General features: G+C 47.2%; 3 protein-coding genes and 1 long non-coding RNA gene across 13 annotated transcripts in view; all 4 read left to right on the forward strand.

Annotated features, from left to right (window-relative positions):
• The first annotated feature begins 322 nt into the window (after window positions 1-322).
• On the forward strand, window positions 323-53,876 carry LOC149916805 (uncharacterized). The gene is made up of 7 exons (XR_016469107.1): window positions 323-599; window positions 1,186-1,347; window positions 2,528-2,641; window positions 17,488-17,648; window positions 48,562-48,683; window positions 50,838-52,347; window positions 53,364-53,876. It is a non-coding gene; the product is annotated as an uncharacterized LOC149916805 (long non-coding RNA).
• A 3,488-nt stretch (window positions 53,877-57,364) lies between these two features.
• Window positions 57,365-68,888, forward strand: GORAB (golgin, RAB6 interacting). Its single transcript, XM_031595672.2, has 5 exons — window positions 57,365-60,136; window positions 60,671-61,016; window positions 63,078-63,179; window positions 64,655-64,795; window positions 67,135-68,888. Exons 1-5 carry the CDS (start codon window positions 60,076-60,078, stop codon window positions 67,604-67,606), a joined length of 1,122 nt encoding a protein of 373 aa, XP_031451532.2. The 5' UTR covers window positions 57,365-60,075; the 3' UTR covers window positions 67,607-68,888.
• Window positions 68,889-89,386: 20,498 nt separating this feature from the next.
• PRRX1 (paired related homeobox 1) lies at window positions 89,387-122,971 on the forward strand. 2 transcript variants are annotated; one of them, XM_090146072.1, is made up of 5 exons: window positions 89,387-89,912; window positions 115,231-115,406; window positions 116,882-117,063; window positions 118,510-118,578; window positions 121,940-122,051. In XM_090146072.1, the coding sequence occupies exons 1-4, from the start codon at window positions 89,672-89,674 to the stop codon at window positions 118,559-118,561; spliced, it is 651 nt and encodes a 216-aa protein (XP_090002198.1). In that variant the 5' UTR covers window positions 89,387-89,671; the 3' UTR covers window positions 118,562-118,578; window positions 121,940-122,051. The 2 variants fall into 2 exon arrangements, with proteins under 2 accessions (XP_090002198.1, XP_031451534.1); XM_031595674.2 differs by lacking the exon at window positions 118,510-118,578 and having other exon boundaries at window positions 89,395-89,912; window positions 121,940-122,971.
• A 6,436-nt stretch (window positions 122,972-129,407) lies between these two features.
• Window positions 129,408-141,609, forward strand: part of LOC116230488 (uncharacterized) — a 15,224-nt gene continuing 3,022 nt past the window's right edge. Inside the window, exons 1-4 of one of the 9 annotated variants that reach the window (XR_016469112.1) lie at window positions 129,408-134,742; window positions 140,432-140,606; window positions 140,833-141,360; window positions 141,450-141,533. Coding sequence is in view for 1 of the 9 variants with exons in the window: in XM_090146073.1 (XP_090002199.1) it covers window positions 134,588-134,742; window positions 141,338-141,360; window positions 141,450-141,533 (262 nt within the window). In the remaining 8 variants the exon portion in view is untranslated. The remainder of the gene's footprint in view (window positions 134,743-140,431; window positions 140,607-140,832; window positions 141,361-141,449; window positions 141,534-141,609) is intronic. The other 8 variants (XR_016469113.1, XR_016469114.1, XR_016469110.1 and 5 more) reach the window with 8 other exon arrangements.

The following is a 141,609-nucleotide window of genomic DNA, read 5'->3' on the forward strand; positions in this document are numbered from 1 at the left end:
TGATTTGGCATACACCTCATGTTAACAAGTTGAATCTCACACTTAGGGGAGGAGAGCCCTGGAGAGTTTTTCACATTAGAGAAAACAGAATCCAGTTCTCCTTAGTCACAGCCATGTGCTCATACAACTAAGCCATTTTCTCCCTTATTTATGTAAACTGAGGGAGTTTTGGTTTCAAGCATGGTAAACAAGGATTTAACTACTTCCTCTCTCCTCCCATATAACTTTCCCTGAATGAACATGGTAAATAGAACCCTGCTGTAGGAAAGCCTTTTTGCTTGGTGTTGCTTCTGTAACCGGTTCTCTTCTGGAAAACAAACACATTTCTACTAAATGCAATCCAAAGGAACCTCTTAACAAAAACATTACCAGCTGTCTCACATACCTCTCTCCACTGGGTCCTGTGGCAGACAAGTAGACAATCACCTGCAGATGGGTTAATTATCCTATGAGATGCAGAAAATCTAGGACACCTGACAACATGTAGAGAGTGTGGACTACCTACTTGACTGCAGCTTCATGCCATTTGTCAGACAAAAGCAGACAGTGCTGTGCATAGCACCCAGCGTTGGGAACTAGAAACAGACTGTGACCTTAAGGTAGGCATGCATGAGTTGCAAAGGTGGTAGCTGGAGAGGAGAGAGATGTTTGGTGTAGAAGGCAGGAGAACTGACAGGCTAGAGTATTTTCATCCTCAGTGTCCCCATTGCAAGAATGACTTTCAGATAATGACATTTTAGGAGAATATAATCTTGTATTTGTAGTTAACATCCATTAAGGCTTAACTGAATTGTGAGAGGTCAGAAAGTTGTTTTTTCAAAATGAAAATTTTCGCATAAATAGAGGATACAGAAGTGGGTGTAATCTGGCTTTGCAGATCATGTCTTTCTTCTCTGTCCCATAATGAGCACACACAAATATTCAAATGTAATTGCTGTTACCTTCAATCAGTGGAATCACAGTAGCAGAAAACTGAGATCAGGACAGAGATGAGGACTAAGGAGGCACTGTAATAGAAATGAGGAAAAAGAAAGAATGTGCTGCCACTCCTTTTGAATGAGGAACAGCAAGAAACTTGCTGCCTGTTGCAGTCTAGCAGGATGTGTTGGGACTGTTCCTTTTAAATGCCTTTACTCACAATTAGACCTAAATATAGAAACCAGTTTACAGTACTTTCATTCCTAGGTCACAAAGGATTTGCTGTTGAGAGAAAAGCATATGGCAATCCCTACTGAAGAAGGGAAGCTGTGGCCCAGAGCATTGTATCACTGAGTAGCCAAGTTGGGAAGCACACCTGCATCAGTCCTGTTTGTGGACAAACTTGTCACTTCCCTGCAAGTACGACAGGTACGTTCTTCACAGGCTGGATCTTGGTTTTCTTTGGCATGCCATATACCTTAGTTAGCAGGGATCTGGGAATTACAGTGCAACCAGTCCTCAGCCAGGGCCCCGCTGCTAGAGCAGGGTCTGCAAGAGGAGTGTCTCAGTACGGTAGGACAGACATTCCAGCCAGGACAGCTGAGGTGAAAATCCAGCCACAAATCCGTATGAGACACCCTTGCAGCTCAAGACATCCATCAGCTAATCCTGCCTTTGGCAATTTCCCCACTTATTCCTTCCATCAAAGGAGCTTGGATTACAACGGCTGTTGACTTAATGAGTGAGACTTCGAAGGAAGCTGGTTTTTACAGTACAAAAATAAAGTACTTTGCACTCTCTGGATCACCTTGCCTCCTAGAAGAAACAGGCATTTAACAAAGTGTTACTGAGCCTCAGGAGGGAGACAAGAACTAACCCAGAGTGCTGTGCACACAGATGAGTTGGGGCTGAGAGAAGCTAAGTGTTTTGCTCCATGCCACAAAGCAGTCCTGACCAGAACTGGGCACAGAATCTGCATGTTCCACCTTGCAATTTTTTGGGCAGATTGTGATGCCAAGGCCTTGGCCATTAGTTGTCATTACTGGCCAAGAGGTGATTTTTGGCAGAGGAAAGGTGTTAACTCTCCTTTCCTGGCCACACTACAGTTTGGCTGACTATATTGTTGCTTTCTTAAATTCCTGTCCAACCCACCCAACCATGTTAGACTTTTTCTGATTCCCAGAACCACTTGTTGCTCTTGGTTATGACATGGCCCCTTTTCCATGCTGGAGCGTTGTTTTGCTTAAATGATCTCAGGTTGTAAGGTTATCTACCATGGCATAAGCTGTTGTGGAGAAGCACGTGTGCAAGATGGGCTTTTTTCCCCCCTTCCTTTCCTACCCACAGAAATGTGACTGTCACAGGAGAGGTGGTGGAATAGGGTGGTCTTATGTGGAGTTGCAGAGCTGTTGTGCTTAGAGAGGATTTTCCAGTTTCTCAGTTGCCCTGTAACTATTGGAACAAACTGACTGTGCCCCTCTAATCAAAGAAATGTGAAGCTAGCGAGAGGCCTCAAGTACATTTCCTGGCAACAAGACAAAAGTAAGTCTACTGAGAAGTTTATGCAAAGAGAATATTTCTAGTATATACAGTTCTGTCTTGTACTCAGATGCCCATACCAAAGCAATTACTGTATGGGAGATGCTGACTGGCTGGAAGAACCTGTTCATTCTGGATCTGTAATGGAGTCTGCAAGGAGCTCAGCTTCCTGGTGTGGAAGAAGGTAAGTGTGTGTAAGGAAGGGAGGCTGGGACTTGTTTATTTGGGAGGGTAACCTTTCTGGGCTGAAAGCCTGCTTTTTAATTTATTTGGTGGTCCAGGGAAATTCGTCACATCACATTCTCCAGCTCCTATTTCCAGAGGCAATTACATCACCCCAGAGTCTTAGCTAGCCAACAGGGAGGCAGCTGCATAAAGCACGGGCTGGCCGTTTCACAATGGCAGCAATGCAGATTGTCCCTAAGACAAACAAAGATCCACAGGAGAGGTAGAAGTCTGGGTCCAGCCAGAGAAATGCAGATCCATGGCCAACTTGGAACTTTGAGCCAGCTCACGGATCCTTTTTTCCATGTCTGCTCTTACCCCACCCTTGAGCTCCTCGCATCAGATCCAGGGACACACGTGGCCTCTGTGTTCCTGTGAGCACAAGGGCTGCTGTTTCTGGGATCCTGGGAGAAATGCCCAAGGCAGGTGTCAGGGCTTTCTGAGGGATAAATGGTCTGAGCAGCATTTTAATGGGCTGGAGTTGCAAGGCATCTCAGCTACTTGACAACATTACATTTTGCAAAGCAAGGAAAAGAGGTCAAGGCTTGCAGGAGATGAGGCAAGGACTGAGACTCAGGGTTGTGGCAAAGCAAAGCGCTGAGAGCTGAGGAAGGTAGAAGAGCAGAGTCCTAGAGTGTGAGGCTTTGACAGTAGAAAATCCATGGCTCTACCACTCATGTACTGAGTTTTTTGGTGTCATCTCCCACACAACCGTGAATAGAGAGAAAAGCTCAGTGTCTGCTGGGTTTGGATTGCCTGGGTTTAAACTCAGCATTCAAAGTATTGCAGGGGTATTTACTCACAGAGTCTCACAGTACCTCTGAGAGGTGTCTGAGTACACCAACCCTCCTTCACATCCTTATCTCCAAACTGGAGGGATGTGGATTTGATGGGTGGACCACTCGATGGATAAGAAACTGGTTGAAAGGCCGCAGACAGAGGGTGGTCATCAATGACTCTATGTCCAGGTGGAGGCTGGTAACGAGTGGCGTCCCCCAGGGGTCTGTCTTGGGACCGGTGCTCTTTAACATCTTTATCAATGACATCGATGACGGAATCGAGTGCACCCTCAGCAAGTTTGCTGACGACACCAAGCTGAGTGGTGTGGTTGACACGGTTGAAGGATGGGATGCCATTCAGAGGGACCTTGAGAGGCTGGAAAGGTGGGCCCGGGTGAACATGATGAGGTTCAACACAGCAAAGTGCAGAGTTTTGCTCTTGGGCTGGAGGAATCCCAGGCATCCATACAGACTGGAAGGAGCGGTCCTTGAGAGCAGCCCTGTGGAGAGGGACCTGGGGGTCTTGATAGACGAAAAACTGAACATGAGCCAGCAGTGTGCCTTTGCAGCTCGGAAGGCAAATGGGATCCTGGGCTCCATCAAAAGAGGGGTGGCCAGCAGGGACAGGGAGGTGATTGTTCCCCTCTACTCTGCTCTTGTGAGGCCCCATCTGGAGTACTGCGTCCAGGTCTGGAGCCCCAGTACAAGAAAGACAGGGAGCTGTTGGAGAGGGTCCAGAGGAGGGCCACAAAGATGATCAGGGGACTGGAGCACCTCCCCTATGAGGACAGGCTGAAGGAGCTGGGCTTGTTCAGCCTGGAAGAAAAGAAGGCTGTGGGGTGACCTCATTGCAGCCTTTCAGTACCTAAAGGGAGCCTATGGAGGGGAGGGAAATCAACTCTTTGAGAGGGTGAATGACAGCAGGACAAGGGGAAATGGTTTTAAGCTGAGGGAAGGGAGATTTAGGTTGGATGTCAGGGGGAAATTCTTTACGGAGAGAGTGGTGAGGTGCTGGAACAGGATGCCCAGGGAGGTTGTGGATGCCCCGTTCCCTGGAGGTGTTCAAGGCCAGATTGGATGGGGCCCTGGGCAGCCTGGTCTAGCATTAGGTGGAATGGTTGGTGGCCCTGCGTGTGGCAGGGGGGTTGGAGATTCATGATCCTTGAGGTCCCTTCCAACCCTGGCAATTCTGTGATTCTGTGATTCACTGGCAGCAGCATTAACACAGTGAGGGGCATTGCCTTTCACAGCCAGACAGTGAGGCCGTGTCAAAGCCAGCAGACAGCTGGGGACTGCCTGGTGCTCAATGCATTGTATTTTCCTCCAGAAGCCTCTGCTTCCTCTGGAGAATTCTGGGTTGACTTCTGAGCCCTATGTCTCATGTTTCCAGTCCATCTTTGCACCAAAATCTTAACAGTAATTTAAAACTGGCATAATTTATTTTGGTCAAATACATCTCTAAGCTCTTGTGGGCAAGGATTCTGTTTGCAAGAGCTGAACTGTTTCTCCTGCAACACAATGCAGCCACACTCTTATAGAGTTAATAAATCCATGCGTGCCCTTTAAAAGAAGAAATCAGAAGGATTTTTTAGACATTTTTAGGCAAAGGTTCTTTTTTTCTTTTTTTCTTGCTTCTTTTTTTTTTTTTTTTTTTTTTTTTTTTTTATGAAGCCTCCTTGGTAACCATTTAAAACAAATTCCTCCAGACTGTAAACTAGAGATAATGGAGTTCGCCTTTAATCTCGGTCCACTGCAGATCAAGTTACCTCTTAGAAATTACTTATCCTGGCCAAGCAAATGAATTGGAATTGATGTTCTTAATTGTTTTCTAAATTGCTGTTCCCCACTCCCTTCCTCCCCTTCTCGGCACACAGCTGTTTTGCATCAGAGTCTCGTCTAATGGGTACTGTCACTCACACGAGGGGGTGAAGTCATGTGGTCATAAAAGAGAGAGATTGGGGGAAGAGAGGGAAATACCACCCAGTGCATTATCTGGCTGTGGCACACACAAATTGAATAGAAATAATTCCTCCTGGGGGACTAGTCCCAACAATGGACACAGTTTTGTCTTGGGCTAGAAAAATGTGGAGGCTCACTTCGTTCTCTGATACTCATTTCTGAGAGAAGGAAGACGATTAAAGTGCTAGTTTGGGGCACAAGAAACCTGGATTGAAAATGCTGCAGCCTCCTTTGTCTGTTTTTGTGCAAACTGCTTTGTTTATGCTGCTTTAATGCCTTCATTTGTAATGCATAAGTAGTGCAACTCCCCTCCTTTCTTCTTGAGGCACCAATGGCACTTAATGGGAGTTGCACAAGATGGCCTTCAGAGGTCCCTTCCAACTCTAAGGATTCTATGATTAGCTGTATCTTGCAATAAGCTTAACCTGCTCTCCATCTCCAAAAAAAGTACATCAGCACTGCCTGTGTTTATATATATTAGTCTCTAACTCACGTGGAACTTGAGTTGCAGAGCCTTTGGGCTTTGGGAACATCAAGCCAGGCCTTAACACCATAATCCCTTCCCTCTTCTAAAGTAGAGATGGATCTCAAGTCTTAAGCAGGAACCACCCCCTGAGGATGTTTTGCTCATGTAAAAATCATTTCTGCATGTGAAATGTAGATAAACAATTGCACCAATGTCTGTGTCCTGCCACTATGTTCCCTCCCACCCTATAAATGATACATAATCCCAGTTTTACTGCCAGCAGTTTTCCAGATATCAGCTGTTCCCTTTCAGATCCAGTATTTTCAGACTGGCAACTGTTTTCTGCTCATCCATCCATTCATAGTAACTGAGAAGAGCAGAGGTCATTCTCATCCTAACCTCACCCAGAAGGTCTTTCTTGACAAAAAACAGTCTGTGTCATTTACTCTCATTACACTGCTGTGAGAGACCAGGGAAACAGAGAATTTGCTACCCACATAAAATCTTGAAATGCCTGCTGGAAAAGCAGCAGACTCTTGGATACCTGTTTGTAATATCTGAGAATGCCGTATGGAACTGAATCCAAGAAAGAATGGGAGGAAAGAAGGAATATTATGCAAAATGAGGTAAAAAATCATGCTAACTGCTGGAAGTGGTGAGGGAAGCCAACAATATCATAAGTGTGGAGACTTTTTTCTCCTTTTCAGTAAGGAGAAAATGGACTGTTTGGGCTTAGTGCAGCACAGCACGCAACTGTCACGTACCAGATCATTGTTGGCACTAGCAAAATCATGAGCATGTATTCTGCAGTCATCTGTTCTGGGGGAGCTACACAGTTGGTGTTCTTCAAAACTGGAAAAGGACTGACATTGGCTGGCCTGTCCTTGCAGACACAGCTATTCTGGTTTAGCAGCCTTATTTATTAAGAAGTGCAAATAGTGCAGATAGTTCGGATGGTTAATATAAACATCACAGTGCAAATATCATTGTCTTCCTGGATAAAGGACAAGGAAAAGAAGATCTACCTGACAAATACAGTTATGTGGCAGAGGGGTGGTTGTGATATAGTTATGACTTCCAAGCCAAGTCAATCAGGTGCTCCTAATTATCTAAATTTGAGATTCCTTCTGCTGCCTTTCCATTGATAGGTAGGTAGATAGATAGATAGCAAAGTTTCAGATAGTTTTCAGAGATCTCCCACAGGTCATTATGGCAAGATAGGCAGTTCCTGAATATGACAGTTCATCACAAGCACTGTTAGAAAGCTTGTTGCCCCTGTCAGCAATCTCAGGAGTAGTCCTTCATCTCAAACTGATCCTTAGCTTGGTCAAACTGATCCAGAACAGTGAATAGTTAGTATTTCAGTGACTAAGGGTGATGATGGCTCACAGGGGGATGGCTCCTAGGACATGGCTACAAAAAGATGCAGGAAGGCTGTAATGCCTTTCTTCTGCTTTCACATGAGGGCACTATTTTTTGATCTGGGAGGGAAGACAGACAGAAGGTGTTTAGAACACGGCTCAGAAAGGAACTCTGACTTTCTCACCATTGCTTCCTATTATCACTGAAGGATTTTTCTAGCTGTCAGGGCTATTAACTGAGCTTCTGCTCTTTTTGCTTCTTACATCGTTAGCAGTAAGGGTCTGCAACTGAAGTTTTGCTGAAGAGATGCCAGGAAGAAGGGAACCCAGTGTGCTTTTGCTGTAACTGTGTGTGCTAATAGCAGAAAGGAGAAAAAATAATTTGTGTCAAGGAAGCAAAAAGATGTGACCCTTACATGGTGCTACCCTTGCTGACTCCCTGAATAGCCCCATTCAAATCAATGTAACTGCTCTTGGAGCAGGTTCTGCTCAGTGTTAATGAAGATGTCAGAATCTGGCCCACAGGGAATGAATGTGTTGAGCAAGAAGGGGCTCTTTTATAACCTCTTTCCTAGAACATGTTTGGAGGCATGCGTTTGCAGCTGGTTCCTATCTCAAGGCTGGGCCAAACCAAGCTCCCCTCACCAGAAGATGCAAACGTGCCCAGACTTTTGGAAGCTCAGCTCCAGATCCAAACTTTAGGTCTGATCTGAAGTTGACAGACTCCCACTGACCTAAACAGACATTTGGACCAAGCATTTGTGACTTGGAGCAGCCCTGACACAAAGCAAAACCAATGCTGCTGGGATGCCTGGGCCATGCTTGTCAGAATACGGTCGCTTTTCTCTTTCCTCTTTTTTTTTTTCCTCTTGCTTTTTAAAGTTTTTTAGAGGAGGGATTGGTCTCAAGGAGGCATAAACTCCCTTCTTTTCCATCCCTGATTGAGTATCAAACTCCTCCGCTGAGATTTCTCCATGGAGACATTGGGTTTTCCTGGCAAGCAGGGTTGCAAACTACTCAGCGGAATGTCTACAGCTCTGCAGCTCCAGAGGAGCCAGGAGGCTGGGCATCCCAGCCAAGGGAAATACTGCTCTCGTCCCAAGAACACTTTCATGGAGACTGAGGTGCATATTGGATTAGAGACGGCTAAGCTGGGTTCTTGGGGTTTTTTGGTTGGTTTCTTTTTCCTTTCGAAAATCTAAAGCACGGAGAAGAGAAATCCACAGACGAGAAATCTGGGGATCCTTATGGCTGTTGCAAAATGTGGTTTGTAAATGAATCTTTTTACTTCTGGTACTTCTGGCTTGTTCGACACACGCGCACATACACACATACAGAGAATAACTTGGCAAGCTCATGTTTTCGTGGCACAGCACCAGGAAATGGGAGTTCCCCTCCCAACAGAGAAGATCAGGGCAATGAGGCAAAGGTGGGGAATCAGACCCTGCCTGAGTCTCAGTGGAACGCTGGCCCGGACAACTCTTACACAAATAATCTCCAGGAGCTCTGAACCCGTACTTCATTGTGGACACAGACAGTGCTGTAGAAAAAACAGACTGAAATTGCTTCTCTTTCATGGCATCTGTAGTGTAAAAACAGTTTTCGTCCAAGACATTTGTGGTCGGAAAATCCTGACACCTCATAAATTATCTTAGAGGCGCAACAAAGCTTCAAAAAGATGAAACTCAATGCTGAGGTCAGCAGGAATTTTTTTGCATCTTCTGCAGTGGAGGAACGTTTTCAGTCTCAGGAAACCACCACAAAAAGAGGCAGCAAGAAGAGAGAATATTTCTTGGCATGAGATCCTCAGTGCTCAGGGAAGCGAGGACTCTTATATATTTATTTTTGGCCACCTCTGTGTTCGCACATCATCAGAACACGATCCAAATGACCAGAGGCAGCCTGATGGTGAGGTGGCTGCTGCAGTTAGGTGACACTTCAGGTCCACCCAAACACTCAGGGTAATTGCTCCTGCATAGTGCTGGGGGCTGCGTGGGCTGCAGACTTCCCAGGATTGGTCTGACAGTACTTTATAGCGAAGTTGGGTTTGCGGTAGGAGTGAAGTACTGCAAAACCACAGCATCCCTTGCTCTCTTCTTGGATATTTCTTCTTTACTATATAGAAGGCAATTTCCTTCTTCTAGACAAGGGGAAAGTGGAGAAGAGGACCCTGAGGTGGATCCCACACAGAAGTTGTTATAAGACAAGAACCTCTGCAGGTGCCCAGTCACGGTCCTTTGCAGCAGATAAAGTCCTGTGTTGGCCAAACCAGAGAGACGCTGAAATAATACTTGAAAGGACAATAGACACCAGGATGACCTACAGTCCCCATGTTGTGGTGTGGGGCAGGAAGGACCCAGGCAGAGTCAGTTAGTTCAGAAAGGAAGGTTTTTTCAGAGGATGAAAAATCAAAGTGATGCTTCTGAGAAGGCAAAGAATTCATGTACGCTGCATCAGGCCCTGCTGCTAATCCTGGCAGTCTGAGCCATAGGTAAGCCTTGCCATCTCGAGCTGTGCCAGCCCTTGCCCTGCAGCACTGGTGGCAGGAGTGCTGCGTTCTGTGTGTGTGCTGGAGCTGTGCCTGCAGCCTGGCAAGGGCTGCCTAGGGAGGCAATGGCAATGCTGTGACAGCCAGCCCAGCTGTAGGCTCCCCGTGCAAGCAGGGTGCTGCCTCTCAAACCAGTTTTGCAGGGGCACTTGGGTCAAGCTATGGGTTTCAGGGTTATTACTTATTCTCTTGACTGAGTGATCACCAAAACAGTTCTGTTTTAATCTGTAGCATTGCCCATTGCTTTTATGCATCTTTCTTTGGAGCGTGAAGTTACAGGGTAAGATGTGAGCTGCTTTCTGTTCCTGTGGGTGGACAAAACTTTCAGACTTGAAACTTCTCTCCATATGTTCAGCCTTCTGAGTCCCTAGCAGGATCTGACCTCCCTGCCCACTTAGTAAATCAATGGATTCTAAGGCATGTAGAACTGATTTTATGGCAGCAAGATGCATTTCACTAGATTTATGTTATTAAACTGGAGGGGGGGAAGCCTCCTTTTATTTGGGGCAGTCCTTGAGTTTTACAGGCTTGTTTAAGTAAGTAATTATTTTGGTAATGCTGAGGCCTCCTTTATTGAATCGTAAATGCATCCTGAACGGCTCTCTGAATAACAAGAAGACCTTTCCCCCAAGTTTATGTGTTGCTCTGATTAGCAAAATCTGAACATTAGCAGTTTACTCTGCGATTAGCTTTGCTGCTGAGAGCTGCCTTGGTTCACTTCTCTGGGGCTACTCAAAAGATTAAGCCTGTGTGTAAACGTTTGCGGGATCAGTGCCACAAAGGGAAAAAAACAACCCCAAAGCCCTTTCTTTGGAAACATCCTCTCTGACCATGTTAGGGAAAAGGATCAGATAATTGGGATCTTTATGATGCTTATTATAAAAAATGTTCTGGAACTAGTTCAAGCACCAATCAGAAACCACATTGTTCCACTAAATCACTTTCAGATGCCATTTCAGATACAGAATACAATTACTCCTCGTTTAAAAATATAAATGTTCCCTTCATAAAACACACACACACACACACAAAACTATTTTAATTTATTTTATTTTTATCTGTCTTGGCTGGAGTTCAGGCCTTCCACAGATAATCTATCATCAGATTTTGTACCGTTTCTTTCTGCCCGGTGTTGCGCAGAGCCCACTGTACAGTGCAAAAGAGCTGCAGGACATGGACGTTGGGACTTCACATGCAAAAGAGCTCTTGCACAAGCCAAGAGGCTGGAGGCCCCGGCTCGGATGTGTGTATGCTTAAGAAATCAGCTCAAAGCAAAACCTGGAACGAAGATTCTGCCCACATGTTGCATTAAAAAGCCACCCAAAATGCCTGGAGGGGTTCTTGGCCTGTCTTTTTTTTTGTTGTTGTTGGACAGCTATGGGTTTGGGGAAGCAAGTTCTCTTCCCTGTGTGCAGCCCATGTGCTGTCCTTGTTGTTAGGAGGGAGAACGTGGAGGCCATCTGCCAGCTTGGTAACGGGGGACCCTCCTGCTCTGGGAGGCCCCACTCAGCTCGGCACAGGACAGGCCCACTGGTTGAGGCACTTGGGGGGATGGGAGATCCTTTTTGTACAGTTTTGGGTGCCACAATACAAAAAGGACATAAAACTGTTAGAGAGTGTCCAAAGGAGGGCTGTAAAGATGGGGAAGGGTCTGAAGGGAAAGACTGTGACGAGTGGCTGAGCAACCTGGGTTTGTTCAGCCCAGAGCAGAGGCTGAGGAAAGGCATCATGGCGGCTGCAGCTCCTCACAGGGAGTGAAGGGGCAGTGCGAAGCTCTGCTCTCTGGTCTGATTTTTGGGTGGTCCTGTGAGGAGCTGAGAGTTGGACTCCATGATCCTCAAGGGTCCCTTCCGACGGGATATGCTGTGATTCTATGATAGCTAACCCCTGGGCTTCAGGAGGCAGTAAGATGGTTGGAAGGGGTCCAGCGTGCACAGTGGATGGGCTGAGGGCTGATTCCCAAGCCTTGTGCTTTCACCATCTCACCGCTGGACTTCTCCATTTCACTGGAGAACCACGCTGCCTCCAGGTTGGGACTTTCTGGGACATTTCTAATGGAAAGCTTTCCTCATCGTCAGGAAATTGTCCTTCGTCATTGCTGAAATCCTTCTCAGAGCAGTTCTGTTTTGGTGAGCTGCCGCTCGGCCCCAGCCACGAGTCTGTGGGAGCGCAGCCTGCTCTCCTGCCAGCGGCTGCCTTGTTTGGGGCCCCTGTGCTCTGCTCAGTCCTGCTGCGGGACAGAAAACCCACAGACACCCAGAGTGTAGACCCAGAACCCGCACAACCCCCCCCCAGAGATTCCAGACCCCCGACAAGCTGGCATAAAGCCCTGGGAACCTGGATCAGAACAGGGCTAGCAAGAATTAGCTTTCTGCCCCAAGGCTAGGGATGCTTGAGGATGCTGCCATCTTTCAGGCGCTCTGCGGGTTGTCTTTTTTTTTCTTTTTCTGGGGCGAGCAGAGGGATTTCTCAGCACTGGGGCAACGTGAGAATCCTGAGGGCTGCATTTTGGAAAAAAATTATATGGAAACATTTTCATGTTTTCCAAAACAAAAGATGCTAAGGGGTTTGTTACTAAGGGAAAATTCCTGCACCAGTTTCGCAAAGGCTGGGATTTCTGAGTTTCCTTAGTGCAGCTCACGGCTTCTTTAGGAGGACTTTAGTCATGACACTGAGAAGAATGGCCTTTGAACTCAGTGGTAGTGTAAGAATTCATGAACTCCTTGCCCCAAGGAAAGTAGTGGACTCCCAATGGCTTATCCCAGCACCATGGTGAAATCAGGAGCTTTGACATGGTCTATTAGCTGGCGTTGCTTGGGCCTCGTGGTGGAGTAAGGGATCCGCTCTGAACCAAGCTCTTGGCTGGATGGGCAAAACCCGCTTTGCTGTTCTGTCTCAGATTGCTGGGAAGCAAAGTTTGAATGGAGAACAGTGCCACTTCTGAAGAATTGTTAAAATAATTATTCATTATTCTGAAGAATAAATGTTTAGGCTGATGTGCAAATTGAAGAAGCGTTTTATAACAGTCTGAACTAAATCCAAGAGGGAATTTTCAGAAGCACAGGATGTTCTTCTCACCATCAGTGACTGATTGTGCAGTGGAAGCAGAGTCAGGCTGATTCAAGGTGTCTGCGGAAATTTGACTCTCGGTGCTCAGGATTTTTAGTGTTTCTGGCCAGAAGGCTGGAGCCCTTGCTGAGATGTGATTACTTCTGCGATGTTTCGTTGTTACAATAGTCACAGAGCCTTGTTCAAAGGCCAGGACCCCCTGTGCTCTGCCACGTCTCTAAAGAAGGTCGCAGAGATTTCCAATCCAACTCGACTGAAGTCAAGAACGATTCTCAATCCCCTGCAATAAGTACTTTTTGACTATTTCATTTTAATGTCATTAATCAGTTTGGTTTTCAGCCAGATGACCATGACCTTCGATACAACATGCTGATTCCAATTTAGAAGAGAAGCTGCTAACAAATATTTCACTACCCTTACTTTACAGTGTGCTTCCTACCTTAGAGATGCAAGCTTGCTGTGCAAGCAGGAAATATCTTTCACTGATGAGGTGAGGAAATGTTACAGATCTTGATGTTGCTAACTAGAGGTTCATTATCAGGTTTGGGACTATTCCTGAGGCACTAGTCATTGGAGGTATGTGATTTTTCAAACCTCTCAGGTTTTCTGTTTTTCAACATTATATTTTTAGCCCTTATGGTTATAGAAAAATTTCTAGCTCAATAAGACAACTACACCTAAAGAAAACTACAGCCTGAAGAAACTTAGAAAACTGTTAGAATTGCATTATATTTATTGTCTATTACTTTTCCTTTCTTCACTTCATCTTTGTGCCTGCCTCCTGACTTTTCAAGCAGAGATTGGGCAGCGTAGAAAACTACAATGGGAAGAGATCAAGGATTGTTTGTGCAGATAGATTTAAGCTGTGCTATCAGCAAAGGTGCAACTCCAGCGTCAGACCTAAATTTAATCAGAGTCTGTTTTCCGTTCACTCTGGTGGTTGAGTTTGAGTTCTGCACAACAGAGAAAGCTTAATTTACCTATATGGAGGTGTGGAAAACCAAGTGTCAGTAGTTATTAGCAGCAGCGGGACAAGTGTCATGTTTATAGGTATGCACCTCTTCTGGGGCTCACTCCTCATTCCATGGTAACATTGAAAATGCCAGAGGAAGCAGAAGCAGCAGGAGCAGAGGTAATGGGCTCAGGATGGTGCCAGATTGCCACGGGTGAGTTTCCTTGCAAGCTGCCCATGGAGAGGGCCTGTCAGCATGCACGAACAGAGCCATATTTCATCTGTGCAAAAGAACCCAGGATTGTCCTGGGAGGCTGTGTAAGAAATGAGGCTCCATGGTTGGTGCTAAACCAATAACAAATACTGCTTTCCCCCCTACCAAGAGATCAGAGCACAGCAGGCTGCCTGCAGCAGAGGAAAGCTGGGACAAGCATAGAACAGCAAGGATGTTTGTTAGTTCTTCATTGTATCTCTTACCAAGTGTAACTAATCTCACCACCATCAGTAGGGATTGTGACCATGGAATGAACCCAACTCTGGGACCTACTGGACATTTTTCATGAGAACATTTTTAAACAAGGCATGGTATTTTTCAGGCAAACATTAGAAATTACCTGTCTTGAATGTATTTTAGAGAGAAGAAAAGCAAAGAAAACCCATTTTTTTACAGAGTGAAACATTTTTATAATACCAAAATGTTCTGTTTCTACAGTTGTTGAGTGTTCTGCAATTTTGTATTTTCCTATATGAAATGTATGTGGGTGGTTTTTTGTTTGTTTGTTTTTGAATGTTTCAGAAAATCAGTGTCCAAATAGAAGGCATGTGTGCTCATGTATCAATACCATTCAGCTGGCTGTTAGGAGCTTATTTTCAGTATTGACTTATCACCGATAGCAGATGTTTTTATCCACATTGCAAGAGCATGATGTGGAGAGGAAGAATATGGCTGGAAGGTGACAATGAAGAGAACCCAAGGAAAAGACTTTTGCAAGAAAACAGGAGGATTTTAATGATGAACCATCAAGGTTAAAAATGGGGAAAAAAGCAGAATGTAGCAGCTTGCAGGGTACATTGCTAGGTAGGAGTATGCCCTGCAAAAAGGGAAGAGCATGGATTATCCACCGGACATGACCCAAGCTCAATAAGTTGTGCAGCAGTGGTGACAGAAAGGAGGATGCTGATGCACTGATGCTTTGTTTGGATCCATCTGTAAGTTTTACACAGCCTGACAAAATCTTACTGTAAGAAGTGTCACTTTGCAAAGCCCTCACGTCACGGGCTTTGACTGTCAGGTGGCACTGAAGAGATGACCCCTAACTCTGAGCTCCATGGCTTCAGAGTGGAGATGTGTGCTTTAATTACTGGAGTGAGCAAAGCAGAGAGGCCTGGAGGCCTGGTTTCCACTGTGTGGTGACAGGATGTGTGGGGAAGGCCACCAAAGGCGGCAATGCTGTAGGCTTAGAAAACCTAAAGAGCACTGTGTGTGCTGCTGGGAGCCTGGAGATCATCCAGAAGATGGGCAGAGCCTGGCTGGCAGCGTGGCCAAAAGGAAGAGGATGAAGATGGAGGTGCTTTACTTCCAGCACCTCTCTGGCTAACAGGCAAACCTGTCCCAGAGGGCACATTTTGCTGAGCCAGCTGCGGCGATCTCCTCAGCTAAACAAGCACACAGTGTGAGGAGTTTGGAGGTTTTTAGGGGCCTTCAGGACCACGTCTTGGGTGTGCTCCAATCCTGAGTAAACACTCCAAGGACACCACCAAAGTCCCCTGCCTGTCAGGCTGCACAAGCCAAAGCGATAAAAATTGAAATAAAACCCCAAAACAAAGACAGAGGAAAGAGGGAAAAGATGCTGTGAGGCCCAAAGGGCGAAGGATGTGGGTACTGCTGGACTTAATTGTCTTCTTCCTTGCTCTGTGAGGAGGAATGCTGCTGGGACCGTTGCTGACTTTTGGATTGTTATTGACTTTTTATTTTTAATATATTTTTTTCCCCAAAGCAAACAGGCAAGTGACGTAAAGCAAATGGAATTGTGGTTCTCAAGATGGTAAACTCGGAGATGATCCCAGGCTGCAAAATCCTGATCTGGATGTTGAGCTCTCTGTTGCATAAGCATAAGCTAGTTTAGGTCTGCAGCCTGGATGGGGGGCAAGGTGCCAACTTCAGTGTCAGGTTCAGGCTTGAGTTCTGAAACAAACCTCCCTCACTGGAAATTTAGCATTGTTCATGGAGGCTCAGAGGGGGGAAGAACTGATTCCAGCTCTTCTTCTCTAACAAGGTTTGGACTTACTGTATCAATTCATCTGGGCCTCTAATGAGGAAAGCTGTCTTTTTTGTGATGACAGTTGAACATGTGCTCAGGCTCATTTCTCAATCAAAGGTTTGTATTATAGAGCAAGTTACAATTATTTCTGTGCCGTGGGAGGACCGTTGAGTTAAAGCAGGTAGATGTCCTCTCACAACCTGTGACCTTGTTTCTGTTATCAGCCTCAAGTCTATTGCCATTGATTTGTTCTAAAGGGCTGTTAGGTGCTGGAAACATCTGGGAATGAAACATAAAGCAGAGGCTTTGAGCTCCGGCAATCACTGCAAATCTGTGATTGCTCCTTGGATTGAAAGCTGCCATTCTCTCCGAATTCATGGGCTGATTGTACTGCCCATTGGATAGTGGGAGCAAAAATGGTTACAATTTGGTCAATATTTTAAACAAACCAGTGGAGTTAATTAAAAGCAAGCTCTGATTGCATACTCACATTGTGGGGCAGGTTAGCCACAAAACAGTTTGCTTTGAGCTCTTAAGCCAGGAAAAAGCCTGACAAGTCAGTCGTGCCTCCTTGTCTTCCTGGCCTTTGTGGGCAAGAAGTTGAAGGGCAATTCAGGGAGATGGAGCTGGCACTCACAAAGTTACCCCAGAGTCTGTGATTGACTCAGGATGGTAAAAGAGGAATAAAGGGAGTGCAGTTACTGCATAGGAAATAGAGTCTGTGAAGCTTGCAGGGATTTCAGACACCAAGATTTTTTGCAGTGTTTATTGGAACAGACAGGCTAAGAGCGCTAAGGGATAAAGGATCCCAAATCAAACAGACTAATTGGTCTCAAATGGAGTGACTAAGGAACTCTCTCCCTTCCAAAATGGGTCAAATTGCATTTTAGAAAGAGATCTCTGAAATTTGAGTGGGAGGCCTGGATAAAAAAATGAATGGATGAACTCATAATTGACATGGATTCCATTATGGCTAATACCAATGTCAGAGCTGCCACCGAATATGTCCTGCAAATCCAGTCTGGGGGAACTGCCTTTAGAGATGTGACCCAGGTGAAGCAAACTATTTGCCATGAGCCTGTGAGGAACTGAGACTTTAATTGCAAACATATGGCTGGGTAACTTTCCAGCAAGTGAAACCTGGGGGATAGATAGAGACCTGCTCTGAAACTGATGATCCAGAAGAGCTTTCACTACCTCTGATCCTTGCAGTCCTGAAAAGGGAATAGATTGCTGTGCTCTCATATCATTTTTCGCTGACCAGAAAACAGCAAAGAAAGGGAAGATGATGTCAAAATGTAATGTTGGCACAAAGAGCCCATTGATTTTAGGAAAAATGAGTGTGAAATGAAGTTCCCTATAACTTTATTTGAAGATGATTGATGCCTTGTTTGTGATTTTTTTTTAAAGGCGGTTGTCTGATGTTCAGCATCCTCCTATCCTGGTGGATTATGTCATGAACAGCTCTGCCTGGGGTCATTTGTGAAGAGATATCTTGGAGGACAGGATCATCACTGGTTGGGGACCAGCGTGGCTGCTTAAATTGTCCATCCTAGTGTTTGTCAAGAAGGGTAAGTGCATTGCAGAAAGGAGAGCTTGGGTATCAGCCCCCAGCTCTGATTGCTGAGGCAAAGAGCAAAGGCAAGGGTCAGAGTTTTAAGGCAGCTCCCAAGTGAAATGGGTAAAGAATCCTGTAGAAGCTTTTCATTGCTTTTTCACACCATTTTTCACTGCAGTCTGTTTCTAGCTTTCAGTGGTACTGGCTGATCTCATGACAGGCAGCCAAACACCAAGGAAGGGGCCCTGACAAATTCAGCCCCTTGTTTTATCTTGTCCATCATTATCTCCTTGAACTCTCCTGAAGATCTGTGGAGTTCTCCATGAATATCTTGAATACAAGGAGGTCAGTGTGCATTTGTGCTTTCCTCTGGGATCTGAAAACACATCTCTGTGCATAACGAGGAGTTCAAACTATTGTCCTGGGTGACTGGGAAAGAGGAAAGGGGAATGTGGGCTGACAGCACGAAGTGGTGAGCTCAGGGGAATTTTCTTTTCAGAAATATTTTTATTTGTTGGGGGGCCTTGACAGGACAAGAACTTAACATTTCTTGGCAGGAATGTATCTGAGTCAGTTGAGTTTTGTTAGGGTGCAGAGTAGCTTCTAGTCACTGATGTGTGCATGAGAAGCTACTGGCTGGTCTGTGGGAAACTTGGATCTTCCCAGAACTGGAGTTGTGGTGACTCCTGAATGTCAGAGGCTCAGGATCTGGAGTGAATTGACTAAGGTCTGTACTTAAGGTGGAGAAAAAAGATTCCCTTTCTTGAGCAGCCATACAGGTAAGGCGAAAAGCACACATCAAGTATCAGCTGGGTATTTTGTTTGTGGAGAACCAAAGATGAGCTGGAACAAATGTGAGAGCCTGTGAGTACCACTTTTATGTCCTACACTGATCCACATGACCTAAATATTAAAGTGTAAAGAGGCGATGATTGTAAGGAACTTATAGCGTAATTGGTGCTCTCTGATGATATTTAGCAGTTCACACAGGCCAAAGCACCAATTTTGGTCTGGATTATTTCTTAAAGAGCAGTGTCTGGGACATCTGCGGCAAGGCTCTTGTTATACTGAGTTGTCTTGAGAATGAAACCAAGAAAATTTGGGTCTGCAAAAAAACGGAGCCATTTAACAGTAAATATTCCCTAAACCAGTGACCACATGTCTGAAAAGGGAGATTTATGTGAAATGGGAAGTTTCATAACAGCACTCTTTCATAAAATAGCAACAGTGACGTATGCACACATGTACACACACACTCATTCCAGATAAGATCAAATATCTAACACTCCAGAGATGAAACACTTCCATAATTATTTTTCTCCTTCTGATTTTGAAATATAATTTCTCTGGGACTGACAGTTACAGGTGGAAATGCTACAGAGGTCTTTCAGTCACTGCTGGAAGTGATCTCTCTCCCTTGCATGTAATGGAGCATGTACACCTGACCACTGCTACCCATAACATTGCTTGTGTATTCCAGTACTCCAGCCCCTCCAGTCCTGTTCTCTTTGCTCCGTATATCCCTTTCCACAGCTCTGGAAAGCATCTCTGCTAGATGTTCCGTTGTTGATGATTTTAGCAGATATGGTGGCAGTATGGATAGGAGTGTAGCCACCAGAAGAATAGTTGGATCTGTTGGAAGGGGTGAGGTACAGAAAGGAGGGTGAAGATGAGGTAAAAACGTAGAAGGATGAAAGATGGAAGATGTGGGAATGAAAAGGTGGAGATGGAAGAGAAAAAAAGGATTGAAAAGGCAAGGATCCCAGAGGACAGTTTCTTCTTCTGAAGAACATTAAATACTGCATAAATTACAGTAAATTGAAATATTGTTAATCTATAAAGGCTGTATTGTTCTCTTTTTCTCTTGGCCAACTACTGCTGACGTAAGCAGGAACTCTTCTCTAGGCTGAAGAAGCCTAAAGCCTAGCAAGCAAGCCTGGCGCCCAGACTGGGGCTGGAAGTGGGATTTGGCCTCTGCTATACAGAAAGGCTTTGAGGATTCAGACTTAGAGGAACCTAGGGAATGTGAGGCCGCTGGGCAAGCATCAGATAGGAGCATTTAGTCAGCATTTCTTCTACAAAAACTAATAAAAATACATCTTTCAGTCTTTTCCAGGAAGATGTCAGAGCTCTTCTGTGGAGTTAGCATGCTTGACATGGACACCAGCTTAGTCATTAAGGAATAAAACAAAGGGGTTTAAGTCTTGCTAGAAATTCATATATCCTGCAAAGCTACTGGGGAGACACCACTGACTCCATGATGTGTGTAAATGTACGTGTGTATACGTGTATGCGTGTGTGTGTATCACTGGATATAAGCAGATGCAGCTATCTGTTTTCTCCTAATAATTCCGTAATTCTGCCTTCGGCTTTGCAGACTCCAGGATCTTGGCCAGCTGGAGCCGGAGAGGCTGCCAAGTCCGTCAGGTTGATGGAGCCAGCAGGCTGTTCCACCTGACTGTCTGGAAGCATTCCTTTGCTCTCTTGAGAGTTTCCCAATGTGTCTACATTTCCTTTGAAAGAAGGTTCACCCATGATTGCCAGCATCTATGTCAGGTCTTCTTTGCATGGGTGCTGAGACTGCAAAACCCAGAGACCCATGGCCCCTCTCAGCACTGTTTTAGCTATCTTCCAGCTGCACAAGCACTGAAAAGCTCCAAAAAATATCTAATGAGGCAGATGAAAAGACACAGGCTCAGGCTCTTAGCTGCTTTATAGGGATAGAAAGGATGATTGCAAGAATTCTTTGTATCTCACAACCTGATGAGGTCAGTAACAACCCTGATTTTTCTGCACTCCTAAAGCAGAGGAGCTTCTTTGTCGACAGCTGACAAGACCTGAAGAATCCAAGGTGCGTGCGGAGGTAACAAGGGGACAGCTGAAATTTATGTTTTTTAAGTTTTTATGCTTATCTCAAGAATGATGTGCTGGGAAAGTAAATCCTTTGCAAACGCTCATGAATCTCTGGTATTCAGGTGCCCTGCAGGAGAGATGCAGAGACACAGAAAAGATTTTCACCAGTTGATCTCACCATGTGGCTCTCATCTGGTGCTCTGCTTGCCTACTTCTTGCTTGGGATAGTGTTCAAAACAAATGGGGTTTTCAGAAGTGCTCCATATAGGGGAGACTAAGAAAATCCCTGTTTCTCCCCTCTGCTCAGTCTAAACAGCTTTATCCAACTGCACCTCCCCCTTCCGGGTCCTCCTCCCAAGTACAGGTAAAGCTTTATTCTTCACAAAACTTGGAAACAGAGACAAACTTTCACGTCACCTATTCTGACAGTCCTGTTATCCATCTGTAGTCATGGTGAGCCATTGGGCTGCCTAGTGGGTAGCGTGGTCCCTTCCCGTGTTTCTGTCTGGTTTTACCCTTGTAAGTCCTATCCTGTGTGTGTATGCAGCAGTGATGTGCAGCCCAAGAAGTGAAGACAGGGAGAGTGGAGTTAAAGATGGGAAAAAAGCATCAGCAGCAGGCTGGGAAGTTCAGTGAATGCCTGTAGCAATACCATTAGGGTGTGCTTCGGAAATGAGGTGGTAAGATACAGCAAAAAGCAGCCTTACTGGTTCTGGCTGACTTGCACAGTAGGTCTCTGTGTTTTTAATGTGCAACCTGTTCTCTCTGGTGAGGAACTGTCACTTTTTGTTCAGCTCGCTGTAGCTTTTCATACATAGAAAAGATATGCAACTCTATACACTTTCTCTCTTCTGTAATGCAGAGGTTCCCAAACCATGGCAGAGATCCCTGCCAATCTTCTTTATGCCTTTTGGAACGCTTACACTGTTATTGTTCAACTCTGAATAGAGAGTCTTTGAGAAGTTAGTTATCCAGATCAGCTACAGGCATTTCTAACCTCACCAAGCATAATGTCGTCATGGGTTTTGGCCAGGAAGGTGCCATTTCCAAGGATCTCATTCTTTTCTCTTTGATTTTTGAAAATCAACAAGTTCTGGTGAAGAGCTCTGTGTAAAATACGGAGCTGAGGATTAACAAAGAAGCAAAGAGGAGGTCTTTTTTTTCTTTCTTTTTTTTTTTTTTTGCTTACGTGGAAAGGAAGACAAAATCTAATGGCTGCTTGTGGAAACATGGAAGGTCTCCAGTATAATGAATAAGAAGAATAATTTCAACTATATTTTTAGATATTTGAACAGTATTTATATGCAAATGCTATCTCAGAAGGTAGTGGAAAAAATCAGTTTTCTTAACATTGGCTGTAAAACAGAATTTGCAGTTCTGGAAGACTTGAGATTTCCATAGGAACCAAACGAGATGAAGTAGAAAGACTTAACAGAGGTGATTAAGAAGTATTTTGTACTGAAAACAAACCTTATTGCTGAATGACATAAATTACATTCAAGGGAGAGCAAATGGCCTTTCTGGTAGGTTTAAAAAAACATGCCAGTATCTACCCCTTAGTAACTCTGTGTAAGAAAGGCCTTAGAGAGCTGAGAGCTGGAGTGCAGAGCACAGCCTTGGGAAACCACAGACACATCTTTGGGGTGGCACGCTGAGCTAGTGTAAATCAAGCTTGAGCCCCCTGAATTTTGGGATCATGCTAATGTTACTGTGCACACAAAAGATGCCTAATTTCATAAACTGGGAGAGGACCTTCACTATTTTCCCTTGTTTTGAATAAAGGTTGGAGGTCAGTGGTGTGGGCAGAACACTTCATCCACACTATCTGATGTTTGGGAATTTTAACGACAGAAAGAATTATGGATGATATCCTGCATTAAGGACTTGCCTCATTTTGTGCTTTGTTTGGGTTATTTTAGCAGTAATAATTTTGTTGTTTCTGTGCTCACCTTCCCAAAGAACAGAGACATCACAAACAAGCAAGCTATTTCCTCTGCAGGGCTATTTCCGTTTTCTTTTATTAGTGAGCTAAGGAAAGCTTTGATCTACACTCCAGCTTGATATCTAATGAGATATTTTCATCAAACTCTGCTCCTTACTGAACTCGTGTTAATCTCAGCAAGATTCATGTAGACAGATGTTCTTATGTTTGTGGGCAGTGGAATGGGATCTTGCAGTTAGATCTTGCTGGTACGAGCTCAGCGGACACCACTGCAGGGACAGAGATCTTTCTATAGAAAATTCATTGCAGGATGGGGGCATAAGAGCAAGTGCATTTGGCTTGAAGCATGATTAATTAATGCATGGTTAAAGGTTGCTTATATGTGTTGGTCCTTCTCCCACTGAAGTTGATGGCAAAACTCCTGTGAAGTTCAGCAAAGTGGGATGGAATCTATACAGAAAGTATTTTTCCCAGAACAACTTTGCAATAACCAGTGGATTTGCAAACTCCTCACTCTGACACATTGAAACAATTTGGGACTTTCATTCCATTTTGCTTTAATTGGACTTAGGCTACATCTGAGTCTTCCTAAGTGAGTTGCTCTGCCTAAAATATGTGCAGGCATGTTTGCATTCTCTGAGGGAACGTGGAGGTTAAACTAGAAGGCAAGGTTATGTTAGCAAGGATATTTTCTTTTTATTCTGCTTCCAAAGGCAACCCTGTTCTGGGCTCACCACTCTGGCTTGACCGCTCTGTGCCTCTCCATACCAAATCATGCTGGGATTTGATGATAAAGCACATCCTCTTTCCAGGAGCCAAGCCAACCCCTACATCCTAACTCACTGGTGTTCTGGTACCTTAGGCACTTTGTGGTCACAAGGCAGACTGCAAATGCAGGTATGAGCCGTGGTGATGCTGGAATGTCCAAACCCTTTGTAGGAAGTTGCTTACAGAGCCGCTGTTGCCCATTTGATTGCCAGTTCCTTTGTTTTTATGTTTCTCCAATGGTGCCAGCTGAGACAGCTCTGAGCTGGATTTCAGGGCTTGATTTGGTTCACGTCTTCCATAAAAGTTTTCCATCTTCGACCAAGGAATTTCAGATCAGGGTAAAAATATGAGTAAATCAGAGCTGGCATCTATCCCAGACATATCAATTCCCTTAAATTCCCTTTTTCCCGTGGCTTTGGGACAATCAAAATAGGGAATGTTTCCATTGCTATACCTTTATGAAAGTACAAGATGTGAATGCTATATCCTGAGTGCATCTAGTGTGTTTCCTTACCTTGGTTGTTACCAACTGCACAGCTTTCTCTGGCAATTATGTGAAACGGAGCACTGCAATAGAGTAAATCTTTTGACAGGGCTTGGCTCCAGGGAAGATCAAACCCTCCAACGTGACAGTTAATGAAACAAGGAAAAAGAAGAGGGAAACTATCAGTCCCAGCCAGCCAACACTAACAGAGTCCTAAGGCAGCTGGAGATGCCAAGGTATCTGCTTGCAAGATTGGGAGAGAGCTGTGGGGGTCGGACTGGGGGCCACACCAAGACTGGTTTCCTTCTGCCTTGGGTGACCAGGGAGCAGTGGAGACAAGTCATCCCCTCTAAGACTTGTTATGATTGCTTTGTGCTAAAGGGCATTGAATGCATACTGTCTTTTTTAAGACACAGAACAAGCTGGCGTTATTCTACATCTCTTAGGAAGTGGTACTTTGCCCTGGAACTGACCTGGGTGGAGCACCTGGGATGGATCTGGGGGTACAAACCAAATGCACAGTAATTGCAAGGACAGAAGAGTGTGAAGTGAGTGATGTGGAGCACCTGGTCCCCAGGAAACACAGTCAGTGTCCTTCAGTGGGCATCATCAAGGAGTTAATGTGGCAGTCTGCTGCAAGACAAGCCACAAAGCAGAGCAGGGAGAAGAGCCTCCAGTAAGGAGCTCATTTATCTCTAAAGCAGCATTTTCCAGAGTGTGATGCATGGCCCTTTGGTGATCTATAAAACATTCAGTGGTGGCTCATGGAACAATAGTAAACCCTCTCTCCTCCCCTCCAATGGCCACAGAAGCAAGCACACGAGTTAAATGGGAGAAAAGAAAAGCTACTATAGATTAACTTTCAAATTTTAGTCTTTTGTTTATTTGAATTAATATATGAAAAATATACAAGTTGGTCTTTGGATTTTTATTTTATTTTTTTTTCTGAAAAAGGTTAATCTTTGGACTTGAGAAGATTAAGAAATGTGGCTCTGAGGGTGCTATTTTGGAGCCAATTACAACAGCATTGAAATGTTGAAAGATTCCTTTTGTTTGTTGAAAGATTAGGCTGAAGCCCTTCAGTCTATAAAAGAATAATAAACTGTAGTGGGATAAAATACTTCATTGCAATGAAGATACAAAAGCCACCTCCGAGTGGTATGTGGCTGGGATGGAGGCATGATGCTGGCATTGAGAATTTCTGGAGTTATCTATGCCCAGAAAAGAAAGGCTGTGAGCTCTTGCTTTATTCGAGTTATATAACGTCACCCTCCACCTCCTGCCACGAACTAGAGCTGTGTAGGGTGTGTCAGAAGCACTGCCATCTAATGTGGCAGCATGTGCAAAACAATATGTGTGTGCAAACCGTCCCCAATTGCTCCTGGTTTCCTTCGATCTCGTGTAATTTACCCTGAAAGGAGTCTTGTTAGAATTGAAGGATTGGCACATTCACATCTCGTGAAATCTGGGAGCGAAAATGAGCTCTGAGTGACCTTTTCTTCTGTGCCAGTATTGTCATCTGGGACAACTCTGAAGGACCAGGCAGCGTGCATCTTGCAACTATGCACTGTTGGCTTTGGATTCTATTTTGCAGAGCAGAGTTTCTGGGTTACTTGTGAACTGCCTTGCGGTTTGCTAGTAGTGAGGGTTGCATAACCATGTCCTGCCTCTGGTTTTGTGCTGTCTGCAGGTACAGCTCACTGGGTGCATGACTGAGCTGAGGTCTTTTCTCGAGGAAAGCTTTGAAGGGTTGCAGGCAGTCCGAGGCACAGAGGTTGCACAAGGAAATGGAGCTGCAGGGAAACAAGCAGGCACGGCTTGGTCTGGGTGCTTGATGCAATGGGCTTTCAGCAGTGGGAATGGTTTAAAGCACCTTGGGTGTGTGTGAGATAGAAGCAGCAGGTGCCGATGGTGTCCCGTGGTTAGGGACTGAGTGTCTCTACAGCCACAGGGAACAAGAACCTCACAGCTGCCAGCCATGGTTGGTGCTGTTCTCTGGCACCATCCGGGCAAACGGGCAGCAGTGGGGCTGTGCCCCACATCCCCACCCAGCCTGCTGCTTCTGGAGGTTCTCCCCAGCTCTTTCCCCTGCACCGAGCCCTGATTGCATCTCCCAGCCCCTTCTCATGGGGTACCTTCACACTGGGCTCTGAGCAGAGCCTGATGGAAATCACATGGCGCCTTTCCCCATTGTCTTTGCCAAGTTTCAGTGTGATTAATCACACCATTCCTGCCTAAATGTCCCCTTGTTCACCACGGTTTTAATTCCTTTCGTTTCTTTCCTGGCCGGTGTGTTATGTTGAGCAGCACTGTTCTCATCTGTTATAAGCTCTGCTCTACCCCAGAAAGTGCCCCCTCTCCATAGCAATTGAGGGGATTCCCCTGTGTCTCTTATTTTTTCCCAGGGCCATGGTGAGGATTAATAAGCAAACTTCTGCAAAGCACTTTGTGACTCTCTGACTAAAGGGTTTATACAAGGGTGAAATGTTGCCCTTAATACACCTTGTGCAATGGATCAAAAGATCAGACTACATCTCTGAGCACCTTTCGGGCTGCAAACGGGTACAGCACATCACAAGCACAAAAGAGGAAGCTGTTCTCATTCCACAGCCTGACCCAAGCCCGAATTATCTCACATGTCCTTGGATGGAAAGCTGAGCCTGTGGCACATTCAGTTGTAGCAAACTTGTCTCACGTGGGATGCAGGGTGGAAAGAAATCTGCCCACCCTCAGTGCCTTGAGTTGGCCAGCAGAGCAGAGCTGGGCCTCTGGGAGTGGCTGAGGAAAGAAAAGAACTCTAAAAGACTGATTTCTACCCCATGCATCAATTCCAGCAGAACCAAAAAAAAGAGCCTAATCAGAAAGATCCCTGAAGCAGACAAACCTCATAGGTCTCATAGGCATAGTGCTCCAGCTCTCATGATGCTGTGCCTTTCGTTGGGTTTAGGTGAGTGTGACCCAGGCAGCTCTTGGCAGACTCTGAGTCCTGTCTCAAGGAGCTTAGGACAGGAGTAAGAGTGGTACAGCAAGTCCTAATCCACACCTTTTGAGTTGGTTTTGAAACTTGGCCTCCTCTCCACACTGAAACAGAGCTATAAAAGCAAGTTGGTCTGTGAAATCAATGAAACCAGCTTTGCTGCGTCTACCTCCTGGTGTCTAATAAAAGTGAGGTTATTTGTCTTCCCTTTGCTTGGGCCCCCGTGTTGGATCTGTCTCCCCTGCAAGGGTATTTTATTGTCATTAACTTACTGCTGCTGAGGTGCCTGCCTTTGTGACCAAATCAAAAGTGGGCAACTAGTTCAAAACCGGTAAGGAAGCATATAGTTGTTTCCTTGGGTTGTTTCCTTGGCATTGTTTCCTTGCGTTGTTCCTTGGTGTTGTCTCCTTAGGAAACTGGCTTGAAAACTGCCCCATCCAACCCTTCCCACTTTCCCTGTTTTGGCTTTGTTTTGGCTTCCTGGCACTGAAGCTCCTTCCTTACCATGCACAGCCAAAGCAAGGTGGAAGGCGAGGGCTTCCAAATTAATTGCAGAAAGGCAGCTTTCATGGAAGCAGGAGAGGGCAGTCACATTTGATAATGCTTTGGCTTCAGCTTTTCTAGGAAGCTGCGGCCCAGAAGATTTCTTTTCCCTGCCAAATGAGAGCCAGCACAGTGGCACCCTTCCCTCAGGCCTCTACCCTCTGCAATTCAGTGATGAGGAACGATGATGCTGTTGTGTGCCACACACTAACACTGCAGCTGCTGGAGCAGCCTTCCTGTGCTGAATCCCTGCCACCCCAACAGCAATGCTCCTGCAGCCCCCAGGCATATGGGGTCGAGTGTTGAGCTCAGATCAAAGCTTGGCTCCCAGAATCCACGGCCGTGCTCAAGGCAGCAGCAAAGAGTGACATGTGCATCTCCACAGTTCATGTCTGTCCTCTAAGCTCATAGCTGCTGAGCTCTAAGCTTGCACAGAAAGGCCCCTGCCTTTCCCACCACTCTCTTTCTTTCCCCGTTGCCTGCCACGTCCTTTTTATCACTGCAGTGGGTCTGGGCTGTGCAGATCAAACTGGGAGTCTGCTCGGAATTAAAACCACCCCGTGGAGGTTGCAGCTCCGGCACACACAGGCTTGCGTGGCAGTGGAGGTTGAAAGTATCTCATGGGGCTTCTACAGGCATGAGCAACCAGCCAGGTGTTCCTGCCAAAAGGTGGGAGATCCACCTGCCAGCACTGTTGTCCTCACAGCTCCTGCCCAGGGGCTGCAAGGAGCTGGGGATGGAGGTGCCTTGCCGGCACCAGAGAAGCATCTTCTGATGCCACATGTCTTGAATTTCCTTACTCTGCCCCCTTAGGGAGCTGAAGAGTGGCTTGGGAGCTGTTATTCTGCTTCCCCCAAAGGGCAGCTCTGCTTGCTGATCCTCCTGCTTCATTTTAAAAGAAGTCCTTCTCCGGGGTACTCTGGGCATATGAGAATAATGTAGAGCCCACAGCGATGGCTGAGCACTACATGACTACTGTGCGAGCCCAATACAAACAAATCGGAGTCATTTGTGACCGCTGCCCCATGGAGAGCTCCACAAAGCACCACTGCGAGCTGGCTGCCGCTGCTCACCCCGCACACGGCTCGGGAGGAGCCGGCTGACATTCATCGTGTGCCATCCATCACGCCGGAGGACAGGCAGCAATGTCATTGTGGGCATTCCTGGTGTGTCACCGCCACTGGGATTCATTCCGTGCGGCTTCTCGGGTATAGCTTGGAGCCCATTGCAAGGAGCAGTGAGGGTGGGAGCTGGCCCCAGCAATGCTTGTGACAAGTCAAGTAGGACTAGATGATCTTAGCCGTCTAATGATTCTATGATTCTAAGTGCTGCATCCAAGCAGGACCTCTGGCAGCTCTCCAGGCACAAGTGGGGATTAGCATCAGCTTAGAGCAGAAGCTTTGAGACCTTGCATCTCCATCAGACTCCCTTTGTGCCCTATGCCATGCTTGTCCAAGCTGTGTTGCTCTTCTTGCTTGCCTGTGGATGCCGCCAAGAAGTGAAACACAGGCTCCGAGCAGGAGCCTCCCGCAGCGCGAAAGGGTTAAGCCGTGTTGTTCATTGTCACATGGTGCTGGGAATGCAGAGGCAGCGAGAGGCTGGGGAGCACATCTTGACTGCACATGTGGCCTCTACCACAAACACTTCAAAGTGCTTCCCTCAGACTGACGGAACAGCCTGACGCCGACTGTAAATGCCCTTGACACGCAGAGTGGAAAATATCAAACGCTTCGGCAGTCCCCCCGAAACACAGCCTGTTTTCACTGGGGAAGGCCTTAATGAACCTGTGCGGGAGAGGAGGAGGAGGAGGGCCAGGCGGACGGCGGTGGGACGGGTGGTTCTCATTTAGCTCGTGTATGGGTACACGCCAGCCTGGGCAACTGGACTTAATCGGAGGTGAAGCTGAGTGCTCTGGGATATTTTGAGAGGGGCTGGGACGTTGACTGCAGGCGGTTCCGTGTCAGGACCCTGCTGTACTTACCCCTCCCTGCCCCGTCACCTGAGCACCACTGCACAATTAGGAACAAAGGGGCATCCAGGCTGGAGGATTTTCCCTTTCCTTCAGAAGTCTTCACCTCTTTCACCCTCAGCTGTGAAATGCCTGCCCCAGCCAGGTGCTCTGTGACCCCAGCATCATGTCCAGCCCCAAAAGAAGCTGGACTGGCAAGGGACGTTTCAACCTCAGGGAGGGAAGATCCATCCACCTTGGGCTGTGGAATGGGCAGGCCATGGTAGCATTGGACAGGGAAGATTTAGACAAAAAAAAAAAGGAAGATTTTTTGCAATAAGGATGGTGAGGTATTGGCACAGGTTGCCCAGGGAGGTGGTGGTGCCCTGTCTCTGCAGACAACCAAGGTCAGGCAGGACAGGGCTCTGAACACCTGATGGAGCTTTAGGTGTCCCTGTTCACTGCAGGGAGGTTGGATCAGATGGCCTTTATTGTTTCCTTCCAACTCAAACAATTCTATGATTCTATGATTCTATGATTCTATGATTCCATGACTGGGGACAGCCTCTGTGAAGAAGGTGTCCCCGCTTGGTGACCCAGACCATGTATCTCATGTGTCTGGCAGCTGGTTTTGAATAGATTTTACCCTTGCTGCATGAAAACCTAAGTTACGGGCAGAAGGCATGGATGTGTGCTGGTGGAAGAGGTGTCAGACACCAACATGTGGCTCTTGACCACTTCTTAACCCTGAATTAGCATCAAGACCACTGAAACCCTCCCCCATGACCCATGTTGAGTTGGAACCTGATGAATGGTGGCTGACAGGGCCTCGCCTGTGACAGAGGAGGGGACAGCAAAGCAGCAGGTCTGCATGCAGTCTGCCTGGCTCTGGCACAGCTCACATCGCTGCACGGCTGAACGGCATTTGGCTGGCTGCAGGCAGGGATCCATCACTTATGACACATTTGGCATGAGTGAAATTGCCTCATAAAATGCTTCTCAGATCAGCAACAACTTGAGGGACCTCGGGAGGGAAGAGAAAAAGTGGAAAGTTCAGATGTTCAGCTGCGAGGTCCTCTTGGAAGCAAAAGCAGACTGAGAGGGAGACCACCAAGGGGCAAAAGGTGTAATGAAGGGGTAGAGCAGAGGTGTTACAGCTCGCAAAGCTTCATCAGTGCTTTCGGAGGGAGCACAGAAGTTGGACCACCTCCATCTCCTTGGGAGAGCAATCAGTATTCCAGATAACAACGAGGTAGAGCAGTTAAGAGGGCTTTAATGGAGCATCTTTGGGGAACAATAATAAGAGGGTAAACAGAAGACGTAGGCGCCACCATAAACTGCTGACTGCTGGCAGCACGGATGTGAAAAAGCAAACCTGGAAGCCTGGGCAGTAAACAACAGGAGGTAGGAATAGCCACCAGTGGAGAAAAAATAATAATAAAAATGAATTGGTATTTCAGAAATTATGTGGGAAGGTTCAGCCGTGGCTGGATTTCCCAGCACCGCTCTGTTCGGAGGAGATGCTGCTGCCTTCTTTAGGGTTACAGCTTTGGTGCTGGGGGCAGGGCTGGGGCGCGGGGTCCTGGCGCGCTGACGGCTGAAGATGGATGGATGGCCAAGCTGCAGATGGATGGCTGCTGTCAGCTGGTGGCCGGCCTCGCCAGCCCAGGAAGGGAAGCAGACTCCATGCCCAGTCCTTTTAAAGGCTTTTGCCTTGGGTTATGATTTATTGTTAGAAAACAAAGGATGTTTAAGAAAAAAAGAAAAAAAAAGAAGAAAAAAAAGAAGGCAACACAAAATAAAACATCTCAATTGATGAAAGCTGTCTTCGGTCCCTAGTGGCTTTTCCCCCTCTTGTTGAGCCTGGGAGCTGAGGAGGGTTGCATCCCCCCACAAATCACAGCTTCTTCTGCCTTTTGGGCTTGCATCTCTCCAGCCTGGTGATGGGCAGGGACTGCGTAACCTATCCCCAGGCTGTCAGCATGCCAGCAAGCATGACACCATGCATGAGCTCTGACCACTACTATTTATATGCAGCGAGGGACCAGATTTTTAAAAGCACAGAGGTACCCAGCTCTAGACCCTAGCTCTGGAAAAAGAACAACTTCCCTAGGCTGGAAATAGTTAGAAGCAAAATTAGGAGTGGAAAGAATTGTTTAAACAAACAAAAAAATGTAGAACAGCTGATAATGGGGAAGCATTTAAGGCTGTTTTGTGAGATGCTCTCAGATAACTGCTATTCTGGGAGCCTCAGCACTGCTTTACATAAACAAGTCCCAGCTAAGTGAGAAGGTGGAACAGCATTACTGTAGGTTTAACATACGTATATGCTGAGATAAGTATGGGCATAAATATGTGGCACCAATGTGAATGCGTGTTCATGGTTTAATGCTAATGGTTTAATGATAATGGTTAATAAATGTGAGATATCTGCAGTGGGCAGAAATCAATGAGTGTGTGCAGACACCTGGGAAGAGGAACCAAAGGCAGGCGTGGAAAATCTGTTGCTGCTAGGGTTAATAAGAAATTGTTACACTGTACCGAGAGAAGCCAAATCCTATAATGAGATCCCAGACAAGACGAGAAAAATATTCAGCCTGCGTGTAGAAAAGTGATTTGTTCAACATTTTATTTTCTCTTTGGAAAGAAGTAGGATGACACACTCATGCTTTACGGAGATAATGAAATACTCCGTAGTCTGTCAGTGACGAAGCCATGTGTTCAATGGCAGTGATTAAAGTTAGACATTCTGCAGGATCAGATATCTTGCATCAAAGGGTAAACAAATTGGCCCGAGAGCTCTCTGAACCATTAGTGTTGATTTTTAAACAAATCTGGGAACTCTGGGGATGTTCCAGGGAACTGGAAAAATATCTAACACTGAGCTAATACAGCAGTAAACAAGGTGACCCAGGGAAACAAGCTGTGTTTGGCAGGACGTGGGTCCAGAAAGACTGATTGTAAGGAAAGCCCTTGTGGAACAGTCCATATGGACTCACAGCATGGAAGTCAATCAGCTGCAGTTTGCAGAAAATACATGCTTTCACAGTTTGTGATGGGACAGCCACCTTAAGGGACAAGGTGGCACAGTCCACTTAGGTTTTCGCACAGTGCTTGGCTTACATTTGCAGGGCATCACAATTGAGAAAAAAAAACGGGGGGGGGGGGAGGGGGGGGAGTTGTCCCAGTACAAAACTTGGGATGGGATTTACTGGGTCCATTGTAAAGTTGAAGATGTTGTGTGGTGGAGTTGTTCTTCAGGGGACCTTGCAGGAGGCTATAAAATGTGGGTTGGTCATTGCTAAGAAAACAGGCGACTGGGAGAGGAGTAAATCTCTAGATGTCCAGCTCCTTTGAGCTGTCTGCCAGACCTTGTGTTCTGGTCCCTGAGGAGCAGGGAGCCATTGCAGTGCGCCAGCACACCCATCTGGGTTCCCTTTGTGTGCAAACTGAGGCTCTGGGGTTGCTGGTACGTACCCAACGCAGAGCTGGGACACAGCCAAAGCATGCCTCCAGACCTAAGATTTGGGAAGCGTTCTGGGATAATCTCATCAAGACACAGCTTGGGTCTCTTGGCCAGGATGACTCCCTTCAGCAGGGCATGCTTTGACCCAGCTGCGTGCGGGGTCTTCTACAGTTTGAATGTTTGGCCACCATGCACTGCTGGAAGCCTCAGAGCAATGCAGCTCTGCAATCCTCCTGGGCTTGTGAGAAATGGGATTTCTCAGCCAGCAGAAAGGTACCTGTGATGTCAAGCATTGTGCATCCTTCCCAGAGCTGCCCCCACATACATATCAATTCATATGCAGCTGTTCCCAATCATGCCCGTTTACTCTTTCAAGTCGTGATAATGATCATCTCAGCTTTGGGTGTGTGACATTCTGTCTGTTCCCTCCAGCCAAGTTTCCACAACAGCGGTATTTACAATCAGATGCTTGCCTGGGCTGAAATGCCAGGATGAACACTCATGGAAGCTGAGACCCCAACTATCCTATGTATGCTGTTTTCTACCTAGTATGCTTTCTGGAGTCCAAAATATTTTCCTTGAGTATTAGAGACCCTCCCTTTTGGAAAACCTTAATCTGTTGATAAATGCTGAGCACGTATGAAAGTTCTGTCCTTAATGATGGCAGGAGTACCTTGAGGCATCTTGACAAGCTGGTGGGACACAGCCTACAGTTCCCTGGTTTAGAAAAGAGAATTCCTGATCCTGCAGAGCGTGGAGGAGCTAAAAGAAGGCAGTAGCTCAGGTTGTGCATAATGCATCTTAGCCTGGGAGCTTTCAGATACTTGACTTTGCAGAAGGTCTGCTCCAGACACGTGGAAAGTTGGGTAGGCAGATGGTGACCAATGCAGCTCTGCAGCATCTCCCCAGGGATGGCCCCTTCCCCTGAGCAATGGTTTGACCCTCGTTGGTTTCATTAGCGAGGGCGCGTGGGATGGCTGTGAACGTATGGGTGTATGGTGCATTGGTGGGGTCAGCAGGACACGGCACGAAATTCCCTTTCCCTTGCAAGCTGTGTGCTCTATCACTCAGGAATGCAAACGGCCACATGTTTGACTGAAAAATGATCGTCTTCAGGAAGGGAACAGGTCTATCAAGCTAAAGGAAGGGAAAAACTCAAAGCAGGAATGACATGCAGGAATGACACCTCAGGGCTTCAAATTTGTTCCTCATCAATGAGGAGGAAGAAAATTGACCTCGACTCTGTTGGGGTTGACGGATCTTAAATTTAATCTCCTCTAAAGGCAAGACATGACCCTGCTGCTGGGTGTTGTACGGCTGCAGCTGTTTTACCCATTGGCCTTTCCTACTTTCCTACTTTCCTCCGGCCACCTCACAACATCTCCAGCAGAGCAGAGGCGTATTCCTGCCTGCACACTGGCTGTCAAACACCAACTTCATTGAGATTTCCTTCGTGCAGTTGCAGCTAGGACAGTTCAGATCAACATTGGCACTGGGGAGGTGAGCATAGCCCCCATCCCCTTTTCCTCAAAGCAGGTGTTTTTCTTCCTCTTTCAATTTTCCTGGAGTCCTAAACCAGGGTGTTTTTTTGAGTTGCTTTCTCTGACACTGCTGTTTTTGCCTGTTTCTTCCTCTTTGTTTGGCATCATCAGGCAATTCCAATTTTGGGCCCTAGCAATACTGGCAACCCAAACTGGTCAGAGCCTGGGCGGTCTGTAGGATGCAGGGCCTGGCTGGGGCTCCCACCCCAATTGCTTCAGGAGCTGAGGCTACCTGGATCGCACATCTGAATAACTTTGGGGTTTTTTGTTCTACCAGTGGAGCCAAAGCACTGAAAGAAGAAAAGGTCCTGCCAAGTCAGCAGAACACATCCATCTTCCCAGTGAGACAAACAAAAAAGGATTTCAGGTTAATTGATCTACCCCAAACAAAGTGTTTTGGTTTGGCCTTCTCACTTCCCCGTCTCCTCCTCCGTTCTCCTGTTGCGACTGTTTGGATTTAGGATCTGCTGAATTCAACCCAAAGCCACAGATGGGTCCAGTCCAGTTGAATTAGTGCTTCCCAGCAGACAAAATCCATATCTGAGAACTCATGTGCATTTTTTAGGTTCAATAATTTTCCTGATCACAAATTCCCTCTGTTGACCTTGGTCCAAATGCTAAAGCTCTGCGGGACCCTTGTTTATTTGTGTAAGATGCTCTTCTCTTTCAGCACTGGTTGTTCCTCAAGGCCAGCACTATATTTAAGCTGCACTCTCTGTTTACGCAGTTGGCTGGTGCGGTGTTGTGAAACCATTGCCTGAAGCCTACTCGAAGATGGAGGGCACTCAGTGCAGATGGGCTTTTTGCTCCATCAATCTGCCAAACTCCAGCCAACCCCTGCTATTTCGGAGGCTCGTGATCTGACCGACTTTGGCTGCTGTCACAAGGATGGAGAAAGGCCCATCTCTTCACTCAGGGGACACTTCTTGCCAAGCCTCCAGGCAGCACTGCTTCTCAGTAAAATGGTTGTAATAATGTTTTAACATGGGCATAAGAAAAAAAAAAAAAAAGACCTCCCTAAACCTTGATCAAAGGGCTGGTGGAAATGGAGTCATGGAAATTTTTGACAAATACAAAACAAAACATGGCCAGAGGCAGAAACCCAGCGTGGAAAATTGGAGCCCGGTTAAAGTCTGGCAAAATTGTAAGTGGAGAAACATCTAGTCTATTCTCTTCTGTTCTGATCCTAAAAAGCTGCCTGATGTTTCTTCTCCTCTGGGAGAAGAGCTCTGAAGTGGATATTCACCTCAGCGCACAACTGGGAGGTGTTTGCATTGGCTATGGGAATGGTGGTGCGAGAGCCAAGGTGGACAGTACAACATGACATGTGAACGGGAACTGAGGAAATGGTGTCCAGGCTCTGATTCAGCCACTGATCCCATGGTGGCGAGGGAAATGTCAGACTTGACATCCTCAGTGCTTCAGGAAGGGAGCGCGGGGACAAAGTACTGAGCAAGGGTGGTGGCAGAGGAGCAGTGCTTAGTAAGGCAGGGGGAAATGTGTTCATGGGGAGAGACCAAGAGCCTTTTCCTGCCAGGATCTCCATTCCTGCACCCTGTCCGACATCCCAGCATCGAGCCAGCGGGAAGGGACATTAACTATGACAATGCTTGCCCAGGGCCAGCCTGGCCACATCCAGCTTTCTCCATCTGGGACGTCCCCAGCTGATGACTCAGAGAGCCTGAGGAATGTGTGTTGGAGCCACTTCCCCTCAGCCATCTACAGAGCAGCCTCTCCCACGAATGTCCTGCCGCAGCTTCCAGCGAGGCCATGCACATGACATCTGCCTGGGTTCTGGCCTTGCACCTGGACCTGGTAGCTCCTGGTCTGCTCTTCCATCCTTCTGCAAAGAGACTTCACTCTCTGTCCCAAAGCTGGGCACAGGGGTCAGTCACAGCAGCGTGTTGCTTACGGGAAAAGGCAATGGCATGTTCCAGACCTCAGTGCTTAAAGATGAGAAGCACTGGGACTCCCAGAAGTGTCCGGGCACCAGACTGCTAGGGAAGGTGGGGCAGCAGGGAAGGGGTTGCTTTTTTTGGTGGACACTCAGATGGGTCAGCAGGACATGCTATTGCTGTAAGGGGTCAAAATGAACCCACTTGGGGTTCAGATAAAATCTAATGGGTGCCTTTTCATGTACCACTTGTGTTCAGGTTTCATACAATGGTTGGATTGGAAGGACCTCTAGGACCATCTAATGCAAACCTCATGCCGTGTGTTGGTTGTCACCCACCAGATCAAGCACCAGATATTCATGTTCACATAATCTTGTGCTGGAGGCAGCACATTACCAGTTGAGCTGTGGAAGGTGGAAGGTGGAAATGAACTCCATCTCCTGATTGTTCAAGCCTTTGCCACAACAGAAATGAAATCAGGAGCTGCTACCTGCATCCTTACCCTGTTTTAAGGTACCAAGGCTCAGATCCACAAAGTTATGCTGGAATCCTATCATCCATGGGAGCCATCAAAGACTCCCTTGGTCCAGGAATAACCTGCTTCTTCATTTGCTGGTTTGAGACATCTATTTAGTGTCAAACCAGTCTCATTCTTGTTCCTTTCTTGACAAAAACCAGGATTTAGGCTGAGGTCCTTGCTGGATGCTGCCTGCCTGCAGACATACCACAAAATGCTATACCTGGTCTGGGTGGAAAGGGGACAGACCGCCAGCTCCAGCGCCAGGACGGCCGCGCTGTGCTGTGTGCGGTTAGAGCCAGCCCGATGCTTAGACAGCAGTGGTATTGAATGTGCGTACAGCAGACAGACTGGTGCTAAAGCACTTACTGGGAACATTAATAAACCGTGGACCACCCTTCCTCATCATGTGATGTGGTTCTGTCTATAGGCAAGATATGTAAAAACAATTTAAAATTAATTTAGCTTTTTAAACCTTCTAAAAACATATAAAAAACTTAACCTTTTCATAAGGATTGGGCTGTTTTTCCAAGTGGGAAAATGTTCACATCAGGATTGATTTAATTTTTTTTTTCTCCTTTTAAATCATAAACAGTCCCGGTACAAGAAACAGTAGCTGTTATTGATTAAAAGTTCATTTGCCTTGTCTTTGCCGATGATTGATATTTGGGAAGGAGGGACAGAAGAAGAGAAGGGTGTTGTACTTTGGAGAGAAAAAGAAAACGTGTCACATGTTACCTGCATCTTAGAATAATGTTAGTTTTGGAAGGAGCGTGGCTTGCGAAAAATAATAATTGTTTTAAGGTTCAGCAGATCCCGGTCCTTTCCGCGCGTGCTTTAATGCGCTAGACGGGCCTCCTTGAAATAGCAGCGTGGTGCAGGAGGGGAGCAAGGCAATTGCATTTCCAAATGGGATTTTTATGGTCCGTTGAAGGAAAGCAGCTACCCACTGGATAGCACCGCGCGGTTCCCAGCAGCGGTTTTTTAAATGCTTCCTTTTGCCAGCACGTGTGCTGCGCTGCCGAGCCGGAGCTGCTTGCAGGGTTGTGCTACATGCCCAAGGCCTCTAGAATTATTTGGGGTCCTCAAATCCCTGCAACAAACTTGGGGTGCAGGATACAGTCAGGGATGAGATGGGCAGTGGTTGTATTTTGTCTTCGGTGGGACATGGGTATAGGCACACATTGCCTATTCTGCCTTTACGTTGGCAGCCTTCAGGCTTTGCAAAATGTCTGACTTCCTGGAGGGCTGTTTTCAGCTGATTGACATGGAAACCACACTGCCATGCTGGAAGTGGGGGTTCCATAGGCTCCACAGCGTTCAAAGGAGCCAAGCTCAATGGGGCACGAAGGGCGTTTCTCAGCCAGACCATGTTAGTGGGCATGGTAGGGATGTGTTGCTGGTTGGACTGGATTATCTTAGTGGTCTTTTCCAACCATACTGACTTTATGATTCTGTGATTTTTTGGGTGAACAGGACGGATTCAGGGAAGGTGAAATTCTGTGAATTTTTCTCCATTCCCCAAATTGTTGAAATGAGAATATGGTGAATAGGGAAACATTTTGCTTAGATGTTTTCAAAGTTTTTGTGTTGGCCCAGTCTTTGGCTTCAAGACGTCCTTTATTTTCAATAAGAAATAAAAATCTTTTAGAAAAATACATAAAACATCTGTCAAAACAGAAACTTCTCAGTAGAACTGAAATCTGCTTTTTTCAAGCCTTCATAATTTGCTGAAAATATTTGTGGCAAAATTTCTTCCCAGCTCATTCCCGGTGCAAAACTCTCCTGAAAGTCTGGGGAGGGAGCACGTTGGGATCTGCAGAGCTTGTGGGTCCTCATCTCAGCTCTGCTACAGAGGTCCCTCAGCACCAGGGGAAACTGTGGCAAAAATATCCAACGAATTTCCCAAGGAGAGAAGTTAGGATTGCTTTGCCTGCATCTTTAGACTGCTTTAATAGAAGTGCATAGAACTGGTTTACATATTGGCATGATGGAAACTAACCTTATGCTGGCCCAGAGGGAGGCACCAGGTTCCCACCTAAAAGGGCAGAGTTAAGGGTATCTGAGCCTTGGGCTGGTAATCTTGATTTCAGCTGATTCATGACACGTTATCCAAAAATGATTATGTTCATAAGGCAGAGGCATCTGGCATTTTATTGCATTTTCCAGTGTTTCAAATTGATCTGAAAGGAGGAGAGAGGAAGGGAAAGGCACCAGTGTCTGACACGTGTGGCTGTTCTGTTCTGCTACCTGTGTAAGGGCAGGTGTCTTTATATCCTCCTGACTTTATCGCTGGCTTTCCATGAACAACATGCCCTGCCTACCATTCCTTTACATGAGGATCACATCCTGCTCCTCTGAAGCACTTTATCCTTGTGAGAAGCAGAATCCAGAAAAGCCACAGATCCTGAGCAGGGTCCTCCTGCCCTGCTCAGATAGTCTGAACTCACAGGGAACAGTCTCAATCCATAACCTCTCCAGCTCGTTAATGTACTGTGTTCATTATCATTAACCCTTTGCTTGACCTGGCGTAAACCTCACTGTCTGCCACATCATAGCACCAGGGTTGCATCCACATTGTAACACCCCACCAGTGGAACAAGGCATAGAAGTGAGATCCCAGCCAGCAGTATGTCTGGGTCCTGTATGGAGTCGGGGGACAAATGACACAGAAGGACCATCTCCCTGCCAGGTGTCACCCCAGGGCACCAGCCCTGACCCTAAAGGACTTCCCCTGCTCCAGAGGGGATGGAGTTTCAGGGCTTTGCAGCACACACACCCATGCCAAATCCCCTCTCCAATGCAGGCGTTCCTAATCATGCATAAATATGGCAGTGGATATAGCCGTCTGTGTTGCTCCAGAGAGAGCCTTTGATCCTGGATTGAGAGCTCATGTTTCAGGTGTTTGGGCAAATCGAAAGTACAAAATAGAAACTCCAAATTGCCTTGTAATTTTTAAGAGGCAGATCAGGAAGACACTGCTGGCTGGATGGGGAACAGATGTCTCCCCATCGGCTGCACTGCTGTCCAGAGCTGAGAGGCAGTGTGGATGCTGATGGTTTGAAGAACATGTCTCAGACCTTATGGGTCCTATATGGGGAGGACAGCAACCCCTGTCCTCTGTCTATTCAAACAGCAGCTCAGAGCTAGCTCTGCCCCTACTGCTCCTTGTCACCTGTGGACACCACCTCCACGTGGGGAGTAAAGGAAGCGCTGGCCACAGGAGGGCCAGCAGCAGAACCTACCTGAGCCACCTGGGGAACACTGGGCCCTATAAAAGGTGAGGCAACAGGATCTACCCTCCCCTCAGTACCACCAGCAACAGGATATAGAGGAGGATGAGGAGAGGAGGAAGGGGAGCTTCCAGCTTGGGGAGGATGGAGGTTATTTTATGTTGCCTTGCTTGGAGAAGTTTTGGGACACCCTTGCTGGGAAGTAGTTATGTGAAGGGGCATGACACTTGGGGTGTCTATGAGGGGAGCCTGAAGGAGGACAGTTTGTGCTGGCTTGGTGCATGTGATGCTCAGCTCCCCTTGGGTGGATGCTTTGGCTGAAGCTCCAAACCACTTGAAAGGGGCTGGGGCTTCTTCCTGCCTCTGAGTCAGCGGAGCCTTGAGGTTAGGGTGGGACTCTGAGTCATGGATGCTGGAGCTGCTGGGTGCCAAGATGGTTTCTGATGGAACAGAGTAAAAGCTGCCCTTGGCATCGAGAGAGAACCTGAGCAGGGACAGGCCAAGAGTCTGATTCAGGGATGGAGGGGGCAGCTAGTTTTCAATCCTGAAGCTGGTGGCTCAGAGAGGTCTCGGTGCCTGAATAGTCCTCAGTGCCTTGATGCTGGCGTAAGAAAGGGCTGCATCCTCTTCCCCACTGAGCTGCTGCCTTCGGCAGGTGGGAGAATGGGGGTGTGACATGTCATTCCCAAGCCTATGCGTGCCTCCTCTGGGCAGAGAGGAGTTCTCAAGCTTGACCTGCCCAGGGAGGAGCTGGCAGGCACAGTGTGCTTCTGCCTGAGAACCTGAACCAGCTGCCATGGAGCAATGTGGAGGGAATAGCTTCGGGACAGCCATTGCTCCTCTATTGGAGACCCTGGATAGGGCATAATGTGCTACTGGGAAGTCTCTTGTAAAGTCTTGACTCCAAAATATCCCTAATTAGAGAATTCTGGATAGAGGCTCCTGAGCTGGGCTAGAGGAGCTCCTTGTCCCTTGCATGGTGTTCTCTGCTAGACATGCTGGGTCCATCTTACCAGGCCACAGCACAGCTCCTCCTCACCCTGTGCCTACCCCATCCCCCAGCCTGAACAGTGTTATCTTCATGGCCACATGGCAGGGGATGGAGCTGCTCATGCCTTGGCCTGCACCACCAGTGATTGATGCTGCAGCAGGAGGCTGTCACTGAGCATGGCTTGGCCACAAGCCCTGGGCTGGGAGCAGAGCCTCAGCATGCAGGGTGCAGCGGGTGCCAGCTCCAGCACCTCTGGTCTTCAGTGCTGTATTTCCCCAAATCTCCCCAAGCCCAGGGAGGGGTGTGGGGTGTGATGGGACAGCTGCTGTGAATTAGTCCTCACTGCTAAATTGCCTCTGTACCCTCCCCCCTCCCTGAAAAGCAAGCTGCAAACCCCTCTGAGTTTATGATCTGCAAGTTCATGCAGCCTCCATTAATTTTATGGGTAGATTTTCCTATATCTGATCTCATATATCAGCTGCAGGAGCAGGAGGTGGGGGGTGAGGGGGAGAGAGAGAGGTGATGTAAGCCTGGGTGAACATGCAGTGCTGCTGGCAGGGCAGGCATGTGAGTGGTTTGTCTCTGGAGCCATTGCTTGTTCTGCATGTGGGGTTGCTTTGGGTCTCCCCAGGCAGCAGGGACAGCTGAAACCCCCAGGTTTGGAGCTCTGTGGTGTGGGATTATAATTGGAGAATCATAGTGATTCAGGATGGAGAAGGGCTTAAGATCATTGGGTGAACCATCAGCTTAACACTACAAGTCTGTCACTGAGCAGTGTCTGTCAGTTCCACATCCACATCTCTCTAAAAAACCCCAGGAATGGGGACTCCATTGCTGCCCTGGGAAGTCTATTCCAATGCCTAGCCTAACTTTGCGTGGAGATCTTCCTGACATCTGAATGAAATAGAATCATTTTGGTTGGAAAAGACTCTTAAGATCATCAAGTAATTGTCCCATACCATCCCACCAAGAATCATCCCATTCTGCATGATTGAGGATCAGGGAAATGTGGTCAAAATGGGATAAGAACCAGGGAAGAGGCCAAAATTGCCCAAAAAGTAAAAGAGGTGGGAATCCAACATGGCTTTGAGTCCTTGGTTGTGTGCATAGAGTTGAGGGGGACCTGCTGCAGAGCTGGGGGCCCTTTCTCTAAGGAGGAAAGGAGCCTGGAAGTGGGGAAAGCTTTGTTGGCAGGGTGCAGAGCACCAGGCTGGGAATACTGACACCATCTCATGCTCATTTAATGAATGATGGCCTCAAGTTGGGCCAGAGAATGTTCAGGTTGAATATTAGGAACATTTCTTCTCAGAAAGAGTGGTTGGGCACTTGCAGAGGCTGCCCAGGGAGGTGGTGAGGTCACTGTTCCCAGAGGTGTTCAAGAACCACGGAGATGTGGCACTGAGGGATATGGGCAATGGGCATGGTGGAGAAAGGCTGGGGTTGGACCTAATATTCCTACAGGTCTTTCCAACCCATATAATCCTGTTCTATTTCTCCTTTCCATTCTGTAGGCTCCAGCCCAGGTGTGACTTGTCGCCAAGGGATCTGGGCAGTGTTACAGAGATCCTGCCTGGAGCGAGCCCTGCTCCTTGCCCTAAAATTTGTCTGAAGCTCTCTCCTAGGCTTTATTTATTTTTCCAGCAGTGCTTTGTTTCCACTGATTACCAGGGTCGTTTTTTGATGATCTGGTCATTCCTTTTGAATTAAACCTGATGATTTTTATTTGCTTTGCCAGCGCTTTGTATTTGTTTCCCAACTGGCAGCACTTAGGAATTTTTTAGCAGCTTTATGTTGAAATACTTTGGGGATTTTTTTTTTTTTCCCATGATCAATTTTGCAGTGGAAAAATCCCATTTTTCAGCTATCTCTGTGCATTGATTCCGACAGAGCACCCTGTCCCAAACCAACAGTAACCAAACCACAGAAATTGTTCTCAAAGAAGCGATCAAAAAAGAGAGAAAAAGGAACCAACTAGAATTTCTTTTTCTTTCTATATTCTGAGAAAGCATGTGAATTGTCCTGCTTTCAATTCTTCCCAGAACATCATAGTGATGTTACAAATTTAGTCATAAAGCTGCGGTTGAATTATAGTTATCATTGTAAAACAATAATAACTATGCAGATACTTATTATGGTGAATTAAGTTACAGTGATAGTAAATCTGTCATAATAACCATGGCAACTCTCTTAGCCACGCAGTAGGAATCCTGCGACGTTATTGATAAAATCTGCTGAACTCTGCTGTCTTACCCTCCGCAGAGCCGCTGCAGCGTTTTATTGTAAATGGTGATTAAATGATGCAAACCATATCTCCCCCAGCAGTCATTTGTTCTCTTCCTTTGCGTGAAGGCCTGAGTCAGACCCATTAAATGCTCTGTGATATAGCAGGCGGGACTGGGGACTGCAGGTGGGATGTCCTAGGGGAAGTGGGCTCAGAGCTAAAGGAAGGGTTTGGTTGGTGTATTGAGATGGCTGGTGTTGGGTTGGTCTGGAAATGGGGGGTCCTGGGCTTTGTTGGTATATTGGGATGGTGGCATTGGGTTGGACTGCACATGGAGAGTACCCCCAGAATGTTTGGTATTGAGGATGCTGAACCCTCCTTAGGGCTGAAAGTGGTTGGGGGGATTGAGGCTGAAGCAAGTTGGTGACCATGGTGTGGTGATGCTCTGTCCTTTATGGCCCCACATCACTCACCCCTGGCCCTGCCCAGTCCCACTGTGCCAGGATAACCCACAAGAAAAGCCATTCCCATGAATTTCCCAAACCTGTTCTCAGGGTGAGGGAAGATTGCGCTTCTCCAGATGCCTCCAGGAGCCAAACCACAGCAGCTCCTTCCTAGTTTCCACTAATCTCATGGATGCGCGACCTTACGCGTGGATGGAGCAATGCTGGGGAAGGTGTCATGTTGCCCAGGCAGGGATGCACATAGAAGCATCCTGTCCCATCTCCATGGGCTGTGACAGCTTGTGGACCTCCACATTTGGCCTCCATCCCATTACAGAGTAGGTCAGTCTTGTCATCTCAGGCAGGTTTCAGCCTTAGCCTGGGGGATGCTGAGCAGTGATAGCAGCCAGCTGAGAAGTCCCAGGGCTTTGCGGCTAAGGCAGGCTCCGGCTCCATCATACCCATCATCCTCCCTGCCAGCGTTGCCAAAAATGGGTATGTTTCTCCTTTTGTCATTTTTCCATTGTAATGCTTTCACGCTGTTTCAGGAAAAAAAAGGCTAATAATTTATCACCATAATGAGGATTTTCTGGCTGAAGAAAAGCCCATTAATGTCTCACTGAGTATAGGAACCAAAGTTCTGTTGTGAGTGTTTATATTATCTAATTAATCACAGATGACTCCAATTGTGTCAGTGTGCAGCTGGATACTAAACTGTGAGCGCTCACTGTTTTATGCCCCATTTGTTTACTGGCTACTCCACTCCAGCCTACCAAGCTCTGGAAGGAAGTTTTTGGAAAGTAGAGGTGCTGAGAAATGTCAGGCTGCTCAGGTGCCTCCTGTGGGAGGCTTTGGTGTTGCTCCATCCACAGCCCAGGAAGGGGCTGTGAAGGTCAGCTGCTGCCCCAGAGCATGGCTGGTGTAGGCTGGGGAGGTTGCGATGGAGCCAGAGGGGAACCTCATCTCTCACCATGTGGCCTCACCCATTTGAGTGGTGCTTTTTTAAAAAAAATGCAATGTTTTAATGAGTGAAGAAACTGTATATTTTTCACATTTGAGGGCATTTTGGAATCTAATGAGGTTCAACAAGGCCAAGTGGAAGGAACTGACCTTGTGTCAGGGCAATCGTAGGTACATGTATAGACTGGGAGATGGGCTTGGGGGTTCTGGTGGATGAAAAGCTGGACATGAGCCAATAGTGTGTTCTTGCAGCCTGGAAAGCCAACAGTATCCTGGGCTGCATCAACAGAGGGTGGCAGCAGGGTGGGTGCTGGGGAAGGACGGAACCCCTTTGTTCTACCCATCAGTGCCACGCTGCTCTCCCTGCTCACAAAGATGCTCTGCAAATTGTTCTCTCAATAGATGACTTTTTAAGTTTTGTGTAAGGCTTTGTGGACAGGCTTTATTCGCTGCTGATTGGAAACTTATCAGCATGATTACACAAATATGTTTTATAGGTTATGTATTAGCACTATTAAAGTAAATACCAGATTGCCATTTAAGTTATATTAACTGTTACTGATTACTGTTACAACAAATGCTGACAATTATTGAATTAAGCCCATTTTTAACTGCGATCTCCCTGTATAAGCCACTGTGCAGTGCTTTTCTCTCTGACTTAACTGAGCAAAGGGTCTCCGAGTACCAGACGTGCACTGATATGGCTAAAAGCACCATGGGTTTCATATGGAGTCACTGTCCTTGGGGGTGTTCAAGAACAGTGGAGATGTGGCACTGAGGGACGTGGTCAGTGAGGATAGATGAGAATTGGTCCAATCCTAATGACTCTATTTTTCTATATTGCAAAGTGTGACCTCTTATTAAATAACTGGATCCCTCCTGATTGCTGCTTCTGCTCAGTACCTTTTTTCTTACTTATTTTGGACACCAAGAAACCCCAATATCCAGCAAACCACCTGAACTCACCCAATACTGTATGATTTGGCTGCAGATGCTGAAAGCCTATGGGCAGGGAAATGGCCTCATTCTGCTGTCCCTGTGGCATTGTCCAGAAAGTGGCACTTGGATTGCCCCTAAGGGGAAGCTGTGGGGCTGCTAGGTTCAGGTGTCACTTCTGCTGCATAGGGGCTGGTGGAGAATTGCACCCTGAAAGCAGTCTTATTTGGGAGCTTGTTGAATCAGGGAAGAATGTTGGCTTTATGAAAAGGAGCTTGAAAGGACTCAGGATGGAGTTCTGTTTCCAGTTGAGTAGATTGAGTTACACTTCAGGTTGTGGAGGGAGTAAAATCTTGTGCCACTGGATGTATGTCCACACAGGGATGGGCCTGCCTTCTGCCTGCGGATGAGCTGTGGTGCTGGAGTTCTTTGGTCTCTGCTCCACCCATTCATGGGATGGCAGTGGTGCAGCCCCTGAGGACTGCTTGGGGAGCAATGTGCTTTGGATATAGAGCACCTGGGAGCACTAAAGGATGACTTACATTGGGCTGTATAAAAGTAAACTCATTTTGTCTTGGATATGGTTCAACAAATGGAAACGATCATCTCCTAGCTCTCTGGAGGGGTGAGAAGTAGGGGCTTTACCCCACCATGTGCTTTCAGGTCTGATCTATGTGCATCAGGGGATCAGCAGAGGGGCTTGGGGCAGCCCAAACCTTCCCTGTGCTTGTTTCAGTGAGGATGCAAATCCAGGATCAGGGGAAGAACCAGGAGGGCCAGCAGGGTTAGAGCTCACCTGGCGTGTGGTGACACTAGGAAGGAGGTGGGCCCCCAAGCAAGGCACAACTCATGGCCTGGAGGGTGGCAAGATGCTGAGCTCTGTTTTCTGGCTTCCCTCTGGGTGGATTTAATTTTGGTGTGGGGCAGTGCTTGGTGACAGTGTGGTGCAGGGCCACCCCATACCTGTTTGATCTCCTGGCGCAAAGACGTGTGTGCTGTGAGCGTGTGATCAAGTTGCTGTGATAACATGGTGACAATGCAACAGCTCCCAGCCCTGCTCTGGGATGCAGATGTTGGCTGTGCGAGGGATGCTCCCGGCAGTGCCTGTGGGAATACTGGGGGAGTTGGTTCCTTTCCAATGGGAAATGGCATTGGTGATATTCTCTCTGTAGGGAATTGGAGCATGGGAGCTGGGTTGTTGTAGCATAGCATCCACGGTCCTGCACAGCATCTCATGCATAGGAGCTGAGATGACAATGGGCAGGTTACCACTGCTGGAATAGCAGAACCTTTGCAGGCTGAGGGCTTTCCTTCAAGCATTGTCTCCATTACACTGCAGAGGATGGGGGAACCACTGCATTGGGCAGTGCTGCCAGACAGTCAGAGCTGTCCTCGCTCATCACCAGCCTGATGGCATTTCCACTCCTAATAAGTTAATCTGATGGGCTTTGTCATGAGCGAAACAAGAAATCACATTTTTAATAATAATAATAAAAAGGGTCCTGCATCTTGTTAACATCTGGAGTTCAATCATTTCTGTGCTCAAAACTGTGGAATGCTTCAGCACGACATAAATCTTGCCACTTGCCGTACATGGGCTCCAGATGGGGAGGCAACGGCCGTGCTCGCCTGCAGCCTGCATGGTGCTGCTGGGCAGGGCAGCTGGCACCCTGAGGGCTGCTGCTTTCACCCAAATCACTGGGAAGTACCTTAAACCCTGGAGGCGAGCTGGGGATGCCTGGCTATTGGGTTCCAGTCGCTGCTGTTCCTGCCTGTCCTCACATCTGCTGCTCAATTCCCTTCATGGTCTCTGGAGCTGGACTTGATGGAAATCTGAGCGTGATTGTTGTTAGCAAAAGCAAGAGTTGGTTCTCTGAGTTTTTGTTAATCTTTGGATTAAACCTGAAAATCATTTATTTATTATCATTTATTTAAACCCAAGATTTTGCAGCTGGAGGCTGAAATTAGAGCATTTTGTCATTTTTGACAGTCAACACAAGCCAGGCAGGTTTTCATAAATAGGTTTTCTGATTTTATTTTTATTATTTATTATTGGAAGCTGCTTTGAACTGAGAAATCATTGGGTTTGAACTGCTATTGAGGTTTCAACCTCCAGAAGGCAGGGCATTGCTGTAAGACACACCATAGCTGATGTGTGGGGATGGGAGACTTTAACTGGGAGCTGTTTGTTGGCATGATTGGATTGACTTCTATGGATTTTAGGCACTTTTGGTTAAATATCTCTGGCTGATCCTAGGTGGTAGGCTGGGGGTGTGCTCAAGGAGCATCTTTCCCATTCAAACTCTTGTGAGCCCAAGTATAAGCTCTGGTGTCAGCTGGTGGCTAGAGCTTATCTCTGGGCATTCAGATGACCTTAAACCATGGAGTAAATGTTCTCTCCCCAGTGCATTCAAAGAGAGTGATGGATGGGCCTGTCCACGTTCCTCAATAGTGATGCTGGAGTGATGCTCTTGGTATGCCTGTGACTGACGATGGGCTGCCCCAGTGCCCCATCCCCAACTCCCAGAGCTGCCGTGTTTATGGGGAAGTGTGGGTTTGAGGCATAAGAAAATCACTTTTCACCACTATGGATTTGGCTGGAGAAGTGAGCCTGCTGCTACGGGAGCTCAGTACTGCTCACAGCAGTGCATGGGCAGCAGCAGCGGCACCAAGCGAGGACTCACAAATTCCTTTTCCTCCCCAGAATGCTTGGCTTGTGCTGAATAAATTCCCATATAGAGTGTCTCTGATCTTCTTGGAGAACTGTTTTTAACTGAAAAGCAAAAAGGAGTCATACTGGAAGTTAAAAGTTTTGGGCTGCAAAGTGTTAGATTGCCAAAAATTAAACAAAATCAGGAAAAAAGTTTTGTTTTCTGTTCCCATCTTTTTTCCTCTGGAATCCCATCTATCTGTTGCTCTACAGAGGAAGGGAGAGACAGACAAAATAAACATAATGTAAACTAATCTGGGGGGGGAGTATTCCTTCCTGGCCCTAAAACCTGAGGTGTGCCCAACCTCAAATATCAGTGGGTGCCGGAGCCCTCCTAGGATGGAGCAGGGAGAGGATGGTTGGAAGTCATCCTGTGTTTGAGTACCCATAGGGGCCAAGCAGACACTAGGGTTTGCCCTTGGCTCTCACAGTCTGGGTTTACTATCACTGACCAGCGACGGGGAGGAGAGCTCATGTCGTCTTCCTTACCTCTTGCAGATGAGGTGCTGGATGCTCAGCGCATTCCCCTTGCCTATGGCTGAATGTTGGCCGATGCTGTTTGCTAAACAAGAGTGCCGGTGGCAGAGGAATTAGAAGAAATCCCTTCTTAATTGGAAACAGTGAGTTTGTGTATTTTTTCAGTTGTCTATTTTGGGCCTTGTAAAATTAAAGTTATTAACTGTAATGCAGCGGTTTCCAGATTCCCACAGCCCTTTACAATAGCGGGGAAATTCATCCCAGGTCACTGGGAGCCTTTAATGAATACATTAAGACTTATTATTAAAATAAAGTACTTGCAGCTTTATGAGAGACATCTGGCGAGGATGCGCGTCTCCTGCAGGCAGCACAGCTCTGGGTGTCTCCTCCCGGCGTGCCCTGCGGTGCCATGGGCTCACTGCCACTGCACATGTGGGTTGGGGACAATGAGGGGATGTCAGGAGGTGATGGAAAGCATCAGAGGTGGGTCATAGAATCATTAAGGTTGGAAAAAGACCACCGAGATCATCTAGTCCAGCTATCAACCCATCACCATCACGTCCACTAGCTGTGTCGCTTAGGTCCTGTGCCTGTAAGATGCTTGGCACAGAGGATGCTGTTGACCACCATATTCATGGGGTAGGCTTGGGCTGAGTGCAGGAGCTGCTCTGGCTGCAGGCAGGTGGGTGTTCAGCCAGATTTTGGCCCAGTGGTGCTGAGGTTTTGTGGAGCTTGGGACAGCAGGGACCCTGCAGCCCCGGCATGCCCGTAGGACAGGCTCAGCTTGTGTCTCCACAGACAGTGTGGTCGGCAGCAGCAGGCAGTCTTATCACTGCTTTATCTCTATCCAGGCTTGATCTGTGCAGAAAGCAGAGCCACGTGGCGGTAATTGCATTAGGAAAACAAACTAATCTCTGAAGGGACAGAGAACAGCTGTTGGGCTATCGGGGGACATGGAAGTGGCCTGCCAGCCTGCAGAGCTATGGGAATAAGGTGGATTTTGGGCACAGGGTTGATAGAATGGGGGAGAGCCAGGCTTGACACACTTGTCTGAGTTTCTCGAGTTGCATTGATTTGGGGCACAAAGCACCAATCCAAGGTTTAAATCCAAGGACTGCCAAGCCCTGACTGTGAGCACCTTTGGCCAATGGAAATGAGAAGGTCAGGATTGCACCAGCTAGGAAGACTGAATCCAGAGCCGAGTGCCTGGCCAGATCCCAAAGCAAACATTGCTGTTGTTTCTGGATTATGTAGTTTAACAGAAAAGAAAATCCTATCGCTAATACCACGAGATACACGCTTGTGTCTTGTATTCACTCTGTCCTATGAACTTTATTAAGGCTCATGTAGAGAGGGATTATAAAAAAGAAATAAGGCCAGAATTATGCAGCTCCCAAAAGTTTTCCTAAAAATAAATTTTTGCCATGTTCTTCCACAGCAGTTAATTATGGCTTCTATTAAATGCTGACAGGCACTTGATAATGTTATATATTGCAGCAGGCTCTGTTCGGAGCGTTAAAATGATGGCAGTAAAACAGTTTCCATTAGAGCTGTTTTCATAAGCTAATAACTTTTGCAAACATTCATGTCTCAGGTTGAAAGTTTTGCATGCCTGGTCCTTGCCTGGTGGCAAACTTCTTGGAAGCATTCAGAAAAATCCATCTCATCCCTTGAGTTATGGAAGTGAGAGGGAGAAAGAAATGAACAGTTTATTTTCAGTAGTAGATGGATGGCAGAGGCATCTGATGCCAGAAACTGGCTTCAGAAACTGGAGAAGCAGTTGTAGAATCATAGCATCATCAAGGCTGGAAAAGATCTCTAAGATCATCCCATTCAACCATCCCCTATCACCAATACTCCCCACTAAACCTTGTCCATCAGTACAACATCTAAATGTTTCTTGAACGCAAACTCTTCAGAGATGCTCTCAGCTCTTACCTATCTGTAACAACTGCTGTTCTGACTCTGTTAGCATAGAGCTGGGGAATGTCTGTCCACTAAAATCCTCTCTGGCTTCAAAGCATTGATAAATTCAATGGTAGAACCTCAAGGGAGTCCAGCTACCATCTATGAGACGTGACTGGTGGTCTCAGGTTAAAAATAGATGTTGGTAATTAATAACTTTTTCCTTCTGTCGCCATGTTTGAGATACTGACAGTATTTTTCTCACGGAGATGAAGAGTCCTGAAAAATGTACAAACCAAAAAACTAAAGAGTAAGAAATTTCTAGGTCAATGAAAATATTTTTCTTTGATAATTTCAAGCTTCCTGTTTTGATTTTTTTTTTTTTCTACAAGCGGCCTAACCATGCAGAGAAAAGACCTTTTCAATTAGAAACTTTGAGATGTGTCAGTGATGGAAATACAGAAGCCAAATGTTTGGACAATCTGGATATGCGTGCCAACTTTTTCCAAGATGAAACAAGTGTTTGAGCTCCCTTTGCTTGCAAGAAGCATTTTCCCACCAGCCCACTGCACTGGCAGCTATTCAGCTGGATCCCATTGGCAAGCTGTGGCCAAGAGGCAAATGAACCACGCTGATCTCTCATTGTGCTCTATGTTGTTCCAGGGACAAATCCAGTCACGCAGGTGCTGAGCCAGTAACGGCATGGGACAAGCTCCCCTTCCTTGGGTACTCTCAAAATTCTTCACAGGCATCCTTCACAGCCTCCAACATCGAGGTTCTGCGGGTATGACTTTGCTTTGTGTGAGTCTCTGAAGTTGAAGATGCTAATGAACTTCTACTGCAAGGTCCAAAATCATCCAGAATGACAGCAGATCTTTCCCAAAGGCTTCCCAGGCCAGGAAGATGGTAACTGCAGAGGCAAAGATGGAGGAAGCAAGAAGAATGCTTGTCCTATGCCCTATCCAACTACCTTCCTCTGGAGTGGCTTCAAGGGGCCCCAGAGGTGGAAGGGATGGAAATCTGGCTCCAGGTGGCAGTCCTAATGTACATGTCTACTCTTTGGATCTCTCAAGCACCTCCTTAGGCAGCTGACTTGATCACAGGTAGTGAGGTACTGAGCCACGTTGGAGTCTTGCTTGCTATTGTAGCTGCAGCATGCTCTGGGGAGAAAAATAAGGAAGGGGGAGGCTGGTATCCCCTTGGAAAAAACTGGGGTGTACATTTGGCTTTCTTCTCTGCGTATTCTTATTTTGTCTCTGAACCGCCCCTCCTCAAGCATTCCTGCACAAACCCCCTTTGTTTGCTGCCCTCAGCCAGCATCCAGGCAGTAACAGCAGCCCAGATGTTCCCTATCAAACTCAGAGCCATGCCAACAAACTTTGGCACACATGAAAGTGTGCTGAGGAATGGGCCTCCACAAATACCATTTTTTTTTTCCCCTTCCTATTCCTGCAAGTATTTTTAAATGTTAATGGCTTTCATGCTGCAACAGCCCATGGGGGGGGGGGCTGCGAATTAGTGGTGAGGGGCAAATCTGTCCTGACTTTGAAACCCTGCCCCTCGTTCCTGTGGTGTGATTTTTTCCCATGGGTGATGGTGCTTGGAGGGAGCAGACACAGCTCAGCCTGCAGAGGGGAAATCTCTGGATGATTGCATGAGTCCAATGGATTGTCTCTGCTCTTCTGTGCTGATGTTCCTTTCCCACCTCCCCAAAGAGACAGGCTAAGGAGGTGATGAATGAGGGTGATGAACCCCTCTCCCTTGATCAGAGATGATCTCCTTGAAGAATGCATTCAGGAACAGTACCCTTCTCTTTTTGCACATGAAGGGATGGTGCAAGCCATCGGTCCATGTCTCAGACATGGGCTTGGAGATAAATGGAACCTTGGAGAAAGCGTGAAGGTAAAGAGGCAAGAAAAGAAAAAATGGCTTGAGCTGATGAAAGCTGCTTTCTTGCTCTGGGGAGGTGAGATTATGGTTATTCACAATAGGTTTGCAGGGGCTGCTTCTAGAAGGCAGAAGCTGAGCACCAGCCCTTGGTTCCTTTCATTAAGGAGGGAAGGCAGCACACTAAATTTGCCAGTAAAATAGTAATAATAATAATAAAAACATAGTCTTTAAACTATCCTGTTAAAAATAATAAAAATTAAGAGGTACTTGCCATTTCACATGTTGTCTGGTTTAGCTGCGGAGAGCAATGTGGCCCCTGAGAGCTAACCTGCTGGAGCAGATCCCCACTGTGTTCAAAGGCAGTGGGGAGACCTGAGTTTGCTTTCAGGCTGGGGCTGCTAAGGGTTTTGAAGCCTTGAGCAAGTTTTCAAAGATCACTTTTTTTTTTTCATGGCTGAGCAGTCTGGGGGAAAATATACTGCTGAATTGGCATGAAGGGGAGGATCCAGATGCTCCCTGGCTTTCTGCAGAAAGGCTGCAATCTTGGGGGCTTTCTATAAAACCTGGAGGACAAAAGTCCTGTCTGTGAGCACAGACAGTCTACTTCCCTAAATGAGGCTGATTTCAACAGTTGATCTTCATTTAATGCTCCCAAGCCAGATGAAAAAATGCAGACTGAATCTCAACATGTGTATGTAAGGGGGTTTCTAGTTGCTGGTGCACAGGTGTTGCTACAGAGATGATGTGGAAGTACCCTGATGCATGCTGGCGAAATAATCCTGCTTTTCTAAGCTAATCATGTTGGATTAAAAGGTAATGCTGGCTTGGTCTCAGCTGCAAAGCTCAGGGTATCAGTTTATCCTCTTCAACTCATCTTCAGTCTGTTTGGGAGTGCATTGCTACACTGAGCACGCAGACAGGAATTGCGGAGCCTTTCCTCCTGCTAGGAGAGGAATCTGGAAACAATTACAAGCTGCTCATGCTTAATCATTGGGTGAATCTTAAATGCCTGGCTTAATATTTTGCAGGACTGAAGATGGCATCTGAATTTTTGTGGTGTGCAGGTTACATGGCAGAGCATGCAGGCTTGGATGGTTTTGCTGTGTGTGTTTGGGGGTGGCTGCTCCTGAGGACCCCATGCTTCCTCTGAAGTCCAGGTACCATTTCAAAGGAAATCCAAAATGCCAAACGGCGGGGTGCAGGGGAGAAATGGAACTGTTTTGCCTGATATTTGTGCAAACTGGCAGCTCAACCATGTTCTCATGAGCCCTACTGAGTCTGGTCATTTGTACTTCAAACTGAATTAGAAGAGAGTGTTACATGAGTTTAAAAAATGAAATCTCCTGGGAAAAGGAAGGCAACCAAAATAACCCCCATCTCTGGACTGGAGTCAGTCAACGAGAAGGCAAAACAATAGATGTCCTTTCCTTCCTTAAATATCAAAATGCTTCACATCAGCATTCTCAAGCTGAAGCTGTTTGCTTTACTGAAGATCACTGAGTTTAAAGACAGGTTTTCTTCATTTTTCAGATGGACCTTAATTTAACAGAAGAAATTGTGGGTTATAGATATTTTATTTTATTTTATTTTATTTTTTAAGATTAAATAGTCTCCAAGCAAACCAGAGTATTTTGTTACTGGTCAGGCAGAATATTTCTCCTTGACCCAAAATGAAATGAGTTTTTCTGATTGTACTAAAAATACTTCGTCTTCACCTTGGCTCCAAAACTAGGGTTTTCCACCAATGCTTTTACTTTGGCAACCAGAAGAAACCCATCATCCTTGTTTTCACCTTACTGCAGCAGCAGTAAAGGGTCTAATTTTGGTTGCCCCTATTTTAATTAGAGCATTCCTTACTGAACCGATAATTTATTGCTAGCTGAGATCTGTGACATCCATGTTCACAGCCAGGGCGTGGTGCAGATCTCTCTCCAGCGATCTTGGATTCCTCATCAAAGAGCTGCTAAGCCTCCCTGGCCTTCAGCCTGCTTATATACAGTCTTTATAGCTCAGGCTCAGAACTTGCAGTTGCTGCTAACTAATGAAGATTTGGAAATCTTCATTAACATATGTGGCCCTGGTAAGCCTTTGGGGGTGTCAGGCAGGCCTGCAGTTGTGCCAGGACTTTAAATAAAGAAAACACTTCCCTTGGAGAAACTGCTATAAAGCAGCTTCTACCAGAACATTTTGGAAGGCAGCTCCTGCCTTGGAGGGATGATTTTCCATAAAAAGTCATAAAAGGAAGTTACCTGCTAGAGCCTTGGTAAGAACCAAGCTCTCTGCATTTCAGCAGTCCTTTGAAGACCTCCTCCAAAATCCCATCTCAGTAAATGGCAGTTCATCACTGAAGATTGAGGGCTCCTTCTTTGTTGTTGTGTTTTTTTGTTTTTTTGTTTTTTTTTTTGTTTGTTTGTTTTTTTGAGCTTGCTGTGGAGAAACCATCAAGGTTTGGCATTGGACATGTAATCTTAGCTGGCATCCTCAATCCTTTTTTTGCTAGGGCCTGGGGAACCTACACAAACCTTGGATGGAGCTGTTCATTTGAGTTTTCTTTCAGCCCCATGGGCCAAAAATGAGCCAAAGCAGTGCAAGGTGATTAATTGCTACATTTATATACACCAGTATCCTGTGGGGGTACAGCAGGATGGGAGCAGGATCCCACATTGCTCCCTGAGAGTTACCACCACCTTACCCACAACTGGGAGTTGTGTAACCCCAGGTTGTTGAGTTATGATGGTGTCAAGTTAGGAGAGGTAAGGAGACAGCATCTCCAGGACATGTAACTGGAAGGAGATACGTGAAGTGAGTGACCCTAACTCATTTTGGACTTGTTGGTCATGAATGGGCATTCTGCAAGTAGTCAGAAGGCAATGAGGGGTATTCAGGGTGATTTTCACATTGTATAAGGGTCTACTGCTGACTCTGGGTTTGGCAAACATTCTGTCTTCTCACTAGAAGAGGATGATTTCCCATGCTGACTGTTGCAAAGCTGGCTGCCACCAGGGATGGCACAGCCGTGTCTGTGAGTGGAGTGATGAGGTTGTGACAGCTGAAGGAGGAGGTGGGAATGGTGTGGGAAGCATCCTGGTCATGGGAACAAGACTGAATACCAGTGGGCTGCCAACAGTCATTCAGCATAGAGAGGTCCAAATTTTTGTACAGCAGCCTGGATGCCTGGACCCATGGGGCATCTATGGATCTGCATCTCCTCTACAGCTTGTGTGGGGATCCACACATCTGAAACCACTGAAAACCACATCTCGTTATCCCAGGACTGCACTGACCTCTGCTCTGTCTTGTTCGACAGATGTTTATTCTTAAAAATATCTGGTGGTGGAGACCCTGTGCTCTTCTGAAGCTGATTCTCAACACTTTGCTGCCCTAAGTGCTGGGAAGTGCTTCCTCACATCCAGCTTTCTTCTCCACTTATCCACCCCAGACTTCTTTGCAGCTGCATTTTATATATTTAAAAGCTACTATCATGTCGTCTTCCCTGTAATTGTCTCCCATCGAGACTAAACAACCACAGTTTGTTCACTTGGGCATGTAACAACAATCAGTTTGTTTGATGGAATTCAATTTTCTTAGTGTAGTGGTTCTAATAACTCATTCTATGCCAAAACTAACAAACATTTCACAATTTTCAAATCTCTAGTTTTATCAATTGTTTTGACAATTAAGAGTACAATTTTTAACACAAGTGGTTAAAATTAAAGCAATTGCTTTCTAATTTTTTCTATACAAGTGTTTAAATTATGGCATCCATTGAGCAATACAGTTAGGAAAATTAAAGAAACATCTTGAAATATTTGACATGGCTTTTAAAAAGTATTCACTTGGAGACATTAAAAGATACTTAAATACTTTTAAGAAGTTATTAGCTGCAAAAATATTTCTTCAGCAGTATGAAAATATATAGCAATAATTGCTATGGTGTTCCACTTGTTTCACTGCTCAGCTCTGGCTTTGCAACCCAAAGTGGTACATTTATAATCTTTGGTAAATTTACGTTCAGGATGAATTTTAATTTACCGACAAGTATATGTAGGATTTTTTAATATATATACATATAAGTAAAAATTTAAAAAACTTATTGCAAAAACTAAGCTTTCTTTCAGTTCAGATTTTATTTTTTGAAACTAGGACTTTTCTGAAGGAGAAAAAACAAACGTTAAAACTAGAATGCACGCCATCTTCACGTCCCATGCCCCTGGCTGCTCCAGGACTTTCCTTTGCTCTAGAGCTGCTCTCCCCATAGCCCTGCAGCATCCTGCAAGGAGAAGAGAAACCTGGGAATACCTGCCCCCTCTTCACTGAGATTTGAGAAGTAAAACTTGGCCATTGTAAAGTAAAATAGCTGTGGTTTCAAACCGTAGGGGTCACAGGGTTGCCCCTGAGGGCTCTGTGAATGGTGGCTCAGAGGAGACGAGGTCATAGCCTTAAACTTCCTATGTAAAAGTGTACCTCTTCACAACAAAATGCATAAAGATCCACAAATCAAGTGATGTTGAAAACCACTGGTTTCTATGATTTAAGAAGCAGTCTTCCAGTGTAGTTTTTTCACCTGTTAGCTCTTTAGATAAGTGGGTTTCTGTTTCCCTCTAAGAAATTCCAAAAAACCAAGACTGCTGTAGCGCCAGAAACGATGGTGCTAATATGATTCCAGTTTAGGAGAACAGATGCTGGGAAGATGAGGCAGCATCAGGGCACACAGCACCTCTGTTAGCCTATCCCGGAGCTGAGGTCCTGTAATACAGTGATTATCTTGCCACATGCTGAGCTCCAAGTTCCTAATGCTGGATTAGGGGTATGTTGGTGCTGAGCCAGGCATCTTGGCACTGCCCTGGTGCAGCTTGGTTAAAGGCTGTGGCTCAAGCACATGGCTGAGGTTAAGCACAGGCTTGCATGCTGGTTTGGATCAGGGCCTAGGGCTCAGTGAGACTGATTTCCACCTTGGTTTCTGAGTCTGGTGTTCCTTAATGGAGAGTCCTTGGGGGTATTTAGCCAGAAAAAAAAAAAAAAAAGCTGAACGCAGAGATCAGTGTTGATGCTATGTTCTCAGCAATCTAATCCACAGTCTGTTGGACCATGGGAAAATCCTAGCTGCCTTCACCAGGCTGCAGAGGAGGAGGGCCTCAACTGCACTCTTGTTTTCAGTGCCATGCTGAGAAGTTAATTACTTGAATTAATTATTTATCTCAGGTTCAGAACCTTCCTCGAGTGTACAGCTGAAATTAGCGAAAGAAAATTCCATAGCATGAATGTGAAAAGCACCTTTTAAAGGAGAAATTAATTCTCAAAAGGCCGGGCTTGCTCTTTGCTCACACATTAATCTGTTTTGGCTGGACGTGGTGATTTGGATCTGAAAACCAAAAATGCAGTTTCAGTAAGGTCCTGGTACAAATTGTGTTCATCCTGGGTTGAAATGTCAGCTGAGCACTGACCCTGAGGTCTGACCCTGAGGTCTGCCCTAGAGAGTCAAAGTTGCCAGTCTGTGATGACAAGTCCATCATGGTCTGGGAATCTCAGAAGAAAAAAAATATGATCTCATGCTACTTGCTGCTTCAGGAGACAGTAGGCTAAACAGACCAATAGAAAACAGACACAGAAGGCATGGACATAACCAGGTCTGCTCATGAGGTAGCAGCTCTTGAATCACAGAATGATGTAGAAGTCTAATATGGCCCCAGGTGTAAAAGGAAGGTGTAGGTTATTGCTTTTTTCAGTATGGTTTGGGTTGTCCATCATCTCTATCCCAAAGTGGGAATGGAAAATAAGGTTTCTATTTTCTCTTCATTCAGCCTTGTCCAACCCGCGTTTGCTTAGAAAATACTTTTTCGTAGGTGTCAAACAAGTTTCATGTTAAGCTCACAGGCCTTTAATCAGCCAGGGAACACGAACAGCCTCCATTTTCTGAATCTGCTGCTGGTAAATGCCCTTTGAAATGACTTCACTAGGTTATAATTGTTCCTGGAGAAGGTTGGCCCAACTGCTGGTAATTAAATGTTTGGCTGATGGAAACTGTTAAAACGGATTGCTGCTTTGCCTATAGCATTAACAACTCAAAAGTCTTTATACTTTTTCTATAAAACACATGGGAGTTTTATGCCTGGAATATCTGCTGCAATAAAGAGAATATGGTGCTTCATTTTTGTTTGCAGCATTAAAACTTGGAAGAGAAGAAAGAACTAAGGTTCAGGAATGAGGTCTGGAGTTAGTGTTTCATGAGGCTCGTTCAGTTGGTACCTGTGGTTTCAGCACAGCCCATGGCAGGGATTTAGGTATCAAGAGAGATTTAGATTTCTGACTCCAGTACAGGCATCTACAAGGGAATTAAGTGTCCTACGAGGCTGGCCAACACTGATGCATCGTAAAATTCCAGTTGACACCTGGTTCTGCTATCTGGGCTTCCTGGATTTTGAGAGCATGTGAGTCAAGACAAGATTATTGTTCTCATTCAATCTCTTCTGTGCTTGGTAAAGTCTACCAGAGCAAGCTGTAATCCAGCCCAAGGGGCCATCCTGCAGCCTCAAGCCCCTGGTTGGTGATGACCGTGAACAGACCCCGTGATGTCTATGACAGAATGGAGATAAACAGGCTCTGCTTCTTCTCCACTGGATGTCTGCCATGTCTCTGTTTCACCCTGGCCTGCAACCAAGCTGCTGGTGAAAAATAGTGATGTGTCTGCTCCCCAAAGGCCAAATCCCAGCAGAAATGTTTGAAACCTGCCTGCAAGTGACAGTCCAGGACTCCATCTCCCCTGAGTAGGGTTGGTATTTATGGGATGTGTTAGTCATGCAGGAACAGTTAGAAGTGCTGCCGCAACAAATTGTGAACTCATGCGTGGCCATCAAATAATGAATTTGTTCTAGAAGACAGCAATTCTTCAGAGCTTGACTGATCCCTTGCAGATTGGAAACCACAAGGGATGTTGTTAGGCACTGAAAAACATCCCCCTTTTATTGCTGATGATGTATTTAAGCCTCCAGCCCACTGGACTGCTTCAGCTAAACCTGAGGCTTATGTGTTCTACCTGATGTTCTCCCAAAGGCAGGTAGGTTCATCTGTAAGACCTGTGGTAGGCTTCAAGCAGCCGCTAGAGTTTGGGTTGGCTGGAAAACATGCATACTTTCATGGCTAAAGAGAGAATGCTGCTACATCAGGAGCCCATCACTCCTAGTAATGGATGCCTGACTCTGTCAGTGCTGAAATAATCATTTCTCACGTTTAATCTCACATTTCTTTATTACTTTGTGTAAGCTGGGTCTCCACAATTATTTGGCGGAGAACGCGTGCCCTGGGCTCACATCTCCCTTACTGCACGAGGCCCAGAGATGTGCTTTCTGTGCCCCTACAAACACAATTCTGAGACGCTGCAGAGAAAAATATCTCACTAAAACTGCCAAACTACAATCTATAGATGTGCGGGGCGCCGTGGTGTTCCTGCTTTGACGCTGCTTTATAAAGGAGTCCCGCATACGGGGCTCTGGACCTGCCCTCCGCGGCCTGCTTCTCGCATCCTTTCAGGCCGCCATCTTGCGCCACCGCGTCGCCATGGAAACGCGAAGCCCCCACCGCGTCGCCATGGAAACGCGAAGCCCCCACCGCGTCGCCATGGAAGCCCCGCGCTGCCGGACGGGGCTGTCCGCGGCGTTCGCCTGCTGCGGGCGGTGCGGCGGCGGCGGGGCAGCCTCGGGGCCTGCGTGGCTCGGTGTCCCGTGAGCGGAAGGAGGAAGCGCCATGGCCGGTGCTGAGGGCTGGGCCGGTTTCACGCAGGAGGAGCTGCGGCGCCTGCAGCGAGGTACGGAGTGCGGCCGGGCTCGAGGCTGGGCACCGGGGAGCGGCGGGGCCGGGCGCGGTGCGGTGTGGTGCAGCCAGCAGGCCGTCGGCGCTCCTAGCCGTCCCTCAGCCCGATCTCTTGTGCCTACGCCTGCCTGTCCTCTGGCCCGCTCGTGCATCTCTCCGCCCGCCTTCGTCTTCACTATCCCTCTCTCTATAAAGCCCGAGTTGCCCACCGCACCTCCCGTGGCCCTACATCTGCCTCTCCCCTGGGCTCACCTCTGCTCCTCCCCGAAGTTCTTCCTGTATTCCCCCTTGCAAATCTCTTTTTCCTCCCTCCCCTCGTTTCGGATGCTTGCATGCCCTAAAACTCCCGATTCATAGACCAACAGAACATTTCCAAGCTCCTGGATTTTCCTCAGGATGCTTTCCCTTGACAGCCAGATGTGTCTTGTCCTTAGGTTGGTTTTGCCCCAGTTTGTTTGCTTAGTTTACAGTCTGTGTTTGTTCTTGAGGCCTGCTTTTAATTCTCTTTCTCCCTCTCATCCATTGATAGATTTATCTGAACCCCCAGAGCAGCCACGTCGTCCCCACCCTGCAAATAAGAATTGGAAGCAACTGCAGCGAGAAAAAGCTCTCCAGCAGCAATGCCAGAAGCTGGGACTGCAGGGTGGAGCAGCCTCTGTTCCTCCTGAGCAGTTGCTGTCTGCACCAAAACATAAACCTTGTAATCCTCAGCAGCCCGTGCCAGCACCTCATCGTCCTTCAGCAGGTGAAAGGCAACATGACAGCAAAGATCAGCAGAAGGAGGCGAGGCCAGCAGGTCCTTGTAATGGCAGTGACAGTGCCCAGAACCTCACTTCAAAGACGAGCACCAAAGTGGAAAAAAAGAAAGTGGAATTGTTAGTAAGTTGGTAAAATTGGGGGGTTGATTTTATTCTGTATGGATTTATTCTTTTGTTTTACAGTAAATGAAATCGAATGTTGAACTTTCCTTTATTTAATAGGGAGGTTTGAGAGATAATGTTTTCTTCCTCTGCTTTGAGCCTTTGCTTTTCATCCCTAGTCACTTGGGTTAGACCTGATTCAGTACCAAATTCTGTCACGTAATCCGTGCACAAAAGCACAGTGACTGTCTGAATAATTTCCTGTGGCAGTGGGACTGTGAATCGAGGAGGTCTTCCGATCTAATCTCAGCCAGATCATACTGCATAGACGAGCCAGCATTCACAATGGAAAGTAGCTGTACCTTTTGAAAGTGGATACATTGTGAATGGGAACACAGAGTTACAGAAATCACAATATTACTGTGGATTTATTAATATCTCCTGGTAAGGAGATAAAAATTTCCATTTTAAAGAATTCTCTATCTTTCACAATTCGAGTTCTCACTTTATCAGCCCATAGTGGGGTGTCTGTCTCTCCCCAAAACATCAGACTGGTACCTATGAGAGGGAAAGGAAAAAGTATGGAATGCAGCTGTGAGTCTGACTGCATGAGGCAGTTACTTTGTTCATCATCCAGAATACATACAGTAGCCTATAGAAGGAAGCTGTTGTCTAGATATAACAGAGGGCAGGCATTTCTAATATGAGATGACTTGTCTTTACTTTTGTGTTTTTCTTCCTGCCTGTATCCAAGTGTGAGGTTTTTTTTTCCTGAATGCACACAGTTCTGCATGTGGTTCTCTTGCCTGGATAAAACTGCCTGTAGGATCTTAGAGGGGACAAAAGTGCTTCACGTTGGAGAGGATTCTGTCCAGTTCCAAGGGCGGTGGCAGGATGTCCTGTTTCTCACAGATACATCATGAGGGGCAGCAGCTGCTGGCTGTGCAGTCACCTGGCTCAGCTGCAGAGAGCAGTGTCTTCACTAGAATAGCTGCACTTGACAGAGCAGTACCCAATGATTCCTGTGCTCACCGGCTGTACTGACTGTTCAGCTCCTTCCTGCTGGTGGTGAGAAATACATTTTCTGTGTGGGGAAGGTAATTGAAGCATAGCAGAGAAGCTTTTTGCTGTGTAGGGAGCAAATGACATGTAGGTGCCACAGCCACCCACGAATCTGCTGAAGTTATTCAAGCCTGTGCAGTCCAATTTAAACCTTGTCCAACATTTTTCTCAGTGTGTGGTTTTAGGAATAGGATGGTGAGAAGTCTGAAGAGATATTCTTGTGCAGAAATGGTTTTTAAAATAAACATAACTGAGTTATTTTGGCATTGTTAAACTGAGCAAGACCTTGGAACAGAGACTTCTCAGGAGAAGGCATGAAGGATGGAAAAGTAGCATGGAAAAGCAACAAAGCAGGTTTTGTTTCCTCTTAATCCTACCCAGTTGTGTTCACACAGGTTGTCCCCTCTCAAGAACCTCACCTTCCATCCTCTGGGATCAGTTATATCTCTCAGAAGTTGTGGTGGCCTAGGAAATGGAAGCCATGTAACTTTCCACAGTGATAAAAGGAAAATCTTGTTTTCCTCATTAATCAATTTCATTGTATTTTTTATCAGCTCTTCTTTCTATCAGTTTAATTGTCTGAGTGCTCTGTTATAAAGCAGACAGATTGTCTGTCTGATAAGAAAAAGCAGTTTCAAAAGAAGAGGCTGCATTGGCAAACTGAACAGATAACTCATAGCAGCTAATAAGAAGACTGGAACTGCTTCTACCCAGTGGTAAAGCACAACCTTTATATGAAAAATCTTATCCAATTCTGAGGAAGTGTTGAATGCTCTTTCTTCCAGCAGTCCTGGAGCCAGCAGTGTGTTTGCATGTGACGATTTGTGTTCTGATCAGCACATTTCATCTGAAAATGTTTATTGATCTCAGTGACTTCTTGCAGAAAATTGTTTATTGTTCCTTCAGTCTATTGGAGTTTGCTCCAGGAAACATGATGTTTAATATCGGTGCTGTGTGGAGGACAGGGAGCGAATTGAACTTGCTATCAATTTTGATCTTCTTGTCAATGAGCAGGCAGGAAAAATCACGGTGGGAGATCCTCCAGCAAGAGCAACGGCTGATAGAAGAGAAGAATAAACGCAAGAAGGCACTTCTGGCCAAAGCTATTGCTGAGAGGTAAGGGCCTATGCTGCAATGTGGGCTGAGGCTGAGAAGAGATTACTTTCAATCTGCAACCAATTACATATCTTCTTTTAAAATCTCCTTCTTTCCCTCTCTCTTTGCTCTCCATGTACCGCTCCACAAATTAGCAGCTGTGACAGACGGTTCCCTGTGATTACATGCTTGCCACAAGCGATTAAGCATTTTGACTCTGACTTACTAGTATGTGAGAAGTGTTGAAAGGAGAAAACTATCAAACTTTATGAAGTTTTTTACACTTGGCTGATGAAAATACATAGAAATTCATGTGTTCTTAGAGTTGTTAGCTCTTGTTTTTCCGGTGACCAGACTTGAAGATAGTGTTGTCCAGCAAGATAGGTAAAACTGCAAGTAAGGCAAGGTTTGTGAGGAAGAATATTGGAGCAGCTGATAGCACTGAATCACTTTCCAGCTCACAGTCCTCTCCCAGGGAAGTGTCATGTTCTGCCCATTGAAGCTTTTGAGTAGTAAAGATGAATTAATATCAGTACTGTGCTGAAGATTCTCTTTGATGTTCTGAAGATTTGTTCTTTTGCCTTTTCTAAGCAACAAGTAAGTGTGGTCAGAGTCACTGTGGGACAATGCCACCAGGCTGGCATAAGGAGAGGGAGGAAGAGGTGAAAGGTAGTGGACAAGGAGCTACATCTGAGATTTAAAGGTCTTCAGGCTCTAAGTAGTACTGAAAGATTTCTGCTTCTGTTCACCTGCATCAGCTGATCAAATGAGAGGTGGTGTCACTTCCTACCCCTTCTTTGGGGTAAAGCAGTGGCTGAAAAACACAATTTTGCTGTTGAGGAAGAGTGATGGTTGCAAAGTGACCTGGTGTAAAATCTTGTTGCAAGTTGCTTAGTTTGCCTGAGAGTGAAGTCCACTGAAGCTTGCTGCTCTTAGCAGCATTCAGTTTTCAGAACTTGGGAATGAACAGGCTGAGCTGAAAAAGGTTGCATAAGACTTGGTTGCAGTCCTTTGTGTTTGAGGTAAAACTTTCTATTGACTTCATTGGGATTTGGCCAGGACCTTTGGGAATGATTTTACAAACGGGAAATCAAGCTTAGGTTAGGTGGCTTTTTGGTCCTTTCTAGCTGGGCTTCTTTGAAAGGGGATATTTGTAGGACTGAATACCCTTCCTCCTCTTACTCACCCACCAGGTCTTTTTCTGTTTCCTTATGCTGAGAGCTGCTTAGATACAGCAACTTCTTGTGTGTTTCCTCAGTGAAGGTACACAATCCATTTTAGGTACTTTCATTATAATCATTACGTAATTTTGATGTAGTCCTTTAATAGCAGACATTTTACATCCCTGTGGATATTAAGATCAGAAGTCTTAAACCATAAAGGAGTAGCCTTCTGAGTAGCTCTTAAAGATAGTAGTTGCTTTGCAAATGTAATGAAGCCCATTATGTCAAGAAAAGAGGCTTGCAAAGAAAAAGAAAACATCTTCCTTTTTGCAGATCCAAAAGAACTCAAGCTGAAACAGTGAAGCTGAAAAGGATTCAGAAGGAGTTACAAGCTTTAGATGACATGGTGTCTGCTGACATCGGCATCCTGCGGAACCGCATTGATCAAGCCAGCCTGGACTACTCCTATGCCCGGTAAGTGCCAGACAGGGAGGAGGAGGGAACAGCCTTTCCTGAGCAGAGGGAGCAAATGTTGTTTCTACTCACTGAAGCAGTAATGGAGTTAGGTTGCTGTACTAATGTGTATGTAAAGCCCCTCAGATTGTCTGCTTAGAAACCTTGAGGTAAAAGTGTGCTTTTTATTGCCTCGTTTTTCCCTTGGAATCTGGAAACTGAAGTTTGTTTTCTGACTGCTGACTGTGCTTTCCAGCTTCGTGCTATCATGAGGCATACTTACTGCTTTAACTGTGCCTTTGTCCTTAAGCCCTGCTTTATTGTTTCAAGGTTGTTCATTTCTTCTTAGGGAAAAGCGATCTTTTTAAAAAACCCGAAGTGAAAGTCCATTTCAGGGAAACTTGCCTTTTGATGACAGGTCTGGTTCTGCTAGAATCTATGGGACCAATTAAGCTTAAAACGGAATTCTGCTGAAGTGCTTTTGGAACTGGGATGAAAAATGGAAGGAAAAAGTAAGCTTTCCCCTTCGCAATGTGCCTTTAATCACTCTGGTTCTGATGAGTTCCTTAAGTGCAAGAAATTAATCGGAACACCCTTTTAGCTGTGGGTAAACCACAACATCAGTAGATAAACGTCAGCATGTTTATGTAGTCGTTGAATAAAATGGAAATGTTTGGTTGAGGTTTTTGGTCCAAGATTCAATGTGTGAAATGTCTATTTCCACTTAAGAATTCTGCTGTATGTCGACCACAGGCTAATAAGTGTGGTAATTAGTCTTCAAAAAAAATAGCAATAGTAGCTGAAAAATAAGGATTGGGGTTGCATAATTATCATTTGAAGTATCTAAGGTTAACTGCAGTTTCAGTAGCTGAGTGTGTATGGATGCTGGATTTCTTGTCCTTGAGAGGGAAACATTTCATTGTATTTTTGGCTTAACTCTGCTTTCTGAAACTGCTAAACACTCTTGCAAATGTCCTTATCCAAATTTTCTTATAACGTGTCTCTTTGAAATGCTTAATAGCAAAAGAGAATGTAACAATCAGCTCCAGCTTTTGGAAAGCAGTTTATAGTGAGGGTAACAGAGGGGATATTGGTTGGACAAAGGAGATGAAATTCTGAAACAGTGATTTTGATGGGCTTAATAAATCTTTTTGTGAGAGAGAGATTTGGAAGCATGAGTTACATAATTACAGTGCTATAGTTTTTGTACATTATGAGCCAAAGCTGATTTACTTTTAAGTGGTGGTTTTGAAAGCAATTTTTTCAGTCCTTGGCTTCTATTTTTGGGCTAAAACCCAATCTTTTTCACTGGGTCAAGAAGTGCAGTGTTAAATAATTCTGAGCAGGTGGTTGATGGCATCTGACAGTTACTGTGGAATGGAATTTTAATAATTAAGATGTGGAGAAGATGTGATTTTGGCCCAAATGTTTGACTATGCAGAAGCTTCCAACCAGTGTTGGCTCTTCCATTTTGGATACCTGACCCAGGGAAATCTTGACTTTCTTGTTTTGTTCTCATTCCTGATGAGCAAGATTGCATCTCTCTCTCTCTAATAATTAAGCAGAATTAATATACAGTTTCAATGAATGTAGTTGAAGATACATCACTAACATGGACACCAACCATTAAAGTGCTGCATATCCGGGATACGTCGACCTCAATAAATATTTGGAATATTTCCTTTTGGCTATATTTGCCATGACAGGAAACACAGATTGGCAGGAGGTATGTGCTGGGGGAATGCTTGCAATGAAATTCTACATCTGTTGCCACACAAAAGTTGTGATCACTATTGATGTCAGATGCTATGTTGATCTGTGGAGTTCGTGACTTTCTGGATGTGTATCTGGGTGGCCAGAAGAGTATGCATCTACATCAGATCCAAGTGCAAGTATGTATAGCACCATCATAGCATCTGTATCCATTGTGCTGATGGTTGGACTAGAAAAACTCAAAACTGCTTTACAGTGTTGCAGTTCGCTGGATAGTTGGTCATTTGAATTGTGAAAACACTACAACTTCTGATGGTTTCTTTCTCCTGCTAGTGTTGCATCTCTTAAAACTGGCGGTAAAACTGCTTGCTTGCAATTCAATCTCTGTATTTCAGACAAGCAAATTAACTCTTGCAGTGTAGCAGCAATGGAGGCCAATGTGTCAAAAGAAGATGGCTTAAAGCATTCGTGCTTGTTTCCTCCCCTCCCTTCCCCCCTTTAAACTAAGGTAGCAGCATATCATGAAACAGCTGGTATAATGCATTCAGAGCACATTGCATTTCAGGGATGCTTAAAGTCTCTGTCCATGTGTCAGATTGCAAAGTGCTTTGAGAACTAACCCACAAGAAATGCTGCTGATTTTGCAGGAAGCGGTATGATAAGGCTGAGTCGGAGTACGTGGCAGCCAAGCTGGACCTCCAACACAAGACAGAGATCAAGGAGCACCTCACAGAGCACCTGTGCACGATCATACAGCAGAATGAGCTCCGCAAGGCCAGGAAGCTGGAGGAGTTAATGCAGCAGCTGGAAGTGGAGGCAGATGAGGAAAATCTGGAACTTGAGATAGAGGTGGAGCGGATGCTGCAGCAGCAGGAGGCAGAAGCAGGGAGACAAGCCAGCCAGTCACATAATCGTGCTGGGACAGCTAAAGAAAACTCAGTTCCCACTATTGCAACAAAGGAGAGTGAGCATGCTGACCACGCTGATGCTTCTCCTGCTCTCTCTGAACAGTCTATGCTGTCTGAAAACTCCGGTACCAAATCCCTCTCTCATATGGACAACCAGACTCAGGCAGTAAATGTGACTCCAGGAGACTCCCCAGCTTGCTCTGCTACATGACTGCTATTTTCAGCCAGCTGGTTATGGATGTGATACTCTCTGCAGGCTTGTGGGCTGTATGTTATCTCTGGGCTTCTGCAGTGCCAGTAATATGCACTTCATTTTAGAGGATTTTTTTTTTAATTCTTTTTGAGAAAGACCTCTTTTGGGGTTCACCATCTGTCCTTATCATTCTGTTCTCTTAGGTTCAAATTCTAATGCCCAGCTCTTCATGGGGTTTTGTACCTTCCACATATGACACTTGGAGGCAAACACTAGGGTTTTTTCCAAGGGCTTTTTTGCATATCAGTATCACAAATACCTGTTCCAAACAGTGTGGGAGAGATATGTATCTACAGGAGAAAGCTTTGCCACTTACTCTGCTTCTAGATACATTCTGTCTGTCCCCTGACAGATGCAATAGGATGTCTATCTTCCTTTGTATCCATAAGGTATAAGTTTTCAACGGTTTTAATCCAGTGAAACCCAAGTGCATATTTTAATTATCTTCATAGTTTATACTGTTTCCTGTACCTGATTTAAGAGATAATCATGTACTGGGGGAAATTGCAAAGTTAATTGTAGTATTTCCTATTTATTGCTTCCTATTTCTTTCAGATAGTGCTAGATGACACAAAGCTCTATATTGATAATGAATTTTCTATGAACTCAGAGCAGCTATGATTTAACAAAAATAATGGGTGACAATTTAAGACATGGCAGAATGTATGATGCAGAAGTAGAAACAAAGAAAACAGAATTATGACTAAAACTGTTCCATTACAAACATTTTCCTCTGTCACTGTTGCCTCAAAATGCTAATAATGAGCAGGGACCTTGTAATGAATAATTCCCACAGCATATTGGAATTGAGCCCATTTTCCTGTAATGTTCGATGCATTCTGTTGCCTGAAGAGTGGGTTTGTACCCCACAAGAAGTTGAGCTATTTCTCTCTGTTGCTGTTGAAAGGCTTTAGAAAACTCTTCCAGGTGGAGAAAGTCTCAGGAATTAAAACAGAGGACATATGAAAGCCTCCAGTAGAGACTGATGCAGCTGCAAACCTTGGGGACACTGTAGCTATCCACTTTGTAACAGGGGAAAGCTGCTTTCACTGTGGCAATGTTTTCTGTAATACCTGACCTGAACATGTCAGAGTTTATGAATGAGTTACTGAATGATGCCATCAAGTGTATGAATGGGACACTAATTGTTTCTATGGCTTTAATAGTGGAAACAAATATGTCACTACATTTCATTTTTATTCTATTAATAAATCAGTGCATCTTCTATGTGGTGTGTTTGCTCTCAGTTTTGATATCTGATACTAATACCCATATCCAACACTGTTTTTCCACAGGAGGTGATAAATGACAGAATCAGATATGTCCCTTGGCAAGTTTCCTCTGTATGAAAGTAAAACCTTGAAGAAGGCTGTTCCAAAGTATGAAAATGATGGGGCAAAGACATGGCAGGATACAACTTGGCAGGAGTTTTGTCTTCTGTCTGTGGTCTGAGACAGCAGTGAAAAATCACTACTGGTGCCTCCGTGCACAGGGGAAAGGAGGATAAATATTTCTTGAGAAAACTCTCATGATTAGGACTGATTAAAGTTGGAAAAGTCCAAAACAACCTTTGAGATGCATAGGAAACACTGCTGTGTTGCTGATAGACTTCTTTCCCTGATATTTTGCTGAAAAAAAGTTGGCCTAACAACCAAATATTTGATTGTATTTCAGAAAAAAATGGTGACATTTTTTTTTTCAGACAGACTTTGCCCTGTCTGCAATTGCAGAGCAGCTTGTAGCAACTTGATTATGGTTTTCAAAACTGGTTACTGGTAAGTGCAATAGTAATTTAATTGTACTGTTCTTGTTTCCATCCTTTGCAGTTTTCCCTAGTTGCTCCTCAAGAGAATCCTAAGTCTTACTAGGTAAGTCTGTTCCTCATTACGGTTATATTCAGCTCATCGAGGGGCATAAAGAAGAGCATCTGACAAGATTTGAGTTGTAATGGTGTTTACAAGGTACAAATGCATACACTTTGGCTTGTAATTTGTGTCTCTCTGCTAGGCTAATCGTATTGAAATAGACCTACTGATTGCACCTTGATGTTATTACCAGTATGGTTATCGTCTGAATGCCTCAAATCTAAAAAGGTGGAAAATTGGAAATCCAAAGATCTTTTTGATAAGTACTCAGGAATAAGATTTTTCTGAAACAGAGTAAACTTATATCCATTAGAAAGGCTTAAAAGATGGAAAATTCTCATGTACCATGCTGATAGTGCTGGTGCTGTTTCTGCCTCTTGGGAAACTTATTGTTAGAATCAGCAGTTTCTGTTCTCTCACTAGTCTCTCATCGAAGTTCTGGCCAGTTCTCTCTGTATTTAACTTCTGAGCTTGCAAAATGAAGTGAACTGGCTGCACGCCACATGAAACGGCCACATGAAATAACAATAGGCAGCCTAGCATTTGGTTGCTCTCTCTAGGCAGGAAGCCGAAGAGTTAAATTGTTTGATCTGAGTTATGAAGCCTTTCTCTGACGTGTGATATAAACCACTACCATGGTGTCAGTTCCACTTTGGAAATTTGCAAATGTTTTGATGGGTGCCAGTGTGCCGGTTTAACATTCCCCCTATGCCGGAGCCAAGCAGTCCAGTCATAATTGTAACAACATGTGTGCTGGTCAGAAATGCCAGGAGATGATTTTGGTGCAACAGAGGAGTTGAGGGTTTTTTTTTTCTTGTTTTTTTTCCTTGAAGGAAACAGAACAGTTGGAGTTGAAGCTCTTCAAACAAAAGCCTTTTCTACCTTAGCAGCGGTCAACATGTTTTATTACATTTGACTCTGCTGTTGTTAGAATGCATCAAAGGCAGGTGCACTGTCCGCTCAGCATGTTGCACCTCTTCAGAAAAGTGGAGAACTGCAAAATTCAGATGAAGCCAAGAGCAGGCAGGCAGATTTTTAAGTGAGGGCCAGTTGCTTGTGCAGGTAAAAGTCTGAATATGAAACGTGCTGGGGTTGAACACCAGGGCAGGGAAAATTGAGTGATATCTGACAGTACCACTGTAGGGCTCAGCACAGGGGATTTGGTTTCTCCTGTGGCAGTGCAGCCATTTCTGTGTTGGGCTACAGCATTTCCACTATGGGAAGGAGTGGAAAACACCAATGTATGCCACTGTGAGAGTGTTAAAGGAGTACAATATAATTGCCCATGCTGCAGTTTGGCCAGGATGTTGGGATTAATGCTCCTTCCTCTGTCAAGAAATGTTTAAGTGAGCACAGATGGTCACGGCTCAGACAAAATAGCATTAACTCCAGCAGTCTAGGGTTCCCATGGATATCTAGTGTGTGGTGTAAAACACTTGGACAGTCCCCAGTTTGATTATATATCCAACCAGTTGAGCTCTCGATAGGCTTCATCTTAGGGTAGCTGTCTGGTAGAGATTTAAGTTCTCAGTCAGCCATGTCTCTCCCTTAATATCCTTCTGCGACATTCTGAAGTCTTTGCTTTGAGCCCTTATCCCACCTAAAGAGAATTAGGACAGAGTAGGATAGACCAGCAAGAGCAGTTGGTGTACTGCCTTTCCTGACTAGCAGTATCAAGAACATGCTAGATGGGATTGCTGATAGGAAAGTCACCCTATTCAGGAGAAGTTCTAGATCCAACGAGAGGGGCAGAGCACTTCCAAATTGCCCTCTGTGCTGGCACCCATTGTTTTGCATTTTTTGCTTAGGACTGTAGGATCTGTAGACTTTCCATTCTCTGTAAAGGTCCAAACTTGAATGAAAACCCAATATGGATTGTCCCAGCCTGAGGCCTGTTACTTTATCAGACTCAACTTGTGTGGGGATCTGTGAGTAGCACTTGGTCTTAGTTTAGTACGATTGTGATTCTGTGTAGACGTGGAGGCTTGGGATAATACTAGCTAAGACATCTCTGTGCTCTGCTCTAATGCATGCCATTGCTGTCTGTAAAGGTTCATACTATGGTTGAGAGCTAGATAAATTTTTTCTGCAGGCCTGATGCAGCCCAGAAATTTTATGTTTGACACTTTGGTATTGTATCACAGTCCCTTTTTTAACTCTGTGCATATAGGCAGGTGTGGGTACAAGGGACAAAGGGTTTTGCCAGTGGCAATGCAGGCAGGGCTTAGAGATGTGGGCTGGTATAATGGAAACCACATGCTTGTTAAGTGCCCTATTTAGGCCTGTCTGCATGGTCCTATTAAAGCGAGTGTTGGCTCCTTTGATGGGGCACGAGACTGGTTTCCTTCATCATTTACCCTGATTTATGTCCCAGCAGCAAACCTGTACGTCAGTGGGGAAAGACCAAGTAACCAGAGAGGTTAGCCAAGCCTCACCCCCTCGGCATGACAGAACATCAGATCCTTCAAATCCTTGCCTTTGGCAGCCTGTTATTTGCAGGGTTTAAATCATGCCTTTTAAGATGCAGGTAGAGACACTAAAAAGCTTGGGCCTTTCTGAATTAGGGCCTGGATTGTGTAGTTAGAGTCATTTTCTCAATTAGCTAAACATAAATCAACATAACGAGGCGCTTGGGAGCATTGGGCAGGTTTAGTACCTTGTCTCTCCTGCCTCTGTCCTTACTGCTCCCACCTGGTTATTTGGCTGATCTGATGGTGATTTTATTTTTCCACGCTGCCAGAGCCAAGCCAAAAGTGGGTTTTAGTGTCTGTGCTGGTTCTTATACCTGGTGTGTGTGTGTGAGAAGTGATAACTAGGAGAAATTGGTCTTAGTAAAATCTGTGTGGCATCTTCCTTCAGAGAGGGGAGGCACTGTCCTGTTGAGTAGGAAACGAAGATTGGAGACACAAGCACAGAAAATGTAACAGCAATAGGAATGCCTCTCAGAGTGATACCCAGAACTGGAAAGCACTATGTTTGTGCTCTCCAAGCCATAACTCCCTTTCCAGGCCTACACCGTGGAAGGACTGTGCTGCTTTCCAGAGATTGATGGATAATAGAGAGGAGGTGGGTGCTCTCCTGGCACATTTCAGCTCTGCTTGGGTGGAGTGCTGTTATCCCTCTCAGCAGGCATCCATGGAAAAACTTGGAGTTTCCTCACAGAAAACAATCAAATCCTAGGAGCTGGGAGGACCTGTTTTGTTCCTTGAAATCCCACTGGAGTGGATATAAAAAATTCAGCGTGAAAGCTGCAGTGCTAGGGATACCTCTTCAGTCTCTTGCATCTTGCAGAGTGGGGGAGAGGATGTGCAAAGATAGCTGAATAAAGCAGCAGAATGCTGTTCACCCAGCCCAAGCACGGCCTGAAGCAATGGCCTTCCCTGAGAGGTGGAGCGGAAAAACACCCAAACCAACCTTGATTGCTTTGTGTAATAGAGGTGAAACTGAGGACTGACTTTCTCCAGGCAGAAATCCTTGCTCTTTGCTGAAGCAGTTAGCAGTGCTGGTGATGCATTTGAACAAGTGATCATCTGGTGCAGTCCTCTCATGTTATCAGTGCTGAATCTGACCCTTTGAGTGTCTCCCTAGCATTTATTTTCTCAGTGATCAGCAATTGGTCTTCGCTCTGATTTGTGGATGTTTTGGAGAGTCTAGGCAGTGGGTAACAGCATCTTGCTGTTGGTGTGATTCCTCCTCCAAGAGATGGAGCTAGGTATCCTGCAGATGCTACCTGAGCAAGCCATGCTATCTTGCCTCTTTTTTTTTCTTTTTTCACTGTGTAGAAGTGTAACCCTTTGGGCTATCCATCCCTAGGAGGTGATGAGCTATCAGCCCAGCAAGGGGTACCCAACTAGAAATGTTTGGCTGCATATGGTATGACTGAAGAGTCACAAGCTGGCTGCCCCCCAGATTGTCAGTTTGGGCAAAAATCTGCAAGCTCTCTGCAGACCCATGCTGTGAGCCTGTGCTCAGTATTCTCACTGTGTTTGCAACATGAGCTAGAGCGAAACAGTCATGTCTTTGCAGGCTCGAGTGACTTTTCCAGTACAGACAGATCTTCTCTCCCAAGGATGGGTTAATAGAATTCAGACATCATCTTTTAAAACAAAGTTTTCCAATTTGGATCTGGATTAGGTTTCTCAGTAATACCCGAATCCCTGCATCACGTTTTGGTGAGTTCTGTAGCTGCTTAAGTGTTGACTCTTACTGCTGATTATGCATGTTCCATGCTGGTGGTGTCCTAGAGGTTGTGTCTCTGTCTTCACTATCACATCAGCTGCAGCTGGTCCCACATCTTGGTGGTTAGTTTCATGGCAAAGAAGATAATACTATTTGGCATAAGGATGTGCTCATAAAGAACTAGGTCCATTCCAACATTTTTCTAGCATGCTTCTCTTATTCTCCAAGAAGAACATCTTGCATCTGTTTAAAAAGTCAAGCCTGGTTCTCTGCAGGATTTTCTTCTTGCATCCAGATCTTTTTTTTTCTTTAATGTCTGCTAAAATACCACTTGTTTTCTTTTCTGCTCTCCTCAAATCAAAATATTTAGCCATGTACTTTTCTTTGACATCTTACTGCATCCTCCCCAACTACTGTGGAGTGTCCATCAGTCTCACTGATGCTAACCAGGTCTGCAGAAAACCAGCACTGCGAAGTAGGCAGGCTCCTACTCCTGGCCTTGCTCAGCCATCTGGTATTGTCAATGACACAGACCCTCTGTGAGTCTTTTGGGGGATGATGCTCTCCCTTTCAGAACCCAAGAAGCTATAGGAGGATGATTTCTTTTACAGGATGTAATGCTTGGACACTTATGATGCTGCCTTCTGGCCTTGGCATCCGCAAAGCTAAATCTACTTTTCGTACAGGGGAATCACGTTTTGCTTTTCAGTGCCTGGTCTGTCTCCTCTGTCCATATTGCTCACAACGCTGGAGTCTTTTATTACTCAAACCTTTCCAAGCCACCAGGTTTTCTCCTTCAACCTGCTTTGCATTCTCTTTCCAGCAGCTACTGAGAAACTTTCTGGATCTGTCTGTCCTGCAGGCATCTAACCAGGGCTCAGATCTGAGCAGAAGGTGGGCAAGCGCATGGTGGTACTGCAAGTACTTTGATTCCCAGAATTAATACTCAATATAATTAAACTCAGAGGCAGCTTCGGCAGCCCAGATTCCCACTGTTCTTCCCACTCCTAGGCTTTCAGACTACCCGTTTTTCACTGTTAAACCCTTGCTCTCAGAAATCTTTCCTCTCGCTTACCATGTCTGTGACCCCAGAGGAGGCTGTTTGGAGTTGGTTACCTCTGGAGAGGTGACAGATGATAACCCATCTGGGCAACGCCGGAGAGAGCCAAGAGGAGACTTCCTGATGGGGGTGAGGCCTGGAGAAGGCATTTGGGATGGCTGCCATCCACAAACACATCAAAGGTGCAAATGGCTTTTATCAAGAGGCAATAAAACTTTAATCCAAAGCCCACTTTAATGTATTTGCCACATATTTTAAAAGGGAATGATTTCACAAATGCTTTCGAGAGTTTTATAAATTCTCTAGACCTGTGTGTTACAAGTGTCTCCACTCTGGAAACCTGATGCTTTTGTTTTGGGGATCCCAGATATTCAGGACTGGCGACTAAGGAGAGAATGAGAACTAAAACCATTTCAAAACCTCTTTGAAACTTGGGCACAAGTAGTGTTGTTTTTTGGGTTTGTTGTTTTTTTTTAGCTCTGAGCCTCTTATCTTTGTTGTTTATTTGGTTTTAGCAGATAACATCTCCTCAGACAGAGAGTGAGACATTCTCCATTCAGTTGTCAGAAGTCCCCCAGTTCCAGCTCAGTAAGGCTACGAGGTACTGGCTTTTTAACCTGCTGGGATGCTTACCTCTACTCTGGATCTTTAGGCCAGTCCTATTTTACTGGAAGAAATCTGTTGCTGTCCCCACCAAAGGTAGAAATTCCCTTACAAGATCAGAGGAATTGTAGGCTTTTCCTCTCTCTCTCTCTCTCTCTCTCTTTTTTTTTTCCTCCTTTTTCTTCTTCAGTGGGACAGTGTAAAGATCGCTGCTTTCATTTGGAAAGGGCAAGTGACTTTCCCATGCTGTAATATCCAGCAAGTGTTGAGAGAATGTGGTTACATAAAACCATATTTTTAATACAACCGACAGACTGTCTTGAGAGCTAAGTGTTTTTTGACAGTTTTTATGCACCTGTTAATTCAAAGCTCTTAACATGTGCCAGTTAAAAAGAGCTAGGCACTAAAACATCCAGCCTGTGGACTGCAGGGGCTCAGCTGCATACCAGAGCACCAGGAATCCATGCAAGGTAGAAACTTGGCTTCTCTTACAGGACGGATTGGTATATGACTAATTCAACTCGGAGCTTTTGTTTCCCATTCCTGTTTGGCCTTGAAGATTCCTGCTTCTCCATTGGACCTGAAGAACAGCTGATGGGTTTTCTTCACCTTTTTGGGTTTCTTCACTTTCCTTTTCCCACCTATTGTAGTTAGAAATCTATGAAGATAGAAGAGAGACACTGGCAATAGCTGCTCAGACTCCTCTGCTAAGTTTGTGCCTCCTCGTTTTCTAATGACGTTGCTTCTTATCATCAGTGCCAACGCAGTCATTGGCAAAGCCCAGATGGAAGCCTGCTACTCAATCTTCTGTGGTCACTCCAACCAGAGGAGACAAGTTGTTTCTTTAGGTGTAGCCTTGCTATCTGTAACATAAGGTAAGGCTGAGAAGTCCTCGTGCTCTAATTTTTTCTTTCCTACTCACTCTTTCAATGTCATCTAGCCTCCAGTTGAGAGATTTTATCATAGAACCCTTAGAGCTGGAAGGGACTTCTGAAGGCCATCTAGGGCAACTCTTCTGCAATGCACAGAGACACCACAGCTAGATCAGGTTGGCTAGGGCATTATCCAGCCTCACCTCTCTAGGGAAATTTTCTCAGGGTCTCTCAGACCCTGGTTTCCCTCCATCCACTTAAGGCTTTTTCCCGCTCTGGAGAATGAGGGCACAGCAGAGAGGTGAAATCCATGGACAAACACCCCACAGAACTGGGGACGTGGGTTGGAGAGGGAGGAGAATGGGGCTTGGCTTCTTATGTGTGCCAGAACTATTGGGGCATTTCAGGTAAGGTACAGCATCCATTCTGAAGGACGGAGGAATTCAACACTGCTAGCTGGGTTACAAGCATGCAACAGCTTTGCCTTGTGTGAGACCAAGAGCAAGGGCTCATCTGCTGCTCAGTGTGGTTGGCTGGGACTCTTCTATTACATAGTTCTACGTTATTTTGTGCGTCTCTGCCAAAAGGCATAAATCCCTTTCCCTACAAGTTAGGTTTGAACATACAGTTTGATTGCTTGAGAGTGGGAAAATTCATCAGGAATAACTTCTTGGAACTTCATTAGTGTCTGTGAAGGGTGCATGTCAGCTTCAACTGACATGAAGTTTGTTGTTCTTTTTTTTTTAAGCAGGAAACACTGGGTGGGGGCTTGTCAGACAAGCATCTGAGAGGGTGATAGATGGGGTTAGGATTCCCACGTCATTAACACTCATTCTGTATCTTGCAAAATTACCTGATAGGACAAATATGATCCAGATCAGGTGTGTGCACACTGTTGCTTTGTGTTGAATTAGCTAGAACACACTACATAGTGTTTATATTGGCTTCATCTTGTACATTGACTGCCGGAAGACATATGATATCCCATCTGGCATAAATTCTGTTAGACTGAAGTTACCCCCTAACAAGTCAGAGGATAAATTTGGCGAGGCAGAAGGGTATATACTGCATCAGTGTTTGCTGCATGAATTCACAGCAGTTTTAATACTGTCCTGAGTGCCATCAAATAAAACTTTCTTGCGTCTTGTGTAGTTGTTATACGTGACACTTATGGGGGTGCTTCCATGAAAAAATGTGAATTCTGATTGCATAGATTGCTCCTTCAGTAATCGCTGTGTATGTACTTGACTGGTAGACTGTTTTCTCAGGGTGCACCTTCAGTGCCAAGCAAGATTGAGGTGCCAAGTAGGGTGACCTCCTGTTGTAGAATCACAAAGGACAAGATCTCTAGATGTTCTCTAGCTGATAACCACATGCACATCCATTCTTCCTGTCAAATAATTGTCCAGTAGTTCGTGCACACTGTGGTGATGGAAAACGTGTCTTTGAGCGGTTTACCTCAAAGTCTAACTTGAATCTGCATTGCTGCAGTTTAAACCTGAGTTGTCTTGCCCCATTAACTGAGTTTGAGGAGAACAGCTCTTTCTCTTCTCCAAAGCACAGCCATTTCTCCATGTTAACCTGTAGAGCATTTGCACAGCAGGCCCAGCAGTGAGGCAGAAAGCGAAGCATGCATGGTGGGAAGCATCCAAAACCCGTTCAGATCTGCACTGAGTTTCCAGCACTAATCCAGCCATCTGTGACTCATCCTCATGCTTGTGCGTCAACTCATGCAGATAGCTTCAGAGCAAGTAGAGCTCTGAATCACTGCACACACGCATGGACAACAGCACCAGGTTTCCTCATTGTTGTGCTCAGAGCGCACAGAGCTGCAGTGCACCAAGCGTTCATAATGAAAGTATGCTGGTTGTTCAGTGCTGTGTTCAAACCAGTATGCATGCTTGATTTGCAACTACAAAAAAATGAGAAGACTCATCATCCATCCTTGCAGAGAGCCCAGCTACTTTTGAAAACAAGTTGTCTCTCTTTCCATCTGATTTAAATTTGAGAGAACTGCTCCATGTCCCAAAGCTGTGATTTTGTCACTTCTTTGCCAGCCAGAGTATGTGATGACAGATTTCTCCATCAAACTGAAGGGTAACTTTTCTGAGATATCTCCTGGTTTTCACCCATCTGAGATGCCCCGATGTTTGCTTAGCAGCCACTCGTCCTTTACTGCAGAGGTGCCTTGCTGTAAGTGCAGAACAGCTCTCTAGAGCTGCAAGACAGCCTCCAGATCAAGCTTGGAGATTCTTTTGAGATCTTCTCAAAAAGCCCTTCCCTGTGTGGGTGATCTTACAGCCAGAAAGCAGTTGGCAGAAAGGTAATCTGAATGCGACCTTAAACATCAGAAAGCAGCAAAGTACTTGAATGCCAAAAGCATTTCTCCCAGCTGCTGCTGACAACTTTATTCCCAGGGAAGATGCTGTAGTCAATCTCTTGGACAGAGTTTTTCCTTCACACAGCCACGTGCAATGATGACAACAGCAATGTACAGTGATTCCCTCTGCCCAAGAGTATGTTCTATTGCAGATTTCATTCTCCTCACTTCAGCTCTCTATGAGTGGAAGTTGGAAAGCACAGAGTATGGCTTGATCTTGGGCTGGAAGTTCTCACCATCGCTATTGAAGAATAATTAACTGAGATCTGGAACAAGCTTCTGCACAATAGCAATCGCCCACTTTAGAAGGAAACTGAATAGCCAGAGCTGCAGGGAGAGATGTATTCATCTTCTCCTTAAGATTTCTAGCCAGCCATGTCCTGGGGTGAATGATTGCAACTTCAGTGGATGAAAGATGCTTTGTACCATGGTCACGTTCAGAAACTTTAGGGGAAGGACAAGGGAAAGAAGCAATTCACTTTGTTTCAAACCAACACAGACATAAAGGGAAAAAAAAAAAAAGGAAAAAAAGCAGAAATACTGAGTCAATCTAGGACATGGTGTTTGATCTGAAACGCAATGTTCCGTTTTACAGTTACTTTTTTTTTCTAGAGTCAGGTTTTTCAATAAAACCTCCAAAAGGCTCGTTTCAGAAACACCTACGTGAAGTCAACCTCTTTCCTTTGAAAACACTTTGGAATGAAATGTTTTGAAGTTTAAAAAAGAGCCTCCTGTATTAGGGTTGTTGGTTTTGTTTGTTTTTTTGGCAAAAGGTGCTTGTCCGATTCAACCCAACTTTGGGAATGGTTTATGTCCCTCCAAAGTGAAGCTCTGGTCAAAGTTACTGCACAAATCCACCCCCTGTATCTTTGAATCTGCTGAGGGCAGAACAGAGCCTGTGACTGAGCCCGGAGCTGTTCCACCTCCTTGGAACCAGGGAGGAGAACCCAGGCCATCCTCATGAAGGAAGCAATTCAGCTCTGGGTAATCAAAGCCCCAGCCCTGCTTCCTTTCCAAGGGGATCCTGAGTCCCCTTTCTGCGCGTAGCCAAAATTCCCATTGTCTCCACCAGGAGTTAATGCACATCCTGACACCCAACAAAAAAAATACAAGAGCAAGGGTTGAAATAGTCCCATCCCCTTCTATTGATCCGCTTCCAAGAACAAAAAGGAGCACAAGACGTGAGGTTTCCTTTCGGGCACTCCCTAACGATGGCTGCGATGATCCAACCAAACAACCGCGCGCAGTCAGCAGAGCGCTCTGCTCTGGAAGGGCAGAGGAGGATCTGCCAATGCAGCAGCTCTGCAAACGTGTGAGGCTGCTAAGCTCCTAATCCCACGTCTTATTTTTATGAATTTTCACACTAGTGGGATATAACGAACGTTGAGCCCGAAGACGTTAATTACTCGGGTCCTTTTTTTTTTTATTATTTTTTTGGAGAGGCATTTCGATGGAGTGTAACGTTTTAAATTACAAGGTGTGAAATAAACTCTACAAAACTTACAGCTTTAGTGGAGGAACTCCAAAATCAAATAAAAATGCAAAACCGCTGATGAAGTCCAATTTACTGTAAAATGCTCTGGATCGTGGTGTTCCAGTAATTTTTTTTTTTTTCCCCCTACATACTTTGGTTAAAATAATTTATATCCGCTGCAGTGTTTATGTACCTTAAGCTTTATTTATTAAAGGATATGTATATTTCAAGCCCGGTTTTAATGAGACATGCTGAAATCTGTAAGGTACAGTGCGACTTTTGTTCTAATCAGCACTAAATCTCTTCTCTTTACTTCTTCTGTGTTGAAAACATTCATGTTGGGAGGAAAGAGCTGTGTGCATGTGCGTGTGTATATATTTCAGATACGTATAAATATATATATAAAGTAGCAAGCAAAAGTTATTTCTCGTTCTCTATCATCAGGGCAAATAATCATCATTCAGTCTGAGCCCTTGTAATCACAGATGGATTTTTTTCCTTATTCTTAAAACAGGAGAATTGCTTTCTTTTTTTTTTAGGCAGATTATTCATCTGCTGGAGATTGTGCTTGAGGTCAGCTGGAAAATGATTGTGAATTCGTATCAGCTTCAAGGAAAGGAAAAAGAAATCCAAACGTTTGAGTTTTCGTATTGAAACAACACTCTTAAGCTAAATTGATGAAAAAAATACTCTGAAAATGTAAAAGCTCCTTAAAGTTGTGAATTAAATGATGCCATAGGGATGGGATGTTCCATGGAGGAGCTGCTTTGAAACTGTCTTCCTGGGTTTTCATTCTTGCAAGGCCATAGAAATTATTTTCACTTGGTAGGTGATCTTGAAGACTGTGATTGTTTTGGCCATTTCCATATAGTATTAGGAGAAAGTTCTGAAAATTCTGTTAGGTTTTAGGAATTCAATTGATCTTAAGCCCTGTTTTCAATACAGTGTAGAAAGCCTGGCTTTCCTTGAATCCTCAGGATAAGATAAAGGGTATCTAAGTGCTCAACCGTTACTCATGTTACTGGGATACAGATAGGAAACTGACTGTGCCTATGCCACATTTAGTGCCTAGACTGCTTTTCAAAATGGCACGTAGGTTCCTAAATCCCTGTAAACATGGCACATAGTACAGATGTTATGGGAAGTGACTCTTTCCTTAGAAAGCTGGTTTTGATGAAAGGTCCACTCCAGTCAATTTTTTGTTTCTATTTGATGAAAGAAGAAAATAGAAAAGCCATTAAAGGTGCCAGTCACAAAGAGGGCAAAATAAAATTTCAACTCTTCTTGGAGAAGGGGGAAATGGAAAATGCTGGGGACAGAGAGGGACACTTGTCTCTGTTTCATGGAAAATGTTTGCTGCAGATGTTGATACCTTTCTCAAAAGTAAACCCCAGCAATGGCCGACCAAGGAATGTAAAGGGAGAAATGCTTGGAATCAGGGAGCAGAGTAATAAAGCACAGGTTTGCTCTGTAACAAATTCCAGTGCTTGTGGGACTTTTTAGGCATATGGAAGTCCATTTAGGAGGCAAATTGGTTGCAGCCGCTGATTCAGAACCTATTGGAATCAGTGGAAACGTTTCCATTGTCTTCTGTCCTGGAGAAATGCTGTTTCTGTCCTTCCTTCCATCCCTAGCCCATGCTCTCTCTGCGAGCCATATGGTATTCATCTCCCTCTGAGACATGTAAGGGAAGAGGCTTTGGCTGTTTAACGGCATGATGTAGCTATGTGGACAGGAATGGTTGATTTCTACTTGATTGGCCACAAATCACGTAATCACTGCCTCAGGTTGGAGCTGTTGGCTTTGCAGGAGCTAGCTGGGTGCTCTTCCTCTTCCTATGGCAGGGCTGAGCATGGCTTTAATCACCTCAGCATGCTAATGGTGCTGCTCAAGAAGAGCTTGGAGGAATGAGGGTTTCTGTTTTGACAACCGTCAGATTTCTTTATTGAGCAAGGAAAGAGAGGGATGCTCACAAGCACTCTCATTTCTCATAGAATATTCATTGCCTATCCGCATGATGAAGACAGAAGTGCAGAGATCAGGGTGAGGACAGAGGGCTCCAGCTCAGTTTCCTCACCCATTACAGAATCATAGAATGGCTTGGGTTGGAAGGGACCACAGGGATCATCAAGCTCCCTGTTCTCTTTTTTCCTTCTTCTTCACGTTTGCCTCACCCCTCCGATGCTCCGGTTCCCTTGAGCTGTGACCCCCTGTCTCCTCCTGCAGTTGGTGGTGGCAGTCCCAGGGCCACCATCACCTCCAGAAGAAGCACAAGTGCCAACAGGAAAACCTCCCCTGACAGTGCTGTGCTATCAGCGGCTCTGTCCCCCTCTCTGCTGAGCAGCGAGTTTCGCGGCAATCTTCTCCGAGCATTCTGGACAATGAATGTGTTTCTTGCCATGTAATTAAATTATCCACTTTAGAAAGAAAAAGATGTGGTTTTGTTCCCATTGCAAAAACAAACAAACAAGCACTGATATTTATTACAGGCCAAGGCTACTCAACAAGTGTTTTCTGGAGCTCTAATAAATTGCTGAAGAAAGTTTACAGCTGAGCCCTAAAGATGGTTTAGTTTTCCAAGTGGCTGGGGTGTATTTATTTCCCATTCTGTTAACCCGCAGCATGGAGAAGAGCTCAACGTGCTCTTGCCTGGGTTCAGACGGTGTCAAACTCACGCTCTTCACCCCGAAACAGTTAATGGCTTTTTAGTTAAAACCACGCCAATTATTCAAGTTTTGCTTTTATTTTCCCCTCATTTGCGCCATCTGCTCTTTGGTTTTGCTTCTGCTTCATTAGAATGGCTTCCAAGGAAATATTAATAATAATAATAATTAAAAAGCAACTGAAAGACCTCAGCCACGCACCCAGAAAGCAAACAAGGTTCAAGGGCACGTGTGAGAAGCGAAAGGCAGGGCAGGTTGGTGGTGATCCTGTTTGGTGGCATCTGGAGAGGGGTGAGCACAAAGAAGAGGTGCAGGAAACCCTGAGGACGTCCATCTCAAGGCTCTTGAGGCTGCAGAAGGAGAGAGGAGATGGGCTGCTATCAGGGAACCCACGGACAGCAATTTTGGGGTTCCCATTGCATTTTGATCACGTTGCCCAAGCAATAAGAAATTCAACAGCTCAGCAATCAGCTCTAGGAAACCTCATCCTCCAAGAGATTGAGTGCAGCCTTCATTTTAAACACATCATCTGTGCGTGAAGATGAGTGTGGACAGATGTCCCCGAGGGACTTACATGCAAGTTGTTGTTAAGCACATGCTGAAGTATTTGGCTGGATTACCAGGCTGGTATTGAAACATTTGCTTTTGGAGAGAGACCCCCAAACAAGAGAAAGCTGACTGTTTTCAGCTCATTACTGAATGCCAGTGACATCATTCGTTTGCAAGATGAGAAAAAGTGTTTAAACGAGATTAAAAAAAAAATAAAAATTAAACAAGATGCAATTTTAATGACCACTTACAAAGGAGATTTATGGGCATGCATAAAGCTGCTTTCCACGGGAGAGGGACTAAGCTTTTAACAGTTACCTTCCTTTGCATTTTTTCCCCCCCCTCTTGCAATATAATACCCACAAATATTTGTGAGTTGTGACTGTGCTCCGAAGGGTTAGTCCTCTTCCAGGAGGGAGAAAAGCAGAAAAGAGTGGTGCCAATTTGTCTGCCCAGACTCTGATTGTGGGAGGTTTTTTTTCTTTTTTCCTGCAGGGGAGAGAAGCTGGTGGGACGCTTTCTCTCTGCGGGGATAGGGATATCTGATACCCAGCCCGAGAGCAGCGCAGCAGTCTGAACTTTCATCTCCAGCAGCGAGGGATTTACCAAAAAGAAAGAAAAGTTTGTGGATAAAGGTCTTTGCTAAATTTGCAGGAGATCTCAGAGTTTCTGCTAGGGAAATGAGGGCCATTCGAGTGTCTGACTGTAAAGAGCACAGATCTTTATAATGTGCACGGAGAGGGGGAGAGAGAGACAGGCGATGGTTTGGAAGAGCGGAGGTGGTTTCAATACATCTATTTATTTATTTGAGTGCCCTGGGCCCTGCCCTCAGCCCAGCTAGGCCAGGTATCCAGTGACCCTTGGTGCTGATTAAAGTTCCCGGGTGACCTCTGAGTGCTTTTGTTACCCTGCCTGGTAATAAAACCCCGCTTAAACGCCTGGCTTATCCAAACCCATGGCTCCTTCTGCAGGGAGCTCTGCAGCCAGTTCCACTGAGCCCCTGGGAACGCTCAGCTTAGCCCAGTTTAGCATGCCCTGTTTAACTGGTGGGCCCAGGTAGCCACGTGGGTTGGATGGACAACCTGAAAAGACCACTGCCTGCTCATGCTGCTGTAGTGCTCTGCATTGTTCTCATTGCTGGCAACCCTAGGAAGGGCAAAGGCACGGCGTGAAGAGCTGCCTCCAGCTCAGATCCACAGTCCTTGCAGGCTGGAGATGAGGAGGTTCCCTCCCTCCTAGCCTCTCTTCCATTTGGTGGAAAGCTTACAGAAGAAAAATAGGATTTATCTAGCTGGTAGATTTGCTTGTCATCTCTGCTGAAAGTGAGGTGGCAGCAGTTGAAGCTCAATCTGCCTTGAAATCTGAAAACTGAATGTTGTACAGACAAACCGATGAGCAAATCTCTGCTCTGCCTGCCCCCTCATCCTTTTCTGCTTTCTAAATGACAAGGCAAGGGCAGGGCCTCATCCCAAACTGGCTATGGGAGGTTTAGGCAGAGCAGATTTTACAAAGCAAAGAGCCCTGCCAGTGGAAACACCACCCCAGGTGCTTGTGCCCCTAAATCGTGTACGGTGCCGATGTTGCGATCCCTGAGCAAGTTCCCAAAGCCTGGTGGTTCTCACCACTGTGCACCAGTAACAAGCCACCTCGGTCTGGCTGGAGATGTGATGGTGCTTCCAGGAATGATTGTGTGATGTGAACTCAGCCCCTGATTCAAAATATTATGCAGAGGAATAATAAATCTTGGTTTTAAATTGCTGCCCCACTTAAGCTTTGATTAGACTCTGATGGTCTGTTCACCCTGGAGCTGCTGGTATTAATCTGCATGCTAAACCCTAATTATAAACTGCTCATGGCATTTCCAGATGATATCAAGATGTTTGGGATTAAAAGAAACTGTGATGTTGAGTTTACAGCTTAAAATGACCGTCGACTACCTGGTCCCCACAGATCTAATAACACAGCTCTGCATGGGGAGGAGAGGAGCAAAAGAGGGAGATTTGGCCCAAGTGTGTAGCAAGAGTCTGTAGGAGAGAGGGCTGCCTCCAGGCTGGCAATGTGTGCACACACATGTGTAAGGCAATACACATACACGTGTCCTTGTGCAGGTGCTCTTTGTTTCCAGCTCAGCCTTGTTCTCACCCAGCCCTGAACAGAGCTGCAAAGAGGGTTTCGTAGCTGCAGAGCTGTGCTTTGGTTCCCCAGCACCGGGGTATTGGCAGAGGAGAGCCCAGCACTGGAGATATTGCTGGGGATGGGATGGTGTGGCATGGCATAGCATGGCATGGGATGGCATGGGGTGGGATGGGATGGGATGGGATGGGATGGGGTGGGATGCGATGCGATGCGATGCAATGGGATGGCATGGCATGGCATGGCATGGCATGGCATGGCATGGCATGGAATGGAATGGAATGGAATGGAATGGAATGGAATGGAATGGAATGGAATGGGATGGGGTGGGATGCGATGCGATGCGATGCAATGGGATGGCATGGCATGGCATGGCATGGCATGGCATGGCATGGCATGGCATGGCATGGCATGGCATGGCATGGAATGGAATGGAATGGAATGGAATGGAATGGAATGGAATGGAATGGAATGGAATGGAATGGAATAGAATGGGATGCAATGTGATGGCATGGCATGGCATGGTATGGAATGGGATGAGATGCAATGTGATGGCATTGCATGGCATGGTATGGAATGGGATGGGATGGAATGGGATGGAATGGGATGGGATGGCATGGAACCATATGGCTGCAGCCCAGAAATGCTCAGCGGCAGAAAGCTGCCCTGATGTGATGTCTCTCATTGGCTTGCCTGTAGGGAGCTGAAGTTTCTGGGAGGAAGGTCTATCTCAGGGAAACCTCTCCGCACAGTGGCTGTCAGTAGAAGAGGAACAAACATTGTTGCAGCCTCCTGCCTGCTCAGTCACCCATCTCAACAGCAGGAGAGCAGCACTGAGGACACCTGCATGCCTCACAGTAGTTGAGCACCTTGTATAGTCAAGGCCAAGGACTGCAGAGCAGTAATAAATGGCATGTACATTTTTGTCCTGGTATGCTCCAGCTTCTTGTCTGCTCTGAGTATTTCTCGTGGGCTGCAAGACCCTTTGGAAGGTTGTCAGCTCCTGTTTGTTGTGCCTGAGAACTTTAACCAAGGTTATGGCTGTAAGTGCTGGGAAATCCCTGCTTGGACATGTGCAAAAGTGAAGGAAACATTTCTGAAGGTTTATACCACACGTGGATAGCTCATATTGTTGGAGCTGAGAGCCATGGGAACTGCCAGGTGCTGGGTTTCGTGGGAAACTGCAGGAATTAGGATGGATGCTTGAGTTAGAGACTCCCCTTCTTAACATGCAACTTGGAAGAGAGGGAGGAAAATCATAGCATTTGGTTCTGCCTTACGTCCTTTCAGGTGGCTACAAGGTAGGAGACAGGTTTTTAGGCAGGGCTCTGGGCGATGAGCATGGGACCCAACTGGGGTTATGAGAACCCAGTTGGGGTTATGAGAACTGTGGTATCCTATCACCTCTCTTTGGGTCTGCTGCCAAGGACAAACTGCCTGTGCACCAGTTTCCCCATCTGACAGTGAGATCAAATGTGTTGAGATCTCAGCAGACTGCAGAGTGGCTCATGCCTATTTATCCAGAAAAAGTGCACGAGCTTCTCCTCTTCCCCTGGAGAGGGACACAGAGGTGATTTCCTTGAGCATTCACATAAGGTGACAATCTTCAACTCTGAATCAAGTTAAATGAAGTGGCTGATAAGGGCATGTTTTATGCTCGTCCTGTGGAGATGATCCTACTCCTGTTGTAATAGCAGTGTGAGATTTGCAATATCTCACCCAGGAGCTCAGAACATGTCCTTCATCCACTCCCCATCCTCATCTCTCTGATTGTTTGTCTTTTGCTTCATGGTCTTCTGGGGCTGTTTTGGTCTATCACAGGATGAGTCTGTAGGGAAATGCTTCCTGCCTGTCTGATCTTATCCGGGTTATGATCCGTGCCAGGCTCTGAACATAGAGATAATACAGCTGGCCAAAGTAGCCTCAGGTGGGCTCTTTGAAAGCCTGGTCTCATAGGCCACAAAAAGATGTGCCTCAAGCCCTCCAGCTGCTTGGCATCCCCATACATAGAGGTGGAGCTAAGAAGCTAAACTACAGCTGGGGCTGAATGCGACCTATTTCCTGCACGTCAGAAGGTGCCTTCTCCTATCCTACCCATTCTCTCAAGCTTTGCCTGATGGCCAGTATAACAGGATACCCTGCTACACTGAGTATACACAGAGCACCCTACCATCTCCTAATGGGATTTCTTCCCATAGATGAAAGCTCCTGGAGCAGGATGCACTAATCCTGCCTCTGTGCTGCTGCTGTGTCTATGTTGCCCTTCTGTGGGGGCTGTGTTTATGGGGAGCACTCATGGAGCACCAACATGCTTTCACTTATCATCTCTCCAGGGCACCTGCTGGTTCTGGGTTGGGTTCTCAAATCTCTCCCCAGTTGTAGTGGAAATGCTAAGTCATAGCCTGAAGCAGTGATTGAGCACCTGGTGGAAAAGCAGGGCCAACCCAGGAGAGCTCAGGTCTGTGCAATGAACCTGAGTGACCAGAAGGGCTGGAGCCAGGATCCACCCCTTCCCAGACCACATTTAAGGGTTGGCAGTGGAGGTGAGGGCATCTCTTTCTGGAGGTCCGTGCATACCTGAGGCCTTCCAAAAGTAAGCAGCTCTTTTCCTTCATTTTTCTAACTGTGGCTGCTGCACTTGGGTTCATTCTCATTTGCTGTAGTCAAAGACTTTGCAATGTTGCTATTTTCATTCCATTGCAGCATTACAACAGTGCAAAGGGGATGGATGTGGTTCATGTTCCCCAGCACAGCTGTCAGGTCAGCTGCAAAACTGATTAGAAGAAGAATGAGAAGAAAAAGGTTAAAACTGTCTGAGAAGTGGTCCCTTACATTAATACCCATCCCAAAAAGGGACGCACTGGTATGCAGTGAAGGCACTGCTGTTGGCACAAAGATGCACATGCAGTATTTTAGGTGCAAGTATGCCCTTGCATGTGTGCACAGCTTTGCCCTACTGTCTGCCCTCGGCAGCCTTGCCTGCCCTAAGCTGAGCACAACAGAGCCCTGCCACACTCATTTGGGTCTTTGAGACTGCAAAGGGTAAACTGGGACTGGAGTGGGGGCCTGAAAGCAAACTAATGATGAAACTGTCTCCTCCATGCCTGAGCCTTAATTAAATGCATGGAGAGGCTCGGGGAAGCACATCTGTTTTCAATCTGGAGCCCTTTGATGGCATCAAATGTTCTTTCCCCAGATCAGGGGGGATGGAAATTCTGGGCTGGCTGTGGCAGTGCCGAACCCATGTTGCAGCTCTTGGGATGTGGGGATCTTGGGGGGCCTGGTGGGAGCGTGCCAGCACCCTTTTCTGCACCCGCCAGGCTGCCCTCAGGCCCTGCTGTAAAGGCTGAGCACTGCCTGTCCTTCTGCTTGTCTGCGTCACCAGGACCTGCTGGGACTTTGGCTCACTGGCTGTAGAGCTCTGAGGGTCCTCCCTCCTATCTTTCAGTCTCCTTTGCTCTTTTGCTTTTTGGTCTGACTGTTGTTGGGTCTTTTTTGTTCTGCTACTATTTGCTTTTTTTCTTCTTTTGCTACTTCTCGCCTGCCTTGTTTCTTAATTCTGTTGCGCTTTTTCTTCCCCTCTACTTTTTTCCCTCTCTTCTCTCTCCCATTTCTATCGCTCTTTCATCTGTATTTCTCATTTTCACCCTTTCTTTCTGCTCCCCCCACGGCCGTACCCACCCTTTTCCCGCTGACCATACCCCCACCCTCGCACCCCTCTAAGGAGGACTGAGAGCTGCTTCTCCCCCAACCCGGGGATTGGGGGGCTGCCCGGTGCCTCCCGCAGCCGCCGATCATCCCGGCCGGGGGTGGGGGGCCCCGCTCCGGTGCCACGTCCCGGCAGGGCCGCCCTCCCCGGGTACCCGGCGGGGCCGCCCCTGCCGTTTGAAGTGCGGCCCGGAGGGGCGGAGGGAGGAGAAGGAGGGAGGGGAGCGGAGCGGCCGGGCGGAGAGGCGGAGGGACGGGGCGCACCCGCCCCAGCCGCCCCACAGCCACCGTTCTCCTCCCGGCCGGCGGCAGCTCCCGGCGCCCTGAGCCGGCCTCTCTCTTCCCTCCGGCATGTTTTAAGGCCGGCCCTAGCCGCTCTCCTTTGGGCTTTCCTTCCAGCCGCCCCACCGCCGTCGGGTCCCCGTTCCCCCCGCCCTCGGGCCGTGCGCTTCCCCCCTCGAAGGGCCGGCGGCTGGGGGGGGAGCGGGGGCGGTGGGCGCCGGGGGGGCGAGGGCAGAAAAGCCCCCGCTCGGCACCATGGCGTCCAGCTATGCCCACGCCATGGAGAGGCAGGCCCTGCTGCCAGCCCGCCTCGACGGCCCCGCCGGCCTGGACAATTTACAAGCCAAGAAGAACTTTTCCGTGAGTCACCTGCTGGACCTGGAGGAGGCGGGCGACATGGTGGCCGCGCAGGGGGACGAGGGCGGCGGCGAGCCCGGCCGGAGCTTGTTGGAGTCCCCCGGGCTGACCAGCGGCAGCGACACTCCGCAGCAGGACAGTAAGTGCGGGGACAGCCCGCCGCCGCTTGGGGAACGGAGCAGAACCGGGGAGCGGCGCGGCAGGGTCGGGGCAGAGCGCGGGGCTGAGCGGGACGGGGTCGGGGCATAGCATCCGTCATCCCTCCCTCTCTCCGTCCGTCCCTCCATCTCTCCATCCGTGCCTCCGTCCATCCGTCACCCGTCTATCCATCCATCCATCGCCCGTCCCGTCGGAGCCGGCCGCAGCTCGGAGCTCTGCGCGCAGCGCCGTGGTTCCGTGCGCGGTCGCAAAGCGGAGCCACCTCCTCGCCGAGCCCCGTTTCTCCCGGAGCCGCCTGCTGCGGGCCCCTGCAGTCCCCGGCGTGGGGCAGGGGATGGGGCAGGGCAGCCCGTCCTAAAGGGCCGCAGTAGGGCAGCGGGGAAGGCGCACAGTCTTGCGCGGTATTTTCCAAGCGCAGCGCTGTGCTGCGGGCGAGCCGCGGAGGACTGGGGTGAGGTAGGTGTGCAAGCCCCTCTGCCTTTCCCCTCCTCGTTTCGGCTAGAAATGCGCCCTGGACGCGGTTTTCGTTGTGGGTCGGGTCTGGCGGCAGCCGATGCGGGGAGCGAAGCGCAGCCAAGGATACGGGATCCCTTCCGAGGGCTCCTGGTGAGAATCCCCCCCTCCGCCCCGAGATCGGCCGATCCGCCTGCGAGAGGCGAAAAAAACGAGAAGGGAAAAACGAAAATCACGGTTTTCGTTTTTTTTTTTTTCTTTTCTTTTTTTTTCCACCTCTCGTTGGTGGTCGCCGTAAATAAACGAGCGGCACCGTCGCGGTGCCAGCACGGACCGGGACAGCGGGATCGCCACCCATTCCCGGCTGTAGGGAACCTTCCCCCTGTGCCTCCCCCGCCCCATCGTTGACTTTCCGCTGGGTGCTCGGAGCCGGCCCGCACACCGCAGCCCCCCTGCCGCTCTGACCCGGCTTTTCTCAGCTTCTCCGGGCGAGGCTGACGAAGGGGTAACACTCCCAAAAAACGCGTTTTACCCCTGTGAGACCCCCCGGGCTTCAGCGCGGTGACCGCTTCTGTCCAGCAGAGAGGCAGCGTCCCGGGACAGCTTTTCCTTTGCGGCGTGGACGGGAGCGAATCGAGCGTCGCTGGGAAATCGCTTTAGAAACGTCCCTTCCTGAGAGCCGCTGAATGCATTTTCTGGCCCTAAAAGTGTGCTTTCAGTGGGTCAGGACGGCAGCGATCGCCGTTGTCCCGTGGTTCGGCTCCTGTCCTGCCAGGCTGCGGCCGGGCGGCCCCCGAGATAAGCAACGAGTTCTTCCAACAGCTCTTCTTTCCATCCTTGTTTTTGCCCCCGTTTCGTTGATGGTATTTAACTGGGCCCCGGGTTGCTCGTGGTGCTTCCCGCTGCTGAGTTCCGCCCGGAGCAGAGGGTCTGCATTCCCCTGCTGCCCGCGTTGCTCTCAGAACATTGAACACTCCGTATCCCGCTCCAGGGATGTACTGCCCATCCAGCAATGCCGAGCAGGGGGCAAACTGCCCCTCGAAGTCAATCAGGGATTCTCCAAATGCTGTAAAAGCTTGGATGCCGTTGCGGCGAATTAGGAAGTTTTAGAAGTGTTTTTAAAGCAAGCCGAAAAGAATAGCGTGAATAAATCCTCTCTGTCTCCTTGGGCAGAGCTGTCATCTGGGCTGCGTGGCTGTTTCACTGATGTATTTAGCAGCCCCAGTGTGACTCCATGCCTCAGTTTCCCCACCTGCAGAGTGTTCTGATGTGTGTGCAGGAAAGGGCTGTGTGAGAGCATGGTGCAAAATAAGAGCTGGTTGAGCAGGACAGCCAACGCCGAGCTCTGTTATTCTGCGTTACTGAGGACGAGAAGGGAAAAGCTGCTTGGAGATATTGTGGGATGTCTATGGCATGCTGAAAACGTTCTTTGAACCTGGAGGAAAGTCGGCTGGCCTGCTGTTGTGTTCTGCCCCGACCTGTAGCAGCAAACCAAAGTGCTGGGAGACACAGAGATGACAAAGTTTTTTATCCAGACATGCGGGGCTGCGGGGCTGGAGGAACTACGTTACCATTAACTCATTGTGAAGGGGTTGAGGGGAAAGCGTTTTTCCTATTGGAAAAGAAGGGAAAACAGCATCTCTGGGAATAGCTCAGATCATAATACATGCAGGGAGAGCTGTCAATGTGTAACAGGATTTCATCAGTGGTGCTGCAAAACCGTCACTGCGTTGAGTTCAAATTGCGGCTCTGCAAACCCGAAAAGCTGCATGGTGAGCATCCGTGCTGCTGCCCTGCAGCTGGGAGCTGAGTTCCTCTTCATTGTAAAACCACCCGATAGATACGGCTGCACTGTGTTTGCTAGCAGGGTTTGCACTGAGACCAACTGAAGCTGGGATGGAAACGCCATCCCAGTTCAGCAGGGAGGACTCCCAGGGCTTCCCAGCAAAGAGACGTGGTGCCCTTTGGTGGTGGCAGGAGCCTGATGGTGGGTTCCCAAAGCTCGTGGTCCTGAGCAGGATCAGTCCTCCAAGCACAGGGCTGTGGAGCTAACAGTTTGTTTTGGAGATGGCATGTTTGCCATCTGCTTTTTTTTTTTTTTTTTTGGTTTGTTTGTTTGAGTGTGACTGTTGACGGCTCGTAAAACAGTGTGGAGAGCGAGCAGCAGAAGAAAAATTGGTTGTGCTCTCAGTTCTCTTGTGAGGAATGAATAAAAACCCCACTTTGATCCAGGATGTGCTCAGCTTCTGCATGTTGGAGTTGTTACTGTCCCTTAACTTCTCTTGGATACGAGGGGGTGGCAGCCAGGGACTGTGCTTCTCTTCCAGCCCAGGTCGGGCTGCTGGGGATGGGTTGTGCTTAGGCAGCTCACTTGGGTATGGGGATGGAGGGATGAACCAGGGCAGGAATGATTCCATCACCAACTGGGCTCCTGCCCACTGCCTCCGTGTCTCATTGCCGGCTGTGGTGGGCAGGACCCCGAGCTGCAGGATGCACGGCTGCTGTTTGTGCTGTTAATCACCCCTTTTTAATTAAAGCAGGTGCAGGTGCTGCAGGAAGAGAAAATGATTTGTGTGTATGTTGAATTGTTTCTCTTTTTCTTGCTGATCTGGTGTCCCCATGCGAAAAAAATAACCAAAACCATTGGGAATGTTGTAAGGAGAGGAAGAGCTCTGCCATTGCTTTATAATGGGAAGAACGGTTCGGGTGCTGCCGAGGTACGTGGGGAGAAAGCAGCAGGGCTGTGGGGTTTTTTACAAACTTGCTTTCTCTTGAAGCTCTAAGGGGCTGTTTCATTTGTGAAACGCAACCCTCATTCCCAGAAGCTGCTCAGACTGAGATGGGCAAAGAATGGGCAGTAGGCAGGAGCTCACCTCGCAAATGAGCGAAGCGAAGCCTGAACCGCACGGCAGCAGTGAGCATCCATCCATGGTGCCGCCGGGAACGAGTTCCCAAACCCAGCCCTCCCCTCACAGCCACTCATGCAAAAACTGGGGATGGGTGCTCGTTTTGAGACATTCCTTTGGGCCGTTTGCATGAAAGAAATAGGGCAGCTCGCTGCTTCTTGTGGGACTGATTTTTGTGCACGCCAGCGGTGCGGCGGGCATCCTAGAGCCTGCCTGCTTTGTCATTTTGCTCTCAGGCCGGTTGGTGTGTGATTATTTGGTTAAGCATTGCCCGCTGTTTGATATTTTTTCTTGCATCCTTGAGTGCTGTGATTTGAAATTGGAAAAGCTTTTTTTTTTTTTTACGTAGATTTCTCTGTCTTCTGGCTGCCTACAAGAGACGCGAGTGCGGCTCCATCACAAGCAGAGTCCTGAAGAAAAATAAAACGAAAGCAAAGAATGGACAAAAATGGGCAATTTACCCTTTTTAACAGGGGGGGGAAAGCCATGTGAATGTGAAGGAGGGAGCTGAGTGGGTCTGAGGGTGCCGATTGCGCTGCCCTCCTTCAGATGGACAAAACCAGGCTTTTATTTGTGCGTTTCACTTTGTTTTATCGCGATCAGCTTTGCTTCCTGGTTCTCATGGTCTCCTAATTTGCTGATGGCGTTTGTGTTTGCAGCCCATCCGCAAACGCTTCCAACTCCTTAATTTGAAAAAGATTTCGCTGAAAGTTTTTACTTCTTTTTGTTTTAATTCCCCCCTTCCCCTGACGTAATGAAAACAGTGCCATGAAAATGAGATTTTGAAACGTCTCGTAAAAAAGAAGCTTAAAGGTTTGGTCTAAACTTCCAGCAGGCTTTGAACGAACATCAGCTTTCTGTCATCTGTGCTGAGTTTCCACTGTTAGCTGCTCCATTTTCTGTCTTTTTGGTGGTACATAAAACAGCGATCGCATGGGAAAATATTATCTCAGGATTAATTTGGGCAGTCCTTGCTCACACAAGTCATAGCATGCGATTCAATGGGCTGCTTATGCCTATGCCAATTGATGAGTATTAGCGTTTAGAGGCTTGACCAGCAGCCTTGAGTCATGCAAAAAAAAAAAACAAACCCTTTTTTTGAGGCCGGTGGAATATTTCTGTGGAGGGATGAGGCGCTGCTGTCTGTACTCAGGAGCACCTTGTGCAATTTGGCATTGGTGCAACGTGTACCCAAATAGTGATGGTAGGGAGCCTGGGGTGAGAGAGAGCATGGACACAGCATGAGCAGGAGGAGCTGGCAGGCTTTAAAGCTGAGTGCTCTGACAAGGCAGGCACGGAATTACAGGGTCATAATTCCTTCAAGGCAGTGGTCTTTCCTTTTCCCCCCTGCTTTTTTTTTTTTTTTTTTTTTTTCCCTGGTGACTGAATATACTTCCATGGTTTTTGAGATCACCAGAATGGCTTGATGAGATTATAGGTGTTTATTCCAGGTCGCAAGTTGTTTATGGTATATTTAATTGTTTTGGAAACCCGTATGAAATAGCCCTGAGGGAGCTGCGTTCCTGCTGGGCCTCCGTTGCATAATGAAGCACATCACGAGTATGACCAAGTGTCACAATATCCCAGCCTCGGGCCTCTGTTTCTGGGGAAGATGAATCACTGCCTTTTGGTTCCCCACCCTGCTCCTTTTCTCTGCAGCAAAGTGAGAATCCCCGTGGTCTGGCAGAGGAGCTGCTGTCCAGGGCTCTGTTCTGGCTTTGTCCAGACTGTCTTTGTGGCTTTATGCTCAGAACACAGAGGTTTCAACCCGTGCATGGGTGGTGGAGCACAAAGCGTAGGTTTTCAGTCTGGTTCTTTCAAGGATGGTGCATTGCATGGTTGGTATATGTGGGACGTGATGTCTGGAGCTGGTGGGAGAGCTGCCATCTCTGAGGGATGTGAAATGCCCTCAGTCCCAATGATGCTCCCCTGAGGGGAAGGAGTATGAATTCAACCTCTCACTGGCCGCGCAGAAAAGTCCTTCTGAACAGCACTGTGTTACAGACTCTATGGCTTGAAGCCTGTGGATATAGACCCCGTTGCCACCCACTCTGCTGGGTCTGCAGGGGTTTGTGCTTTGTCACTCCATGTTGTGACAGCCAGGGCTCTGAAGTCCTCCAGCACCTCAGTTTGCTGGTTTGTCCCTTGGTACATCAGTGTGTGACATGTGCCTGTCTTGCCATTTCCCTTTCTACCTGGCTCTGCTCTACCACAGCTACAGAAGGTATCATTTCTCTTCCTGCGCTTTCTGCTGGGCCCCTGTGGAAGGTGCCCTGATGTGGGGATAGAGCTTACTGCATGTCCATTGGGACCACTGCAGTGTTACTCAGAGACAAATTTCCCCAGGATGAGAGCATCCGGAGGGCGCTGGCTGGGCTGGGAGAGGAGCTGGAGCTGGGATGGCCTCCTGCAGCGGAACGCCTGGCGTCTGCAGGGCCGAAGCCGGGAGGAGAGTGTGATGAGCAAGCCAGCCTTCATCTATTTCAGCTTACGTAGCTTTCTGGGCGCCTCTCTCACTGCAGAGGCTAAGGAAAGGTTATAGCAGTGCTTAGAGCACTGTCCCAGACAGTCTGGATTTGCTGTGCCCGGGACCTCCTGGTGCCGCGTGTTCCTGGAAGGGAAGGAGAGCAGAGAGGTGAGGGGAGCCAGCTGTGCTGTTAACAAGTCACTACATCCTATCGTGGCGTCCAGTTCATATTCCACCCAGATTTTCCCCGTTTTCTGGCTGGAGGCTTTTTCCGACAGGAGAAACTGCAGTCAGTCAGCAAGGCTGTTGGGCAGGGCGGGTGTCCAAAGAGCCACTCACTCTCTGCCCAGGGCCCTCTCCGCATCCCCATGGGCTGCTCAGGCAGCACAACTGCTTTTGCACCGGGAGCTGGGATTCATCAGGACCTGGGGACAAGGAGCTCACCAGCTGATGAATTCTCCGGTGGTCTCCTTGACCAAAGGAAAAGCAAATCTATCCTTGGCCCTGTGTGTTTGGGGGCAAGATGAAATTTCCAGTGTGGAGAGGGAACATGGCATCCTGATCTGAGGAGAGTGGCAGCACTGGGAGCAAAGCAAGGTGCCTTGGTGTTGTGGGGAAGGGTCCAGGCTGCTCCCAGCCCTGTCTTGTAGCCATGTAGATGCCGGACCAGTCATGGTCAAAGAAGTTTTTTTAGCCCATGGGGAGCTGTGCTAGTCTGTGCTTTGCTCTTGTTTTCGTTGTGTTTGAGGGTGGTGAGGTGGTGAAGCTGTAAAGACCTGTTCAGCGCTTCTGGAAATCATCTGCTTTTTGGAAGCATCGCTAATACGACCCGTATTTAGGAAAAAGAATTGTGGTTGCAGCTTTTGAAGAGCTGCTGCTTCTCAGCTTCAGCTTAACAGACAGGGCTCTGCGGGGATGGGCCAGACTTGGGTGAGGAAAGGTGCTGGGCTGTAATGGTTCTGCATGGCACCTTGGTGACTGTCTCCCATGAAGGGAGCAGCACAGAAGTTTGTGAACCCAGCGTCAAGTCCTTTCTTGGGATGGGTGACTCTCATGCTGACAGTGATAGAGGGAGTTGGTGGATGTTCCGTGTCTCTTCCCTAAGCGTGCTTGCTCAATTTGGCTTTGGGAAGTCCATCTCCACACCCAGGCTGGTAGTGCAGCCTGTCTGGTCCAAAGTGCTTGAGGATGGGCGAGCAAAAGTGGCAGAGATTTTGCAGTGAGAGAGAAACAAAAGCTTTCAGGACAGGGTTGGAACTGATCTCTGCATCCTACTTCCTTCACCTGAGTGCTGATGGGATTCTGCACTCTGGGGACCTAAGGTGGTGGAACCACAGGTCTGGATTTTGTGCTCACGTGAAAGGCAGCCTTTCAGGGAGGGTGTTGGTCTGTTCTGTGCACTCTCCAGGCTGCATGGGGCTGCTCTGCTTGGGGTTTGTAAGGTACAGATTTTGTGCTGGTACTGGGCATGCACCCAAAATCTAAATAGAAAATGGTTTTTGGTGTGATTCTTCCTCCCCGTTGTCAGTAGATGCGACCCAGTTTTTTATTGCTCCAAAATTCCTTAGTGCAGCATTTATGTCTTTTTCCTGTGTTCTTGCTGCAATATCTTGGCCAAGTTCACCTGGTTGTGCTCAGTTTCCATGCCCATATAAGTGGGTCATGATCCCAACTCCTTAATAAGGGGCTTTGAGGTCTGTGGGATAGGTGGTAGATAAGAGCTTGGCTTTAACAATGATTTGGGAATATTCTCTTCCCTCTGCATCTCCTCCCCAGACAGTTGTTATTTAATTTCCCTCCATCTCTGCAGTTGACCACCTTCCTTCTTAATTAGCTGATTAGCTGTAAGGAGATCCCTTTCCATGAACCAGAGCAACTTCCAGCAAGTTCATTCCTGCAGGGAGCCTGCTTTGAGTCCAGCTACACCTGAACCCACCCCACTGCTTGGGCTCAGGTCTGCTAAACACCATGAGATGGTTGGGCTCTCCGTGAGCCCAGAGGATGCAAGGAGCACCCAGTATCCAGCAGAAATTCCCAGCAGCCCATTGGGATGATCACGCTCTTTTTTTCTTGGCTATTGCCTGGTCTGGAAGGTTGGGCCAAAAAGATCTTTGCTTACAGTTTGTTTCATTTGGACGCTGATGTGTCTCATGGAAACTAAGGGAATTGCTCCGGAATAAGAGTTTGCTATGCGTTGCTTGTTTGTGATTTGGTTTTCATTGTTTCTCCTTTAAAAAAATAAAAAAAATGTAAAAAATCCTACAAAGAAACAGCTAATCAGTGAAGAGAAACAATCACCTGTGATTTAGGAGAGGGATCTCTCACTGTAAATAATAAATTAGTGTCAGGAGACCAGGCAGACAGAATGGTTGATGAATATCCTGCGGGCTGAAAGTTGTTTATCAAGCCTGTTTGAAGGCTTATGACTAACAAGCTCATTTACAGAGTTTGGAGCCTGTTCATGAACCATTCTCCAGCTGGGAGGATGTGAGAATCATCAGAAATTGTATTCACAAGTTACTTGATCGTTTTAAAAAATGATCAAACAAACAAAAGGCTGCTCTTTGGAAGGGAACTGTGAATTCCTCTTCCTCCCCACTGGGTTTTCCGAGGCATTCCTCTCAGGAAAACAAGGGGCCTGGAGAAGAATGCAGAACCCCATGTTGCTGATTAATAGCTTGTTCAGTGTGAGCCCTTCCTCTTTGTGGCACAGGGTGCACATCGTTGTACATGGGGTGAGGTCTGGTTGTGATGCCCAGCAAGATGGATTGGTCCCATCCACACCAGTGGCTCCTAGCCAGGGATTGGTGCTCACCCCAAAAGAAAGCAATCACTCTTGTTTCTCTGCTAGGCTTATGGAGCAGATGTCTCCTCCAAGCCCTAAGCCTTAATGTGCAGTGCCATGTAAGAATGCAGGGAGGGAGCTATCAACCTGCTGCCTCTATAGAGGAGTATGAATCTGGTGTAAGGAGTGCTGTGGCTCTGCGCCCTTTGTGAATCATCAGACCAACTCTCCAGCTCAATGCAAGAGCTGCATCTTTATGAGGTGAGGCAGATGTTTTTCATCCCCTGGTATCACCTGTAGCTCTGCTTCGCTTATGGGGTGAAGCACTCTTGTGCTTGGCTCCACTTGTGCTCGCTGAGTGTCAAAGGCACCAACTAAGTGAAAAGTCCAGAGCAGTAAGAAAGCAGTAAGGAGAGCTGCAGAACCCATGGCTTAGGAGGAAAGAGGTGCTCAAGGGCAAAAGATGGCAGGAGAGCAGCCTTCAAATACATTCAAGGCAGGTATAGACTGATCTTCAGGAGCGTGTACTTGTGTTGCAGCAGGAGAGATCCTCCCAGCCCTAGTCGGGGTAAGGAGGGTCTGGGAGAGATGATGGGAGGGTTCTGTGAAGACCCCAAGTGAAGATCTGATGAAGACAGATGTCTGAAGGAGTGAATATAACATAGCTGATCCTGCCCTAGGGTCTCTTGGATGTCCCTGCCCCACGTTACAGTGATACTGGGACTTCAGCAGGCAACCACCCATGTTCTTAGCCTGGTGCTCTGCCTGTGCTAGCCAACAAAGTTGCAGTGTTCATTGCAGGGCTGGGTGCAGAGCTGTGGCTTCCTTGCAGTGCTGGGCTTCCCATGCCCCATCCTCTCTGGCCACTGTCTCAGTAGGGCTTTGCTCTTCGCTGGGTTTCCCCATCCCTGCTGGCCTTTGCTTGTGTTACATATCCCTTTCCCTCTCACTCAGTGTGTTGACAAGAGCCATTCCAGACGCTTGCAATGCTGGGTTTGAATCCCTCTTTCTGTGACTCTCTAGGAAGAGTTCTTTGTTTTCTCTTTAATCCATCAGAAGAAGATAGAACAAGAGCCAGGAGCTGTGAGCAAAAGCCAGACAAGTATTCAGAGGAGGCAGAAAACACTTTTTTTTTTTTTTTTTTTTTTTACAATGTGATGTAGTCACTAGAACTAAGTAGGAAGGAGAGTGTTGGCTTCTCCAACCACAAAGGCCTGGAAGCCCTTTCGGAAGATACAAGTCACTGGTCTTGCAATTGGGTAACTGGGTGAGATGCTGTGGCTGGGTCACAGACCCCAGTGGGCCAAGCAGCTCTGTTCTGGCTGGGAGATGGAGGGATGTGCTGCAGCATTCCTGTGTGATTCCATGTCAGGGGTATTCCTGCCAGGAAATCAGATCACAGGACCAGATGGAGAATGCAGATCCACGCGGTGCAAAACTGTTTACAGGTTTGGAGCAAAACATAGTGAAAAACAAAAGAAAAAACGTGTCCTCATCGCTGATTGTAACTTGGGCCCTTATGTGAAGCAGCTGCCACACTCATTTGTAGGACAATCCCCTTTCCAAAGTCCCACTGTTATGAATAGCAGAGAGAGGAAAACCTCTGCAGAGCCACAAAGGGTAAACATCAGGCGTGGAAAGGGCCTGACTTGATCTTGTATTTTGGGACCTCTTCAGACTTGACTGAGGCTCTGAAGAAAATAGGCAGTTGCAGAAGATTTCTGGTGTTCCTGGCCAAGTTGGAGAGTCTGTGAGCAGCATCTCATAATCGCAACACAGTTGGCTTTGGGTAAAATGAGGAAAACAGGGAGAGCTGCAAATCTAATCAATGGGATGGGGGATAAGCACACTCAGTATCATCTAGGGACGGAGGGGCTCTGAATCAGTGGGCTGAGCTCCCTGGAAGGGTCAGAGACAGCTGCACAGGGCTGGCACTGAGCACAAGGAGCAGTGGTGACAGCAGTCAGAGCCATCCCTCGCTGCCCACTTCCCTCCATTTTGTGTTTGCTTGTTGCCAGCCAGGGAGGAGCTCACCGAAACCAGGAATTACCAAAGAGCAGTGGAGAGGTGGGTGGTTGGGCAGTGTTCACAGTGCACAGCCCTACGTCTCACCCTCTACCCCACCATCCATCCCTCCAGCCTGCAGGGACCGGAGCCATCCCACCCCAGTAGGTATTGCCCAGTGCTCACAGCTGCGTGCTGTTGGCCAAGGAAGATTCAGGCACTGCGGTTTCCAAATGCGTTCCTAAAAGGACCAGTAAGTAAAACGTGCTGAGAAATGGTTTGGAAGATAGTTTGGAGGAATTGCACTTCACTGGGGTATGATTGATAGTAGGGAGAGGGGAAAGGTCAAAATAATCTAACTCCTCTTAAAATGTTACCCGACTGAGTTCCTAAGTAAGTCCTGGGTGTGAAGAGTTGGAAGGTCTCTGAGTTTCTCCCAGCTCTTCAGGGTGCCCCGTGTGTGCAAAAAGAGGCAGGTCTGTCCTAGGGGAAAATGCCCACCCAGCAGGAGCTGGTACCACTGCCCAGTCTGCATTCGGGGATGTTGTCGCTGCTAATTGCAGAACCAGAGGGGCTTTGCTGTTATTCTGGTGCCATCTACTGGTCCGAGCCTACAGGAATGTGCCGAGGCGGCAGGAAAAGGGAAGGAAATGTGAGCGGACGGTGTGGGTTGCAGGAGCCGGGTGCATCAGATCTCTTCATTTGTACCAGGCTACCGGATTTTGGAAACTGTAGGGGTTACCTTTGCAGTTCGTGTTGTTCTTAAATTGCGGCTAAAGTTGGCCAACGACTCTAAAGCCATCGAGGCAGTAAGGGGTGTAGCACACATCGCATCATAAATGATCGCTCAGGAAACCTGGGTGAAGGCAGCTGGGCTGCCCTTTTGGAAGGTATCTCAGAGGGGTTTGGTGTCACAGCTCCACTGGGAGGCATCTTCCCTTCCATTGCTGCCTCTCCCCCACCACTCTCTGCACATTAGCTTTGGTGTCCTGGTGTTGGGGGCCCAGGCTCACACAGTGCATCCCCATGGAGAGGATGTCCTGTGTTGTGGCTGCTTCAAAGGGCTGAGGCCCTTCTTTGGCTTGTGTCGCTCCGATGTGGCAAGGCACGGCCTGCCTTGAGCTCAGCCAGAACTGGGAGCAGTGGGGAGGGAGAGCAGAGAGAGACTAGAGGTCTTCAGTGGGGTTTTCTGACAGCTTTTCCTGCTTTTTCTTTAAATTATTATCGATTTTTCGTTTGAAAGTGGCTTGTCTGCACTGGGTCCCACAGCCTTGTCCATTCTTCATGTCCCATTGAAGATGGGGATGACAGGTCTTTCTGCAGCATGGCATGGAGCAGGGAGGTCTCAAGTGCCAGGGGTCATTGCAAGGGTTCTGCATTGTTTTGGGACAGCCTGGCCCATTCCAGGCAGTGCCAGCGGTGCAGCTCTGCAGGTGATTGGGGTCGGTTGGGCACCCATCATTTGGGGCGTCGCAGCGAGCAAGAGCTGTGGGGGTATCCCAAAATGGAAAGAGATGTTGGGATTCAGACTTGGGCTATAAGCTGTAATAAGGGAAAGATGCTGATTGTGTCCAAGAGGTGGGAGATGGTTTGAGAAGCTGGGAGACCCTGGGCTGTTCAGCCTGCAGAAAACAGAATGGGGATCTGATCAGTGCTTACTAATATCTGTATGGCAGACATCAGGTAGATGGGGCCAGGCTCTTTTTGTTGGTGCCCAGCAACAGGATGAATGACAACGGCCACAAAGTGGAACACAGCTGAACACAAGAAAGAACTTCTTTGCTTTGAGGGTGACAGAGCCCTGGAACAGGCTGCCCAGGGAGGTGGTGGAGTCTCCTCTGGAGATATTCAAGACCTACATGGGCAATTTCCTACCGTAGGCAACCTGCTTTTGCAGGGCAGTTGGACTAGATGGTCTCCAGAGGTACCTTCCAACCCCTACAATTCTGTGATTTAGTGTTTTATTACTCCATGCCAGGGTGATAGGTCCATTAAAACTGGCAGGATTAGTGCAGAACAAATATCCAAGCAGCAGAGAGGTCTGTGGGAGAAACCCATGTGTCTCATGGCGGCTCTGGCAAGAAGGAAGACCTGAATTCATCTGCGTGTGAATGACGATCATTGGAAGCATTTTGCCTCCCCTGTTCGTGTAATACAAGATCAGAGTGCTGTAAGCCAGAATGAAACGTAATATTTGTTTTAGCAACCCATCCATCCTTCAGCAGGGATGAAGAGATGAATTCTCCAACTTAATAGGAGCTTTTCATCTGCTGCTCTTAGAGTCCTCCTAATGCTGGGAGCAGATTTGGTCAAAATATTTCTTGGGTTTAATTTATGTAATGACTTGGGTTGGGTTGTTTTTGGTTTCTTTTCCCTCTTGCTTTTGATTCATGAAAGCATCTCTATTCATCAGGGGCACTTAAACTATCTGCAGAGTAAAAGCAGTGTCTGTGCAGAGAGCAGTCTGTGTGTCCTTGGCATTCTGCTGGTGCTCGCTCCAGTGCAAGCCCATGGCAGTGGGTGACGTGCACCTTGATGCATTTCTTCCCATCACATGCTGAAAGGATTTCAGTGCAATCATTAGGCAATATTGGCTTGCAAGACCGTGTTGGGAGAGAAAATCGGAATGATTTTTTGTCTGATGAAAGGGGAGGAGAGGGCTCCAGAATCGGTCAGAAATGCTTTATGGGAGGGCTGTCGCAAGTGCCATGCTGGTACAGTGAGACCCAAATACACTCTCCAGATCTGTGTCTTTGCTTGATCGTGACTCTTCATTCTTTTATTTACCTATTTAGGTTGCAGATCCTGGGAGCATCCAGCTTGCTGCCCATGAACTTTTAGGCTGGTCGTGTTGTGACCATTTCTTCCCCATGTGAGCGATACTGGGTGGCACTTGGAGCCAACTGAGGCCAGCTCCTCCACCCCAGCCCAGGGCAGGCTCGCAGGCTGTCCTTCATCTCAAGCCAAGTGAAAGCTCCTAGTTGAAGAAGCACAGGAGCAAGGGTTAACCTGAAGGCTGCAGACATCACAGTGCTGGGCAGCACGTGGCCTGCTCCCTGCCATGGGCTACAACAATGCAAAAGGTTTCATTTTCCCTTCTCATGCAGAAATTTGGTGAATGGTTAAATATCCTGCCAGAGCAAGGTAAACTAAGGGCTTTTGCCCAATAAAACCCTGTCTTTGTATGTCTGCTGTAGCTGCACTGGGGCTGGGAAAGGAAGCAGTAAAGTTCCTGCAGAGCACTTCACAGTGGCAGCGCTTCACAGCTCGCTGAGCGGGCAGTGGGCTTGCAGCAAGAGCACTGAGTTAGGTTGAACTGTGCAGAGTTTACTCTGACAGCTGATGTGGGGGCTCATTTTGAACCCAGAGGCTCTGCTACTTTCTCTGGGCCAATTCAAGATAGCGCTAGGCTGCTGGGGGGCAGTCACCCTCTTCCTTCAGTACGTGCACCCCATAAAGGCAAGGTGCTTGTGCAAAGCAAACACCAGGAAGGCCTCTGAGGTTTCCTTTTCTGGAGCACTCAGCAAACAGGAATGGAAAAAGGTTTGGGGTCCAGGGTGTTTGCTGGCAGAGCTCCTTCCTCTGCATGGAGAAGTGGGGATGTGGGATGGGGACATGTGGCCATCTCCTGTCCTGGGATGCCACTTGGCAGCACTGGGGGCAGCTGCTGGGGGTAATGGGGCTCCCCCCCTTCCTACCCCAGGTGCCACATGGTGACCGGGTGACCCATTCATTCAGTTCCACATCCTTGGACCTGTCTGTGCTGTTGACTTGAGCTGTGGCTTAGAGATTCTTCCCAGCCTGACCAGAGCCATTTGCTTTGCTGGTCCTTGTGGAAATCAGCTTGCAGTGCCTTGAGCCTGGTGGTTGAAGTCAGCAGCCGCCATGAGGTTTGGGGACAGGGATATCACTGCCCTAAAACTGGTGGCATCCTCCTGAGCAGGGGCAGGAAGCTCCTGGAGCCCTGCTGAACTGGCAGCTTGCACTGAGCATCGTAGCCAGGCGTGTTCATGGTGTTTTATGGGGCACAGTCTGTTGTCATCGAAGCCGATGGCAAATTCCGTACTTTTGCAGCCGACGCTAAATGGATCTTTTGAAGGTTGTAATTTCTTGTTTAACCAATGCCAGTTGCGAATACTTTGTGCTGAGGAATAACCCCTTTGCGCCAAATAAAATACAGTGGAAGTCTGTGGCATGTTTTTCAGCATATTGTTAGTTACAGCCCTCCTGACAGAGCACATTCTATGCCGAAGATAAATGCTCGGCAGCCTTTTGCCAATTTATGTCCAAAAGGGCTTTTCTTGGATGTCCCCTTCTCAGTGGAAAATGCTTTTCTGTTTTTCCAGCAAACATTTAATGAGCTGCGTTTACAAGAAAAAGAGGAGCTATTGCAGGATCAGACCATTCTGTGTTAGCTCTCTCTGAGCTGGATCTGTAGCTCTTTGGATGCTCTGATCTTTGTTACACTCCACGCAACCGGTCCCATCTCAACATTTTCAGCACGAGGCTGGGACCTGATCTGGCAGGAGGTGGCCTGAGCTGTGGCCTCCATCCCAGTGCCTATTTCCAGGAGCTGTATGGAGAGCTGCATGAGGAGGAAGCCATGCACTGATGCACCCAGTTTATTCCTGCAACTGGGTGGAGATTGCCCAAGTGAAGTCGAAGGCACTTGAGATTTCTGGGAGCAGCTGAGCTTTCTTGCCTCGGGGTGGGGTGGCTTCAGAAGCCCTCTTGAGGGATGTAGTTGGTGGAGTGGAGTGGGAAGCCCATCCCACAGCTGCTTGTCTACATCCAAACGATGAGCCGTTGTGTATGTTTACACAATGTGCCCAAAGTAGTTCTGAATATGGTTGTGATCACAGTTGTGATATGACCTATTTCTGGTTTAGTTTGAAGTGACTTTCTTGTTGTCCGCACCCCTGTGAGCGCTGTGAATGAAGCGCCAGAATGTGTTCTCAGAGAGCAGGATGTCTAAATGGATGGGGGAGGCAAAGCAAGGAAGGAAACAGAGGTGCAGTCCCAACACGTGTTTCTCTAGCTTTGCAAGGGCCTCCGGCGATGAAAAAATCTGTTTAGCATACTCTAATGACCTTCAAGAACTTAAGTCTGGCTGAAAGTCATTTACTGATTTCAGGAGGGCTCCAGCATGGAGCAGAAGCCCTCATCTCATCATTATTGGGAGTCGTTGGAGAGAAGCTGGAGGGGGATGGTCTTCAGCCTGCCCTTAAGTGCTGTGTTGAGTGGGGTCCTGAGGACATGGAAAATATCGCTTGACTCCCAGGCGATTTGTTCAATTTTTTTTATTAGTTGGATAACTTTTTTTTTTTTCAGGTTTCCATTGCAATTTATATATGAATTCTGATGTTTTTTGGCTTAAGAATGCTTTCTACTAGACTTATTTTATTTTTACGTTAATTGTTAGCGAAAATAAGCATAGCAAAATAACCAGCAAATGGTTTTGCCAGTGGGCTGATAGAAAAAATGTTTTTTCTAGGGGAAAGAATTCTGTTTAAGAATTTCTCAGTAGAAGTAATTGGCGTTGCTGGACATGACTGACATGAGGGAGTATGAAAAAACACCGACGCTAACAGGCCGGGGAACAGGAACTTGTGTCTTTGACAGGCTATATACAAGAAGGACACAGCCCTGCAAATTTGACTTCACAGCTTTGCCAATGTGTCTAGACAGCCCATCTCCACGGGGGAGAGGGAAGCTTATTTCCTGGACCCACTCCAGCTCTGGCTGCTCTGATGAGACACGGCCATGTCCTGCTCTCCTTTATCAATGGAGACCACATCTCACTGTATGGGGTAGTGCTAAGCTTGCTCAGCCATAGTTGCTGATGGCCAATCCAGTGTGCAGTGACCTGTGCTACTGCAGCGATGGGATGCAGAGGCTGGAGCAGGAGGTGGGACGCAGTATGGGTGCGTGGCTGTGTTAACTGTGTGCCCCTTTGGGTGGGCTATTGAGTCTTATCTTGGGTGAGTTATTCCTCTGCTAGGCAGGCATGTGGCTGGCTGTAGTGTAAGTAAAAAAAGTGGACGCAATTAATTATCTAGAACCTTTAAAAGCCCTTAAATTGTGTTAAATTAAGCTAGAAAAGCAGCATTTATCTGCTAGCGCTGCAGCAGGCTGAGAGCAGCTATTTATGGCAGAAATACCCTGTGTTTCCATACAGCTTCCCTAAATCGTCTGATCCTCAAGGTTAGCATATCTGACTTTGCAGCCTGATGAAGGGCAGCAATAAGCAAAAACCTGCTAATATATTCATCACCTGGAGGCAAAGGTTATTAGTCCGTGTTAGGGAGCACGGTTTCCAGCACATCACTCATTTGCCCCAATTCGCAGGAGCTCTGACAACAATCATTGTGCCTCCTCTGCTGGGAGTTGGGCTTTTCAAACTGCAGTGAACTTTGTGGACAGACAGAGGTTTCCATTTTTCAGCCTTTTGATTTAAAATCTCCAGATGATTGTTTGACTCTGGCAAGGAACCATTCAAAACACATTCCGAAATATTCATCATTCCAGCAGGCTAGGAAACATAAGATGTAGCAATTTATTAGCTAATGTGAAATGCATTCCCTGCCCAGAAGGGGCTGGGGATGGTGGCGGGGCACAGCCCGGTTTCTCTTGGCATGGCACAGAGAGGGGGCACGGGGCTCATGGGAGCCCTTGGAGCATCCTCTCTGTGGTCCTGTTGTGCAGAATGCTGCTGTGTCGGATAAGTTACACTCTAAAATGGCCCTAAGTGCTCCAATGGCTTTGCCTCCTCGAGCAGTGTGGGATATAAAGGCCCTTTATCCCCACCCGAGGAATGCGTTCCCTGTCGGGATGCTCGGAAGAGGCAGGTGGGCTGGATGCTGACAGCCAGGCTCAAGTTCTGTTATTTCTGGACCTCTCATGTCATCGTTTTTCCAGTCGCGATCAAGAGGGACCCATAAAATGCATTAGTGGTCAAAATCTGGATTTCTGAGCGGAGCTCTGCAGCGGCTCTGCTCTGATTTGCATGTTACTTGGTGGCCTGATCTGGTCAAAACCCATTTGTTCTTGGATGCTAATGAAAGGGGAGCACAGCCTTTGGGGAGCTGGTTTCCGCATTCTCACCATGCTCTGCGCCTTCCCTTCTTGTTGGTGCTCTGGGCTCCAGCAGTGGCCCTGGCCGCCAGGCGAGGTGAGCTGGAGCCTGCTCTGCCATGCGGCTCAAAGGTCTGCGTGTCTGGATGACAAACAGATGAAATATCCATTGAGAACAGCTTTTCTGTGCACCACCGGGGCCAGCTGGCGTGCATCCCACAGGTTATTGTCTGCTCGCACGGGTCCTACATACAAAGCCCACGTCCAAGTGAATTTCCAGACCTGGCTGGGGTAGGGCTGTGTGATAATGGCACTGCTCAGCACGGCGGGGTCCCAGCATGCTCGGATGCTCATTGAGCAGGTGAGCCTGAGTCAAGCTTTGCCAGCGTGGGTTGGTGGGCCCTGGTAATGTTTGCAGACTCTTGCAGCAGCTGGAGCATTTGGAAATGAATCGTCTGCCCAAAATGCCAATTAGCTCATTTGTAATCTGTCTATGGTCTGAAAAGAAAAAAAAGATAGCCCCAAAGCAGCTCTTCCCTGCCTTGGCAAAAGCTTTTTTTTTCTTAATGCATGAGTCTGCTTTAACTTTCCCCATTAGAAAGTGTCATTGGCTGAAGTTCATGGGGACTTTTTGCCTTTTTTTTTTTTTTTTTTTAATATAAGAGAAAATCTTATATAATAAAAGCAGTGTTTCTCAGAGTTTGGGTGGATGCTGGATGGGGGGAATGGTTTGAGGGGGGCTGCAGGGCTCCAGCTTCATGGCTTCTACAGCCACTTGAATGAGTACAAATGTGTGCTGAACCCGTGGCCATCAGGAGAAGGAGGACTACTTTCAGGGCTTGGAGGGACCTTGAAAGAAAGCCCTGGGATGTGCCATCCAGAAAGGCTGCTGTAACCACCCTTGTGCTCCTGGCTCCAGTACATCTCATTAATTGAGAGAGGAAACTCCAGGTAAATCCAGTAGGTGGAAATAATGCCTTGTGTCTACAGCTTGTGACCATATGGAGCCTTCTGTGATGGGATGTGTGCAGAAAGCAACTGAATGACCTGGCCCTGCCAGGCTCTGGTGACAGCTTATTGCCACTGCCATGGAGGCAGTTGGTGATGACCAGGAGGATGTGGACATTGGTGCTGGGCTGCTCCTGCATGAAGGTCCTGGATAGGTATGTGGTCGGTCTGTTAGAGCAGGTTGGACTCTTAAGAGGAGTGTTCTCTGTAGCTGTGTGTGTGTGGATGTACCCCATGTGCACGCTGAGGTTTAAAGAGGCAGAGATACCTGGTTATACGTGAATAGGCTTCTGAGCTTCTTCAGAAAGGGCAAGAAAGGGTGCTGGGGAGATGGAAAGACGGATGTTATCTGGAATGAACTAGGGCAGGGAGGGGCTTTGGAAATGAGAAAATACCAACGGAGCAGGGCGGAGGTTGGGAAGTTTGATCTTGGCTGCATGAGTGCCGTTTCTAAGTTGAAACATCAGGACACATGGCATGGGAAGGGGAGCTGATGGGAAGAGGATGTGGGCGTTGGAAGCCATACCCTGACCTTGCAAAGGCATGACTTCATATTCAGCCCTGCCCAACGCACCCATTCCAGGTCTGACCCCAAAATGAGACAGGAGCTGTGAAGGTCAAGGTGCCCCAACTCATTGGGGAGGTGCAGCCTCTTCAGGGTGCCATGGGTTCCGTGCCTTGGGTATGGCAGTGGGGTTTGGCTGGAGCATCTATGCGGTTGTATTTCTGCTCCTCTGTCTCAGGTCCAATGTTCCTGCAGCACTGGGCTACCCTAATGAGGGGCTCAGGGGTCTGCAGCCCTGCTGGATCCCATCCCCACCCTGCCTGGTAAACTCACCCTGCTGGATCCCGGCCACAGTCTGGTGGTTTGGTCTCTTTGTCAGTTACAAAGTGCAGTCTCACAGAACATGATTTGCCTCTGGCAGGCTTTTAAACTATGTGTTTGCTTTTGATTATCTTTTTTTTTTTTTTTTTTTTTTTAAATTAATTTTCCAAGGATCAATGTGGTAATGCATATAAAAATTACAATATGTAAAACAAAGTATAAAAGCATACAAGGAATTCCAAACACATAACATACTGTGCCTTGGAGCTTATGAGATCCATACAGCGCTTATTGTATTATGGGAACACTCTGACCCCAAGACCCGGCGGGAAGGCTTGTTAGAGGAGCTGGGCTAAGCCTTGAGCTGTAGGATGCCCAGGAGGAAAACCCTAGCAAATATCAAAGCAGAGCTGTTAGAGCAGAACTTGGGCTTGTCTCTGAGATCTAGGGAGACTCTCAGTGGCTTTGTACCAAATTCTGGAGAAGGATGTATACTTCATCCCCCGCAAATATTGTTTCCCAGTAATAAGCGCTTAACATCGTGCCTTTCTAGGAAGAATGTCTGGATTCCCATTGGGTTGCAATTACAATCTTTTTGTTCAACTTCATTGCTGCTACCAAGTCCAGCAAGCAGGAGCATTGACACGGGCAGGGAGAAAGCACATCTTATGGGCACGCAACTGCAGATAGCACAATCGATGGGCTCTGAGATTCCCTCTGGATGAGAGGCAGAGCAACAGAGCTGAAACTATCCCAAAGAGGAGTGCTGTCTTCCAGTTGGGATTGGGCTTGTAGTGCCCTGTTGAAGGACTGTGCAGCACCTCAGCAAGTTCCCAGCCTGGAAGCAGAGCTGGGAGTCTGGAGGCACGCAATCCATGCAAGAGCTATTCACAGCTCTGTAATGATATGTAATTGTTTGTATGCGGTCAGCTAGAAATTACCCTGATAAGTTCCACATTGCAGACACTTCGGAGAGGAACTGCTGTCGTCCCCTGGGTAATGCTGGAAATGCACACGCTTTTCTATTTTATATTAAAACTCAGTTTTGATGTGAAAAATTCAATATTGCCTTTCTGAAATCCCACACCCTGTTCACAAAATAGCCATTTTTTTTCTTGTGAAGGAGGTGAACTTGACTAGTTCATGAGATAATCAAACCCGAAGACGTTTCAAAAATGCAGCATCTGTTTCTTTCTATTATTTTCTTTTTTTTTTTTCCTCTTTTCATTCCTGTGTTCCTGGCGATCCAAACAAGACAGCTTCACATTCTGCAATTTTCTGTGTAACTGAAACAATTTGAGGTATTGTGTGCGGCTGATGCATCTCGCACCCGTGTCACCATCCTGTGGACACCTATTGGACACTGGAGCTACAAAAAGAGAATTAGCTTTGATTAAAGCTTTATAGCTTTTTTTTTTCCCTTTTTCTTATGTTGATTCCTGTACACTAGGAATGACAGTATTTTGGATGGATGTAAGGAAACGAAAGCAAAGCAGAGCGGTTAAAATTGCAAAGCGCGCCTGCGAAGGTCTTAAAATTCAACTTCAATCCCAAGCAAAAGATTTTTCCTCTCCCTTCTGTTCTCTATTTTTCTTTCTTCCCTACTACTCCAAGTAAAACCTTCAATTTTTTTTTGGCTTGCGTGATTTTTTTTGACCTTAGAAGAGTTATCAGTTGTTGGGTTTTTAGTTTCTAGATTTGTTTTCTCCCGTGAAATAGATTTGTTTTGGTTTTCTTTAATCCATATTCAAACTCTGATGGTAACTTCTTGTTTTTCAGGCTGTGATTACAGCGTGATTCCTTTTTTTTTTCCTGGAATCCTTCCTCGGTTTACAGTTTATATAACCGATGTGACAAATCTGCCCTGCTTTACTGTAAGTGATTTGTGGCTGGACGTCTTAGTCTCTTGTTTAATGAGACCCAATTGTTGACTTTCAGTTCAGATCTGATACGTACTCTCTAACCTCTGCTTCAAGACTTCATAGAACCGGTCAAAACTTTTCAAAACTGCCCACACAGTGTAAAACCCATCTGGAAATTTGTTTTTATTCCGACCTGGAATGAAAGCAAGTATGTACAGGCATTCCTACAAACTGGAAATCCAAAATTTGTTGCGGTTGCACGTACTGTTGGAAAAAATACTGCTCTTGTAACTTACATGTAGGCATTCAGTTCGGAGCTCTGGTTTGGTTTATAGTTTGTTATATTTTCAATGTGACGTCCCAACAGACCCATCTGATGATTCTCCAGTGACTGTCCCTGACATGAAGACAGCGGCTCTGCCCTGTTGCACGGGGAGACGTGATGAGCAAGGAGGAAGGGATAGGACACGATGTTATTTGGGAGCAGTTAGAAGTGCTCTGGAGCATCCTAGTAGTGCATTTGGATTTGCAAGTAGTGCGTGAATGTAGAGCTCGTACAGGAAAAACACGTATATGGAAACAGGAAACAAAATCCCCCCAGTGCAGCGTGAAACACTGGGTTTTGGAAATGAACTTCTCAGAATATCCAGCACTGGTTCCGGAGCAGAGGAATGTGCATCTCCATCTCCCCAGGGGCCTCACTTGCGAGAAGCAGGGCTTTGAAGAACGCTGTTCGTAATATTTCTGATTAAAAGAATGTTGATGAAAGGCTCCTGACCCATCTCAAGAACTTTAGAGCTTGTTTCCTCTTCTCTCTGTTTCTGCTGACTCCAGGCATTGGTGCTGTCAACATAATTTAGGGGTACCATTTGTCAGGGCTCCTTCCTGATAAGGAAAAGCAATGCTTTCTTTTCCAACCTGAGCAATTCTATGTTTCTGTGACTGGTGTAAAAATAAATAAATAAATAAATACTCTGTCAATGTGTCAAAGGCTGCTTTAAGTGCTGCGAGCAAGGTGACATTTGCAGACACATGGGGTTTAGTGCCTGCATTCCCTCGTTACCAGGTTTTAGTTGTCCTATGGTGTATCAATGCAACAAGGAGTTCCAGCAGGGCTGATTGTCAGCCCAGCCCTGGGCTCACACGGCTGTTCTGTAGTTTTTTTCCTCCTGCCCACATCGCTTGGATCCAGCTGTGCTACAGTGTTCCAGATGTGCAGCAAAGGGAGACCTCAAAGCTGCAGCCCACAATGCAGGCTGAGCTCTGCCGCTCGGTGCCGGGACACTGACTCACGTCCCTGCCTGGTGCCAGCCAGGGCTGGAGGTGACCTGGCCCTGAGTCACTGTGGTAATGCCGGCATCCTTCCGCCGCTCAGCCCAGCGGTTAGGAGGTGAGCTGTGAATCACCACTGTCTCGCTTTGCTCCGGGAGGAAACCAGGCAAATGGTGTTAACGTGTTTGGCAGGAGGGGTTCTTGTTCCCCAGCCTTGTACAGCTTTTGGCTTGCTTACTTCTTGTCCCTCAGGGCGTTGTGCTCACGTTTCCTCGTATGGAAGCGTCGCACAGGATCTGAGCAATGGCCAGGCAGACCCGAGAGCCTTCCACTGGGTGTCTTCCGGGCTGGAGAGGATCTTAAAAAGCCTGGAGGGCTCCCAGGAAGCTCCCAAGGCTTTCAGTGATTTGTTCATCTGATCTGCATACACAGGGTTTAGATCCAAGAGGAGAATTGAATGGAGAGCTCAGAAGGAAGAGCAATGTCCATGCTGACATTGACTTCGATAGCAGCTGATCTTGCAGCGTTTGTGGCATTTGAAGGGGTGATCGTGCCCCAAGGCTGGTTCTCTGTTTGCTGTGTTGCACGGTGCACAGCTGCACCAGTGCTCGCCTGTGGAGCCTCTTTGGATGAGCACTCTGGGGTGGAAGTCGCAGGGCTTTCTTCTCCCTGCTGTGAGCAGACCCTAAGTGGAAATATGCATAGCGCTCTGCTTGAGCACCAGTTTGATTCCATCCCTTTCTCTTTCCACATCTTGAGATGTGATGAACTGCATAGAATCATAGAAATATAGAATGCCTTTGGTCAGAAGAGACCTCAAAGTCCCCCCCCTCCACCCACTGTAGGCTGGGTGCTCCCAGCTCAGGCTGCCCAGGACCCATCCATGGCCTTGGGCACCCACAGCTCTGGACAGCAGTGCCAGCACCTCACTGCCCTCTGAATGAAATGGTTCTTCAACATCCAGTCTAAATCTTCTCTCTTAGTTTAAAGCCATTCCCTTTGTCCACCACTGTCAGACCATGTAAAGTCAGTCCCCCTCCTGCTTGTAAGCTCCCTTCAAGTTCTGGAAGGCTGCAATGAGGTCTCTCCGGAGCTTTCTCAGGATTCCTACATGTATTTATTTTCTTTGCACATCTCATCGCAAGTCCCCTCCTGGCTCATCTCCAAACACTTCCTCTCAGATACTAGAGAGCTGTGGGTGTATTTCTGCACCCAGGAATCCCCAGGCTGGAGAGAAGCCTGATGGGGATTGTCAGGCTGCTGGAGAGGGGATGGAAGGGCTGTAAACCTGCAGGAATTTGGAAAAGCTCCTTTAATTTAAAAGGAATGTCCTTTTGTTCCCAAATGGATAGGCGCTGTTCCAAAGGCGTTCAGGTGCGGTAACTGTAACCAGATGGGCTGCGAAAAGCAGCACAAACAGGTGGTGAGGACAATAGCTATGGACTTTAATTTCCTTGTCAGCATCTCTCTGTGCCTTACGTAGCCTCTCGAGAATGGGAAGATGAGGGGAGCTGTCACATTTCTGTATGGCAAAAGGAATGATGTTATTCTGCCCTTGGACGCTCAGTGGTGATACTGTCATCTGGGCCCAGGTGCATATTAATTAACATCAAGTGTAATTCACTGTGTGTTTTGTAGATACAAGAATTGATGTATTTTAACATGTGTTCATACGTATATTGGCTGTGGTCCTCCCAGATTTAGCTACTGTTCCCCTGCATGAGACAACAGGACCTCTCCACCACTGCCCATGCACTGTGCTTGGCAGCATGGAAAGCCGTGCTGGTTTTGGTGGGACCCATCACTTGAAAAGTGGGGCACTTAAAGATGGACAAGTGCAAGGCAAAGGCCTATGAGCATACAAGTAAAACCGGCTTTTGTGCTTGTTTCTTGTTCAGCCCTGACACCTCTTTGTTAACATCTCCCCAGCTCTGCTCGTACTGGTGTCTCTTATCTGGGTGCAGGAAAAGTGCAGTTCTTGTTTAAGCCAAACACAGTGGCTTACAGAGAGTGGCACTGCCTTGGCTACAGTCAGTCCCAGAGTAGTAGCTAGCTCCTTACTTTTCCTTACATAGAGATGAGTATGCTGTGTCCCAGAGCATGCATGGGATTCGTACTTACCCCTGAGAGATCTATTTCATTTCTCTAAGGGCAATCCGTGGAAATTAGAAGCCCAGAGAGGAGCAGTTTGTGATTTTTCATACTCAAAAAAGTTTCTGGTGTTGTCAGAATGGGGTAGGGGAGTGAACTGGGTCTGTGGGCATGTGTAGGTTCTCCATATGAGAAATGTCTTCTGGAAGGAGTGCTCTCAGGGAAGCTGGGGTAAAGACCAGCATGTGAAATCTGTGCAAATGTGAGAGATGCATACAAATCAGATGAGGGCAAGAGAGTGGAGGAGGAGAATCTGTCTCCAAAGTAGACAGGAAATGATGTCAAACCTTCCTGAAGCAGCTGACCCCCAAGGGCAACCTCCGAGCATGCCTAGCTGTCAAATCAAAGGACATTTTGGAGATGACAAAACAGTGAGAATGGTGGCATACTGGAACTTTTGTCCACCCTGGTACTTCTTAACATTCACATCGCAACATTGCTATGGACTCTGAAACTTCTAGCCTTTCATATCTCCAATTGTCTCTCCTAGATGATCAGCTGAATTCAGAAGAGAAGAAGAAAAGAAAGCAGAGAAGGAACAGGACTACCTTCAACAGCAGCCAGCTCCAGGCACTAGAGAGGGTCTTTGAGAGGACACACTACCCTGATGCTTTTGTACGGGAAGACCTTGCACGCAGAGTCAACCTCACTGAAGCCAGAGTTCAGGTAATTCTCACAGCCTGTGTATAGGCATACCTCACCTAGCTGGCATCATCATTAAAACACATTCAGTATGGCAGTAGATATCATTGAAGTCCACATGGGACAGTAGGGTCACCAAACTCTTAGGTTATCCCACATGGCAGTTCCAAGGATGCCATGTCTTACGGAAGACTGCCAGGCCTGATCTGCCTCCATACTTGCCACCTACTCATACAGATGTATTCATAGAGCCTTTTGAAGGTTAGGATGCTGGATGTTCTATGCTCAGGTTGCTGATGTTAATTTGAGCTGCTCAGCATTTAGCTTGCATGCCTGCACCTCCTGAAGGTGAAAGCCCATTGGGGAACATGACGGGTTGTACAGCACAGAACAGGGACCACGCTGAGTCAATTTATTACACAAGAGCTCTACCAGAGCAGACTTACAGATTGTCTTGCATCAAGATTTCCAGTGATAGAGAACTTGCTGAGTGGTGCAGTCGATACGGTGGAGGGAATGGAGGCCATTCAGAGGGACCTTGACAGGCTGGAAAGCTGGGCTCGGGTGAACCTAATGAGGTTCAATAAGGCAAAGTGCAAGGTTTTGCACTTGGGCCGGAAGAACCCCAGGCACCTGTACAGGCTGGGGGGAGTTGTCCTTGAGAGCAGCTCGGCAGAGAAAGACCTAGGGGTCCTGATAGATGAGAAACTTAACATGAGCCAGCAGTGCGCTCTGGCAGCCCGGAAAGCAAATGGGATCCTGGGCTCCATCAGGAGAGGGGTGGTCAGCAGGGATAGGGAGGTGATTGTCCCTCTCTACTCTGCTCTTGTGAGGCCCCATCTGGAGTACTGTGTTCAGGTGTGGAGCCCTCAGTACAAAAAAGACATGGAGATTTTGGAAAGGGTCCAGAGGAGGGCCATGAAGATGATCAGGGGGCTGGAGCACCTCCCCTATGAGGACAGGCTGAGGGAGTTGGGTTTGTTCAGCCTGGAGAAGAGAAGGTTGCGGGGCGACCTCATTGCAGCCTTTCAATATCTGAAGGGAACTTACTCCCAGGAGGGGAGTAAACTCTTCATAAGGGCTGATAATAGCAGGACACGGGGAAATGGTTTTAAGTTAAAAGAGGGAAGATTTAGGTTGGATGTTAGGGGGAAGTTTTTTACTAGGAGGGTGGTTAGGTCCTGGAACAGGCTGCCCAGGGATGTTGTGGATGCCCCGTCCTTGGAGGTGTTCAAGACCAGGTTGGACGAGGCTCTGGGCAACCTGATCTAGTAAAGGTGTATGTTTGGTGGCCCTGCTAGGCAGGGGGGTTGGAACTACATGATCCTTGAGGTCCCCTCCAACCCAGGTCATTCTGTGATTCTGTGATTCTGTGATTCTGTGATTGCTTTTGCAGAGTCCCATCTTGCCCAGCAGGGCTGGGGTGGTGTGGTGAAGGAGCGAGCACCACAGCAGTGCTGGTTGTGATGGGTGGTTGGTCTGTGTGCTTCCCATCCCAGGTGTGGTTCCAGAACCGGAGAGCCAAGTTTCGCCGGAATGAGAGGGCCATGCTGGCCAGCAAGAATGCTTCTCTGCTCAAATCCTACTCAGGGGACGTGACCGCCGTGGAGCAGCCCATAGTACCTCGCCCAGCTCCAAGACCCACCGACTATCTCTCCTGGGGTACCGCCTCGCCTTACAGGTGAGTCAGTCACCCCTCTGGGGCTGACCAGTTGCTGGCATGATTCAGAGCAGCCTGAACATGGCCCTTAGGTGCATTTGTTTTCAATAGCTCTAACGGGCTGTTTATGCTCACATGGGGCAGCTGGAGGTACAGCAATTTCACCATCCCACTGGTCTTCCGTACATATTCCCAACCTGTTCCATCTCACTGCCAGGCTTGCAGGATGGGCTTGGTAGAGCATCAGTGTGGCTTCCCAGAGCTGCTTCCAAGGGAGGCTGCACATTCTCTGCAGTTCAGGAAGTATTGAAAGAGAATCAGGTAGGAGTACATGGAAGCAGAAGGGGTAACACTCACTTCTCTTGTGCATCTAATTTGAAGCAAGGAGGAAATGTTTCCACGGGGCACATAGCCAGGAGGAGTTATGGCAGAGCACTTAGGGAGACTTGGTCACCATGCAGTGACCAGGAGAAGGATTTCTGTGGCTGTTCCATGGCAGTAAGTAGTTGGGAACTCACCCCAGGCATATTGCTCCCAACCCTGCCCACAGTTGTCAGTGTGGAGTGGTTGCTCTCTAGTTGCTAGAGAACAAGCATGTGTGTGAACGAGCTGTACTGCTGTACTGTGGTTTGCCTGCAGTCAGGACCTGGTATTTTTGGGTGGCAGACTGGGGTTCAACGTCCATCTCCCATGGCCAGCATTGCTTAAGGAGTAAAGAAATGCAGATGTGTCAGCCCTGATCTGCTCAATGGAACTGGGATGTCCACACATATCACAGGTCTCCCTGCTCTCTTCTGTCCTCTCCACAACCTGGTGGGAACTAACTGTGGATGCAGGATCCACTGGATATGTTGGTTTGTGGGGAGCCAACTGACTTGCAGGCAAGTAAAAATGAGGTTGGTGGGTGTTTTTTTAGCATAGTGACCTCGTTGTTGGTCAAGTTCTTGTAGCCCTTGGCTGAATTTCTTCCTGTTCACCTGGCTTTGTTACAGCCAGCTTCCCACTGGCTTGTAGGAGTTACACCGAACCCAGGTCCCTTCTTCCTTAGCCGCCTTGACCTCCTCTCAAGTTTGCACAGTGAGGTCTGGAAACGTTTTGCTTCCTTGATAGTTTGTTGTTTCAGTGCCATGGGGTCACTCTTGCCCACCCAGTAGCTCCAGAAGAACAAATCTTAGGTTCATCCACTGCAGAAACTGCAAAAGATGCTTCTGATGACCACCAGTTTGGTCTTAGAGATGGCCCTTATCCTCTGGATTTTATCTGAGGACTACTGACTGGCAAATCCCCCATTAGAGGTTAAGGCTTTCTGTCTGTGAAGCATTGCATCCTAGGGAGGAGTTTGGGTGGCGAGCTTAGGGGAGAGAAGCACGAGTCCTTCCCCACCCTGCTAAGTCTGTTCTGGTCACAGCACCAGATCTCTGCTGAACGCTTGTGGCTCATTTCTACCTCTCACACTTTTAAAAATAGATCGTCCCTCCCAAGATGTTGTTTACACGAGGGGCTTCATAACGGCTTCTAGGAGAAGACCCTGCAAAGGTAACTTCAGGGGCACATGGGGAAGGGCTGTCCGGGGCTGCTCTGGGCAAGGGGAAGCCCAGCACATCAGGGGCATGCAAACAAGTAGAGCAAGGGAGAAGGGAGATACTTGGGAAGATTTTTTTTCCCCCTGAGGTGAGATCCAGACCTGGCAATGCCTCTCCATGGTGAGAAGACACTTTCCCAATGTCTTGACTTCTTCCTCTTGTTTATAGCCAAAGCATTTCAGCCAAATGCGTTTGCAGCTTGCGGCCATTCCCACGAATACAGCAAACCAGGACAGGCTGTCTTCTCCCACTGCCCCTGCAGTGGGGTGGGAGGCATTGGCAGAGGAACAGAGCAGTTGGTTTCCCCAGCATGAGGTGGTCATGACCCTTTAGACACTTTCTGCTCCCCCGCTTTCTAATTCTGCCAGGCGTCACTTAAGTCATATTCATTTTAATGGGCACCTGGGCCAGGTTGTCAGAACCTCATAAAGGCTTTGAACTCGGTAGGGTTATTAAAATATTGGACGTTTGGTGAAAAAACAGCCGTGCAGAGTGTTTGCATGGCCCTCTGCCCCCTCCCCACCTCCTCGGGCTGCCCCAGCAGCCTCTGATTCACAGCTGCTCCAAGATAGGACTGAGAGCTGCGTGGCCGGTGCTGTTTTTACTGTTAGATCTGGGACGAGTTTTCAATCAGTATGTTTATTCTCCAAATACATTCTGCTACAGGTCAACTAAAGCTATTTGCAGATCTGCGTTGCACAGATAGCCAAGTAGATACTATTATTTTTTGAAGCTGAAATGTTTTGGTTAGACATATTTTAGCATACGTTCCTAAGAAAACAAGACTAGCAGTCGCGCTGTCAGCCTGCACTTCCCACTCCAACAACCTTTGACTCCGTGGTCCATTGAAAACCGTGTTTGAAAGGAGGATTTTAGGACTCAGAAACATGATGTTCCTCTGTGTTTCATGAAAATAGGCAGCTGAGGAGAGGACAGAGCCTGGCTTCTGCATCTGGACTGATCAATTGGGGGACTGCAGGGTGATTTCAACCTTTAGACCTTGGAGAGTCTCTAGAACAATTGCTCAAAGCAGAGCACTGTTAAGAGAAGCCTTTGCGTGTGCTGCTCCTGATGGAGTAACTTGCTAAAGGAGAGTGTTTCTGTGAATTTTTGCTTTGGCAGGGTTTTCATGGGCCAGCAGCAATTTCCCCCAGGCCTTTGGGGAGCAGGAGGCTCCTCGGAGTTGTAGGCAGGACTTGGGCAGCGGTTATATATGGTTTTTGGACGCCAAAAAAAAATAATAATAATCTTGTGGGAGAGGGAGGAGAGGAGGAAACCTGAGTCTCAATAAGGGAGATAGTGGAGTAGTCATAAATACAGCCAAATTTATGAATGTCAGCAAAAGAATGGGGACGGTTTTCTCCCGAGGCTGAAAATTCTTGTTTTATCTAAGCTGGAGCATCCTTCAGCCTCTCCTCATTTCTTCCAGCACTAAACCGCAGGGAAGATGTACCTGTGGGAAAGGCTGCTCTGTGCCCACCAGCTCTCCACACACCTTAGGAAGCTCCAAGTAGCATAGGTCTCCTCTTACTGCTGCTGCAGTACGGGGTAGAGGGTGGTCAGCAGTCCAGAGGTGGACATGGGGAAGGAACTGATGGAAATTCATGGAAGAACTGGAGCATCCCTGAGACCCAGGGGTATGCGGGGGCTCAGCAGCTGACCCCACAGCTCCTGCCCTCGCAGCTGCTGGAGGGGCTGAAATTTCTTGGGTTGTTCTGGAGGAATACAGGAAGAAAAGGTGTGCTTTAATACGTGTATTTCAGTGTCTTACCTCCATGTTAGAAACTCTGGAAGTGTCTTGAGTGTTTTCTCTCCTCTTTTGTGCTGTTCAAAGGTTGTAAGCAGTTGTATATCCATGGCCCTTACATCCATTTCCATGGGTGTGAGCTGTTCTGTTTCCATGCAGATATAGCATTCCTCCCCAAAGTTCTTCTTTTCTTTGCTTATAAAATGAGAAATATCACCTAAGGTGGGACCTTCCAATAGCACTGGTCTGGATTTCCTGGAAGTCAGAGAATTCAGGCAGTGCTGAATTGGGTTTAAACTGCTGGGAGGTTTGCCCCATGGTGTCTGAGGCAGTGCCAATGCACTGGGATGAGTGTGCAACCACAGCTTGGATCTGTGTATGCAGCAAACCCCATGACCCTCTGGGAAGCTTTGCTGTTGCAAAAACTCTTCCAGTCATAGAAGTCGGTGCTGGAAGAAAAGGAGATGTGGGGGTCAGCATCCCTGGAGGTGTTCATGAACCGTGGAGATGTGGCACAGAGGGACGTGGTCCATGGGCATGATGGGATGGGTTGATGGTTGGTCTAAATGATCTCAGAGGACTTTTCCAACCTTCAAGATTCTATGATTCCATGGTTCTATGGGTAGAGGAGAGTATTTCCCAGAACATCAGACATGAGTCCCCAGGAAGGTGATTTGGGAGGCTGAGCACCACTTACACCATTTGGAGTTCCCTCCTAAATGCACTGACCATATTAAATTGGCATCTCTCGTTCACTCGGTGTTTATTTGTGGACCCCCATAAAGAAATGCACCACATCAGATAGTTTGGTGCCTTTTGGGATGGGTTCTTTTTGCAGAAGCCTGGGACGCATGAGTTAAACAAGTTTTCTAGTGGTCTGGAAAGCAGACTTGCAAATTTTTTGTAGGATAAGAAAGGACTCTGACATCTTTGTTCAGCCTCCTCTGCCAAAAGTACTGTTTTTCACGAACAAAGACGTGATTTGAAAGCAGCAAAAATGTGTTTTTGTTTTTTTTTTTTTCCTCTCAGCCTTTAAGGCTTGTTCTATAGGATCAGCTGAAGTTTTGAGGGAAAAAAAATGTGGAATTTTGCCTTCCAAGATTCTGCAACCTACAGGCATCACAACTGTTGAAATGGGTTTTTCCCGGAGCGCTTCTTTGAAGTAACATATGTTTCAGAAGTGACGTGTTTTCTCAAGCAGTAAAAACAAAACTTGGTCTCATCAAAAGGACATTGCTTCCAGTGGGAATAGTTTTAAGGACAATGGTCTAGTTGGCAGGCTGGGCACCCTGACCTCATTGCAAACCTCTTGGGTTAGTGAATAGGAAGTGGAAAATTTCCTCTTGCCTTGAACAACTCCAGCCTTGGCTGTCCCTCAGCAAGAGGGCTGCAGCGCAGAGATTTCCAAGGGTGTTTAATGAAGGGCTGTGACAGTCCCATGCTCATGTAAGAATCGCATCCCACAGGGATGGAAACCCCAGGGTTTAACCTCTGTAGTGCAGAACTGTGCTGCAGTGCAGGGACCTCGCTGTGACCCAATGTTTCTCTCTTTCTCCCCACCCTGCAGTGCCATGGCCACCTACTCCACCACGTGTACCAATGCCAGCCCGGCGCAGGGCATGAATATGGCCAACAGTATTGCCAACCTGAGACTGAAGGCAAAAGAATATAGTTTACAGAGGAATCAAGTGCCCACAGTCAATTAATGACTGGAGGCAGCTGCTTCGCAGAAGGAGAAAATACGACAGCACCCGTCCTGCTTCGCAACTTCTGTGCTGAAATAAAAAATATATATATATTAAAAAATATTAAAAAAAGAAAAAAGGAAAAAAAAAAAAAGCCAACCCCAACCCAGAACTGAACATTGGGACCAAAGCGGGAGCAAACTGAACCGCTCGAGTGACAAGGTTCCTCCTTCCTTTTGGGATAATGCCACCATTTTTTTTCTTGTTATTGTCAGGTTTATTGCTTCTGCTCAGTATACTACGAGCTTCTTCAGTTAAGGACGGTCTCACCCTTGTTGTTTTCCATTTTTGTATGGGACTGCAAAAAGAAACCTTCGCTGATCTCAGCCCGCGGCCGCCTCCCACCCAACACCGCGTTGAGGCGCAAAGCTTGCTCCCCCACCCCAGCTCACCCTAGAAGAAGAAATTGTTTGGTCACTGCTTTCCGTTGTATCCACCTGACCTTCCATCCCCTCCCACATCCCTTACTCCACAGAGGCAATGACGTTGATGTTGACTGCAAGAAGCCCATTGGTGCGATGGGTTGGGAGCATCCTTGCCGGGTTGCCTGGACCACGACACAAGGAAGATCTCTGTGGGCTTCACACACGTTGTCGGCGCCTCGAAAAGCCAAAGAAGAGAGAAAAGCCAATGTGTGTTTGTGAGTGGGGGGAGGATGGAGAAGGGTTTGCTCTGTAGTGCCAAGAATAGGACTGTTAGGACACTCCTTTCCATGCCTTACGGCTTGTGCCACAGGGAGAGGCGTTGTCCAGATGCATTTGTTTTATATATACTGTATATATTTATATATATAAGATATACATGCAAGCTTGGTTGGTGTTTTTTATTAAACAAAATAAAATCCATTGAAAATGCTTGGGATGTTTGTGCTGCATCCAGGTTCCTGGAGCCGTGCATTGAGATTCCAGCCACAACCTCTCTCACCCTTGTCAGAGCCCTTCCCCACAGCCTCCTGCAGCACTCACAGTGGCTCTCCTCTTCCCATGGGAAACCCCACAGCAGTGGGGCTGGAGGGAAGCCACATTTCTATGCAGATTTTTCTCTTGGGCATTTGCATCCTAGAATAAGATGATAGAATAAGAGCATCCACCCATAAGAGGATAGAATAAGATGAGGATCTTATCTGTCTGACTAGGTAGGTTCATGTGATTGGGAACGCACAAGGACATCCCAGTGGAAAGTTTCCACCAATCCCTCAGAGGATGGGTAAAGTCTCAGCAGGGAGAACACACAGACCTATCATTACCACCTGCCCTGTAGCCTTCACCACTCTCCTTTACTCTTCCCATCTGCCCTCCCTCCTCTGAAGAGCCGATTAGGACCTTATTTTCTTCTCTCCTTGAAAAGCAGAGGAGATGCAACCCAAAAGGGGCGTCTTCCATGCAAGCAAAGATCTTAGGATCTTTCATGTTGCTTGTTGTGCCTGCCTCTTGGAAACCTTGGGTGAGGAAGGGGCTTAATTATGGCAAATAGTGCTTCTCCAAGAGACATGTCCCGTGCCAACCCTGGAGTTGCCCTACTGAATTCAGCAGAGCTTATCTGTGCTCCACACAGGGATGTGGGGAGGAGAACGAAGCTCGGCCATGAGGGGTACTCCTTAGGTTTGTAGCCTCCATCTTGGTGTTTGCTGCCTTGGGCACGTGCAGACGTCTGACACAGGGGTTTGGTAGTCTAAAATAGCACGTTGCAGGAAATGAGAAATAAATCTCTTTAAAGTGAAGGTGAAATTTAAACTGGCAGAGTATGAACGGAAGTCCAGGCAAGGTATTTGAGCTACACTGGAAACAAAGCCCTAACTCCAAACTGGTGTAAGTTGTGCTGGTGATTGCATGCGTGATTGCTTGTGGACTTTTTTTCCTTCCTGTGTCGGTATTTTTGACAAAAGAAGAAATCCACTTGTAATCAGGACTTAAAGCTCTACAGAACAGAACACAAAGCAAAGAAAGCAAGACTGATTTTAAGAAATCCCTGATGTTCTGTTTTGATCCTTTTTTTTTTTTTTTTGGCCTTTCCTTCTGTAGTGCAGAGGAGCTAGCATTTCTAAACCAAACTATTTCTATCACAAGTATGCAGTTCCAGCTCCTGGGGCCAGGTTATCCTATTGGAAATCTCAGCCTTCATTTAGAAACTCACTCTTGGTTCCTGTGCCTACACAAACAGAGCCATGATTGAAAACTGTGTCCTGCAAGATCAGAAGGAGAAGGGACTGGTGCAACATGCTGCTCCTCAGCTGGCTGCCCAGTGCCTGGCTCACCCCCTCCTTGCCTCTCTGCCCTCTGCTGCAACCCACCAGTTTTACTCATTCCTGGACAGAGAAACACATCTCAAGGCCCATGCTAGGATGTTTACACAAAGGGGTTCACATAATTTCAGCAGTGCTTTGTTCACATATATCTGCTAAGCGAGTGCAGCTGGATCAATGGGCAGGTTTTGTTTGTACTCAATCGCCGATGGCCTCAGCCAAGGTGCAGTGTCATCTGTCAAACCAAATGTTGCCATGGTGTACATTTAATCTGTATTTTACTGAACTGCGTAAATAGATTTGCAAATTCAGAGCGTTGTCCTGAAGGCACGGAGTGCTGTGGGGTTTTAGGAGGCGTTCAGTTGCAGCTCCAAGGACGTTGCCATGGTTACCCCCATTATTGCCACATTTGCGTACGGTTCAGGGGAAAAAATGATCTTGAGTCACACTTGCCTGTTCTGTACAAGCACTGATTTCTCAGCCTTCCCCCCTTCCCGACACAGGAGCAGGCACCGATTCTCTGTGAATGGGATTTGCAATCACGCCCGGATGATGGATGAGGCTGGGGCGGTTTGACACATGATGCCACGGGAGGGACTCCCAGATGGAAGCTATCCTGTAAATTATCTCTGGCTTTGTGATGTAAAATGTACAGCGTTTGCACTAGAATAGAAATGATTTTCAATAAAAGGTGGGGGAAAAGCTCCTCAGTCCCCATCAGCTGCTCCACGTGTTGCTGCCCTGAGGTCCTACAGCGTGGGCTGGCGACGGGAAGATCCCTGAGTGTGGTGAGGCTTGGGCAACGTTCTGGGGGGTGTGGGGGGCTGGCAAGGAGGGTGGGAGGTGAGGAAACCACAAGAGGAAAAGTGCTTGGTCTCACTGCCTGGGTGAGGGACAAAACGGGATCAGCTCAATAGGGAAGAGGCTTCACTGCCAAACAAAGAAGGGGCACAGAGGCTAATGAGGGCTAATTAGTGCAGTCAGCTGTTAAAATAGGAGTGGGTGAGTGCAAGGGTAGAGCTTTTTTCTTCGTAGAGGAAGGCATCAAGCTTGGTTGGAGTTGGTGAGTTTTGTTTCAGGGGTACAGCAGTTATTGTTGGGGGGATTCCTGAGTGTGTATTGGCTGTCTTCCTGCTTCCCTGCTGGGCTCCTGACCACTGAATTAAGGCAACTGGGCTGAAAGTTGGAGCGATTGATGTCTGGGAGCCCACTAAGGGAAGGAGGGTACCTGCTGAGCCTCTGCAGTTACCTGCCTTGAGCTGATACTGAAATGATAACATCAGCCCCTTGCATGCGATTGCCTGGTTGCCAAAAGAAGCAGAGTTGCAAATGGTGTAGCTTCCAAGCCAACCACAGGACTGGAGTTGTTTGAGCTCCTCAGCAAGATGTGGGACCCTGCTTTGGGGAGGAACACCAGCAGAGCTGAGGTGGTGTTACCCAGCAACACTGCTCAACGTGACCTCTCATTGGGATCCCAGTACATCCATCCCTCTTGGCCTCGTCATGTTGGACTGACCTTCCCCTGATATGAGTTTGCTTGGCTAGAGGTGAGGCCAATGGATCGAGGCACCCTTTAGTGAAAATCTAGGCTGTCGCTTTCCTCAGTGCTAGTGGGTGTGGGGGAAATGCTCGAAACATCAACCTGATGGAGGAAAGCTGTGTGACTGCAGAGCTTTGCTCTTACAGGAACTCACTAGATAAATGTGCCCAATAGGTTTCTGCCTGCAGCTGTTGGTCCAGGAGGTTTTCACTCCAAAGTGCACCATGTGCAATGGAGGTGGGCAGAAAGGCTGGTTCTATCTGCCCAAAATGCAACCAGATTAGAAGTAGGTGAGTTCTCAGTGCACAGGCAGTCAAACCATGTAGGCTCCTTAGCACTGCTGGGCTTTGGGGTGGCTTTTGGGTAGGATGGGCTGGGAGCAGCTCCTTGGGGGACAGAGCCCTCCTGGGACACATCAGGCCCTTATCTGTGGGGGGAGTGCAGCTCTCCAGGCTGGCAGCACATCCATCACCACGTCTGAGGGCTGTATCTAATGCTGACTGAAAAATTGAGTTTCTTTTCCTGTGATAGCGTCCAAGATTTCACATTTTTGACTTCTTCCCAAATCAGGCCGAGGAGTGGAAATCTCTAAAAATACTGTAATGAAAATGCAAATATGCACAGGCACGGCCGGGGCACTGACACAACAGATTTTCCAGCCGTACTGAAATGGAACACACTGAGCCTTTGAAAAATAAACTCCCAGGAAAGCTGCTCTGTGTCTGCCACAGCCACACGTCACCATGGCTCAAGTGAGACATCTGAGCAGGATGTTTTGTGTCCAGAGCTTGGCAGGATGAAGGCTGTTTTCTTCAGCATCTCTCAAGCAGACAGTTCCAGGTATCTCCTTCACGAGCCCTGTGAAGGTGGACAAGGCAGTCAGCCTGGCATCATGTCTACATAATGGCATGTGGATGTTTTGTGGTGAGGTGGGGTTTGACTTCTTTTCCCAGGTAATAGCGATAGGATGAGGATGGCTTTAAGTTGTGCCAGGGGAGGTTCAGGTTGGATATTAGAAAACATCTCTTCTCAAAAAGAGAGGTGGTGGATTGGCACACGCTGCTCAGGGAGGTAGTGGTGGTATCACTGCCCCTGGAGGTGTTCAAGAACCATGGAGATGTGACACTGAGGGACGTGGTCAGTGGGCGATATTGTTGGTAAGTGGATGGTTGGACCTCATGATCTTAGTGGTCTTTTCCAATCTTTATGATTCTGTGATTGCAGGCTCAGAGGACAACCAGGGTCCTGCTTCATCCTCATCGCCCAGTTTGTTTAGAGGCCATGAAGGTCCCATGCTGCCATCCCAGCTGAGACATGGCAGAGATGATGAATGGGTTGGGTTAGGATGACAGGGACCACGTTGGTAGTCAAGATGGTGCACTTACTGGGCGTTTTGTTTGTCAAGATGAGGCTTTAGATCTAACACAAATGCCCAAGAAGGATTTCAGAGGTAGGCAGCAGTAATCCACGCAGGGTGATGACTTGCTGAAGGTGCTTGGCGTGTGGCACATCCCTCACACCAACAGGTCCACCTCAGGCTTCGCCACAGAGACCTCACTCACCCAGCGTGGCAGCCTCAAATTATAGATAATAATAATAATAATCTGTCTTTAATTTCCCCTCTCTCCTCTTGGTGATGAATGGCTCGCAGCGAGGAGAAGCAGCTGTTGACGGGGAGCAGGGTGGCTTCTCTGGGGTTTATTGTTTTAATCATGGCCTGAGTGAAAGTGACAGCCTGAAGATGAAATATCTGCTGAAAGGAAATCATAACTCTGGGTGACTCCACTTAGCTCTGTGACAGGGGAGGGTGTATTTTTGTTGGACATGGTGGATAGTGATCTCAGTGGAGCTTTTGCTGGAACCCTCCTCCTGCCTTAATGCTGTTGGGTTTGTGGCATCCCCAGTGCTGCATGGGAGCTTTTAGACCTACCTGGAGCCTTGTGTTGAAGCTGACCTGCTGGCCTCAGCAGATCTGGTTTCTGGGGAGATCTGAAGATGTGAAATCACAATGCTGAATGGGGCTTTGTTACCCCAAAGGAGACAAGGTGGACAAGGCAGCGAGCTTGTGGTCTGCTCATAAGGAAAGAGAAGGACCTTCCTGTGGAGGATAAAGGATGCCAAAAGAGGAGGAAAGGCTGCTAAGCTGTAAATGAATAAGCAGCAGGAATCCAACCTACAGGGGACACGGCCACTCCACCACACATCTGGCACACGGGAACTCTGCACACCCCATTGCCTGGCTCCAATGGGTTAAATGATGCACGTGGCTGCAAAGTGTTTGAGCTGGCGCATCTCTGAGCACCATAAACATGGGGGAGAACAGTTTCTAAAATAGCATCTTTCATGTTCGTGAAAAAATGTTCTCATGTGCTCTGCTGGCTGAGACCACTGTTACGAAACAAAATGCTTCCCATCAGCAGTCATTAGGGCTTGAGCCTGGGCTGGGGTGCTGCTTGATACAACAAGAGAAGTTAACGAGAGCAGAACAAGACCAGAATAGAAAAATCAGCAAAGTTGCTATTTTCCTAATTAAAAAAACGCATCCTAATCCACTAACTGTGCCAGAACACTCACACTCCTTCTGTTGGATAGGAGCCCTGGCAGCGCCTTCGTGCAGATCTCAACCTCCAGCCCACACGTGGGGACAGGGGTGACACACAGGGGACAATCACAGATGTCTCCGTGCAGCTACGTGTGTCCCCACCTGCGCAGCTCCATGGGCTGTGTGCCCAAGGATGGCTCATTCTGCAGATTTTCTCTTTGAGGACGGCATTGCTGCATGTGTGTAAGTCGATTTCATCACATGTGTCGAGTTTATTGAAGCAAACAGAGAGAAGCGTGGGTTGTACAGGAGCAGGAAGGTGCCTGTGCCCAAAATCGTTTGGGAAATGCGTGTTGCATGTGCTGTACACATGTAAGTGATATTTGTTTGCTCTGTAGTAATGCACGCAGCTCTATTCTTGAGCTACGGCTGTAGGGGTAGGGGCTGAAAGGGACCTCTGGAGATCACTAAGCCTAACTCCCTGCTAAAGCAGGTTCCCTACAGTAGATTGAGCAGGAAAACATCCAGGTTTTGAGGATCTCCAGTCAGAAGAGCAGTGGTGGGTCCAGGCTCTGCTCCCCCATCCAGCCACTGCACGTGCCATGTTTTCCACTGAAGGTGAACAGGTAACACAGACTCCCCAGAGGCAGCAAAAGCGATGAAGAAAAAGGAAGAGAAGGGCATGGAGAGGAGGTAGGTGCTGGGGGGAACTGAAGAATGGTCTGCAATGCTTTGGGACTGAGACAAACCCTTGTGTCCCTTTGCCCAGCTACTGCTGTGGGGCTCCTGTCCTTAGTATTGTTTGTTGGGAAAGGAGGAGTTTGCACAGTGTGGCTGAAAAGCTGCTTCCCCAGCACCCTTCTTGCTGTATTTCACTTTCCTCCTTTTCCAAAAAAGGGATTGGAGGGAGTTGTTTAAAGAAAAGAAAAAAAAAAAAAAACAACTTCTTGTTTGTCCTGGCCAAATGCTACCTTGTGCAACCAAATCTGAAATCTGATGACCCCCTCCAGAACTTTTATGCATTTAAACGTCACTGTTTCAGCAAATTCTAAAATTTGTGGTTTATTTGACACCGAGTGACTCTGCTCGTGCTTGTTTTTCCTGGGATGCCTTCAAGGTACGAGTCATTAAACAACCACTGCTTGGAGGTGCCGGCATGCTGGCCGTGTCCCGCTATGGGTGAGTAATGAGGAAATGAGCACTTGCTGATTAATAGCAATTCCCACATTAACGATGAACACGATGGAGAAGGAGCCAGGATTTGAAGCTCAGCATGCCTACTTAGTGATGTGGGGACCTCTGGCTCCTTCCAATGCCAGAGCATGCTTAGAGCCATCAATCAAAAACCAGCCATCAGCTCCAGTTACTTTTGGCCATACCTGTAGATGTTCAAGATGCTGATGTACCTGCTTGAAGCATGAAGCTGTTGTGGCCATTGCTTGCATCACAGGGATATTTCCCCTCAGTGGCAGCTCTGCTGAGTTCTTACTATGGAGAACAAGAGAAGGAGATGGACATCACCTCCCTCCTGAGGCTGGGTTGTGATGGGTTCTCATCAAAGAGATGGAGGAAGGGAACCACGTTGCAAATGCTTTCTGTCAGGCAGCTCCCTTAGACTTTGTTTCATTTTATTACTAGAAAACATTAGCAGAGCAATGCATCAGCAGGGGCCAGGACATGGTGTCCACAGAGACTTGCCCTCCAGCAGTAAGACCCCATGCTCAGTGTTTCACAGGTGGCTCTTCTGGAAACTCTACCTCTGGCAGCCGTGTAAATCTGTCAGATCTCTGATAGGACATAAATCTCCCCCAAAACCAAATGCTTACCAAACATTATCGCCTGATTGAGACATAAATCCTGCATCAGCTTGGTGAAACATTGTGGCTATCAAGTTAACCAAGTCAAGACAGCTCCTTAACTATTCCCAAACATCAGCTTATGAAGATGCAGACAAGGAGCAGCCATTCATCACATTTGTACAAGTCATAAACAGGTTCTATGGCTTCTGTCTCTGCGTTGAGCATCAGGGAACAGCAATGTGTGGGAGTCTCCTTGATTCTCAAGCTTTGCTTTTTCTTATGTTGAAGGGTATTCTTTGCTCCCTGAAGTGCAGGTGAGGCTGTGATTGTGCTCCATCCCTTGGAGCCTCCATCATGCGTGGCAGCATCTTGGGCTGGTGGTGCCTGAGCTGAGCCTCTGTGCAACTGCCCAGGGAGATCTCCCTGCAGGAGAATGAATCAGCCCTGCCGGCAGCTGGAGCAGCCCAATGACATGAGGTCAGTGGCTGGGCAGGGGAAGATTTAAAGCCCCTTCTCTCCAGGGCATGAACCCCTATGATTTGGCTGTTTCAGCAGCTGTTACGGTCCTTGATGGCGTGAAATGTCAGCGATGGACTTTACCCAACATTTATGTAAACTCTGAACTGAGTGCAGTCATGGGGCCAAGCTATAAATCTCCCAGAAGGAACAAGGTTGCAGAGCCTTCCAGGGCAAGCTGAAGTTGGAAGCAGGGGGAGGCTGAATGCGTCTCTTGGCTCCCCGTGGCCCTGGATGCAGCATCCGAGGGGATGCCGTCTTTGGAGAGCCTCCACCACCTAGCTGCCTGGAAACCTGGGTATTTGGCCCTGCCCTGTGCTTTCCAAGGGTCACCTGCTCCTCGTGGTTCCTCTGTTCTGTAGAGGGTCCTGGGCTCTTCAGAGGGAAGTTCTATCTTGTGTCCCCAGATGTGGGGGCATGGCACTAAGGGATGTGGGCTGCTGACAGGACTCTGTTGGTCAAGTCAGCAATTGGAGTCAATGATCTTGAAGGTCTTTTCCAACCAAACTGGTTCTGTAATTCTACATCTGAATGGCTGAGCTGTACTTTGGGCTGGCACAGAGGATTTGCTCCCCTTTGCCACTTTCAGCTCATGGCTAAAGCAACATCTGCTTGGTCATGTCTTGGTTGCTCCTCCCCAGCTCGGATCTCCAGCCTCACAGCAACCCTTATGCCTGGTTTCAGCTCTTCCCTACAGACAGAAATCAGATGAAGTTATGTTCTCCAGCTCTCCACCAAATTTTCAGACTTCTGAGTAGCAGCACTTTTAAAATTGCAAGATAGAAAGTGCCCAAAGCAAAGGTTGTTCTTGGGAGATAACTGTTCTCAAGTACAAATTGCTTTTGAAATTGGAAGTTTGGCATCTGTGAAGAGCTGCCTGGTGTTGGTAAGGGGCAGCAGTGGAGGTGCTGGAACTGGTGTTTGCAATAATTACTGGTAAATGTGTGTAAGTGAAAAAGAAAGAACTTCACTGGCAGAACTGCACTAAGTTAATTTTGCAAGTCATGTTTTTTGATATCAGCATTAATACGAATTTCAGCCTTGTTCATTCAGATTTAGAGGATGTGAAAGCAAGGCCCTGCGCTCTTTTAAGTATCTTTAAATGGTAAGAAAAGTACTACATGATCTCCAAAATGTGCATTAAAAGGAGAATCGCACTGCACTGTGGCTTTCTCGCAGCAGATGTACGGTCCCAGTCATCTGGGCCAGATCCCATCCCTGAGGCATTATCTGCATCCAGTTGTGTGCACGTGAGGCTGGTCCTGCATTCCCGAGGGGAGGAAAAGCCCAGCTTGGGGAATGCCAGCAAATTAACAGATCAAGCCATTTCTCCTCCAAAACTCTGCTGGCTTCTTCCCATCCAGCTGTGCTTTACCCCATGGGCTTGACCCCTTTTCTCAGGGCTGGAGTTCAAGTGACCTACATCTGATTTCTCACTGCCTTCTGATGAGTGTTTTCATAACGCTTTTCTCCTTCCCGGCTTTGGGGACCTGCCAGAGCTTGGCCAAAGTTGAAACCCTTCTGCTCTTTGACACAGTGACTGCTCTCTGCAGGATGCTTCCTGCAGGCTCATGGAGGCCCATCAGGGCTGGTGGTGTTGGTCATGGTCTTACAAGTGGTTGAAAAGCACCAGGATTAGCTTGGGACCATGCCAAGGGATGGTGTCTGACGGTGATGCAGGTGGATGGTCCCTTTCTGAGGGGCTGCGGTGAGAGAAGAGAGGAAGGTGGGTGTGGGAAGGGAGGATTTGCTGGATCATCACAGTGCTCTGCTCATACGTGGTCCGGGGAGGCCCAAAGCCAGTGCTGGAGCCATGGCTCTGCATCACCAAAGGCTGAAGGGGGGTGGTGGGATGGGATTGGGGATGCTAATAGTGATAGAGCTGGAAAGGGGATGGGCCCCTGCATGCCTGGAAGTGGGCAGCAGGAGTGGGAGACTGCACTGGGAATGGCAGTGGTGACTCAATGAGAAAATGTTGACTTACCCACTGGAAAATGAATTGCACCAGTGATAAAACCACTTGATATTCCAGCCTCTGTAAAATCCATGCATGGAAAAGGAGGCTTTGCTCCTGCTTGCCACCCGTGTCCAGCTCCACCAGCTGAGCACTGCAGGAGTCTGCAGGGATCATCTGACCCTCAGTGAGACGGGGCAGCTGTCATGTGTGCCTCAGGTCCAGCAGTCATGGATTTGGGAATACCTGTGGGCCCAGGCACATGGAGAGGAGCTGTCTGTTGATGCCTCCGCTTGCTGGATGTCCCTGCAGCCTGCTGATGCTCATCCCACATATGAGAGCCTGTGCTGGTGCCAGCAATGCTGCACTCTGACACAAGAGCAGCAAAATACTGGGTTTGGCCTCCTGGGTTCACTTTGATGTGCTGTGGTGCTGCCCCAGCTCACACTATTCCCCAGAGCAGACCCCCCCCCCTTTCTTAGTAGCCATGAGAAACATCCTCCTTGCAGTGTTTTCAAGAGGAAAAAATGTCCTTGGCTGCTGTAAATAGCGCAAGGAAATGATTTCTCATGGTCCGTTGAGGACCAGCATTTCTGCTGCTTGAGCCTCACAAGCTCGCTGGGCAGATGTCAGTGGAGAGCCCTCCTCCATGGCCAGGCAATTCCCATGCTGCTGGGATGCCTTCATGAAGGCTTTGGGGGTCTCCCAGTAGCCTGAGTCACTAAAGTGCTGGAAGAATCCAGAAGATTCAGGGAACGTGGATATGCCCACTTTGCTTGTGGCCAAAGGAAGCTTGGAGAGGTTCACTGACCTCAAGCTGCTGGGTAACGTGGTGCTGAACCTATGGGTGTCGGTATGGAATGCAGTGGGGTCACCATCTGTGGAGGTGTTCGAGAATTGTGGAGGTGTGGCACTGAGGGATGTGGTCAGTGGGCATGGTGTTGGGGGGATTGGGGTTGGCCTTGGTGATCTTAGTGTTCTTTTCCAACCTGAATGATTCTATAAACGAAAAATGGGCAATGGGAGAAGGAGGGCATTTCCTATAGGAAAAGAAGCCCTGTCCATAGGATTTGCATGCCTGCTCCCATGCCATAGTGCATCAGCCCCGTTGTGGCCATGAGAGGGAGATCTGGCGTACGGAAACCTCGGTCCCATAATCAAATATTATTTCAAAACTAATGACAAACATCATCTGTTTCTGAAGCGGTCTTGTTTAAAATATTTCCTCTTAGTACTCTCAAAATAGCAGTAATTGGAAACGGTTCTTTGAAACGCCAGTGCATGCTTCTTTAATTATGCCTCACGCCGCCTGTTTCCAATGGAAGAGCCCTATCTGTTTGCACTTACCGGCCCTTATGAAAAACAGGCTTGGGCCCAAGTCGGCTGGAACCGAAAGGAGGAACGTTTCCCTTCGGAGGCATCATCGGAGCTAATTAACTTGAATCACGGCAGAAACATCTCCGCGAGCTCAGCCCGCCCCGGCCCCGCTGCGCCGTGCTGCTCACCCCCTACCGCCAGGGGGCGCTGAGCGCCCGCGGACCGCTGCCGGCGTTGGGGCGGAGCGGTGGATGCGGGCGGAGGACGCCGGTCCCGCACCATCACCGCCTGCTGTGTGTGCGTGCGGTGATTAAGCCTAAGGAAGAAACACACCTATCGGCTGGGGTGCTGGGGCTTTATAGAACTCGGTTCCCCAAGCAGCCTCATCTGGGCCCGTATCGTTGCGCTCAGGAGCTCAGAGCTGTGCAGCATCCCTTTTGTGAGCTCTGCCCGTGCTGAATTTTGTGTAGGGTGTGTTCAGTTTTAATGCCTTTCTTATGGCCTTAGGGTGTAGGTTTTTTGTTGTTTGTTCTTTTTCTTTCTGCTGGTAGGATGCTTCCATGAGCCCATTCCTCAAGCCTCAAGGCTGGAGTGCTGCTGAATTTGGGCTAGCTGGCACCGTGCTGGATCCTGCCAAGCCTGGATGTCCACAGACCCATCAGGAGCTGCTTGAAGCTGCAAAGCAATTCTGCACCACCTGGACTCCAGAGCCCAGGTGAGAGTCAAAAATCCAGCAAACTAACAGATATTTTAATCCAAATGCCCATTGTCCTGGAGGAGAGACAAACTCCACAGGGGAGCTCTGAGCAGACACCATGGCCAATGCCCCATAACATCATGAAAGGATAACATCATGGCTAAGAGATTACAAATGGTCAGAGCCCAAGGACAAGCTGTGGCTTTCAGGATCATAGAACTGTTTGAGTTGGAAGGAACCCTTAAAAGCCATCTGGTCCAACTTCCCTGCAGTGAACAGGGACACCTACAGCTCCATCGGGTGCTCAGAGCCCCATCCAGGCTGACCTTGGCTGTTTGCAGGGACAGGGCAACAAAAATGGAGAAAATGCTGTTTGCAAAACTCTTTGCTGGGGCAACTGAAAGTAGCTACAGGGGAAGTGACTGCTTGCCTTGCTGTCTGGTCCATGTGCGCTTGGGGAGATTTATTGGTTGGTAGCAGAAGAGCAAATCTACATCTAGTGTCAGATTCTGTGCAAATGAGTGGTAATTGTGGTTAATGGTTGTACTGAAGTGCATAATTTTTTTTTACTAGTGTGACAGCAATAAAAATCTGCAGCTCGGGATGGGCTCACTGGGATTGCCCATTGACCTGAGCACAGGGAGTGTTTGGGGCAATTGGCACACAGTGGGTCTTGAAGAAGAAGGGGCTGTGTGACTTGTGCTGCTGCTCAAAGCTGCTCACTGTGCACAATGAGCACAGTGGGTGGTTTCATTTCTAAACGAGTCTGATCTCCAGCACTGCCCAGGAGCAGAGCATGGGAAACATATATGGGTTGCCTGTAAGGTAAACAGGATGAAGGGTACAAGCGTAAGGGTGTTGTAGCAGTAGCTGTGTTAATCCCGAATATGTGATATGAGGAAGTTATAAAAGGTAAAACCTCCCACAGATATATGGCAGGTAATCAAATACAGTGTGAAGAAAGCAATCTGCAGGGCAAACAAAACCAGGCCAGAAGTTTGAGCTGAGGCAGCTCCTCCAGGCTGGTGGTTCAGCATCCCAAGAGCTGACTGCAATGTGAGAATGGATGTAAAAACCAGGGTGCAAGTTGGGCTTCTTCAGCTCTCACTGAGGCTGGTGCCTCATGAATGACAGTGTTATAACAAGTCTATGCACAAGGAGGAGAAACCAGGAAAAATCAGCTGCTCAGTGCTGTGTGTATGGGCTGCTGCACCCAGAGATCATCCCCAGGGCCGGTGTTGTCTTTCAGGGAGTAAAGAGAGACATTGTCTTCTTTGGCTGGGTTTCTTGTAACTGGCAATTAGCAGTCCTAAAACCATAATGAGGCAATTTGATTCCTTGCTGCTGGGGAGCAGCTGTGATCCACAAAGAGAAAAGGGATCTTGTGCAATGCCCTGGGACAGCCAAGCACGAGGGTGTGAGCAGATGTCCTGCTTTGCTTTGGGGAAAGCAGCTGGAAGGGTCCAGCTTGCAGGAGCCCCTCTCCTGTTGGCACCACCTCATCCTGTTGGCTTGCAGCTCTACTCATCTGTGCTGCTGGGGCAGGAAGGGTGAGGGCAAAGTGTAGGAGTTAGTTGCTGCCATCCTGCTCCAGAGTGGCTGAACCAGATGCTTCTGTACAGGTATGTCTCTCCTGAGGACAAAAGGGGTTATGTTTAATTAATTATGGTTAATTAGCAGGAATTATGCAGTGGTTAAATCCACAAAAGCTGTTCCAGGCAGGCTTGGTCACAAAGTGTTCTGAGCTGAGATTTGAGCCTGTGATGTCTGGTTCTGTGCATGTTTGGGCTGTGTTTGTTCCTCCTTGACCACAGTAGACTGCAAAAAGTGAAGCTGGAGGCGGACATTTGGGATGAAGCACAGAATGGCTTGGATTGGAAGAGACATCAAAGATCACCCAGTTCCAACCCCCTGCCATGGGCTGGATGCCCCCAGAATGCCTGGACCCCCATTCAGTGATGGGGCTCTGGCCTTGACACCTCCACGGACGGGGCAGCTACAGCTTCTCTTCCCATACATGGAACAAACCCAATGGGTGCCCATTACTGTGGTGCCTCTGGCCTTAGCAGCTGTTATGAGGGTGGCAGCAGTCCCCTTTGTGTCACTGACAGAAGCAGAGTTTTACTCGTGCAATAACAAAGGTATGTCCCTGAGTCCTCCACTCCTGCTGCCGAGTTGTGTAAGAATTAAAGTAACACAGAAGCCAGGTAAACATTGGAACCCGTTTTTGCCAGGTGATTGCTCAAGAAAAAGACAATCTCATACAAAGAGCCAGGTGCTTTTGGGCATTCATCCTGCAGCCCTGAGCTGGGCGGCTTCTGGCAGCTGCAGTAGTGATTGCAGAGATTTGGGTATGAGAGACAGTGGAGTGGATGAAGTTTCACCTGATGCTCTCAGCCATTCCTCAGTGCTCTGAGGATCCTGCCTACATCCAGACAGCACCCCTGGAAAATAACATGTGGGCAGGAGATAAAGTTAAGAAAAACAGAGAATCTTCTAATGGGTAGTTACTGGTGAAGACAAGGAGATGGTCTGCAGGGCATCCAGCTCCAGTGCTGGGTGGTGGTGTGGAGGTTAGAGGAGAGCTTCTACCATGGAGGGATGTATTTGAAACTGACACAGCTATACCTGGAAAAGATTTCATGGGCCTTTGGGGGGCTTTGGCCCTATCTGGAGTGCTTTGGGTTGCACTTGCAGAAGAGAAAAGGTCCTAGGAGCTTCTGGACAGGAGCTGTCCCAGGGCTGAGAGGGGAGAGTTAAGAAGAGAAGCCTTGGATTTCAGCTGATGGATGAACAACACAAGAGCAACACAAGGTCTTGCAGCCCTTTCCTGGAAGGATTTTGCTTACAAACAATAATGAGGAGGAGGGATGCGGAGAAGGAAATGAAAAACGTGTCATTAACCATTCCTCCAAAAACAATTAGTGCAAATGGGAGGTGGGTGCTGCCCATTGCCGCCCACCTCAATGCGATACCAGCTGCTGATTTATTGTCCCTGCATGCAGGACTGCTGGGATGTTTCCCATTTGGCACTTCAAAGATGAGCAAACAATGGGGCTGTGCTTCAAAGAGTGAGGGCTGAGGGATGAGAGGGGCCCTGCAAGGCAGCCGCGGTGCCTCTGGAAGCTTTGCTCATCTCTTGCTGCCAACAGCACTAGGAGCCCATCCATAGCTTTGTGGTTTCAATGGGTTTTGTGCTTCCCAGCAGTTCCCCAATGGGCATAAAGCATCCTTTCTGACTTGCCCATCTGTTGATGTTCATCCTTCAGCTTTCACACCTCAGCACAGTGCCTGTTCAAATCCACTTCCAGCCTAAGCTGCACACTGTTAGTGACAGAGAGCTTTGGGCTGGAAAGTAAGCTGTAAGTGAGACCACTTTTTTCCCATCTGCTGTTGCTCTTCTGGAGGTTGGGAGCTCCTCTCTGCTGCTTCTTTCCTGTAGTGTTGTTAAAAAATCAGATAGGAGTCTGCAGATGCTGGGCAGAGCTACCTTTGGTGCCATGAGAAATGTTAAGATTTTTATTACGTTTTTACAGACTTCTGCACACCTTAACTTCTCTCTCTTCCTCTGCCTTCCCATATCTGCAGCCTTTTCCTTCTCTTTGTTTCCCTTTCTAGAGAGGAAAAATGGAAGAAAATATCCAAGGTCTTTGATTTTAGGACAGTGGCACTGGGGAAATGACAAGTCAAGAGGTCCTTGACCTTTTTGTTCCTGATGTTTGGCAGCTGTGTCACTGGGTAATGATTGACTCCTGTTGCCCTCCCTCTGCCATCCTCATGCCAGGCATGGGGCAGGCACTGCCATCCTCTCTTTGGTCCCAAGTGTCTTTTTCTAACAAATGTCTTCATTTGCAGAAGTCATCCTCCTCCAGATTATGTCCTTTTGGAGTCACGAGGAAGAGCCACATCTCTTCTAGGCTGGGAATCCAAAAAGCCAGCTTGGCAGGTTATGTGCATTAAGTCCACTTATTCATGACTCCATAACTGTCCCCTTGAAACCCAAACCAATTTGTCAGACAGTGGAAAAAATAATTATTTCTTTTTTTTGTTTGTTTGTTTGGTTGCTCAACCATTTTTCTGGTATTCTCCATTCTATTTTATTTGAAGTGGAGGCCAGGAATTGATGGATGGACTTTCAGTGAGGAAAAGGTAGAGAGCACGGAGCTGGATTTGGGCTTGCAAACAAACTTCTTTATGCTTGCCTGTGTTTTGTCCTTTTGCAGAGATGTCCTCTGAAAAACATTTGATCCATTTATTAGAAATGAGTTAAATTTGAGCCAATGGGAAATCATAGAATCACACATCACTCTCTGGTCTGCCTGTCCTAATGCACCATCACCCTTTCTGAGAAGTTTTTTCTAATATCCAACCTGAACCTGAGAGTAAGAATGCCTGCCATAAGAAATCCACATGCACTGAATTAATCATTCAACTATGGGAAACAAATTTAAACCAGAGAGCTGAGGACTTCTCTCATAACCCAGATCTTTGGTCACAGTGCAGTTTCTACCTATCTATAGAACCTGGAGGATCAACTGAAGGTTGGTTTTTCTCCTGCTGTCCTCGGTGGACAGGAGATCAATGCAGGGAATGAGCAGAGTTGTGCCCAGTGGAAACAACCAGTTACTCCAATAGCACAACCACTACATTCCTTCCATGTGTCTAGGCTTTTGGGATACAGGATGCTGCAGGGACAGCATGCTTAGCTGTTGATAAATTCTCTAGGGCTCCTTTGAGAGGCTGATGCACTTGCACAGGCATAGTAAAATTGCCTGGCATCAAGTGCCTTGTGTGTCTCAGCACACACACTTCAAAATTTGAGAGATTTAGCAGAGCATACCAGAGTCATTGTACATGATGCTAGAGGCAGTGAAGTTAGCCAGCTTTGCTTATTAACTACAGTAAAGACTTGAATTTACTAGGCCAGTTCTTAGTGCTTTATGAAACTCCTGTTTTGGGGATACAGTGATTACAAGATAGTTAAAGGAAACGTGCTTTGATTCAGGTTTGAACACTGATGTCTTTTGGAGATAGACAAAAGGACAGTAGGAGGCTTTTTTGGTAACTCTCTTCCTAAGAATTATTTTACTGCAGTTTTGGCTGTTTTATTAATGTGGTTAAATGTTCTGACTTTTCTTCTTTAGGAATATGTGATGTCAGGTATCTGGAAAATGCTATTACCCCAAATAATTGGAAAAACTATTACAAAGGTGAAAGAGCTAAATATTTCTGCAATACAAATTATCATACTGAAAATGAAGATGGTGAAATTATGTGCACAAAGAATGGCTGGTCACCTCCTCCAAGATATATCTGTAAAGTTGAGTGTGCTTATTTTTTGTCACAGTTTCTAACTGAGACTGATAAATCTGTGATTACATCTCCCATGTTAATCCCTCACCACTACTTAGTGCAACTCTAAGTCTAGGTGCCTTTGTACAGCCTATCTGTGATTTCTTGCCTCTTTTCAGTCTCTGGCTGTGCCACTTGATCCCTGTTTCTCTTGTTTGCTGTCCAGTTGGTATCATACTGGAAGGAGGGAGGAAGAGGGAAGTTACCTCTCCTAGCATCATTTCCAGCTTTTGAACCTGATTTGCACCAAGCCTGAAATTGCTGGAATGTCTCACCAGAATTATAAATTCGAGGCTAGGCTGCCCCTACAATTAAACTCTGCTGCGTTTCTCTCTAAGTGTTAATGTTCTTCCAGGAAAGAGTGGAAAACGTGACCCACCTCCAGATATTGAAAATGGAGATATTCTTTCCTTCCCGTTGCCAGAATATTCACAAGGTGCAACTTTGAAATATAAATCTCTATATCCAGGAAGGATCTCAGCAGATTGGATGTATTAATGGACAGTGGACCAATCCACCAGTTTGCTTAGGTAGGTTAAAGCATGTGCTGCGTGGCCAAGAGCTATGTGACTGCTCACGTTGACTTTTTCTCAGATCCTGAAGGTGTTTCCAATACGCTTCACTTGTGAAGCAGCACTTGTGCTGTGGCTGACAGCAATGAGTCTTTCTTTTGTCCAGAAGGAATTTCTTCTCTATGTCACTTTGTGTGGTCCCCTCTGCTGCCTGCAGCCTCTCCCTGCCTCCTCTCACCCACAGATCCCGGAGGAGGGGAGTTTGGCTGAACTGCCCATGTGAGGAGATCTCCATCAGTGTGCTGGGCTCCCACGCTGAGGACACTGCCACGGTCTGCAGGCTGCGATGGGGAGGTTGGGTCTGTCTGAAAGGGATCAATCCAGGGGTGACATGACCATGAGAAAATGAATTTAAAGAAGTGCTGGGACAAGGGAAAGGAGGATTCTGAAAAAAGATACAGGGATGTTGAATGCTGCCTGCTGAGTTCCCCTACCCTGAGCTCTGCTTCCCCCTTGCCTTGTGTGACTCTCAGAGTGAAACAGCCTCTCTGCAGCACTGCACGGTGACTCAACCATCATCTTTTTTTGCCTTCAGATATGATGAAAATATCTTTCTTGTTGCAAAAAGCAGAGACTCAAAGTGAAGTCCTGGAAGCATTTTATGATGTGAAGAACCTCTGTAGGGAGAAAAAAATTACATGTGGTGCATCTGTATGAACTGATGACGATGTTCTCTTGCCTTTTCCCAGTGGCCTGTGGGCAGCTGAACAAGGTATGAACAGTAACAACACTGAGCTGAAATGGAGGGAAGAAAGATTTATTCCAGATTGGGTGATTTTATCGAATTTGATTGTAAAATAGGAAATGTGGAAGACCCAGCATCTTCTCTGTTCAGAGTACAATGTATTAATGGCACATTTAAATATCCACGGTGCAATCCAGAAAGTAAGTCTTCTCCATTTGTCATTGTTTGGCTGCTGTTTTTTGCATATTTAGTGCAGAAACTGAAAGGAAAGCCTTT

Source organism: Phasianus colchicus, chromosome 9, assembly GCF_987193195.1.
Source record: "Phasianus colchicus chromosome 9, bPhaCol1.hap1.1, whole genome shotgun sequence".
NCBI lineage: Eukaryota > Metazoa > Chordata > Aves > Galliformes > Phasianidae > Phasianus > Phasianus colchicus.

Coding starts and splice junctions, on each gene's coding strand:
- GORAB (XM_031595672.2), top strand. CDS start 60,076: ATGGCCGGTGCTGAGGGCTGGGCCGGTTTCACGCAGGAGGAGCTGCGG. Junction 60,137..60,670: donor GCTGCGGCGCCTGCAGCGAG/GTACGGAGTGCG, acceptor ATCCATTGATAG/ATTTATCTGAACCCCCAGAG. Junction 61,017..63,077: donor GAAAAAAAGAAAGTGGAATT/GTTAGTAAGTTG, acceptor GTCAATGAGCAG/GCAGGAAAAATCACGGTGGG.
- PRRX1 (XM_031595674.2), top strand. CDS start 89,672: ATGGCGTCCAGCTATGCCCACGCCATGGAGAGGCAGGCCCTGCTGCCA. Junction 89,913..115,230: donor CGACACTCCGCAGCAGGACA/GTAAGTGCGGGG, acceptor TGTCTCTCCTAG/ATGATCAGCTGAATTCAGAA. Junction 117,064..121,939: donor GGTACCGCCTCGCCTTACAG/GTGAGTCAGTCA, acceptor CCCACCCTGCAG/TGCCATGGCCACCTACTCCA.